This window comes from Scyliorhinus torazame, chromosome 5 (assembly GCF_047496885.1).
Source record: "Scyliorhinus torazame isolate Kashiwa2021f chromosome 5, sScyTor2.1, whole genome shotgun sequence".
Classification (NCBI taxonomy): Eukaryota; Metazoa; Chordata; class Chondrichthyes; order Carcharhiniformes; family Scyliorhinidae; genus Scyliorhinus; species Scyliorhinus torazame.
Genome location: NC_092711.1, coordinates 127,551,596 through 127,676,578, shown reverse-complemented (window position 1 = coordinate 127,676,578; position 124,983 = coordinate 127,551,596). Strand labels below are relative to the sequence as shown.

The 124,983-nt window shown below is 47.1% G+C and overlaps 2 protein-coding genes, 2 long non-coding RNA genes and 1 other non-coding gene across 26 annotated transcripts; 3 read left to right on the top strand and 2 right to left on the bottom strand.

The window, feature by feature from the left end:
- Positions 1-4,412: 4,412 nt before the first annotated feature.
- Positions 4,413-55,275, bottom strand: LOC140421794 (uncharacterized). 6 transcript variants are annotated; one of them, XR_011947094.1, is made up of 5 exons: positions 55,163-55,274; positions 23,740-23,823; positions 10,540-10,646; positions 8,505-8,625; positions 4,413-5,451 (listed from the first exon to the last, which is right to left on the bottom strand). XR_011947094.1 is itself a non-coding variant. In XM_072506685.1 (2 exons), the coding sequence occupies exon 2, from the start codon at positions 41,034-41,036 to the stop codon at positions 39,663-39,665; it is 1,374 nt and encodes a 457-aa protein (XP_072362786.1). In that variant the 5' UTR covers positions 41,037-41,145; positions 55,163-55,250; the 3' UTR covers positions 39,520-39,662. The 6 variants fall into 6 exon arrangements, 1 of the variants encoding a protein (XP_072362786.1); XR_011947093.1 differs by having other exon boundaries at positions 8,512-8,625; positions 55,163-55,273; XR_011947097.1 differs by lacking the exon at positions 10,540-10,646 and having other exon boundaries at positions 8,512-8,625; positions 55,163-55,275.
- On the top strand, positions 16,578-22,683 carry LOC140421872 (uncharacterized). Its single transcript, XR_011947146.1, has 2 exons — positions 16,578-17,994; positions 20,772-22,683. It is a non-coding gene; the product is annotated as an uncharacterized lncRNA (long non-coding RNA).
- Positions 55,276-66,810: 11,535 nt separating the features above from the next.
- On the bottom strand, positions 66,811-122,895 carry LOC140421801 (uncharacterized). 17 transcript variants are annotated; one of them, XM_072506709.1, is made up of 4 exons: positions 122,791-122,859; positions 120,171-120,274; positions 117,105-117,198; positions 111,081-115,583 (listed from the first exon to the last, which is right to left on the bottom strand). In XM_072506709.1, exon 4 carries the CDS (start codon positions 115,132-115,134, stop codon positions 114,268-114,270), a length of 867 nt encoding a protein of 288 aa, XP_072362810.1. In that variant the 5' UTR covers positions 115,135-115,583; positions 117,105-117,198; positions 120,171-120,274; positions 122,791-122,859; the 3' UTR covers positions 111,081-114,267. The 17 variants fall into 17 exon arrangements, with proteins under 17 accessions (XP_072362807.1, XP_072362802.1, XP_072362806.1 ...); XM_072506708.1 differs by lacking the exon at positions 122,791-122,859 and adding an exon at positions 122,367-122,779 and having other exon boundaries at positions 120,167-120,274; XM_072506707.1 differs by lacking the exon at positions 122,791-122,859 and adding an exon at positions 122,367-122,779.
- Positions 98,480-117,584, top strand: LOC140421863 (uncharacterized). Its single transcript, XR_011947138.1, has 3 exons — positions 98,480-99,052; positions 116,488-116,614; positions 117,360-117,584. It is a non-coding gene; the product is annotated as an uncharacterized lncRNA (long non-coding RNA).
- Positions 121,194-121,266, top strand: trnak-cuu (transfer RNA lysine (anticodon CUU)). Its single transcript has one exon. It is a non-coding gene; the product is annotated as a tRNA-Lys (tRNA).
- Positions 122,896-124,983: the final 2,088 nt, after the last annotated feature.

The window sequence follows — 124,983 nt, the reverse complement described above, 5'->3', positions numbered from 1 at the left end:
AATTAATACATTTGGGTAATGCAAGATACACTGGTTCTCTACTGAGTAGTACTACACTCTGTGTGCTTCACCCGGTGTCTGTGTCTATGTATTTACATTGTGTATTGAAGTTGAAAACTCACCACTATTCTTAGAATTCACCCTATACCAAAAAGGGTCAATAAGACATTCTAAATAGTGAACAGGGTTTCTCACTCCCTGCCTCCTATGCAGGCTTAGGTGGGTGCTATTCAGGTCAAACTATGTTTTCAAGTTATCCCCCGGTATAACCCATATCTTCATAGAAGAATTCTGCCTACTTACCACTTAGTAGCATCGATGTCCTGGGTCCTGCGTTGTTAAGTAAGTAAAGGAGGCTTGGGAATAACCACTGTTTCAGGTTGACATTTTAAAGTTATTTTATTATTTTTCTTTTTTTTGTCCTTTTAAAAGCTGCAATCACTGTCTTTACAGAAAGGTAAAAAGATCTTGCTACTGGGTCTTCCTGGTTGGTTGAAGGGGCCTTCAGACCCAACTTGACAATCAATCTTCTGTAAAATCTGGTCTTCTTAAGATGTATTAGCTTTTAGCTTGATGGTTTTGCTCTCTGATGTTCCCATGTATCGAGCTATGAGAGCTATCTGTACTGGGTCTGCCTTCTGCTGTTCTCTGCTAGTCTCTCTCTGCTTCCTCTGAGTTCTCTCTGGGCTTCCTCTGAGTTCTCTCTGGACTTCCTCTGAGTTCTCTGCCTACTGTCCCCTTTCTCGGGGTTTATATATATTTCTAACAGTTATTAAGTTTTTATGACTTTATCGTAAAGTAACTTTTAATTCACTTGGATTATAAAAGGTACCTTTAATCTAAATTTTTCTAACACGACTGAGTATTCATTTTGGGCATGACCTCAGCCCATATCTGATTATTGTATCCTTTGTGATGTTCAAAATGCTTTGATTTCAATAAGATGTGATTTTTGATTTCTGTCATTTTATTATTTGTGTCTCCAGCTCATACTTTTGACTTTGATTTGGGTCTAATTTGTGTTCTTGTAGAGAGGTTGTCTCCAGTTTTCTTTAATTTACTTGATGTCAGCAGAACTTCACACCTATACATTTGTCACCTCATTCATTCTTTTCCATCTGCTTATTTAACTTCAATGAAGGTGCAAAATATTGCTTTTAACTTTATACTAAAAATTCAATTGGTTGTGAGTTAAAAGACTTACTTGCCTCACATGTAAACATTTGTCATCTAATTCAACTGAAAACCTTTATCCATTCTTTTCCATCTGCTTACTTTCAATTTCAATGAAGGTGTGAAACATTGCTTTTAGCTGCATACTAAAATCCTGTTTTGTTTTGTTTGCAAAGCCTGCTTGACTAAGGCTATCTGAATTTTACAATCCTTCTCTGCAGCTGCTGTCAACCCTTCGTGGGATTTTTCCCTACATTCTTTCATGCACTCTTAAATCAGGTATTGCCAAACTTCCATGTTTCAAATGACACATCTTTCCATATTTTCAATTACACAGTCTAAAACCTTTTGCTGCTGTTAACCCTTTATCATTTTTATGCATTGCATTTTCTCATATTCCTTCGAGTTGATCATCAGAACTTTATGTTTCAAATGACATTCTCCCCATTGTATTTTACAGGTGTTAGTGTGGCTCAGTGGTTACATTCTTATCTCTGAGTCAGGAGGTTGTGGGTTCAAATCCACCTCCAGAAACATGAGCATCAAATCCAAGTTGATATTCTGATGCAGTCCTGAGGGAGCACTGCACTGGCAGAGGTCCCGTCTTCCAGATCAGACCTTCAACTCTGGGCCCATCTGCCCTCAGTTGCGTGTATAAGTTCCCATGATGTTATTCCAAAGAGCAGGGGAGTTCTCCCTGGTTTACTGCTTAATATTTGTCCCTGAACAAACATCACTGAACAGATTCTCTGGGCACAATCTCATTTCTGATTGAGGGATCTTGGTGGATTGGCTGTGCTAAATTGTCCCTCAGTGTCCAAAGGTGAAGTGGGGTTGCAGGGAGAGGGCGGGGGAAGTGCATCTTTGGGGGGGGGTGCTCTTTTGTAGGGTTGGTGCAAACTCGATGGCCGAATATCCTCCTTTTGCAATGTAGGGATTCTTCGATGCTGCCAGACCTGTTGAGTTAATCTGTCATTTTCTGCTTTTATTCTATATTACATACCTTTTTAATCCACTGATTATATTTATTGAACCACGGTACCATCAACTCCCAGGAGCAGTGTGTTGATGTTTTGGTTTTCTCTCCTTGGGTGACTGTGCGGAGTCTGCACGTTCTCCCAGTGTCTGTGTTGGTTCCCTCCGGGCGCTCCAGTTTTCTCCCACCGTCCAAAGATGTGCAGGTTAGGTGGATTGGCCATGCTAAATTGCCCCTTAGCGTCCAAACAAAAGTTAGGTGGAGTTACTGGGTTACGGGGATAGGGTGGAGGCATGGGCTTAAGTAGGGTGCTTTTTCCAAGGGCCAGTGCAGGCTTGATGGGCCTAATGGCATTCTGCACTGTAAACTCTATACTTCTGTATGATTTTCTCTCTTACAGTCTGATCCAATGGGTCTGTCTGGTAGTATTCCCCTGATGCTAGCACAGTGGTTAGCACTATTGCTTCACAGCGCCAGAGTCCCGAGTTCAAATCCCGCTTGGGTCACTGTCTGTACGGATTCTGCGCGCTCTCCCCATATCTGCGTGGGTTTCCTCTGGCTTCCTCCCACAAGTTCCGAAAGATGTACTTGTTAGGTGAATTGGACTGTCTGAATTCTCCCTCTGTACCCAAACAGGCGCCGGAGAGTGGCGACTAGGGGCTTTTCACAGTAACTTCATTGCAGTGTTATCCCCTATTTGTTACAATAATAATAATCTTTGTGTGTTTGGGTGTTAAGTGTATTTTTGGGAGCAGGTAGAACTTCCTTGGTTCGGCCTGTTGTCCCCTCAGATATTCCATCTGTTTTTGGTTCATGCATCTGGAGTCTTTGAGTTCTTCCAGTCCATCTCCAATTCTCCTTCCTGTCTCGGGTATATGGGTCTAGGTAGCTTGGTGTTGTGATTTGTGTTGTCCTATTGTCTGCCTGTCACCAGCAGGTATTGTTGTCTCTCGATAATGACTGTGCTGCTACCCTTGTCTTCTGGTCTTATGAACATATCCGTGTTGGATCCAAGCTCCCGGATTGTCGGTCTTTCTCTCTGGGTAAGATTCTGTTTGTCTCTTGTATTTCACTGCGACAGGGCAGAGACCTGATTGAAGGATTCAAACATGGGAGTTCTGGGAATGATGGGCAAGGATTTGGGAGGTGGCAACATGTTCAAAGAGTTTGGAGAGGAGAGGGAGGTTGAAGATGGGGCAGTAATTTGTAAGGATGGCAGGGTCAAGGGTTTGTTTTATTGAGGGGGTGATGATGGTAGATTTGAAGGACAGAGGGACAGTTGTCATGTGAGTGTCCCTTTAAGAAATGTTTGTGTCTTATCACATGGCTTCATTGATGTCATTGTGTGGGTGGAGCTGGTCTGTGGCTCTGTGTTTTACTTTCACTTTGGGCTTTGGAGTTGGTTTGTGGCTCTGTGAGTTTTTACTTTCGTTTTCACATTTGGCTGCTGTAGACTCAGACAGAGAAGTATTTTGGCCTGTCTTTCTATTTTCAATTTTAAAGAATGATTCCAAGGAAGAAACCCAATGATTATACTTACCGGCTGATTTTGTAAAAAGGGGTTTTGGTTTATGGGATCTTGTTATTGAATTGGAACAGTTAAGGGGTGATTCATTAAGAGTTTCCATAGATTACTGTAGCTGTGTGGGGTCTTTATTGATAATAATTCTTACTGTGTGTGTTTATACAAATGTTAACTAAATTCTTAGAATGAAGCTTGTTTTTTTTATTAAAAGCGCCTAAGGACAGTTGAATAACACCTGAAAGGCAGGTTCTTGTGCTCATCGTAACCAAAACCAATAAACAGTTAGAGGTCAGGTGATCTCCATCATATACTTTGGAGTTTTCTAAACTCTGGCCCATAACACAGAACCTGAAGAGAGAGAAATGTTGACAATATCCGTGGACACGGGGTAGTTGGCTGATCAGTAGCTCAGTGGGAATAGGGTCGATGGAGCAGGAGCTGGGAATCATGGACAAGATGAGGAGCATGAGGGGAGATGGGAGAGAAACTAGAGAAAGATGTGGGTTCAGGGCTCGGGCAAGGATGAAATTTGGAGACAGTTTGGTCCGGTGGGCTTGTGGGAGGGAGGGAAGCAGCAGAGGCAGCTGATCGGATTTACTCAATCTCAGTCACAAAGATGCTCCACAAGCTCCTCACACGTCTTGTTGGAGGTGAGGATGGAAGAGACAGGGGAGAGCGAGAGTATTTCAAAAGAAACTAACTTGTGTCAGAGATATTAAAAAGTTTCAACACACTGCGTATTTCACACAAATCTAATTTATTTGACTTTTAGCCAGAATATTAGCCCTTGTAAGTGGGCTGGAGTTTGTTATCAGCAGAAAGAGACCCAAATGAACATGGTTCACTCCTGAATTTGAGTAACAGCAAAACCCAATCATTGTCATTACTTGTGGCCTCGTTGGTGTCTCAGCAGTGAGGATGAAATGGTGAATCCCTTCCCACACTGGGAGCAGGTGAATGGTCTCTCCCCAGTGTGAACTCGCTGGTGGATGGACAGAGTAGATGACTGAGTGAATCCCTTCCCACACTTGGAGCAGGTGAATGGTCTCTCCCCAGTGTGAACTCGCTGGTGGGTCTGCAGGTGGGATGATCGAGTGAATCCCTTCCCACAATTGGCACAGATGAACGGTCTCTCTCCAGTGTGAACTCGCTGGTGTTGCTGCAGAGCGGATGACTGAGTGAATCCCTTCCCACACTTGGTGCAGGCAAATGGCCTCTCCCCAGTGTGAACTCGCTGATGTTCAGTGAGGTTAGATGATTTTCTGAACCCAGTCCCACAGTGAGAACACCTGAATGGTCTCTCCTCAGTGTGAACACGTTGATGGTGCATCAGATTCCCAGAACTTTTATAGCACTTCCCGCATTCTGGACATTGGAACGGTCTCTCATCAGTGTGAACCCACTGGTGTGTCTGCAGGTGGGATGACCGAGTGAATCCCCTCCCACACTTGGAGCAGGTGAATGGTCTCTCCCCAGTGTGACTGCGTCGATGAGTTTCCAGCTTGGATGGTGAAGTGAATCCTTTCCCACAGTCCGCACATTTCCACGGTTTCTCCTCAGTGTGACTGCATTTGTGGCTTGTGAGGCCTGATGATCGAGCGAATCCTCGTAGACACACACAACATGTGTACGGTTTCTCCCCACTGTGAACGATGCTTTTTCCTTCCATGTTCAAAGTATGATGATATTTAGGATATGATAAATTGAGGACTCTGTCAGACCCTGATGTGATGCTTGGTTTGAGTTTCCGGACTTTGAAGCCTCCCCTTCGAACACCCTGAGAAACGGATTGAAAACAGAAAATAGGGAGTGAGAGAAAACACACAAAAACAGGTTGTGAAATTGAGCTGAATGAATCTGGTAATTTTGGGGCCGACACTGGGAAAAAGTGACCATGAAAACTGCTGGATTGTTGTAAAAACCCAACTGGCCTCTTTGGGAGGAGAGAGAAAGAGGTGAAGAGGGATTTTGTATATCTACAAGATATATTAAAGAGAATAGATGGCAAAGCAAACTCGATCTTGAGCTTCATAAACAGTAATATTGATACCAAAATAATGCTTCTGGTGGCACAGTGATTAGCACTGCTGCCTCACAGCGCCAGGGACCCGGATTCAATTCCGGCCTTGGTGACTGTCTGTGTGGAGTTTGCACTTTCTCTTCGTGTCTGCGTGGGTTTCCACCCGGTGCTCAGGTTTCCTCCAACAGTCTAAAGAAGTGAAAGTTAGGGCAGCATGGTGGCACAGTGGTTAGCATTGCTGCCTAAGACGCTGAGGACCCGGGTTCGAATCCCGGCCCTGGGTCACTGACCGTGTGGAGTTTGCACATTCTCCAAGTGTTTGCATGGGTTTCACCCCCACAACCCAAAGATGTACAGGTTAGGTGGATTGGCAACGCTAAATTGCCCCTTAATTGGAAAAAATAATTGGGTACTCTGAATTTATTTTTTTTTAAAGAAAAAAAAAGTGAAAGTTAGGTGGATTGGCCTTGATAAATTGCCCGTTAATGACCAGGGATGTGCAGGTTAGGTGGAGCTATGGGGTTACAGGGACAGGATGTGGCCTTTCAGAGAATGACTTCAGACTTGATGGGCTGAATGGCCTCCTTCTGCACTGTAGGAATTCTATGGTTCTAATTCTATTCTCAGAATCTTTATAAAGCTCTGGTCACCACTCTTCAGGAAGAATGTGAAGGTTCTTGGAGAAGGTGCAGAGGAGATTTACCAGAATGGTTCCAGCAAAGGAGGTTGAGGGGAGATTTGATTCAGGTGCACAAGATTATGCCAGGTTTCCATCAGGTGGACAAAGAATCTCTGTTTCCATTCACTGATCGTACAAGCAGTCGGGACACAGATTTAAAGTTTTGGGTAAAACCTGGATTGAACTATATAAGATCCTGAGGGGTCTTGACAGGGTGGATGTGGAGAGGATGTTTCCTCGTGTGAGAGAATCTGGAACAAGGGGGTCACTGTTGCAAAGTGAGGGGTCAACCATTTCAGATAGGGATAAGCATTTTTTTTTCTCTTGAGGGTTGCAAGACAGGGGGTGGCATAGTGCTTAGCACTGCTGCCTCAAAGCACCCGAGTTCAATTCCCACCCTGACTGTGTGGAGTTTGCACTTTCTCCCCGTGTCTGTGTGGGTTTGCTCCGGGTGCCCCGGTTTCCCCCCACAGTTCAAAGATGTGCAGGTTAGGTTGAATCGGTTAGGATTGTAATCGCTGGAGTTCAGAAGAATGAGTGGGATCTCACAGAAACGTATAAAAAGTGGGCGGTGCAGTGGTTAGCACTGCTGCCTCATGTCGCCAAGGACCCGAGTTCAATCCCAGCCCCGGGTCACTGTCTGTGTGGAGTTTGCACATTCTCCATGTGTTTGCGTGGGTCTCATCCCCACAAATCCAAAGATGTGCAGGGTAGGTAGATTGGCCACGCTAAAATTGCCCCTCAATTGCAAAAAAAGAATTGGGCACTCTAAATTTATGTTAAAAAAAACAAGGCGAGACAGAGTAGATTCAGGAAGGATGTTCCCAATAGTGCGTGTGTCCAGAAATAGGGGTCACAGTCTGAGGATACGGGGTAGACCATTTCAGACAGAGATGAGGAGAAATTTCTTCACCCAGCGAGTGGTGAGCCTGTGGAATTCGTCGCCACAGGAACTAATGAAGGCCAAAACATTGCATGTTTTCAAGAAGCAGTTAGATACAGCACTTAGGGTGAAGGGGATCAAAGGATATGGGGGAAAGCGGGATTAGGCTATTGAGCCTAATCAGCTCTGATCGTAATGAATGGTGGAGCAGGCTCGAAGGGCCAAATGGTCTCCTCCTGCTTCTATTTTCTACGTTGCTCCGTATCTATGCATGTAAATGGTCCAGGAGGTATGAGGAGGAATGTTTTTACACAGCCAGTGGCAATGACCTTAAACTTGCTGCCTATGACGGAATTTGGAAATAGACACAATAAATTTTTTTTTATTTTTAAATTGGATAAAAACCTGAGAGAAATGAAGCTGTGAGGATACAGAGACAGAGCAGGAGAATGACTCTGACTGGATTGCTCCAGATAATAATAATATTTAATAGTGTCACAAGTCAGCTTACATTAACACTGCACTGCAATTACTGTGAAAATCCCCAAGTCGCCACACTCCGGCACCTATTCGGATACACTGAGCGAGAATTCAAAATGTCCAATTCACCTAACAAGCACATCTTTCGGGACTTGTGGGAGGAAATCACAGCACCCGGAGGAAACCCACAACAGACACAGGGAGAACGTGCAGACTCCGCATAGACAGTGACCCAAGCCGGGAATCAAACCCGGGTCCCTGGCGCTGTGAAGCAACAGTGCTAACCACCGTGCCGATTAGAGAGCTGGCATGGACTCAATGGACCGAATGCCCTTCTCTGCCCATAATTTTTTATTTTTTTATTTAAAATAAATTTAGAGTACCCAATTCATTTTTTCCAATTAAGGGGCAATTTAGCGTGGTTAATCCGCCTACCCTGCACATCTTTGGGTTTTGGGAGCGAAACCCACGCAAACACGGGGAGAATGTGCAAACTCCACATGGACAGTGATCCAGAGCCGGGATCAAATCTGGGACCTCGGCGCTGTGAGGCAGCAGTGCGACTCCCTGCACCACCGTGCTGCCAGCTGACTCATCTCGCCATGTAATTTAACCCCCGGGGGTTCAGATATCACTCAGGTTAATCTGTGCTACACTCCCTCCTAGGCCATTCTATCCTTCCTCAGGCCTAACCAGGGTTTGTGAATCTCGGAGCTTTTCCAGTCACACTGAGACCTGAAATCTTGCCTCTTGACAGAACAGTCGAACCTTTTACCTTCTACACCCAGATGTTGCTGAAATTCAGTTTCTAATGAATCGAGTGACTGTCAGATCTCGATGTGACGTTTGGTTTGCGTTTCCCGTCTGTTAAACCTCCACTTCCAGTATCCTGTAAATTTACAGAAACCTCACTGTCAGTTTAGGATAGAAATTCACAACATTCTCTCCTCGCCAACTTTGATTCAATGTATTCCTGGAGGTTTGATCACATGACCTGTCCCCATCCTCCAGCCATTAATCGGTCAACACATCCATCCTTGTGACACACTGCCTTCCTCGGCCAATTGGGAAGCAAAAGGACTCATTACCTTACAGGACAGTGATTGACTGTCAGCCAAACAACCTTTATCCATTTTCAATATTTTTATATCCGCTGAAGAGAAATGTTCAAAAATCTCCTTTACTGTCCTAATGATTTTCCAGCCACCCAGACATGAATCTCACCAAGGCAGAAGGTAAAATTTGAATTCATTGAAGGTTTACTGATGACCATGAAACCATTGCTGATTGTTGCAAAGACCCATCTGGTTCACTGATGTCCTTCAGTGAAGGAAATCTTCTATCCTTACCTGGTCTGGCCTACATGTGATTCCAGATCCACAGTCAGCTGGTTGACCCTTAAAATGCTCTCTGAGATGCTCTCAGTTCAAGGGCAATTATTGATGGGCAGTGAATGCTGGCCCAGCCAGCGACACCCACATCCCGTGAATGAACAGAAAAGGAAATCTGCCATCCTTACCTGGTCTGGCCGACACGATTCCAAACCACAGCAATGTGGTTGACTCTTTAAATGCCCTCCGAGATGGCCGAGCAAGCCACTCGGTTTAAGGGAAATTAGGGATGGGCAATAAATGTTGGCCCAGCCAGTGACTCCCACAAATGATTAACATAAAATCCTGGAGACTCCAGTCAGTCAATCCGGGAGAGTTGACATCCGGTCCAGATTCACAGCGCATAATAATAATAATCACTTATTGTCACAAGGAGGCTTCAATGAAGTTACTGTGAAAAGCCCCTAGTCGCCACATTCCGGCGCCTGTTCGGGAGGCTGTTACGGGAATTGAACCCGCGCTGCTGGTCTTGTTCTGCATTACAAGCCAGCTGTCTTAGCCCACTGTGCTAAACCAGCCCCTTCCCTGCGGCACCATGTCCTCTGTAAAGATGGCGGCCGGTAACCCGGGCCTGTCACCGCTCAGCTCTCACTCTGTTTGGTGCTGTTTAAGACGGGACCGTTAACATTTTGTTCGGGAGTTGAAGCCTCCACGGGGTATTTATGAAGCCTCCCGGCTCACTCCGCAGCTTCTATCCCTCCCCAGCCACCCACCGGCTCCAATCCTGAAAGATTGAGCACATTCTCAGCTGCTAGGCATGTTGGGTAACAAACCCGCCATTGAAATGGATATTTTTGATACAAATTATGCTTTGCGAACTGATTACGATTAGTAACATTGAGCCAAGGCAACACCCACATCCCAAGAACAAATAAAGGAAAGTTGGCAGTTAGAAAGGCAAATGCAATGTTCGCATTCATTTCAAGAGAGCTCAATACAAGATGAATGGGGATGAGAAACATATCAGCCAGGATCGAATGGCAGAGCAAACTCGAAAACTCAGTGGGCTGAATGGCCTAATTCTGCTTCTCTATCTTTTTTTTAATGAGGGGATCTCATAGAAACATTTGCAAAAAGATTGTTGGAATCCATTCCAGACCTGGATACAGATCAATTGATTCTTGGAGGAGACTTCAATTGTGTTCTGGATCCTAAATGGACTGGTCCAGGCTGATTCCACCACAACAAAAACATGAAAAAGGAATGAAACCAGACGGACCACCCGGCATCGACCCAGGCACCAGAAACGACAACGGCAAACCCAGCAAATGATTTTTTTAAAACTATTCCCATCAGTAGATTGTAAAAGGATTATGGGACACAGATTTAAGATTGTGAACAAGATCTACAGGGGAGATAGGAGGTAGTCATTTTACACAGTGAGTGATAATGACATGGAATTCAATGCTTACACACAAAGGTCGATAATCTCCAGATCCTGATAACCCGAATGGTGCTGTCAGAATTCAATGTGAGGATTGGTTGTGAGTTTCTTGTCTGCGAATCCCTGTCCAAGCCCCTGTGAAAGAAGTTTACAAAGGCATCACTGTCAGTGCAGAATGAAATTCAGGAAAGATAAACATTTCTCGTGGTTTGAGTTTGCGGTGTGTAAATCCTCCCCTACTAATCCCCTGTAAAAGGAGTTTCCAAAATTAATCATGGTCAGTCCAGGATAGAAATTCACAACATTCTCCCCTCCTGCTCCCGGGTCCAGGATGACCGCTCATGCCCCCCGCTGCACAGTGACCCTCTTGTCATCAGCAGTCCCCTGATTTGAGGGTGATGTTGACTCAGGATTGCGAGTTTCTGCCCTGGGTCTTCATGTGGCTGAACAGAGCCGCAGAGCTTTGGACACATGGGACAGGATGTCTAATAAGACAGTGAAATCCGGAGAGCAGGATTGGCTTCCTTTTCTTTCCTACTCTGCCATTGACAGGGATACCATATCCCATCTCTTGAAATCCTCCTCCATCTGTTCCACCAACCGCGTTAAATTTAACCAATGCAATGTGCCCCAATTCTTAGCTATCTGGATCCCCAGGTAACAAAAGTCCCTTGTTACCTTCCTCAACGGTAGGTCCTCTATTTCTCTACTCTGCTCCCCTGGATGCACCACAAACAACTCACTTTTCCCCATGTTCAATTTATACCCTGAAAAATCCCCAAACTCCCCAAGTATCCGCATTATTTCTGGCATCCCCTCCGCCGGGTCTGCCACGTATAGTAGCAAATCGTCCGCATACAAAGATATCCGGTGTTCTTCTCCTCCTCTAAGTACTCCCCTCCACTTCTTGGAACCCCTCAACGCTATCGCCAGGGGCTCAATCGCCAGTGCAAACAATAATGGGGACAGAGGGCATCCCTGCCTTGTCCCTCTATGGAGCCGAAAATATGCAGATCCCCGTCCATTCGTGACCACGCTCGCCATCGGGGCCCTATACAACCGCTGCACCCATCTAACATACCCCTCTCCAAAACCAAATCTCCTCAACACCTCCCACAAATAATCCCACTCCACTCTATCAAATGCTTTCTCGGCATCCATCGCCACTACTATCTCCGTTTCCCCCTCTGGTGGGGCCATCATCATTACCCCTAACAGCCTCCGTATATTCGTGTTCAGCTGTCTCCCCTTCACAAACCCAGTTTGGTCCTCGTGGACCACCCCCGGGACACATTCCTCTATTCTCATTGCCATTACCTTGGCCAGGATCTTGGCATCTACATTTAGGAGGGAAATAGGGCTATAGGACCCGCATTGTAGCGGGTCCTTTTCCTTCTTTAAGAGAATCGATATCGTTGCTTCAGACATAGTCGGGGGCAGTTGTCCCCTTTCCTTTGCCTCATTAAAGGTCCTCGTCAATACCGGGGCGAGCAAGTCCACATATTTTCTATGGAATTCGACTGAGAATCCATCCGGTCCCGGGGCCTTTCCCGCCTGCATGCTCCTAATTCCTTTCACCACTTCGTCTACCTCGATCTGTGCTCCCAGTCCCACCCTTTCCTGCTCTTCCACCTTGGGAAATTCCAGCCGATCCAAAAAGCCCATCATTCTCTCCCTCCCATCCGGGGGTTGCGCTTCATATAATTTTTTATAAAATGTCTTGAACACTCCATTCACTCTCTCCGCTCCCCGCTCCATCTCTCCTTCCTCATCCCTCATTCCCCCTATTTCCCTCGCTGCTCCCCTTTTCCTCAATTGGTGTGCCAGCAACCTGCTCGCCTTCTCCCCATATTCGTACTGTACACCCTGTGCCTTCCTCCATTGTGCCTCTGCAGTGCCCGTAGTCAGCAAGTCAAATTCTACATGTAGCCTTTGCCTTTGCCTTTCCCTGTACAGTCCCTCCTCCGGTGCTTCCGCATATTGTCTGTCTCCCCTCAAAAGTTCTTGCAGCAACCGCTCCCGTTCCTTACTCTCCTGCTTCCCTTTATGTGCCCTTATTGATATCAGCTCCCCTCTAACCACCGCCTTCAACGCCTCCCAGACCACACCCACCTGGACGTCCCCATTATTATTGAGTTCCAAGTACTTTTCAATGCACCTCCTCACCCTTAGACACACACCCTCATCTGCCATTAGTCCCATGTCCATTCTCCAGGGTGGGCGCCCTCCTGTTTCCTCCCCTATCTCCAAGTCTACCCAGTGTGGAGCGTGATCCGAAATGGCTATAGCTGTATACTCCGTTCCCCTCACCTTCGGGATCAACGCACTTCCCAGCACAAAAAAGTCTATTCGCGAGTAGACTTTATGGACATAGGAGAAAAACGAGAACTCCTTACTCCTAGGTCTGCTAAATCTCCACGGGTCTACACCTCCCATCTGCTCCATAAAATCTTTAAGTACCTTGGCTGCTGCCGGCCTCCTTCCAGTCCTGGACTTCGACCTATCCAGCCCTGGTTCCAACACCGTATTAAAATCTCCCCCCATTATCAGCTTTCCCATCTCTAGGTCCGGAATGCGTCCTAGCATCCGCCTCATAAAATTGGCATCATCCCAGTTCGGGGCATATACGTTTACCAAAACCACCGTCTCCCCCTGTAGTTTGCCACTCACCATCACGTATCTGCCCCCGTTATCCGCCACTATAGTCCTTGCCTCGAACATTACCCGCTTCCCCACTAATATAGCCACCCCCCTGTTTTTCGCATCTTGCCCCGAATGGAACACCTGCCCCACCCATCCTTTGCGTAGCCTAACCTGGTCTATCAGTTTCAGGTGCGTTTCCTGTAACATAACCACATCTGCCTTAAGTTTCTTAAGGTGTGCGAGTACCCGTGCCCTCTTTATCGGCCCGTTCAGCCCTCTCACGTTCCACGTGATCAGCCGGGTTGGGGGGCTTCCTACCCCCCCCTTGTCGATTAGCCATCCCCTTTTTCCAGCTCCTCACCCGGTTCCCACGCAGCTGTATCTCCCCCAGGCGGTGCCCCCCCAGCCCAGCCCCTCCCATACCAGCTCCCCCCTCTCCCCAGCAGCAGCAACCCAGTAATTCCCCCCTCCCACCCCCCCCCGCTAGATCCCCCGCTAGCGTAATTACTCCCCTCATGTTGCTCCCAGAAGTCAGCAAACTCTGGCCGACCTCGGCTTCCCCCCGTGACCTCGGCTCGCACCGTGCGACGCCCCCTCCTTCCTGCTTCTCTATTCCCGCCATGATTATCATAGCGCGGGAACCAAGCCCGCGCTTCTCCCTTGGCCCCGCCCCCAATGGCCAACGCCCCATCTCCTCCACCTCCCCTCCTCCCCCCATCACCACCTGTGGAAGAGAGAAAAGTTACCACATCGCAGGATTAGTACATAAAACTCCTCTTTCCCCCCTTTTTAACCCCCCTCTTCGCCCCACCACTTTGTTCAAACGTTCTTTTTAATAACCCGCTCATTCCAGTTTTTCTTCCACAATATAAGTCCACGCTTCATCCGCCGTCTCAAAGTAGTGGTGCCTCCCTCGATATGTGACCCACAGTCTTGCCGGTTGCAGCATTCCGAATTTTATCTTCTTTTTATGAAGCACCGCCTTGGCCCGATTAAAGCTCGCCCTCCTTCTCGCCACCTCCGCACTCCAGTCTTGATAAACGCGGATCACCGCGTTCTCCCATTTACTGCTCCGGGTTTTCTTCTCGGTCCTCGCGCCATCACTCGGTATGCTCCCTCCACCTCCAACGGACCCGCCGGGGCCTCCGCTCCCATTAACGAATGCAACATCGTGCTCACATATGCCCCGACGTCCGCTCCCTCCGCACCTTCAGGAAGACCAAGAATCCTCAGGTTGTTCCTCCTTGCGTTGTTCTCCAGTGCCTCCAACCTTTCCACACATCGTTTCTGATGTGCCTCATGCGTCTCCGTCTTCACCACCAGGCCCTGTATGTCATCCTCATTCTCGGCTGCCTTTGCCTTCACGACCCGAAGCTCCCACTCCTGGGTCTTTTGTTCCTCCTTTAGCCCTTCGATCGCCTGTAGTATCGGGGCCAACAGCTCTTTCTTCATTTCCTTTTTGAGCTCTTCCACACAGCATTTCAAGAACTCTTGTTGTTCAAGGCCCCATGTTAAACTGCAACCTTCCGACGCCATCTTGGTTTTTGCTTGCCTTTCTTGCCGCTGTTCTAAAGGATCCACTGCAATCCGGCCACTTTCTCCTCCTTTTTTCATCCGTATCCAGGGGGGGATTCCCTTCTGGTTTACCGCACAGTGTTTTTAGCCGTCAAAATTGCCGTTGGGGCTCCTATCAAGAGCCCAAAAGTCCGTTTCACCGGGAGCTGCCGAAACGTGCGACTCAGCTGGTCATCGCCGCACCCGGAAGTCACCGCTTTGCATCATCAATAAGACATTGGGACTCAAAGACTAATCCAGTTTGATGGACAAGTTGTCTCCATTCTGAACAATGGGGAACAAGCTCCTCCCACTCATTGAAACATCGCCCTGACAAAGATTACAACCGCGCATGCGCCCTGATGCACATCCAATAAAGATGGCGGCCGGTGACCCGAGCCGAATATGAGGAGCTGCAGCTCCGCTCGATACAAACTGTGTCCCGGAAACTCTTTTCCGAGGATTGCAGCTTACAACAGCTTTACACAACGTTTCCGCCCACTCCCGCGGTCTCTCGCTTCCTCCATATTGTTAAACGTTTCTTACCAATTTCGGGTCTGAAGAAGATGCTCTTCTCCTTCGCCATTACCCACACTGCGCATGCTTCAATCACCGCGGCCCCGCCCCTCATTCACTCCGATTGCTTGGAGGACCAGCCACTCTCAGTCGGTCCTCCACTCCCGCCCCTCCTCTTCCTATTGGTCCGGAGCTGCCGTCAATCACCCGGTCATTGTGACGGTTCCAGATGGTGAGAGTGGCCACAGGCTCAGGCTGACTCGCTGATTATCCAATAATAACAGTGAGAGTCTCAGTGGGACAGTCAGACAATAATAGTGGAGATGGGGCCCAGAGGAGAAACAGTAAAGGATTCACTCACTTTGAGAGTAAAACACGGTGTCTGTTCCAATAAGTCAGGCTGCTGTGTGTGAGTGAACACATCTTTGGATCCAGTGTAGAATCATAGAATCCCTACAGTGCTGAAGGAGGCCATTCGGCCCAGTGAGTCTACAGCGGCCCTCTGAAAGATCATCCTACCTTCGCCAATCCCCCATAATATCCCCGTAACCCCATCCAGGGACAATTTAGCACAGCCAATCCACCTAACCTGCACATAATTGGACTGTGGGAGGAAACCTTCGCAGCCACGGGAAGAATGTGCAAACTCCACACAGACAGTGACCCAAGGTCGGAATCGAACCCAGGTACTTGATGCTTGAGGCAACAGTGCTGACTACCGAGTCACCCCTGTAACTCTGACATGATTAGACAATAACCTGCCTATTATTCCAATTCTGGTGTACGTTACTCTGTCACTATTATTATTAGACAACAGCCTATCTGATATTCCAATTCTGGTGTGTGTTACTCTGTTACTGTTATCATTAGACAATAATAGGAGGGCAAGATGCAAGGTAGCAATGATATTTTGAAGTTTCTGTGTTGCAATGAGTGTCACTGGGTGGTGTGTGATAAAATAGGAATGGAAACATCATGACAAAGGATGGCACGGTGGCAGTGGTTAGCACTGCTGCCTCACGGTGCTGAGGACCAAGGTTCGATCCCGGCCCCGGGCCACTGCCGTGTGGAGTTTGCACATTCTCCCGTGTCTCCGTGGATCTCACCTCCACAACCCAAAGATGCGCAGGCTAGGCGGATTGGCCACTCTTTTGAGGCCCACCAACAAATTAGAACAAGGAAACAAACTTAGGACAAAGTATAAAGGGCCGCTCCAGTTAGGGGCACTGCCCGAACATAACAAAGATCAGCAGAAACTTAAAAACATCTAATGATACTGAAATTAAAGGGGTCAATAAAGCACCCCAACCCCTGCGGTGCCCACCGGGCATGGAAGGCTTTGATGGTGCCCCTGGACACCGCATGCCCCCTTTCTAGGGACACACAGCTGCGAATGTAGCCCAGAAAAGGGGGAAACAGTCTGGTCAGATGACCTGTAGAAGCCAGGTATTTCGTATACAACTCGTATAGGTAAAAGATAGCTGTTTAAGCATAAATATTAAGCCCGAGTTTTAAATACTCATTTAAAAATGAGAATTTTAGCACACATAAATTCAGGTCTTCAATAGATACATGACACAGCATAAAATTCCATCATAGATTATAACAGCACAGTTGCAAGACAATTTGACACTGCTTGTGCTAATTGTCAAGGACAAGGACTGAGTTCCATGGCAACGAGGTGGCAGGAGTCCAATGCAGTTTGTAAGAGCATTGAATCATATATATATTTCACTTAATCTTTCTCGATATGAGGTCTCCATTGTTACATTAGCCAAGCCAGCTTAAAACCAGTCTAATGCTGGTAAAGATGAGCAGAATATCACATTCCATAACATGTAGACATGAAACAATTAAAAGCTGCTGTTGCACATTGAAGATGGATGGCTTGCCATCAAATCAAATGTATTTGAGTCTAACCCAAACCAATTAGGATTATATTGGGGTGTGATTAGATGACTTAAGACAGATGTGAAAGTGTATAACTGAAAAGTTTCCGCCCGCCGTTTTAGTTTTTTTTCTTTTGGGGGTTCTGTCTTTGATTCTGTCAGTCTGTTAGTCTGTGTCAGTGATGTAGTGTACTTTTGACTTTGAGTTTGAGTTTAGCTGAAGATTAGCTCTCTCTCTCTCTTCATGTTTCATTGCCAGACTTTGACCTTTTATAAGTTACTTTCGAGCTGTCTGCCTAAGCAAAAACGATAATGTCTGTAATTCTCTGAAAGCTTCGAATTGCCTTTTAAATTACTTTCAAATTGTAATCAAGCAACTACAAATAAAACAATTCTTTTTGGCACCTGAGAAGTTTTAATTGAAGTTTCTGCTGAGTCCCAGTATTCGCAAAGTGCTACTGGTAACCGAATAGCAGAAATAATATAAATTCCTTCAACTTTACACAGCCGAATAATACTAGGAATCCAACAACTTGGCATAGTCCAGAAATATTACAAATCTTACAACTTGTCGTATTGCGCCAGGACTTTGATTCATCAACTAAGCTTCCCCCAACTTGGCGTAGTTCGGCAAGTTAAGATTCCTTCAAATACAAGATTCCTACAATTGGCGAGCCAGCCAGGAGTTGACATTCTTTCAAATACAAGATTCCAACATTGGCGTAGTCGGCAGCTGGGGGGAGTACTGAGGACGACCTTCGGAGGCCCAGGTGACGACGGAAAGCTTCAAAGATAATCGGAGGAGGTCCGGAACCTTCGGGAAGCTTCGGAGATAGTCGGAGGAGGCCCAGAAGACAGCCGGAACCCACTGCTAGACTAGGGTAAGAAATATCTTTTTCACCCATTAAAAGTCTTAAAGCCGCATCAATCAGTACTTCGACCCTTGAAAAGAACATTTTTTATAGACTGTGTTAAATAAATCAAGTGCCAGTCGTTGAGACTAACGTAGACGTGGCTGGAAGATTAGTCACTGCAGTAACTAAAATAAAACGGGACTAAAAAAAAAAAATTGTCACGGCAGTCAGCGATCAAGAAAATTTATGGCTGATCCAAATCAAAGTGTAGATTCAGAGCCTTTAGCAGGCAGAAAATTACTCCCCACTACATCCAAGGGGGGTGCTGGAATACCAGATGTTTCTGTTGAAGATATGTTGAGGGATTGTAGATCATTGACTCGTAGACAATTTAACCTATGTGAAACCTCAAAAAAAATTGAATCAAAGTATGATATCCCCAGAGGACAGTGGTCCTTCAATAATATCAAGAGAGCATGGGGAAAATGCACACAATTACACGGTGCAGAACGTGTAAAATGGTCCCTGGTAATTACGGGACAGATACACAGTCAGCAAGAGATCATTATTAAAAATAAAAGTGATCATCAGCTTCAGTCCACTAAAGACCAACTAATTGCAGTTGTTAAAGAATTGCAAGATGCAAAATCCAAACTTGAGCATTATGATGAAATTAAAACAGAATTGCAAGTTGCAAAATCCAAACTTGAGCATTATGATGAAATTAAAACAGATTTGCAAAACAAAACCTCTGAACTCCAGCAGTTATCTGTTCAAATCGCAGAATTCCAATTTCAAGTTTTTAAAGTGGAGTCAAAATACCAACAGTTGCAATTAACTACTGAGCGAAGTGATGGTGAGTATAGGTCCACTAAAAACCAACTAATTGCAGTTGTTGAAGAATTGCCAGATGCAAAATCCAAACTTGAGCATTATGATGAAATTAAAACAGATTTGCAAAACAAAACCTCTGAACTCCAGCAGTTATCTTTTCAAATAACAGAATTCCAAAATCAAGTTTTTGAAGTGGAGCCAAAATACCGACAATTGCAATTAAAAACTGAGCGAAGTGAACTTGAAAATTGCAAGTTAATGAAAGAAAGATGTGTTTTAGAAAGAGATGTAAACAACGTAACTGAACACTGCAATTCTTTGACAAACAGGCTTTCTGTGCAGAAAATTGAACAAACACAGAAAGCAGCCCAAGCACCCCACCTAGTGGCACAATCGGCAATTGCACAGCCGAGATCAATTGTCTAGAATAAATTATTTCCTCTGTCAGATGAATCAGATGAAGATAGTGTTCCTACAATACAAAATACTAAAGTAATTCGACTAGCCCCTTTAAAACGCAAATTGGTTAGAGTTGGAAGCAAAAAAATAGAAGAAGATGGTGAAACTATTACTCGAAACATATGTGACCACCAATGGGTCCATGAACAGATTGATCCTTCAAAAATTGACAAATGGTCCAAAGATCTTCCACACCCTAAAAAGGGTGGGATGACCACATGGGATGGAATTCACAGATTACAAGCCATTTACAGTCTCCACCCATTTGATGGAGTACAAATTCTGATTATCATGCTAGGTACTCGTGTAATTTCAACCCTTAGAAATGAAGTAGAAGTTGCCCTTGGAGACGATTTGCAAAATTTAGAAGCTGGTTGGCTAGCAGTCAAGAATTGGCTATTAAAATTTCGCCCCCCCGAGGACCAATTGGTCTAAGATCACATCTTGCATTCAAAAAAATAATGAAGATATTCAGGATTTTGAGGAAAGATTTTTACATATTTGGATGGAATATTCAGGGATGTCATTCGACCAGGAAAATTACACATGGGATGCAAGCACTTTAAGTCCATTAAAAACGGCTTTTATAGCCGGTGTTAAACCTGAAGTTTCTGCTGTCTTGAATTTGGTTTTACCAGCTTGGGCCACAGCTGGCACATACCGAGACATAGTTGACCGATGCATTCAGATAGATCGTGGTTTGCACAATCATGCAACTTTTAACACTGCAGCTGCACAAATGCAGTCTATGGCTCAAATCCAGCCCATGTTACCTGCTGCTCCAGCGGCGGCTGTTGCAGCACCTGCAGCAATTTCACCACCAGCGCCAGAGCAAACATGTACCCTTGCTCCATTAAAATCATGTAAGAAAATACCACAATGTCTTTTCTGTGGTAGAGTAGGACACTGGATGGCAAAATGCTATCATAAACAACGGATGGATTCGAGAGATGATAATGAAGTAGACAATGTTCACTACAATACATCTCCACCTCGTGGACAACCATGTAACAAGTACCAACAAGACACACCCAGTATGGCTTCTGGTCCGCACCACTGGCTAAGCAACTACAACCATGGTTTGCTTTTACAGTTAATCAACAACAGTATCATAATAGCCCAACTGTTTACCACATGGCTTTACAGAATCATCTCAGGCAACTGCCTGTTCGGCCTTCCACCATTATCCAATATGAAGATGATGTTCTGATAACCTCTATCAATAAAGATGATCATGACAAAGATTTACGGATGGTCTTGAACCACCTCAGTGCTAATAGTCACAAAGCTAGCTTTGCCAAAACACAAATTGCCCAGAAAGAAGATGTTTACTTGGGACAGGAAATTTCCAAAGGAAAAAGGGAACTTACTCAGAACAGAACGGCTGCCATCAAAGCAGCTAAAGAACCCTCAATGTATCGCTAAAAAGTCGTAGAACTGTCAACTTAAGAAAACTGTCATTATTCTGAACGTTGCTTTATTAATTTAAAGAAATTAACATATCTTGTTAGCTGTGTTTCCTTTAACAGAACCGACAAATTCATCTACAGAAAATCAAGATACAGCACAAGATTGGTTCAGTTATATATTTAATAAGTTATTGTATTTGATATTTTAAAATAAATGTTTAAAATTAGTCTGGAAATTAAAACTTCAAACAATGTGGAAGCTGGTTTTTAAAAAAAACTCAAATCTATATTCCAAAAGAACAGATTGTTCAAAAACATTTGATAACGGGAATTTGGCAGCAATCCAACTTTTACTCACAGTCCATTTGAGTGATCAAAAAAAAGTTTAGAGATGCGAATGGCATCATTCCAAGCTATACGCCTCTTTTTGTCTCTGTAAGAAAATGAACCCTTTCAACAAGCTTTTGTGTATAATCCAGAGGATGTCAATTTTGATCATCATTTTACCATTTATTACTAGATCATATGTTCAACTTTTATTGTATAATCATTTTATTTGTATGCATGAAGTTATTATTAATTGTTTATTGCTGAATTATGTAATCATGATATCAATTTTCAATCAGTATATCAATGTTAAGATCTGTAAAATGTTAACCGTAGTATTACAAAATCGAATGGCACCTGACTATGTGCTAGCTGAAAAAGGTGGCACCTGCGCCCTGATTGGTGCAGAGTGTTGAACTTTCATTCCCGATAACTCTAAAGAAGTTAAAGATTTGGCATTACATATCCAAAAAGAAATCAAAAAACTTGATCCACCCCAATTTATCTCTCTCTGGGATAAAATTTGTGGGTGGTTTTGACACACTGGATGGAATGTCCAGAATAAGAATAATCCTATTCTCCTGTGTAGCTGTATTCATCATTTACATAACATACCAATGTGATCAAATTTGATTAATTTATTAATTATAATAATTATTTTGAAATGCCTGTTGCAATGTTAAGTGTCCATTCTATTGTTTAAAACTGTAATGACAATATGAATGAGTTATTCTTTGCGCTTTTACCTATCCTATTGCATTAATGATGTATTTTATCTTATGGTGATATATCTCACTTAATTTTTCGATTCATCAAAGGGCCGACTGTAGAAGCCAGGTATTTTGAATACAACTAGTATAGGTAAAAGATAGCTGTTTAAGCATAAATATTAAGCCCTAGTTTTAAATACTCATTTAAAAATGAGAATTTTAGCACACATAAATTCAGGTCTTCAATAGATACATGAAACAGCATAAAATTCCATCATAGATTATAACAGCACAGTTGCAAGACAATTTGAGACTGCTTGTGCTAATTGTCAAGGACAAGGACTGAGTTCCATGGCAACGAGGTGGCAGGAGTCCAATGCAGTTTGTAAAGCATTGAATCATATATATATTTCACTCAATCTTTCTCGATATGAAGTCTCCATTGTTACATTAGCCAAGCCATCTTAAAACCAGTCTATTGCTGGTAAAGATTAGCAGAATATCACATTCCATAACATGTAGACATGAAACAATTAAAAGCTGATGTTGCACATTGAAGATGGATGGCTTGCCATCAAATCAAATGTGTTTGAGTCTAACCCAAACCAATTAGGATTATATTGGGGTGTGATTAGATGACTTAAGACAGATATGAAAGTGTATAACTGAAAAGTTTCCGCCCGCCATTTTAGTTTTTTTTCTTTTGGGGGTTCTGTCTTTGATTCTGTCAGTCTGTTTCAGTGATGTTAGTCCACTTTTGACTTTGAGTTTGAATTTAGCTGAAGATTAGCTCTCTCTCTCTCTTCATGTTTCATTGCCAGACTTTGACCTTTTAAAAGTTACTTTCGAGCTGTCTGCCTAAGCAAAAAAGATAATGTCTGTAATTCTCTGAAAGCTTCGAATTGTCTACGAATTGCCTTTTAAATGACTTTCAAATTGTAATCAAGCAACGACAAATAAAACAATTCTTTTTGGCACCTGAGAAGTTTTAACTGAAGTTTCTGCTGAGTTCCAGTATTCGCAAAGTGCTACTGATAACCGAATAGCAGAAATAATATAAATTCCTTCGACTTTACACAGTCGAATAATACTAGGAATCCAACAACTTGGCATAGTACAGAAATATTACAAATCTTACAACTTGTCGTATTGCGCCAGGACTTTGATTCATCAACTAAGCTTCCCCCAACTTGGCGTAGTTCGGCAAGTTAAGATTCCTCCAAATACAAGATTCCTACAATTGGCGAGCCAGCCAGGAGTTAACATTCTTTCAAATACAAGATTCCAACATTGACCCCCTCGATCGCCCGCCGCCTGGACCTATAAATGACGCGCTTCGCGAAGCCCAGAAGCAGGTTCACAAGGAGGTAAGTGGCGCTGGTTCGCGAGGTCTTCGGCCCAAGTAGGACTCAGCAAAAACACAGTCCGTGCTCCCACCTTGGAATGACCACCCAATGGAATCCACCTCCTCCCTGCTGGTGTGTGGGCTCTTCAGTCCGGGAGGGGGCTCAGCAAACACACTGCCCACTCGATCCCTCTGCCCTGGAACAAGCACACCGGATAGAATAAGGAGGGTTTTGTCCTTGCTGAAGGTAGATGTTATCAGTTGGGAAGACTGGGTCGGCCCCTCAACCCGGGAGGGGCCCAGCAAACAAGCAGTCCAAAGGGTTTTACTCCCATCTTGTTTTTGAAGTTACATCCTTGTTGTTGACCATCTCTCCTCTCTCCATCCTTCTCTCCCCTCTCCTTCCTTCTCCCCCCTCTCCTTCCTTCTCTCCCCTCTCCTTCCTTCTCTCCCCTCACCTTCCTCCAGGCAGCTCAGCAGCAACCAGCACTGGACTCAGGCAACAAACTGAGCAACAGCAATAGAGAGAAAGAGAGAGAGCAGCAACCACTCTTCACCACAGCAACAACCTCACAACAGCAAAGTCTGTACTGGGAGCCAGCTTCGGATTGGCTATGCTAAATTGCCACTTAATTAGAAACAAATAATTGGGTACTCTAAATTTATAATTAATAATAATAACACTCACCTCTGTCACAATTTTGGTGTTTTCAAGTTTACAATCTCCTGCTGCAACCTTCGGCTGGAAAGATATCTGAAACTTTGGAAGCAGCTGTAAAAGGAAATTACAATGGTCAGAAATGTTTTCGAGGTTAGAAATTAAGATCAAACATTTATGTTGGTTTGAGTTTGCTGGGTGTAAATCCTCCCCTAACCCCCGGTAAAAGGAGTTTCCAAAATCCATCACTCTTTGAGTCCAGGATAGAAGTTCCAAACATTCTCTTCCCTTGTTGCCAGTCCCAGGATTATTTAATGCAGGTTATACTTGCTTTGGAGGCAGTTCAGTGAAGTTTCACTAGTCTGATTCCTGGGATGGGAGAGTTTGTTTTATGGAGCAAGATTGAGCCTGATTGGTCTGTACCCGATGGAGTTTAGAAGAATGAGAGATGATCTTATTGAAACATCCTGAGGGGTTTTGATGAAAGAATATTTTCCCACGTGGGGATTCAAGAACTGAGGGGGACAGTTTAAAGATAAGAGTTCTCCAATTTGACACTGAGATAAGGAGAAATGTCTTCCCTCAGAGGGTCATCAGTCTGGATAAAAGCAAATTACTGCGGATGCTGGAATCTGAAACAAAACAGTAAATACTGGACAATCTCAGCAGGTCTGACAGTATCTGTGGAGAGAAAAGGGAGCTAACGTTTTGAGCCTGGATGACTCTTTATCAAAGCTGAGTTTGTGGAATTCTCTTTCCCAGAGAGCAGTGGCGCTGGGTCACTGAATATACTCAAAGCTGAGTTTGTCTTTCTGTATCTACTGGGGAGTCAAAGACGTGCTTGTTAGGAGAATTGAACATTCACCTGAACAGGCGCCGGAGTGTGGCGACTTGGAGATTTCACAATAACTTCATTGCAATGTTAATGTAAGCCTAATTATGACAATAAAGATTATTATTATTTTTTATTGATGTTCTTGGAAAATATTGACCTTTATATTTTAATTGATAATTTACTTTTGTAATGGAGGTGTCACTGTGAAGAATGTGTCAGTCAGTAAGGATTGTCAGTGAGGATTGATCAGCATTTTCTAATTGGAGATGTTAATCAGAGGAAGCGTTCAGACACTGAATTGTAGAGTGTTTTTACAAAAACAACTGAGAACTGAAGTAAAAATTCATAATTTTATTGTTCACCGGTTTCTTTGGGAGTTCTTAAATCGAAGGATAAGATCACAGATGATGATTTAAAAAGGGACCCTGCCATCACAAAAACCAACATATATCTGGAAGATTAAACTCCAGCCAGTTAACGTTAGGATGAAAGTAAATAATAATAATCTTTATTGTCACATAGAGGCTTACATTAACACTGCAATGAAGTTACTGTGAAATGCCCGTCGCCACATTTTGGCGCCTGTTCAGGGACAAGGAGGGAGAATTCAGAATGTCCAAATTGCCTTACACTACATCTTTCGGGATTTGTGGGAGGAAACCGGAGCACCCGGAGGAAACCTGCGCAGACACAGGGAGAACATGCAGACTCCGCACAGTGACCCAAGTCGGGAATCGATCCTGGGACCCTGGCGCTGTGAAGCATTAAGGAGCACTCAGGGAGCATTAAGGTTCAGACAGGATAATACCATGGAACAATATCGAAATAACAGAAATATTAAATAATTACTTTGCATCATTGTTTCCCAGGGGATAGAACAGAACATTGAATGATGAGGTGATTATTGATTACACTAATCAAACTCAAAAGGGAAAAAGCCCCTGATCTGAATGGATTACATCCACGTATTTTAAAAGATTTGCAGGGAGAGACATTACTGCTCATATCTAATAATTCATTAAAAAGGTTCAGTTCTAAAAGATTGGCAGCTCAGTAATGTAATTCCTATAATTAAAATGGTGGACAGAACATGCCCAGGAAATTATGAAACAATTAGCTTCAAATTGGTAAATAATCGAATCCTGAGTAAAGGAGGGAATTTTTAAAATCTGGAAAAGATAAACATAACAATGAATAATCAATATGGATTTCAAATGGGAAAATCTTGTCTGACCAAAGCTATGTGTTTTGCTGCTTGTGCGTGTGCTGCTTATCATTAGGTGTAAGAAACCTTCCTCCCCAATGTGGTTGCTGACAATTCCATTGATTTGAATGGTACGATTAGAGTCAGAGAGTTTTTCCAGGAGTGAAAGAGGCGCTTTAACCCATCGGGTCTCCACCAGCCATCAAGCACCTATTTACTCAAATCCCATTTTCTAGCACTTAGTCCGTAGCCTGTTCAGAATTTCTATCCTGGACTGACAGTGATGGCTGTTGTAAACTCCTTTTACAGGGGGTTAGAATTGGAGAATTTACACACAACAAACTGAACCCAACAGAAAGATTTGTCTTTTTGTGATTTCTATCCTGCATTGCCAGTGATGACTTTTGTAACATGAGAGATTACAGCTCTCAGGAAAGATTAAATGGAGAGGGGCCTTTTTTCTATCGAAAACAACAAATTAAGCAGTGGCCTGATAAAACTCTTTAAAATTATCAGTAGTTTCAAGCGGAGCGATGTGAGAGAGTCCAAAATCAGTGACCATCTATAAACAACAAGTCATAAACACAAGATAGTTACGAATAAATCCAAGGGGGCAATTTGGACAAATTTATTTACTCACAGGTTTAGAATGTGCAACTCATTACCATGGAAAGGAGTTGAGGAAAGTGCTGAGATGTTTTCAAAAGGAAACGGGACAAGCACATGAGAAAATGGAATCAAAAATCAGCTGAAAGGCTGAGATTTGATCGGTGTGACAGTCGGAGATGTGTGCCGAGTACTGACAGCAGCAGAATCTGTGACTGAATGGACTGTTTGTGTCTTATATATTCACAGTATTTCAATGTAATCTCCTTTTACAGAATATTTGCAGATGCAAACATCATGCAAACATTCCACTAACAGCCTCCCCGAACAGGCGCCGGAATGTGGCGACTAGGGGCTTTTCACAGTAACTTCATTTGAAGCCTACTTGTGACAATAAGCGATTTTCATTTTTCATTTCATTTCATGTCGAGATCTGACAGTCACTTGATTCATCAGGACCGGCCTTTCAACGTCGAAGGAAAAATGTTTGTCTGTTTTGTCTTTCGGAAAAATATTCAAAAATCATTGTTATTGGAAAAGCACCGAGACACAGACATCTAAGTAATTTTCCACAGTTAGCTGGAACTGAGCTTTAACCAATCACACAGCATGAAATTAAATTGCAGCATTTACGTCAGGGAGACACCGTACTCAGGCTTCAACTGATGATCCAAGTTGGAGAGACATAAGGACATTCGCACCGAAGGAATCAAGAAGCAGCAATAGGACATTCAGCCCTGTGAGCCTGTTCCACCATTTAATAACATCACGGCTGATCTGATAGTGACTCAAATCTGCATCCCACCTACACCTGATAACCTGTCAATAACCATGGAGAAACCGTGGAAATGTGGGGACTGTGGGATGGGATTCAATTACCCGTCTGAATTGGAAACTCATCAACGTATTCACACTGGGGAGAGGCCATTTACCTGCTCCGCGTGTGGGAAGGGATTCACTCGGTCATCATACCTCCTGACACACCAACTTGTTCATACTGATCAGAGACCGTTTAAATGTGCTGACTGTGAGAAGAGCATAAAAGCAGAAAAGATTTACTGTTACATCAACGCACTCACACTGGGGAGAGGCCGTTCGCCTGTTTGGAATGTGGGAAGGGATTTAATGATTTGTCAAACCTCCGGTCTCACCATCAGGTTTACTCTGACCAGAGACCATATAAATGTGCTGACTGTGAGAAGAGCTTTAAAAGCAGAAAGTATTTACTGACACATCAATGCACTCACACTGGGGAGAGGCCATTCACCTGCTCCGTGTGTGGGAAGGGATTCATGTGTTCATCCCAGCTTCTGCAACACCAGCGAGTTCACACTGGACAGAGACCGTACACGACCCCTTTTGGAGTATTATGAGCCATTTTGGGCCCCGTATCTAAGGAAGGATGTGTTGGCCTTGGAAAAGGTCCAGAGGAGGTTTACAAGAATGATCCCTGGAGTGAAGAGCTTGTCGTATGAGGAACGGTTGAGGACTCTGGGTCTGTACTCATTGGAGTTTAGAAGGATATGGGGATATCTTATTGAAACTTACGGGATACTGCGAGGCCTGGGTAGAGTGGACATGGAGAAGATGTTTCCACTTGTGGGAAAAACTAGAAGCAGAGGACACAATCTCAGACTAAAGGCAATCCTTTAAAACAGAGTAAGAAGTCTTACAACACCAAGTTAAAGTCCAGCAGGCTTGTTTAGACTCACTAGCTTTAGGGGCACAGTTCCTTCCTCAGATGATGAGGAGGAATTAAAACAGATGAGGAGGAATTTCTTCAGCCAGAGGGTGATGAATCTGTGGAACTCTTTGCCCAGAAGGCCATGGAGGCCAAATCACTGAGTGTCTTTAAGATATAGATAGGTTCTTGATTAATAAGGGGATCAGGGGTTATGGGGAGAATGGAGATGAGAGAAATATCAGCCATGATGGAATGGCGGAGCAGATTTGATGGACTGAGTGGCCTAATTCTGCTCCTATGTCTTATGATGTGAAGAAAAACATTCTGTGCTGCATGTGGGATCACGAATGCACTGCTCGAAAATGTGGTGGAGGCAGATTCAATTGATGCCTTGAAAAGAAAATTGGACAACTATCTGTTACTGTCAAATCAGCCATGACCTTATTAAATGGTGGAGCAGACTGGGCTGAATAACCAACTCCAGCTCCTTGCTCATCTGTTCGTATCTTTTGAGGAGAAAAATATCTGCAGAGTTCAGGGCCAATGACAGCGGATTATGTCTGATGCAGAAAGTTCGCACAGAGACAAGTTGTTGAGTGCCTTTGTTTTGTGCTGTCACCTTTCTATGCCACTGTGTTATGAGGGAAATGCAGTACACCAATGCAAGAGAGGCAGATTGCTCCCTCGATATGGATTGGATTGGTTTATTGTCACGTGCACCGAGGTACAGTGAAAAGTATTATTCTGCGAGCAGTTCAAACAGATCATTTTGTACATGAAAAGAAAGTAAACTAAAAGAAAATACATAATAGGGCAACATAAGGTACACAATGTAAATATATGGACAAAGGCATTGAGTGAAGCATACAGGAGTGTAGTATTAATCAGGTCAGTCCATAATAGGGTCGTTTAGGGGTCTGGTAATAGCAGGGACGAAGCTGTTTTCAATCTGTTCGTGCGTGTTCTCAGACTTTTGTATCTCCTGCCCGATGGAAGAAGTTGGAAGAGTGAGTAAGCTTGGTGGGAGGGGTCTTTAATTATGCTACCCGCTTTCCCCTGGCAGCGGGAGATGTGGATAGAGCCAGTGGATGGGAGGCAGGTTTGTGTGATGGACTGGGCTGTATTCACTACTCTCTGAGGTTTCTTGCGGTCTTGGGCCGAGCAGTTGCCATACCAGGCTGTGATGCAGCCCGATAGGATGCTTTCTATGGTGCATCTGTAAACGTTGGTAAGAGTCAGTGTGGACATGCCAAATTTCTTTAGTTTCCTGAAGACGTATAGGCGCTGTTGTGCTTTCTTGGTGGTAGCGTCGATGTGGGTGGATCAGGACAGATTTTTGGTGATGGAAACCCTGTGCCCCAGTGCCGGAGAGGCTGGTTGTTGGGCAGTGTGAGCTGATCATGGCTGGATAAAGACTAAGGCAGATGTCAAGACCCTTGGAGTGAAAACAGGTCTGGAGGAAATGGGTCAAAAAACCTGGGGAGTTGCATCTTGCATGAATCGGGAGTGTGATCCAGTCACAATTATGAACAGTAAACTAAACCTATCACTGGTTTGGTGAGATGATTTACCGTGTCCCAGGTGTTGTAAATACTGTACATAATGTAGATCAGCCTGCTTGCTGCCCATGTCTAAGTGATATCAGAATAATGTGCTTCTGTATTAAATAAAGTATCCAAACCTCTCATTGTGCTTCATGCCCAGCATCTTGCCTAACTGTGGATCTTCTGTTTTGCGGACTGGGAAAAGAATCTTCTTGTTTACTAATTGCTCTATGGCGGCTGTGTTACCCAGAATCCCCCACGCTGCAGAAAGTTCCCGATCAGTGAGTGTACGAGGCCAGTGCGCAGGTGCAGTGTGAGTGTGTGCTCTGAGCATGCTCAGTGTCAGTCATGGTGAGAGAGTGAGGAGGAGCTGGGTTGAACACAACAGTGAGCTGTACCCCTGTGAGAAGGGCATCTCCCAGTCTCTGTTTGACTCTCCTGCAGCTTCCTGTCATGGTTGAGTTGGACAAGGAACTCTCATCATTTGAGCTGGAAAAGTCCATTGATTGCTGAGCAAGCAGAAAGGTGCCGGGCAAGGATGGAATTCCAGCTGAACTGCTCACACACAGAAAGTCCCATCAACTGTCCCACCTTCCTGCCCTCCCCTTTTGGGCTGTGAGACTGGTCCACAGACCACGTGTGATGCAATAAAAACAGCAGTGACAGAGGAGACAGCATCACCTACAGGGACATCTCACTCCTTAGAGTCAGGGGAAGACCTTCACTTGGGTGATGTTTAAAAGATTCATCTACTTGCCGACTGAGTTTATCCAGAAGCACAGTGCGGTTTCTGTGCTGACAGATCTACAGTGAACATGATCATCTCCACACACCAGCTACTAGAGAAGTGAACAATTGGGATTTGATCTAAAGTATGAGTGCTGAGAAAGTGAAATGTTCTGATTACTGAGTGAAAGTAAACCTTTCAGTGCGTATCACAATTTACTGGTACAATTGGAAAAGGCACCAAAACGTTTCAATCTCTGAAGATAAACTTCAGCCTTGAAGTTATGTTTCGGAGCTCACAAGCTGTGGGAAGCTTTGCGAATGTTTCCTCTTCCCTTTTGTAAACAAGCGGAGAAGTTAACCCTTTCCCCTGACAGCACGACAATGATTTGAAATGAAGACTTTGACTTTTAAAGATTTGGCTTCATCCCATTTGTTGGGGTCATATTCCCGTGCAAATCATCAGGGGCGGGTTGGAAATTTGCCGGAACATTTTTCTTTATAATCCTAATCTTTATTGTCACAAGTAGTCTTTCATTAACACTGCAATGAAGTTACCGTGAAAAGCCCCTAGTCAGCACATTCCAGAGCCTGTTCAGGTACACAGAGGGAGAATTCAGAATTGTCATGTGAGAGTACCTTTAAGGACTTCCGGTTGCGGTGATGACCAGCTAAGCCGCACGTTTCGGCGGCTCCAGCTTAAACGGACCTTCGGGCTCTTTTAAGAGCCCCAACGGGAAATTATTTTTCGACGAAACCCGGTGTGGGGTGAGGCAACAGGGAGTCCCCCCCAGTGGGAAAGAAAAATATCGGCGGCGGCGGCCAGATCTCGGAGAATCCTCGAGGGCAGCGGCAGAAGAAAGAAAGGAGAAAGGTGGCATCGGAGGGAGCCCAGGCGACATGGGGACCGGACCAGAACGAATTTTTAAGACTGTGTGTGGAGCTGCTAAAAAAGGAGGTGCTGGCCCCGATGCTACAGGCAATCGAGGGGCTTAAAGAGACACAAAAGGCCCAGGAGATAGAGCTCCATGTGGTGGAGCAGAAGGTAACGGACAACGAGGACGAGATCCTGGGCCTAGCGGTCAAAATGCAGACGCACGAGGCACTCCATAAGAAGTGCATCGAAAGGATTGAAGTCCTGGAAAATAGATCAAGGAGAAAGAACCTCCGGATCCTGGGTCTCCCCGAGAGAGTGGAAGGAGCTGGCGGCGGGGCTTACGCGAGCACGATGCTACGCTCGCTAATGGGAGCTGAGGCCCCCTCGGGCCCCTTGGAAGTGGAAGGGGCTCATCGGGTCCCTGCGAGGAGACCAAAGGCGGGAGAACCACCTAGGGCGACGATCGTGCGATTTCATCGCTTCAATGACAGAGAGGCGGTTCTGAGATGGGCCAAGAAGGTACGAAGTAGCAGATGGGAGAATGCGGTGATACGAGTGTATCAGGATTGGAGTGCGGAGGTGGCGAGAAGGAGGGCGAGTTTCAATCGAGCCAAGGAGGTGCTGCATAAGAAGAAAGTGAAGTTCGGGATGTTGCAGCCGGCGCGATTGTGGGTCATGCACCAGGATAGACATTACTATTTTGAAACGTCAGAAGAAGCATGGACCTTCATTCTAAAAGAGAAACTGGACCAGAACTGAGGGACTGATGTTGGAGGGGAAACGACAATGCTGATGTATAGAGGTGTAAATTGGGGAGGTGGGGGGGACACTGAGAAATGTGGGCGCCGGTGGGGGGGGGGGGAAGAAGAGACACAGGCGGGGGATGGGGAATGGGAACGGGGTGGTAGGGGAGCTGCGCCATGGGGGACGGGATGGTTCTAGAAAGCGCGGGGTTTCTTTTTCTTTTCCCGTGCCAGAGAGATGATGGCGGGAAGATAGGCGCAAGGAGGATGGGAGTTCCTCACACGGGGGGGGGGGGGTGTCAAGGAGAGAGCGGGAGAAGCCGGGGTCAGTTGAAGTCAGCTGACTTTCGGAAGCAATATGGGGGGGGGGGGGGGGGAGTAACCATGCTAGATGGGGATCTAGCGGGGGGGTGGGGGAACAGGGGGGACACGGACGGGACAGGGAGGGGGGGGGAACAACTGGGTTGCTGCTGCGGAGATCGAAAGGGAGCTGGTAAGAGAAAAGGTGGTCGGGGCGGGAATGCGCCGCCTGGGGGACGGGTGGGTGCGCGGGACCGGGACGTGGTACTGGCCCAGAGAGGGTGATGGCTAGTCGACAGGGGATGGGGGCGGGCAGCCCCCCAGTCCGGCTGATCACGTGGCACGTGAGAGGCCTAAATGGGCCTATTAAGAGGGCCCGAGTGTTCGCGCACTTAAAGGGACTGAAGGCAGACGTGGCTATGCTTCAAGAGACGCATCTGAAGGTGGCGGACCAGGTTAGGTTAAGGAAAGGATGGGTGGGACAGGTGTTCCACTCAGGGCTGGACGCAAAGAATAGAGGGGTGGCCATATTGGTGGGGAAACGGGTGTCGTTCGAGGCTAGGAACATTGTAGCGGACAGCGGGGGCAGATATGTGATGGTGAGTGGCAGACTGCAGGTAATGGAGGTCGTGCTGGTCAACGTATATGCCCCGAACTGGTCTGATGCAGGATTTATGAAGCGGATGCTGGGACGTATCCCGGACCTGGAGGTAGGAAACCTGGTAATGGTGGGGGGACTTCAACACCATGCTAGACCCAGGGTTAGATAGATCTAGATCCAGGACCGGAAGAAGGCCGGCAGCAGCCAAGGTGCTTAGGGGGTTTATGGACCAAATGGGGGGAGTGGATCCGTGGAGATTTGCTAGGCCGCTGGCCAAAGAGTTCTCCTTTTTCTCCCATGTCCATAAGGTATACTCCCGGATAGATTTCTTCGTTTTGGGAAGGTCACTGATTTCGAGGGTGGAAGGAACGGAGTACTCGGCCATAGCTGTTTCAGACCATGCCCCACATTGGGTGGATCTGAAACTAGGAGAGGGAACAGCGCCCACTCTGGCGACTGGATGTGGGATTATTGGCGGATGAGGGAGTCTGCGGAAGGGTGCGGGGGTGTATCGAAAGGTACCTGGAGGTCAACGATGATGGGGAGGTCCGAGTGGGGGTAGTATGGGAAGCGCTGAAGGCGGTGGTCAGGGGAGAGTTGATCTCCATCAGGGCTCACAAGGGGAAAACAGAGGCCAAAGAGAGGGAAAGATTACTGGGGGAGATTTTGAGTGTGGATAAAAGATATGCGGAGGCCCCGGACGAAGGACTATATAGGGTGAGGCGAAGACTCCAGACGGAGTTTGACCTGCTGACCACAGGGAAGGCAGAGGCACAGTGGAGGAAGGCACAGGGGATGAGATATGAATATGGGGAAAAGGCGAGTCGCCTGTTGGCCCACCAGCTTTGAAAGAGGACAGCGGCGAGAGAAATAGGGGGAGTTAGGGATGAAACGGGAACCACGGTGCGGAGAGCAGGGAAGGTAAATGAGGTGTTCAAGACCTTTTATGAGAGGTTATATAGGTACCAACCCCCGGAGGGAAAAGAGGGGATGCAGCAGTTTCTGGACCAACTAACAATCCCAAGGGTGGAGGAGCAGGAGGTGGCAGGCCTGGGGGCGCCAATTGGGGTGGACGAGGTGACCAAAGGGCTGGGGAACATGCAGGCAGGGAAGGCCCCGGGACCGGACGGGTTCCCGGTGGAATTTTATTGGAAATATGTGGACTTGTTGGCCCCGCTGCTGGTAAGAACCTTTAACGAGGCCAGAGAAGGGGGGACGATATCACTAATCCTGAAGCGAGATAAAGACCCGCTGCAATGCGGGTCTTATAGGCCTATCTCACTCCTAAATGTGGACGCCAAGTTGCTGGCAAAAGTGCTGACAATGAGGATAGAGGATTGTGTCCCGGGGGTGGTGCACGAAGATCAGACAGGGTTCGTAAAGGGGAGACAATTGAATGTCAACGTGCGACGGCTATTGGGGGTGATAATGATGCCCCCAGCAAAGGGGGAGGCAGAGATAGTGGCGGCAATGGATTCAGAGAAGGCATTTGATAGGGTAGAGTGGGAGTATCTATGGGAGGTGCTGAGGAGGTTCGGGTTCGGGGAGGGGTTTGTCAGCTGGGTTAAACTCCTCTATGGGGCCCCAATGGCAAGTGTAGTCACAAATCGGCAAAGGTCGGAGTATTTTCGACTACATAGGGGAACAAGACAGGGATGCCCGCTGTCCCCATTACTGTTCGCACTGGCAATTGAACCACGGGCCATAGCGCTGAGAGACTCCAGGAAATGGAGGGGTGGTTAGAGGGGGAGAGGAACACTGAGTGCCACTCTACGCAGATGACCTACCGCTATATGTGGCGGATCCAGTGGGGGAATGATAGAGGTTATGCAGATATTGAGGGAGTTTGGAGATTTCTCGGGATATAGGCTTAACTTGGGGAAGAGTGAGCTTTTCGTAATACACCCTGGGGACCAGAGTAGAGGGATAGATGGCCTGCCGCTAAGGAGCGTGGAAAGAAACTTCCGATACCTGGGGATTCAGATAGCCAGGAGCTGGGAAACCTTACACAGACTCAATCTGACTCGGTTGGTGGAGCAAATGGAAGAGGATTTCAAAAGGTGGGATATGCAGCCGCTGTCACTGGCGGGTAGAGTGCAGGCGATTAAGATGATGGTCCTCCCGAGGTTCCTATTTGTGTTTCAATGTTTCCCTATATTGATCACTAAGGCCTTTTTCAAAAAGATAGGAGCATCATGAGCTTCGTGTGGGCAGGGAAGGCCCCGAGGGTAAGAAGGGGGTTCCTGCAACGTAGCAGGGACAGAGGGGGACTGGCGTTGCTGAAGTTGGGCGACTACTACTGGGCCGCCAACGTGGCGATGATCCGTAAGTGGATGATAGAGGGAGAGGGGGCGGCGTGGAAAAGGCTGGAGATGGCGTCCTGTAAAGGAACGAGCTTAAAAGCGCTGGTGACGGCCCACTACCGCTCTCCCCGAAAAGGTTTACCACAAACCCAGTGGTGGCGGCAACATTAAGTATCTGGAGGCAATGGAGGCGACAAAGGGGTGTGTTGGGAGCCTCGGTGTGGTCCACGATCAGGAACAACCATAGGTTTGCCCCAGGGAGGTTGGACGGAGGGTTCCAGAGCTGGCACCGGGCAGGAATTAGGAGAGTGGGAGACTTATTTATAGATGGGACGTTTGCGAGCTTGGGAGCGCTAGAGGAAAAGTATGAGCTGCCCCCGGGGAATATCTTTAGGTATATGCAGGTGAGGGCGTTCACGAGACAACAGGTGAGGGAATTTCCGCTGCTCCCAACACAAGGGATCCAGGATAGAGTGCTTTCGGGGGTGTGGGTCGGGGAGGGCAAAGTGTCCGAAATATACTGGGAGATGAGAGAAGAACTGAAGGGAAATTGGGAATAAGAGCTCGGGGAGGAGATTGAGGAGGGTTTGTGGTCTGATAACCTCAGTAGGGTAAATTCCTCTTCCTCGTGTGCCAGGCTTAGCGTGGTCCAATTTAAGGTGCTACATAGAGCACACATAATGGGAGCGAGGTTGAGCAGGTTCTTCGGAGTGGAGGACAAGTGCGGGAGGTGAGGGGGAAGCCCGGCGTACCACACACATATATTTTGGTTGTGTCCGGCACTGGAGGGGTATTGGAGGGGAGTGGCGGGAGTGATCTCGAAGGTGGTGAAGGTTCGGGTCAAACCAAGCTGGGGGTTAGCTATATTTGGGGTAGCAGATGAGCCGGGAGTGCAGGAGGCGAAAGAGGCCGATATTGTGGCCTTTGCGTCCCTAGTAGCCCGGAGTAGGATTTTACTCATGTGGAAGGAAGCAAAACCCCCCGGCGTGGAGGCTTGGATAAACGATATGGCAGGGTTCATAAAACTGGAGCGGATGAAGTTTGCACTGAGAGGATCGGCTCAGGGGTTCACCAGGCGGTGGCAACCGTTCAACTATCTAGCGGAACGTTAGGGGGAAAATAGATAGCCAGCAGCCCAGAGGGAAGTAAATTGTTCGTGTTCTAGATGGGGTGAGGGGGCGGGGGGGGGGGGGGAGAGCACTATTTTGTGCTATTTTGTTAGTTAAATTAGTGAACTATCAGTTATCATGTTACCGTTTTTGTTGATTTGTAAGGGGGAAAAATTGTGTTTGAAAACTTTAATAAAATATATTTTTTTAAAAAAAGAGTACCTTTAAGAACTGGGTGTTTATTAAATAGCTGTAGTGGATGTCCCTTTAAGAAATGGGTGTTTATCAAATAGCTGTAGTGAAGACAGACAGCCCAGTTCCACCCACACTCTGATATCACTGCAGCTATTTGATAAACACCCATTTCATAAAGGTACAGCTGGTCTTCCAACCAATCGGAGTGAATGAGGGGTGGGCTGATCCCGGATCTCCCTCATTGGCTGAGACTCTGTATCATTTTGAGTTCTTCCCATTGGCCACATGGCGTGGGTTCCAAAACTTCATTTCCTGCCTGAGCGATGTTGACCAATGGGAGGATTTGGAAGACCGGATGGACTCTGGTCCTCCAGCCAATCAGACTGCGGGCTTTGTGTAAATGAAGATTGAGCTTCACACAGACTAAAATGTTTTCCTGTGTCAAACCTCCGAGTAAAATACTTTCCACTTTTCACTTCAATGGACTTGAAATTAAGAGTCCATTAACCCTCCTACAGAACTGTTACAACGAGGAACACGGGGCAGCACGGTAGCATTGTGGATAGCACAACTGCTTCACAGCTCCAGTGTCCCAGGTTCGATTCCGGCTTGGGTCACTGTCTGTGTGGAGTCTGCACATCCTCCCAGTGTGTGCGTGGGTTTCCTCCGGGTGCTCCGGTTTCAAAGTTGTGCAGGTGGTGGATTGGCCATGATAAATTGCCCTTAGTGTCCAAAATTGCCCTTAGTATTGGGTGGGGTTACTGGGTTATGGGGATAGGGTGGAGGTGTTGACCTTGGATAGGGTGCTCTTTCCAAGAGCCGGTGCAGACTTGATGGGCCGAATGGCCTCCTTCTGCACTGTAAATTCTATGAACAAACGTTAACTGTGTTTCTCTCGCAACAGATGTGTCACAGTGGTTAGCACTGCTGCCTCATAGCGCCAGTGTCCTGGGTTCAATTCCGGCTTTGGGTGACTGTGTGGAGTTTGCACGTTCTCCCCGTGTCTGTGTGGGTTCCCTCCGGGTGCTCGTTTTCTCCCACTGTCCAAAAATGTGCCGGTTTGGTGGATTGGCTTTGCTAAATTGCTCCTTCGTGTCCAATGGTGTAGTGGGGTTATGGGGAGAGGTTGGGGAAAGTGCACCTGTGTGGGGAGCTCTTTTGTAGCGTTGGTGCAAACTCGATGGGCCGAATGGCCTCCTTCTGCACTGTAGGGATTCTATGATGCTGCCAGACATGCTGTGTTAATCTAGCATTTTCTGTTTTTACTCGATATTGCACACCTTTTCAATCCACTAATTATATTTATTGAACCACTGTACCATCAACTACCTGGAGCAGTGTGTTGATGTTTCAACCATTCCAGACTGTATGGAGTTTGTACATTCTCCCAGTGTCTGTGTTGGTTCCCTCCAGGTGCTGCAGTTTTCTCCCACTGTCCAAAGATGTGCAGGTTAGGTGGATTGGCCCCGCTAAATTGACCCTTAGTGTCCAAACAAAGGTTAGGTGGCATTACTGGGTTACGGGAATAAACAAAGAATAGAGAAAAGTACAGCATAGGAAAAGGCCCTTCGGCCCTCCAAGCCTGCGTCGACCATGTTGCCCATCTAAACTAAAATATTCTTTGCTTCCGGGGTCCGAATCCCTCTATTTCCATCCTATTCATGTATTTTGTCAAGATGCCCCTTAATAGGTGGAGGCATGCGCTAAGTAGGGTTATCTTTCCAAGGGCCGGTGGAGGCTGGATGGGCCGAATGGCCTCCTTCTGCACTGTAAATTGAATGATACTGCAGGATTTTCTCTCACAGTCTGATCCGATGGGTCTGTCTGGTGGTATTTCCCTGATGGTGGCACAGTGGTTAGCACTGTTGCTTCACAGCACCAGTGTTCCGAGTTCAATTCTCGCTTGGGTCACTGTCTGTGCAGAGTCTGCACTTTCTCCCAGTGTCGGTGTGGGTTTCCTCCGGGTGCTCTGGTTTCGTCCCACAAGTCCCGAAAGATGCACTTGTTAGGTGAATTGGACATTGTGAATTCTCCCTCTGTGTACCCAAACAGGCGTCAGAGTAGGTTGACTCGGGGCTTTTCACAGTAACTTCACGCAGTGTTAATGTAAGCCTACTTGTGACATTAATAAAAATTATTATTCTGTGTTTGGGTATTTTAAGGAGCAGGTAGAACCTCCTTGGTTCTACCTGTTGTCCCCTCAGATATTCCCATCTGTATTTGGTTAATGTGTCAGGAGTCTGGGTTCTTCCAGTCTGTCTCCAACTCTCCTTCCTGTCTCGGGTATATGGGTCGAGGTAGCTTGGTGTTGTGATTCGTGTTGTTTAGTTGTCTGTCTGTCTCCAGCAGGTATTGTTGTCTCTCGACAATGACTGTGCTGCTCCCCTTGTCTTCTGGTCTTATGAACATATCCGTGTTGGATCTAAGCTCCCGGATTGTCTGTCTTCCTCTCTGGGTGAGATTCTGTTTGTCTCTTGTATTTCACGACTGTGACAGGACAGAGATCTGATTGAAGGGATTCAGACTTGGGAGTTCTGGGAAAGATAGGCAAGGATTTGGGAGGTGACAACATGTACAAAGAGTTTGGAGAGAGAGGCTGAAAATGGGGCAGTAATTTGTAAGGATGGCAGGGTCAAGGGTTTGTTTTATTGAGGAGGTGGTGATGACGGCAGATTTGAAGGACAGAGGGACAGTACCTGAAGAGAGAGAAATGTTGACAATATCCATCGACACAGAGTAGTTGGTTGATCAGTAGCTGAGTGGGAATAGGGTCGATGGAGCAGGAGCTGGGTCTCATGGACAAGATAAGCTCTGAGAGGGCATGAGGGAAGATGGGAGAGAAACTAGAGAAAGATGTGGGTTCAAGGCACGGGAAAGGATGAAATTTAGAGACAATTTGGTCCGTGGGCTCGTGGAAGGGAGGGAAGCAGCAGAGGCCGCTGATCGGATTTACTCAAAGAAGCTCCACAAGCTCCTCACACTTCTTGTTGGAGGTGAGTATGGAAGAGACAGGGGAGAGCGAGAGTACTTCAAAAGGAGCTAACTTGTGACAGAGATATTAAAAAGTTTCAGCACACTGCGTATTTAACACAAGTCTAATTTATTTGACTGTTACACAGAATATTAGCCCCTGTAAATGGGCTGGAGTTTGTTATCAGCAGAAAGAGACCCAAATGAACACGGTTCAGTCCTGATTGTGAGGAACAGCAAAATCCAATCACTATGGTTACTTGTGGCCTCGTTGGTGTCTCAGCAGGTGGGATGAAGAGGTGAATCCCTTCCCACACTCGGAGCAGGTGAACGGTCTCTCCCCAGTGTGAATTCGCTGGTGCTTCTGCAGGGCGGATAGCTGAGTGAATCCTTTCCCACACCAGGAGCAGGCGAATGGTCTCTCCCCAGTGTGAATTCGCTGATGTACAGTGAGGTTAGATGATCGACTGAACCCAGTCCCACAGCGAGAGCACCTGAAGGGTCTCTCGTCAGTGTGAACACGTTGATGGCTCATCAGTTCCCCAGAGCTTTTATAGCCTTTCCCGCAGTCTGGACATTGAAACGGCCTCTCCCCAGTGTGAACTCGCTGGTGACTCAAGAGGTGGGCTGAAATAGTAAATCCCTTCCCACATTCTGAGCAGGTGAATGGCCTCTCCCCAGTGTGAATTCGCTGGTGCTTCTGCAGGGTGGATGAATCACTGAATCCCTTCCCACATTCTGAGCAGGTGAATGGCCTCTCCCCAGTGTGAATGCGCTGATGTACAGTGAGGTTAGATGATCGTCTGAACCCAGTCCCACAGCGAGAGCACCTGAAGGGTCTCTCGTCAGTGTGAACACGTTGATGGCTCATCAGTTCCCCAGAGCTTTTATAGCCTTTCCCGCAGTCTGGACATTGAAACGGCCTCTCCCCAGTGTGAACTCGCTGGTGACTCAAGAGGTGGGCTGAAATAGTAAATCCCTTCCCACATTCTGAGCAGGTGAATGGCCTCTCCCCAGTGTGAATTCGCTGGTGCTTCTGCAGGGTGGATGAATCACTGAATCCCTTCCCACATTCTGAGCAGGTGAATGGCCTCTCCCCAGTGTGAATTCGCTGATGTACAGTGAGGTTAGATGATCGTCTGAACCCAGTCCCGCAGTGAGAGCACCTGAAGGGTCTCTCGTCAGTGTGAACACGTTGATGGCTCATCAGTTCCCCAGAGCTTTTATAGCCTTTCCCGCAGTCTGGACATTGAAACGGCCTCTCCCCAGTGTGAACTCGCTGGTGACTCAAAAGGTGGGCTGAAATAGTAAATCCTTTCCCACATTCTGAGCAGGTGAATGGCCTCTCCCCAGTGTGAATTCGCTGGTGCTTCCGCAGGGTGGATGAATCACTGAATCCCTTCCCACATTCTGAGCAGGTGAATGGTCTCTCCCCAGTGTGACTGCGTCGATGAGTTTCCAGATTGGATGGGGAAGTGAATCCTTTCCCACAGTCCCCACATTTCCATGGTTTCTCCACAGAGTGACTGCATTTGTGGCTTGTGAGGCCTGATGATTGACTGAAACCTCGTCCACACACACAACACGTGTACGGTTTCTCCCCACTGTGAACGATGCTTTTTCCTTCCATGATCGATGATATTCAGGATATGATAAATTAAGGACTCTGTCAGATCCTGATGTGATGCTTGGTTTGAGTTTCCGGACTTTGAAGCCTCCTCTTCGAACACCCTGTGAAACTGATTTAAAACAGAAAATAGGGAGTGAGAGAAAACACACAAAAACAGGTTGTGAAATTGAGCTGAATGAATCTGGTCATTTGTGGGGCCGGCACTAGGAATATGTGACCATGAAAACTGCTGGATTGTCATAAAAATCCAACTGGCCTCTTTGGGAGGAAAGAGGAAGCGGTGAAGAGGGATTTTGTATATCTCCAAGACATATTTAGAGTAGTTGGTGAAGCAAATTCGATCTTGAGCTTCATAAATAGTAATATTGAGAATGAAACAATGCTTCTGGTGGCACATAGAACATACAGTGCAGAAGGAGGCCATTCGGCCCATCGAGTCTGCACTGACCCACTTAAGCCCTCACCTCCACCCACTCCCCGTAACCCAATAACCCCTCCGAACCTTATTTGGTCACTAAGGGCAATTCATCATGGTCAATCCATCTTAAAATGCTCTCTGAGATGCACTCAGTTCAAGGGCAATTCGTGCTGGGCAGTGAATGCTGGCCCAGCCAGCGACACCCACATCCCGTGAATGAATAGAAAAGAAAATCTGCCATCGTTACCTGGTCTGGTCGGCACGATTCCAAACCACAGCAATATGGTTGACTCTTTAAATGCCCTCCGAGATTGCCGAGCAAGCCACTCGGTTTGAGGGAAATTAGGGACGGGCAATAAATGTTGGCCCAGCCAGTGACTTCGAATAAAATAAAATGCTGGAGACTCCAGTCAGTGAATCCGGGAGAGTTGGCATCCGGTCCAGGCTGGCAGCGCATGCGCCCAGCGGCACCTTGTCCTCTGTAAAGGTGGCGGCCGGTAACCCGGGCCCGTCACCGCTCAGCTCTCACTCTGTTCGGTGCTGTTTAAGACGGGACCGTTAACATTTTCCTCGGGAGTTGAAGCCTCCACGGGGTATTTATGAAGCCTCCCGGCTCACTCCGCAGCTTCTATTGCTCTCCGGCCACCCACCGGCTCCAATCCTGAAAGTCGCTTGTTTGTTTCTTTCCCGCTCCTCGCACTGTCAGCAACAACCTGAACTGCGCATGCGCCAGTCACAGCCCGATTGGCGCATGCTCCAGTCATAGCTGGACTCTGCGCATGTGCGAGGAGCTTCTGTAATGTGGATAGAACACATTCCCCGCTGCAATGCATGATGGGTAATAACTCAGCCATTGAAATCGAGATTGCTGATAGAAATTATGCTTTGCGAACCGATTCTGATTGGTACCATTGTGCCAAGGTATCAAATGTATTAAATAAATTAAGAGGGCACCTACATAGACAGGCCCTCTACCACAGGTCTGTCCTGGGTGTGATTGACAACAGACCAAACACGGACAGTGAGATATTAACGTGTTGGAGTCTGAGCAGGTTCAGGTGAACAGTGATTTTTGTCCCCCTGGACCGAATAGTTAAACTGCCCCTCGCCAATAACAATGTGCTGACATTGGATCAAATGGTTTGGGGCTTTTAAAGTTGGAGTGTTAACAAGGGGGAAAACTGAGGAAATCCCTTTGCACTTGTGAAGTGTGTGAGTGATCTCCCTCTGAACTGCTCCTGAACTGCACATTAGATTAATTAATGACTAACTCATATTTATTCTCATCCAGTGGAAACATTTTCCACTTGTCTATCATATCAAACCTGTTCATAATCTTACAGGATCAGGTCATCCTTCATTCCCTTTTCCAGAGAAAAGGTTTACACCCTGTCCAATCTTTCTTGCTGGGTACAACCTGCTAGTTCTAGGTATAATTCAAATATCTTTTCCTGCATCTTCTCCAGTCCTTCGAGATCCATTTTACAATATGGAGACTTTAACTAATCTGAGCCGCAAACTCACCGTTGTCCCCAAATGCCTGTATGTTGCAGTATTTTAGTCATTTTACTGTTAGCTGAACGTAAGATGGGACAGAATAAGATCCAACGAGCCAGTCTGTAATACTGTAGAACATCTACAAACTTACCTCTTCCCTGTACTGCTAAACAGTTGACTTTTTCACTCTCCTCCACAATAGTCCTTAACACCGGCGCCCCGCAAGGCTGCGTACTTAGCCCCCTACTCTACTCCCTGTACACACACGACTGCGTGGCAAACTTGGTTCCAACTCCATCTACAAGTTTGCTGACGATACGACCATAGTGGGCCGGAACTCGAATAACGATGAGCCCGAATACAGGAGGGAGATAGAGAACCTAGTGGAGTAGCGACAACAATCTCCCTCTCAATGCCAGCAAAACTAAAGAGCTGGTAATTGACTTCAGGAAGCAAAGTACTGTACACACCCCTGTCAGCATCAACGGGGCCCAGGTGGAGATGGTTAGCAGTTTCAAATTCCTAGGGGTGCACATCTCCAAAAATCTGTCCTGGTCCACCCACGTCGATGCTACCACCAAGAAAGCACAACAGCGCCTATACTTCCTCAGGAAACTAAGGAAATTCAGCATGTCCACATTGACTCTTACCAACTTTTACAGATGCACCATAGAAAGCATCCTATTGGGCTGCATCACAGCCTGGTATGGCAACTGCTCGGCCCAGGACCGCAAGAAACTTCAGAGAGTCGTGAACACCGCCCAGTCCATCACACGAACCTGCCTCCCATCCATTGACTCCATCTACACCTCCCGCTGCCTGGGGAAAGCAGGCAGTATAATCAAAGATCCCTCCCACCCGGCTTACTCACTCTTCCAACTTCTTCCATCGGGCAGGAGATACAGAAGTCTGAGAACACACACGAACAGACTCAAAAACAGCTTCTTCCCCACTGTCACCAGACTCCTAAATGACCCTCTTATGGACTGACCTCATTAACACTACACCCTGTATGCTTCATCCGATGCCAGTGCTTATGTAGTTACATTGTATATGTTGTGCTGCCCTATTATGTATTTTCTTTTATTCCCTTTTCTTCTCATATACTTAATGATCTGTTGAGCTGCTCGCAGAAAAATACTTTTCACTGTACCTCGGTACACGTGACAATAAACAAATCCAATCCCATCCAATCCAATCTTAACCTGTCAGCTATGTCATTAAGAATAATGTGTCAGAGAAAGATTGGATTTCAGCTTGGTGACACCAGGCCAGACTATATTTTAGTTCATAGGATTGTTGAGCTAATTTCTCCACATCATAAGATGCCACTGACGATTCCTGAACTGTCAAACCAACGGAAGGAATTTATATTTACCCTCTGTTCATCTTAAAAGTGTTGATTCTGCTGTTACTGTCACTGTTAATCACACCCAGAACTGAACCATCTTCATTCTGACAATTGGGGTTTATTTCGAATCTCTGTAACTGGGCTAGCGTCTAATATCCTGTTGTTTGTGAAATAAATCAGCTTTGTCTCAAACACACTGTGTCAGGTCCTTGCTTTCTCTCGGGGGAAAGGAAATTAATTGATGGCCACATGCCACCAGGCCATGCCAGTCAGTCTTTTTTTTAATAAACATTTTATTGAGCTAGTTATGGTTTTACAACAACAACAAAATAGACAATGTGCACGAAAATGGCGAACCCTAACATTGACCCTCTCAAGGCAAACTTGATTTTCTCCAAACAGAGAAAGCTAGCCATATTAGTTAACCAGGTCTTCGTCTTCGGGGGCTTTGGGTCCCTCCAAGCTAATAGTATCCGTCTCCGCGCTACCAGGGAAGCAAAGGTGAGCATGTCTGCCTCTTTCTCCTCCTGGATTCCCGGGTCTTCCGACACTCCGGAAATCGCCACCTCTGGACTTGGTGCCACTCTTGTTTTTAAAACCGTGGACATGACATCCGCAAACCCCTGCCAGAATCCCCTGAGCTTCGGGCATGCCCAGAACATATGGACATTGGTTTGCTGGTCCTCCCATATACCTTGCACACCTGTCTTCTACCCCAAAGAACCTGCTCATCCGGGCCACTGTCATGTGGGGCGGGTGAATGACCTTAAATTGTATCAGGCTGAGCCTGGCACATGTTGTGGACGCGTTGACTCGACTCAACGCAGCCACCCAGAGGCCATCCTCTCCTCCTAACTCCTCTTCCCATTCGTGTTTCAGCTCCTCGATCTGCGTCTCCTCTGACCCCATAAGCACCCCATAAAATCCCTCCCTTCTCCCACCCAAATTCTGAAAACTACCCTGTCCTGAATCCCCCTTGGCGGCAGGAGCGGGAAAGTTGAGACCTGCCTGCGTAGGAAGTCTCGCACCGGCAGGTACCTAAACTCATTTCCCCTCGCCAATCAACATTTCACATCCAGCTCCCTCAGGCTAGAAAAGCTCCCCTCCATAAACATATCTCCCATCCTCTCAATCCCTGCTTTCAGCCATCGCCAGAACCCTCCATCCAGCCTTCCCGGGGCAAACCGGTGATTATTACAGATTAGAGGCCATACCGATGCTCCCTCCGCTCCGACATGCCTCCTCCATTGCCCCCAGACCTTCAGGGCCACCACCATCAGAGGGCTGGTGGAGTACCGTGCCGGCAGGAACGGCAGAGGCGCCGTTACCAACGCCCCCAATCTGGTGCCCTTGCATGATCCCACCTCCCACACGCTCCCATACCGACCACCCCGCCACCACCCACTTCCTGATCATGGCTATATTCGCCCAATAATAATTACTAAAGTTCGGCAGCACGAGTCCGCCCTACCCCTGGCTCCGCTCAAGCATCCCCTTTCTTACTCGCGGGGTCTTACCCGCCCATACAAAGCCAGTGATCACCTTATTGGCCCGTTTGAAGAAGGACCGTGGAATAAAGATGGGGAGTCACTGAAACACAAACAGGAATCACGGGAGGACCGTCATTTTCACTGTCTGCACCCTCCCAGCTAGTGACAGCGGAAGCGCATCCACCCTTCGAAACAATTCCTTCATTTGGTCTGCTATTCGCCAAATTTAACTTGTGTAGCCATCCCCACCTGCTTCAAGAAGACCACCATCCGGTACCAAAGAAGAACCAGGCAACATGCCTCAATGACCACTGACCAGTGGCCCTGACTTCAGTCGTAATGAAGTGCTTCGAGAGGTTGATCATGAAGCGCATCACCTCCATACTCCCAGAACGCCTTGATCCACTGCAATTCGCATACCACTGCAACCGGTCCACATCAGACACCATTTCCCTGGCCCTACACTCATCCCTAGAGCATCTCGAAAACAAGGACTCCTACATTAGACTCCTATTTATTGACTACAGCTCCGCCTTCAACACCATAATCCCAGCCAAGCTCATATCAAAGCTCCAAAACCTAGGTCTTGGCTCCCCACTCTGCAACTGGATCCTCGATTTTCTGACCAACAGACCACAATCAGTAAGAATGAAGAACAACACCTCCTCCACAATAGTCCTCAACACCGGCGCCCCGCAAGGCTGCGTACTTAGCCCCCTACTCTACTCCCTGTACACACACGACTGCGTGGCAAACTTGGTTCCAACTCCATCTACAAGTTTGCTGACGATACGACCATAGTGGGCCGGATCTCGAATAACGATGAGTCCGAATACAGGAGGGAGATAGAGAACCAAGTGGAGTGGTGTAGCGACAACAATCTCTCCCTCAATGCCAGCAAAACTAAAGAGCTGGTAATTGACTTCAGGAAGCAAAGTACTGTACACACCCCTGTCAGCATCAACGGGGCCCAGGTGGAGATGGTTAGCAGTTTCAAATTCCTAGGGGTGCACATCTCCAAAAATCTGTCCTGGTCCACCCACGTCGACGCTACCACCAAGAAAGCACAACAGCACCTATACTTCCTCAGGAAACTAAGGGAATTCGGCATGTCCACATTGACTCTTACCAACTTTTACTGATGCACCATAGAAAGCATCCTATCGGGCTGCATCACAGCCTGGTATGTCATCTGCTCGGCCCAGGACCGCAAGAAACTTCAGAGAGTCGTGAACACCACCCAGTCCATCACACGGACCTGCCTCCCATCCATTGACTCTATCTACACCTCCCGCAGCCTGGGGAAAGCGGGCAGTATAATCAAAGATCCCTCCCACCCGGCTTACTCACTCTTCCAACTTCTTCCATCGGGCAGGAGATACAGAAGTCTGAGAACACGCACGAACAGACTCAAAAACATCTTCTTCCCCACTGTTACCAGACTCCTGAATGACCCTCTTATGGACTGACTTCATTAACACTACACCCTGTATGCTTCATCCGATGCCAGTGCTTATGTAGTTACATTGTATATGTTGTGTTGCGCTATTATGTATTTTCTTTTATTCCCTTTTCTTCTCATGTACTTAATGATCTGTTGAGCTGCTCGCAGAAAAATACTTTTCACTGTACCTCGGTACACGTGACAAGAAACAAATGCAATCCAATCCCATCGATTCCCGTGCCACCTGGATGCCTAGATATTAATAAGAACATAAGAACTAGGAGCAGGAGTAGGCCATCTGGCCCCTCGAGCCTGCTCCACCATTCAATGAGATCATGGCTGATCTTTTGTGGACTCAGCTCCACTTTCCAGCCCGAACACCATAACCCTTAATCCCTCTATTCTTCAAAAAACTATCTATCTTTCTCTTAAAAACATTTAATGAAGGAGCCTCTACTGCTTCACTGGGCAAGGAATTCCATAGATTCACAACCCTTGGGGTGAAGAAGTTCCTCCTAAACTCAGTCCTAAATCTACTTCCACTTATTTTGAGGCTATGCCCCCTAGTTCTGCTTTCACCCGCCAGTGGAAACAACCTGCCCGCATCTATCCTATCTATTCCCTTCATAATATTATATGTTTCTATAAGATCCCCCCTCATCCTTCTAAATTCCAATGAGTACAGTCCCAGTCTACTCAACCTCTCCTCGTAATCCAACCCCTTCAGCTCTGGGATTAACCTAGTGAATCGCCTCTGCACACCCTCCAGTGCCAGTACGTCCTTTCTCAAGTAAGGAGACCAAAACTGAACATAATACTCCAGGTGTGGCCTCACTAACACCTTATACAATTGCAGCATAACCTCCCTAGTCTTAAACTCCAACCGTCTAGTAATGAAGGACAACATTTCATTTGCCTTCTTAATCACCTGTTGCACCTGCAAACCAACTTTTTGCAAATCATGCACTAGCACACCCAGGTCTCTCTGCACAGCAGCATGTTTTAATATTTTATCATTTAAATAATCATCCCTTTTGCTGTTATTCCTACCAAAATGGATAACCTCACATTTGCCAACATTGTATTCCATCTGCCAGACCCTAGCCCATTCACTTAGCCTATCCAAATCCCTCAGCAGACTTCCAGTATCCTCTGCACTTTTTGCTTCACCACTTATCTTAATGTCGTCTGCAAACTTGGACACATTGCCCTTGGTCCCCAACTCCAAATCATCTATGTAAATTGTGAACAGTTGTGGGCCCAACACTGATCCCTGAGGGACACCATTAGCTACTGATTGCCAACCAGAGAAACACCATTAATCCCCACTCTTTGCTTTCTATTAATTAACCAATCCTCTATCCATGCTACTACTTTCCCCTTAATGCCATGCATCTTTATCTTATGCAGCAACCTTTTGTGTGGAACCTTGTCAAAGGCTTTCTGGAAATCCAGATATACCATAACTATTGGCTCCCCGTTAACTACTGCACTGGTAATGTCCTCAAAAAATTCCACTAAATTAGTTAGGCACGACCTGCCCTTTATGAACCCATGCTGCATCTGCCCAATGGAACAATTTCCAACCAGATGCCTCGCTATTTCTTCCTTGATGATAGATTCCAGCATCTTCCCTACTACCAAAGTTAAGCTCACTGGCCTATAATTACCAGCTTTCTGCCTACCTCCTTTTTTAAACAGTGGTGTCACGTTTGCTAATTTCCAATCTGCCGGGACCATCCCAGAGTCTAGTGAATTTTGGTAAATTATCACTAGTGCATTTGCAATTTCCCTAGCCATCTCTTTTAGCACTCTGGGGTGCATTCCATCAGGGCCAGGAGACTTGTCTACCTTTAGCCCCATTAGCTTGCCCATCACTACCCCCTTGGTGATAACAATCCTCTCAAGGTCCTCACCTGTCATAGCCTCATTTCCATCAGTCACTGGCATGTTATTTGTGTCTTCCACTGTGAAGACCGACCCAAAAAACCTGTTCAGTTCCTCAGCCATTTCCTCATCTCCCATTATTAAATCTCCCTTCTCATCCTCTAAAGGACCAATATTTACCTTAGCCACTCTTTCTTGTTTTATACATTTGTAGAAACCTTTACTATCTGTTTTTATATTCTGAGCAAGTTTACTCTCATAATCTATCTTACTCTTCTTTATAGCTTTTTTTAGTAGCTTTCTGTTGCCCCCCTAAAGATTTCCCAGTCCTCTAGTCTCCCACTAATCTTTGCTACTTTGTATGCTTTTTCCTTCAATTTGATACTCTCCCTTATTTCCTTAGATATCCACGGTCGATTTTCCCTCTTTCTACCGTCCTTCCTTTTTGTTGGTATAAACCTTTGCTGAGCACTGAAAAATCGCTTGGAAGGTTCTCCACTGTTCCTCAACTGTTTCACCATAAAGTCTTTGCTCCCAGTCTACCTTAGCTAGTTCTTCTCTCATCCCATTGTAATCTCCTTTGTTTTAGCACAAAACACTAGTGTTTGATTTTACCTTCTCACCCTCCATCTGTATTTTAAATTCCACCATATTGTGTTCGCTCCTTCCGAGAGGATCCCTAACTATGAGATCCTGAATCAATCCTGTCTCATTACACAGGACCAGATCTAGGACCGCTTGTTCCCTCGCAGGTTCCATTACATACTGTTCTCGGAAACTATCGCGGATTTTTCATAGAATTGACAGCGCAGAAGGATACATTCTGTAAACTCCCCCTCGAGGCTGCCTTGACCGACCTGGTTAAATCAATCGACATGTAGATTAAAATCCCCCATGATAACTGCTGTACCATTTCTACATGCATCAGTTATTTCTTTGTTTAGTGCCTGCCCCACCATAATGTTACTATTTGGTGGCCTATAGATTACTCCTATCAGTGACTTTTTCGCCTTACTATTCCTGATTTCCACCCAAATGGATTCAACCTTATCCTCCATAGCACCAATGTCATCCCTTACTGTTGCCCGGATGTCATCCTTAAATAACAGAGCTACACCACCTCCCTTACCATCCACTCTGTCCTTCCAAATAGTTTGATACCCTTGGATATTTAACTCCCAGTCGTGACCTTCCTTTAACCATGTTTCAGTAATGGCCACTAAATCATAGTCATTCACGATGATTTGTGCCATCAACTCATTTACCTTATTCCGAAAACTACGAGCATTCAGGTAAAGTACACTTATATTGGCTTTTTTACCTCTGTTCTGAATCTTAACACCTCGATCAGTAACCTCTCCCAAGTTATATTTCCTCTTAACCTTTCTCCTAATTTTCCTTGTCGTTGAACCCATATCTTCATGCAACAACCTGCCGCGTCGCTTACCATTAATGTTTTCACTTCCCGTTTTATTCCTTTTAGTATTCCTGGTCCTATTCACTGAGCTCCCCTCAGTCACTGCACCTTGTACTGTCGCCCTTTTTCATTTTTGACTGTGGCTTCTCTGCCTTACACTTTCCCCCTAACTGCCTTTTGTTTCTGTCCTTGTTTTACTACCTTCCAACTTCCTGCATCGGTTCCCATCCCCCTGCCACATTAGTTTAAACTCTCCCCAACAGCTCGGGCAACCCCCCCCCCCCCAGGACATTGGTTCCAGTCCTACCCAGGTGCAGACCGTCCGGTTTGTACTGGTCCCACCTCCCCCAGAACCGGTTCTAATGCCCCAGGATATAGCCCTGCCATTCTTCTACCTGCCCAGCTGCGCAGCAGAGCCAGCCACGGTGCCATGAACCTGGCTGCTGCTGCCTTCCCCTGGTGAGCCATCTACCTCAACAGTATCCAAAGCGGTATATCTGTTTTGCAGGGAGATGACCGCAGAGGACACCTGCACTGCCTTACTACCCTTGCTGTCTTTTGGTCACCCATTTTCTATCTCCCTCAGTACCTTTCACCTGCGGTGTGACCAACTCGCTAAACGTGCTATCCACGACGTCCTCAGCATCGCGGATGCTCCAAAGTGAGTCCATCCGCAGCTCCAGAGCCTTCAAGCGGTCTAACAGGAGCTGCAACTGGACACACTTCTTGCACGTGAAGGAGCCAGGGACAGTGGACGTGTCCCTGAGCTCCCACATCGCACACCAGGAGCATGACACTGGGTCTGAGATCTCCTGCCATGTCTTAAACCTTCTGTTAACTTCAACAATTACAATTTCCCAAGAAAATAAAAAATAAACAACGAAGAAAAAAATAAATAAATATACCAATGAAAAGAAAAAGAAAACAGAAACACTACTTACCAGTCACTTACCAGGGATGAAAAGCACCTCCTCCCCACCCAGCTTCGAATTCCCACCGAGATTCAAATTCCCAAACTCACTCTTGGTTCTGTCTCACTCTGGCTGTGTCTTCTCTGGCTCACTGGGAGAACTCACTGGTAGTGAGTTTACAAGTTGCTCTTTTAAAATTTATATTGAAAGCATCCCCTTACCACCCTGAACGGCAGCTCCCCAATCGCCTCTCCTTCCCCTTGCCTGGACTGTAAACATCTCACTTTTCCCCATATTTAGTTTATATGCCGAAAACCGGACAAATCCCCCCGGAATCCTCAATTTCTTCCATTCCCTCTAGTGGGTCCGAAACATACAGGAGCAGGTTGTCTGCGTAAAGCGAGATTCTGTGTTCCACTCCAACCCGGGCCAGCCTCTGGAGGCTCTCAGCCCAATTGCCAACGGCTCTATGGCTAACCCGAACAGCAGTGGGGAGAGGGGGCATCCTTGTCTCGTCCCCCGATGCAGCCGGAAATAGTTTGATGTTGATCTATTCATCCGTACGCTCGCAACAGGAGCCTGATACAACAGCCTGACCCAGTCAATAAAGCCCCGCCCAAATCAAAACCGCCCCAGTACCTCCCACAGATATTCCCATTCCACCCGATCAAGAGCCTTCTCTGCGTCCATTGAGACCACTACCTCCACATCCCAACTTCTGGGGGCATCATAACCACATTTCTTTTTTTTAAATAAATTTAGAGTACCCAATTCATTTTTTCCAATAAAGGGGCAATTTAGCATGGCCAATCCACCTACCCTGCACATCTTTGGGTTGTGGGGGCGAAACCCACGCGAACACGGGCAGCACGGTAGCATTGTGGATAGCACAATTGCTTCACAGTTCCAGGGTCCCAGGTTCGATTCCGGCTTGGGTCACTATCTGTGCGGAGTCTGCACATCCTCCCGATGTGTGCATGGGTTTCCTCTGGGGTCTCCGGTTTCCTTCCACAGTCCAAAGATGTGCAGGTTAGGTGGATTGGCCATGATAAATTGCCCTTAGTGTCCAAAATTGCCCGTAGTGTTGGGTGGGGTTACTGGGTTATGGGGATAGGGTGGAGATGTTGACCTTGGGTAGGGTGCTCTTTCCAAGAGCCGGTGCAGACTCGATGGGCCGAATGGCCTACTTCTGCACTGTAAATTCTATGATCTATAATCTAATGTGCAAACTTCACACAGACAGTGACCCAGGGCTGGCATTCGAATCCGGGTCCTCAGTGACATAGTTTTGTAAACTCTTTTTCCGGGACAATAGAAGATTTGTATTCGGGAAATTCTGACTAAATGTTGCATTAAGATCAGACAGAAATCAGTTGATTCACCAGGATCTGAATATCATCCTTCGAATGTGGAAGGAGAAGTGTTTCTCTGTTCTGAGTGAGAAAAGATTTCAAACATCAGTGTGACTGGAAAAGCACCAAGACCCACACAACACACAGCCGAGTGAGAGAGTTCCAGTGAACTGACTGTGTAAACTGCGTTTGAATCCTACTACCGCAGGTGATGGAATTTAAACTCAATATAATATCTGGAATTAAAAGTCTATGAAACCAGCTGGTTCACTAATGTACTTTAGGGAGGGAAATCTGCCGTCCTTACCCAGTCTGGCCTACATGTGACTCCAGACCCATAGCAATGTGGTTGACTCTAACCAGCCCTCAAGGGCAATGAGGGATGGGCAATAAATGCTGGCACAGCCTGCGTCGCCCACGTCCATTGAAATTTAAAAAAAATTGTTTCATTAATTGGAACTCAATTAATGATCACTACTTATTTAATCATCTGGACAGACTTATAGCTAATTAATACAGTAAATTTTAATGAATACATTTGGTTAATACCAGATACACTGGTAACACTGAGTAGTACTACACTCGGTATGGTTTACCCGGTGTCTGTGTCTATGTATTTACATTGTTTATTTATCCTATGTCCTAGAATTTTTCATGTATGGAACAATCTGTCTGGACTGCTCGCAGAACAATACTTTTCAGAATGGCATGTGGCGCAGTGGTTAGCACTGAGACGACGGCGCTGAGGACCCGGGTTGGAATCCCAGGCCCTGGGTCACTGTCTCCAAACTCCATGTGGAGTTTACACATTCTCCCCGTGTCTGCGTGAGTTTCACCCCCACAACCCAAAGTTGTGCAGATTTAGCGGACTGGCCATGTTAAATTGCCCCATCATAATCGGGTACTCGAAATTTATATTAAAAATAAACAATACTTTTCACTGTACCTCACTGAGCCTTCTTAAAAATGATTCATTCATGGGAGGTGGGGGTCACTGGCTGGGCCAGCATTTACTGCTCATTCCAATTGCCCTTGAACTGTGTGTCTTGTGAGGCTATTTCAGAGGGCACTTACAAATCAATCACAACATTGCTGTGGATCTGGAGTCACATGTAGGCCAGGCCACATAAGGAGAGCAGATTCCCGAAGGACATGAGTGAACCACACGGGTTTTTACAACAATCCACAATCTCATCATTAGACTTTTAATTTGAGACTTTTATTCAATGTGAATATCTGTCATGGCCAGATTCGATCCCAGATCATTAATCTGGGTCTCTGGATTACTAGCCCAATAAATAATACCATTACACCACTGCCCATCCACAATGTCTAGTAACTTCTCAAAATTACAAAGTAATTTATTTTTTCAAACAAATTCTGAAAGCTCTGCAGTTTCTGGAAACATTTTGATTGAAAGTGTTATTTTTTAAAATAAAGATCTAGTCTTTGCAATATAATTACCTATTACACCAATTCGCTAATGATAATCAATGTTCACTACAGAATAGTCATAAATGTAATTATTGTTTTTTGCTCTGAAATCAATACATAGTTAATCTAGAAAAGGTACAGAAGGTGAAATGGCTACAGGAAGCACATGTTCAAGGTATAAAAGGGCTTCCCTGACCTTGTAACTAATGACAGTGAATACACTATGAAAATAACAATTTTAAAACTAAATGTGATTACACATGCGTTCTTACAGCTTCTTACATCACAACAGTGAAAATGTTTCCAAAGTACTCCATTGGCTTTAAAACACTTCAGAAGTTCCAGTGTTAGTGCAAGGTTTTATAGAAATGTACATTTGTTCCAATAGTCCGCAAACTAGGATATACCCCTGTCTCTGGATCTCTAGAGGCTTAATTACCTGCAAATGCTCGCACCCCTGTCTCTGGAAAGACTTAATTAGTTGCTCGCATTCAAAGCCTGGTCTTGGATCTTTGTCTACATATATATTTCTAGAACCTACGTCTTCATTCACCTGAGGAAGGAGCAGTGCTCCGAAAGCTAGTGACATCGAAACAAACCTGTTGCACTTTAACCTGGTGTTGTAAGACTTCTATCTGCAGGATGATTCTAAAGGGATTGCTCCAGTTCAGGGGGCGGGGCTGGAGGACTAACCGAGAGCGGCTGGTCCTCCAAACAATCAGGGTGAATGAGAGGCAAAGCAAAGCAGTCACTCTCGCTCACTACGCATGCGCTCCACCCGGGCCTGTCTCGGGGAAAAGCCCAAGCAGCGTTCGCGGGTTCAACTGCCGTATCCGAGCTTCGTATTCGAGGCTTGGGGCCTACACGGAGTGTTTATGAAGCCTCCCGACCCACCCGCCGGCTCCATCCCTCCCTCATCACTCACCGAGCGGGATCTGACCAGGGAACAATTTCCACCCGACCGCCTGAATCCTCAGCTATCATCGGCACTGCGCATGCTCCAATTCACGTGACGGGCTGGGGCTCAGCCCCGCCCCTCATTCACTCCGATTGGTTGAAGGACCAGCCGCTCCGCTCGGTTCCCCAGTTACGCCCCGACCTAACTTCCGCCTGAATCCTGAGCTGTGATCAGCACTACGCATGCTCCAGTTCACGTTGGCGACCGGGCTCAGCCCCGCCCCTGATTCACTCCGAATGGTTGGAGGACCAGCTGCAATCACTCGGTCCTCCAGGCCTACCCCTCTCTTCCTATTGGTCCAGAGCTGCCGTCAATCACTCCCTGGGCATTGTGAGCTGGAGCATGCGCAGTGCCCATGCTGGACTCGGCCGGGAGGTTTCACTGAAACCCGGTGGAGGCTCCAAACCCCAATAAGAAGTTTCCGGGCCCGGGTTTGCATCGAGCGGCGGGACAGCTGCGGCCTGCTCCCGGTGACAGGCCTGAGTTAACGGCCGCCGTCTTTATAGAGGCTGCAAACCCGCAGGGGGCAAAACATCAGAGATAGAGTTTGTTGTGAAACCAATGGGATTTTGTAAAACAGGAGGTCAGGGTTACAGTCAACAACAACAACAACTTCTATTTTTATAACACCTTTAACATCATAAATCATCCCAGTCAACTTCACAGCAACATTATAAAACAAAGTGAGACTCCCAGACACAAAAGGAGATATTAGGCCAGGTGACCAAAAACTTGGTCAAAGAGGTGAGTTTTAAAGAGTCTGAAAGGAGGTGAGTGAGGTGGAGACGGGGAGGTTTCGGGAGGGAATTCAGTGCTTGGGGCCGAGGGAACTTAAAACCATGGCGGAGTAATTAGAATCGGGGGTGTACAAGAGTCCAGGATCAGAGCTGTGCAGATATCTCAGGGGGTTGTGGGGCTGGAGGAGATACAGACACAGGGAGAGACGAGGCCATGGAGAGATTTGAAAACAAGGGTGAGAATTGACTGGGAACGAATGCAAGTCTCGGAGCACAGGGATCATAGGGGAAAGGAACTGGCTGTGAATTAAGACATGGGTAGCAGACTTTTGGATGGCTTTAAGTTTACAGAGGTAGAATGTGGGAGAGCAGCCAGGTGTGTAGTGGAATTGTCGAATCGGGAGGTCACGACGGTAAATTGCCTTCGTCTCTAAAAAAGGTTAGGGGAGGTTATGGGATAGGTGGTGGTGTGGGCTTAGCTAGGGAGCTCTTTCCAAGGGCCGGTGCAGACTCGATGGGCCGAATTCTGCACTGTAAATTCTATGAGGTCAGAAGCTCATATTGGATCAAGTATGAAACCAAGTTTACAAAGAGACTGGCTAAGTCTCAGACTGTTGCCAGGGAGAGGGATGGAGTCGGTATGTCAGGAATGGAGATTGGAGCAGGGACCGAACAGTGGATTCACTCTTCTCCATATTTGATTGAAGTTATTTAGTCAGCAGGAAGAGAACCAGAATGGACCCTGAGTCTGATATCTGGTACAACTTAGTTTGAGAGGGAGAGGAAGAACGAAGGAAACCCTGGAAGATTTGGAGAAACGACCGCGATTGCTCATCAAATCTCCACATGGTCAGTTCTGGACACAAGGTTCACCTCTGTTATTCTTTTTTTTTAAAATATATATTTTATTAAAGTTTTTCGATCAAACAAAAATTTCCCATTTTACAACTTTATAATAATATATACATTGATCGTTTTTTAAATAAATAATATGCTATCGGCAACTGCCAATAACAAAATAAGAAACAACACCTAAGATAGTAACTTTGTAAAATCAAATATAAATAACTAATATATAAACACACACACAAAACCCCTGAAGACCCAAGTGAGCCCCCCCCCCCCCCCCCGGGCTGCTGCTGCTGCCTTTCCTATTTTCCCTTATCGCTCTGCGAGATAGTCGAGGAACGGTTGCCACCGCCCGGTGAACCCCTGAGCCGAACCTCTTAGTGCATATTTTATCCGCTCCAGTTTTATAAACCCTGCCATGTCGTTGATCCAGGCCTCCAACCCGGGGGCTTAGCTTCTTTCCACATAAGTAGAATCCTTCGCCGGGCTACTAGGGACGCAAAGGCCAACACATCGGCCTCTCTTGCCTCCTGCACTCCCGGCTCATCTGCAACCCCAAATATAGCCAACCCCCAGCTTGGTTTGACCCGGACCCCCACCACCTTCGAGATCACTTTTGCCACACCCACCCAGAACCCATGCAATGCCGGACATGACCAAAACATGTGGGTGTGGTTCGCCGGGCTTCCCGCGCTTCTCCCGCACCTATCTTCCACTCCAAAAAACCTACTCAGCCTAGCTCCCGTCATATGCGCCCTGTGTAGAACCTTGAATTGTATCAGGCTGAGCCTGGCACACGAGGACGAAGAGTTTACCCTACTTAGGGCATCTGCCCACAGCCCCTCCTCAATCTCTTCCCCCAGCTCCTCCTCCCATTTTCCCTTCAGCTCCTCTACCATCGTCTCCCCCTCATCTCTCATTTCCCTATATATATCTGACACCCTACCATCACCCACCCATGCCCCCGATATCACTCTGTCCTGGATCTCTTGCGCCGGGAGCTGCGGAAATTCCCTCACCTGTTGCCTCACAAATGCCCTCACTTGCATATAGCGAAATGCATTCCCAGGTGGCAACCCATATTTTTCTGTCAGTGCTCCCAGACTCGCGAACGTCCCGTCTAAGAACAAGTCCTTCAATTTCGCAATTCCTGCTCGCTGCCAAGATTTAAATCCCCCATCTATCCTTCCCGGGACGAACCTATGGTTGTTCCTTATCGGGGACCACACTGAGGCACCCGTCACTCCCTTATGTCGTCTCCACTGCCCCCAAATTTTCAGAGTTGCCACCACCACTGGGTTTGTGGTGTATTTTTTCGGGGAGAACGGCAATGGCGCCGTCGCCAGTGCTTTTAAGCTAGTTCCCCTACAGGACGCCATCTCCAGTCTTTTCCACGCCGCTCCTTCCCCTTCCCTCATCCACTTACATATCATTGACACGTTGGCGGCCCAATAATAATCACTTAGACTTGGCAGTGCCAGTCCCCCTCTGTCCCTACTGCGCTGCAGGAACCCCCTCTTTACTCTTGGGGTCTTTCCAGCCCACACAAAGCTCATAATACTCTTGTCCACCTTCTTAAAAAAGGCCTTTGTAATCAGTACAGGGAGGCACTGGAACACAAAAAGAAACCTCGGAAGGACCACCATTTTAACCGCCTGCACCCTGCCCGCCAATGACAGGGGCGCCATGTCCCACCTCCTAAAGTCCTCTTCCATCTGCTCTACCAGTCGTGCCAAGTTAAGCTTATGCAAGGTTCCCCAATTCCTGGCCACCTAGATCCCTAAATACCGGAAATCTCTTCTTACCCTCCTCAACGGTAAATCGTCTATTCCCCTGCCCTGTTCCCCGGGGTGCATCACAAACAGTTCACTCTTCCCCATATTCAATTTATATCCTGAAAATTCTCCAAACTCCCTGAGTGTCTGCATTATCTCAGGCATCCCCTCCACTGGGTCCGCGACATACAACAACAAATCATCCGCGTATAATGACACCCGATGCTCTTCTCTTCCTCTAAGTAAACCCCTCCACTTCCTAGAGCCCCTCAGCGCTATGGCCAATGGCTCAATTGCCAACGCAAACAGTAACGGGGACAGGGGACATCCCTGTCTTGTACCCCTATATAGTCGGAAGTGGTCAGATCGTTGCCTATTTGTAATCACACTTGCCACCGGGGCCCTGTACAGGAGCTGAACCCATCTAATGAACCCCTCTCCAAATCCAAATCTCCTCAGTACTTCCCACAGGTAGTCCCACTCCACTCTATCAAATGCTTTCTCTGCATCCATCGCCACCACTATCTCCGCCTCCCCCTCCGGTGGGGGCATCATCATCACCCCCAACAACCTTCGTATGTTAGCATTCAATTGCCTCCCTTTAACAAACCCCGTTTGATCATCATGCACCACCCCAGGGACACAGCCCTCTATCCTCGTCGCCATCACCTTGGCCAAAAGCTTGGCATCTACGTTCAAGAGGGAAATAGGCCTATATGACCCGCACTGCAGCGGGTCTTTGTCTCTTTTCAGTATCAGCGATATCGTCGCCTCCGACATCGTCGGGGGGTAGTGTCCCCCTTTCCCTAGCCTCATTAAAGGTTCTCGTCAGAAGTGGGGCCAGCAGGTCCACGTATTTCCTATAGAACTCCACTGGGAACCCATCCGGTTCCGGGGCCTACCCTGCCTGCATGTTCCCAATTCCTTTTACCACCTCCTCCACTTCAATCTACGCTCCCAGTCCAGTCATCTCCTGTTCCTCAACCTTCGGGAACTCCAGCTGGTCTAGGAAACGCATCATTCCCTCTTTCCCTTCCGGGGGTTGAGCCTTATATAGCCTCTCGTAAAATACCTTAAACACCCCGTTCACCCTCTCCGCTCCCCGTTCCATCTTTCCCTCCTCGTCTCTAACCCCTCCGATCTCTCTCGCCGCCCCCCTCTTCCTAAGTTGTTGGGCCAGCAGCCGGCTCGCCTTCTCTCCATATTCATACTGCACTCCCTGTGCCTTCCTCCATTGTGCCTCCGCCTTACCCGTGGTCAACAAGTCAAAGTCCGTGTGCAATCTCCGTCTTTCCCTGTATAGCCCTTCATCTGGAGCCTCCGCATATTGCCGATCTATCCCCATATTCAATTTATATCCTGAAAATTCTCCAAACTCCCTGAGTGTCTGCATTATCTCAGGCATCCCCTCCACTGGGTCCGCGACATACAACAACAAATCATCCGCCAACAATCAAAATATCCCCCAACAATCTCTCCCTTTCTTTACCCTCTTGTTTCCCCTTATGGAGATCAGCTCCCCACTCACCACCGCCTTCAGCGCCTCCCAGACCACTCCCACCTGGACCTCTCCGTCATCATTGATCTCTAGGTACCTTTCAATACATCCCCTCACCCTTACACATACCCCCTTGTCCGCCAACAGTCCCATGTCTAATCTCCAGAGTGGGCGCTGCTCCTTTTCCTCTCCTACTTCCAGATCTACCCAATGTGGGGCATGATCTGAAATGGCTATAGCCGAATACTCCGTTCCTGCCACCTTCGGGATCAGCGCCCTTCCCAGGGCAAAGAAGTCTATCCGGGAGTACACTTTGTGGACATGGGAGAAGAAGGAAAACTCTTTACTCCTTGGTCTGGTAAATCTCCAGGGATCCACTCCTCCCATCTCCTCCATAAAGCCCTTAAGCACCTTGGCCGCTGCCGGCCTCCTCCCGGTCCTAGATCTGGACCGGTCCAACCCTGGGTCCAGCACCGTGTTGAAGTCCTCCCCCATTACCAACTTTCCCGTCTCCAGGTCCGGGATGCGCCCCAGCATACGCTTCATAAAGTTCGCATCATCCCAGTTCGGGGCATATACGTTCACCAGCACCACCGCCTCACCTTGCAATCTGCCACTCACCATCACGTATCTACCCCCACTGTCCACCACTGTGGTCTTCGCCTCAATACCCGTTTCCCCACCAGTATTGCCACCCCTCTATTTTTCGCATCCAAGCCCGAGTGGAATACCTGTCCCACCCATCCTTTTCTTAATCTGACCTGATCCGCCAGTTTCAGGTGCGTCTCCTGAAGCATGACCACGTCTGCCTTTAGTTTCTTTAGGTGCGCAAATACCCTTGCCCTCTTAATCGGCTCGTTCAACCCTCTCACGTTCCACGTGATCAACCGGGTTGGGGGGCTCTTTACCCCCCGCCCTCGTCGACTAGCCATCCCCTTTTTTAGACCAGCTCCTCACCCGGTTCCCACGTACCCGCTTATCCCCCGGACGGTGCCCTCCCGTCCCGACCATCCCATCCCATAACAGCTCCCCCTTCCCCTTAGCAGCAGCAACCCAGTTAACCCCCCCCCCGCTAGATCCCTCTCTAGCTTAGTTGCTCCCCCCATATTGCTTCCGGAAGTCAGCAAACTCTGGCTGACCTCAGCTTCCCCCATTTATCCTCAGCCTCCCATTATGTGAGGCCCCCTCCTTCCTGCGCCCCCTTTTCCCGCCACAATTTCCATAGCGCGGGAACAAAGCCCGCGCTTTCCTCTCGGCCCCGCCCCTGATGGCGCAGCTCCCTCTCTCCTTCCCCCTCTTCTTCCCCACCGGCGCCCACATTTCTTCGTGTCCCCCCCCCCCTTCGAGGGGAAAGAAGATTTGTCCCCATCTGATTCACGGTCCCTTGCCACCACCTCGCTACTTCATTTCAAACACTCATTCTCAAATCTAGTCCAACTTCTCCTCTTCAATAAATGTCCACGCCGCCTCTGCCGTCTCGAAGTAGTGGTGTTTACCCTGGTGTGTAACCCATAGTCTTGCCGGCTGCAACATTCCGAATTTCACTTTCCTCTTGTGGAGCACCGCCTTGGCCCGATTGAAACTCGCCCTCCTTCTCGCCACCTCCGCACTCCAATCCTGATACACGTGGATCACCGCGTTCTCCCACCTGCTGCTCCGTGTCTTTTTCGCCCATCTCAGTACCATCTCCCTGTCCTTGTAGCGGTGGAACCTCACCACTATTGCTCGAGGTGTTTCTCCTGCCTTTGGTCTTCTCACGAGGACTCGGTACGCTCCCTCCACTTCCAGGGGGCCCGTCGGGGCCTCAGCTCCCATTAAGGTATGGAGCATCGTGCTCACATATGCCCCAACGTCCGCTCCCTCTGCCCCTTCGGGAAGACCCAAGATTCTTAAGTTCTTCCTCCTCGAGCTATTTTCTAGGGCTTCCAGTCTCTCCATACACCTCTTATGCAGTGTCTCGTGCGTCTCCGTCTTCACCACCAAGCCCTGTATCTCGTCCTCGTTTTCGGCAGCTTTTGCCTTCACTCCACGGAGCTCCATCTCTTGGGTCTTCTGCGCCTCCTTTAACCCCTCAATCGCCTGCAGCATCGGCGCCAGCACCTCCTTCTTGAGCTCCTCCACACATCGCCGGAGGAACTCCTGCTGTTCCAGGCCCCATACCAACTGGCTGCCCTCCGCCGCCATCTTGCTTCTCACTTCCCTTCTTTGCCGCTGCTCCAGAGGATCCTCCACAATCTGGTCACTATTATCTCTTCTATCCATTCACATCCGGGGGGGAACTCCCTTCTATGTCGCCTCACAGTGGGTTTAGCCTTCGAAAATTGCCATTGGGGCTCCCGATAAGAGCCCAAAAGTCCGTTATAACGGGAGATGCCGAAACGTGCGACTTGGCTGGTCATCGCCGCACCCGGAAGTCCACCTCTGTTATTCTAATTGGTCAGTCAGGGTAATTCAGATTAATGTCTGTCACAAATCATGAATGAAGTGACTTATAAAGCATATTCTTCCCTCTAATTATATAACTTTGGTAAATAATGATCGAATACTTGATTTGGATTTCAGCCCAGGGAGGAGGGAGAGTGTGTGGGACGTGGATTTACAGCTTTGGGGAAAGAAGAGAGAAAAAAAATGTTTCCCAGAAACTCAAATTGTCTGTTCTGAATTTCTATCTTGTACTGATAGTGTGGCCTTTGTAAACTCCTTTTCCAGGGCATTAGGAGAGGATTTTCAGAACGGAAACACAAACCAAATATCACATTACGATCTGACAGTGTCACTCGGTTGGTGTGGACCTGAATATCCTCAGACTATAAATGTGGAATGAAAAATGTTTGTTCTGTTTGTGGGAAAATATTTCAAACATCAGTGTGACTGGAAAAGTACCGAGACACACACACACCCGAGTGAGTGTGTTCCAGTGAACTGATTGTGGAAAGAGCTTTAACCAGTTACAGCCTGAAAAAACACCACACCATTCACTAAGGGGAGAAACCATACACGTGTTCTGTGTGAGGACCAAGCTTCACTTGATTGTCTAAAGAGGAAACGGACAAAGACACTGACTCTATGGAGATACCGTCGCAACCGTGGGGTATGATTTTCGCTTAGGGGGTTTCCAAAATGTGAGAGGTCCCGGGTTCATATCCCGGACGAGCCCTGCAAAGTGCTTGACTGAGGAGGTGATGGTGCAGTGGCATTGTCACTGCATGAGTAATCCTGAGACCCAGCACAATTCTCTGAGAATGCAGGTTCAAACCCCACCACGGCAGATGCTTCATTGTGGCTTGTATTTGAACTTGAATCCAATAAATCAGGGGTAGCACAGTAGCACAGTGGTTTCACAGCTCCACTGTCCCAGGTTCGGTTCTCACTTGGGTCACTGTCTGCACGGGTTTACTCCGGGTGCTCCGGTTTTCCCCCAGTCCAAAGATGTGCAGGTTCGGTGGAGTGGCCATGCTAAATTGCTTAGTGTCCAAAAGGGTTAAGTGGGGTTACTGGGTTATGGGGATAGGGTGGAGGTGTGGGTTTGAGAAGGGTGCTCTTTCCAAGGGCCAGTGCAGACTCGATGTGCCGAATGGCCTGTTCTGCACTGTAAATTATATGATTGTGGAAGTTGGATGTTAAACAGTTTAGTGAAAATTGGGTCAAAGGAGCAAAGGGTAAGTCTCACAGACAAGATGAGCACTGAGAGAACATGATGGGAGACAGCAGGAAAAGAGGAGAAAGATGTGAATTCAGAATTTGGACAAGAAAGGTCTTCGAGGCAGTTTTACTGAGTGGGTTAGTGGAAGAGGAGCTGTAGAATCAGCTGATTGGATTGTTTCAATGGGTGAAGTTTGCCAGTCCTTCCTGTTGGCTGGATCTTCCAGTCCCACAGATCTCTCGGTCTGCTGTTCCGGTTCATTGGTTGTCTCATTGGAAGAACACCCGGAGCCTGATTCGCCTGATGAATTCCCTGGAGTGGAGAAACTACGACATCTTCTTCGCAGCCGTCAACACGTCATCGATGAAGACGAACATCTTGCCAAGGCCATCAACACTGCTTGCCTCCAAACAACCGCGCAACCTCAGACCATTGATTGCAGCTATCATGACACCACATAACCCTGCCATGGCAACCTCTGCAAGACGTGCCTGATCATCAACATGGGTACCACCATTACACGTGAGAACACGTGTAATGGTGCGACTTGGCCAACGTTATCTGCTTCATACTCTGCAGCAAAGGATGTCCCGAGGCGTGGTACATTGGCGAGGCCATGCAGATGCTGCGACAACGGACGACGCGCAACAATCACCAGGCAGGTATGTTCCCTTCCAGTCGGGGAACACTTCAGCAGTCAAGGGCATTCAGCCTCTGATCTTCAGGTAAGCGTTCAGCCTTCAGGATGCGCGACAACGCAGAATGGCCGAGCAGAAACTGATGGCCAAGTTCCGCACACGAGTACGGCCTCAACTGGGACCCTGGATTCATGTTACATTACATGTGCTTGAGAAATCCTACCAACTGTCCTGGCTTGAGACAATTCACACCTCTTTAACCTGTGATTATCCCTCTCTCCAGTCGCACCATAGGGACCTGTAAAGACTTAATTACCTGCAAAGACTCGCATTCAAAGTACCATTTTGCATCATTAAATTTTTCTACACCTGTGTTTGTGGAACCCACATCTTCATTCACCTGAGGAAGGAGCTGCACTCCGAAAGCTACTGATTCTAAACAAACCTGTTGGACTTTAACCTGGTGTTGTAAGACTTCTTACTGTGCTCACCCCAGTCCAACGCCGGCATCTCCACATCATAAATGAGAAGCATTAAATGCTTCTGCCAGTTTCGAACCAGGCACCTTTTGCGCGTTAGGTGAATGTGATAACCTCCATGCTACAGAAACAGCTGGCAGCACAGTACCAATGGACCTGTGCAACGTTCAACTGCACAGTCTTGCTGCAGCATTCAATTGTTTGGCTGGGAGGCCAGGTCACGTATTACATGAAGACAGCTGTTCCTTTAAAACATGTCTCAACTTGTAAGACCATAAGCTATAGAACTTATATTGAACTTTAGCATTTGCTCAGTAAATATCTAACGGAATAATGCTCTCTGTTCAATCAGTACTGCATCATTCTTATCTTCCGAAAGAAAATTTCCACTAATTTTACTCAATATTTGTTCCATTATTCAATGTTGAACATCAGTATATTTATTTGTTATATATGACTTCATTTTGAATTGAATATATCTCGAATCTTCACCCTGAATAACTCTGAAATACACACCATTGTATTGCAAACGTGACTGACCAAGAAAAGAAAGCATTTCACTGGGTAACAGAAATCCCATGAATCTTTGTTCAATTTGACCAGTCAGCTTTTAAACAAAGTCAAATATAGTTAAATGGAAGAGAATTGAGAATTATATGTTGCTTATATTTGGCCCCTCTGTGTTTTGGTGTGAAACATTCTGCAACCTAAATCCCGTTCATGTATAAGAAAGGAGGGCTGACAGCAAATCCACACTGAGCCTGGATTTCCTCATCTCCCTGAGTGGCTTTTCCTGTTTCTCTATCATTAAGGCCGAATCTTTCAAAAATGTGGTTCAGTTAAATCTTTAACATTTCCTCTAATTCAGTTACAGTATCGTTTCTGTCTGTCTATATGAGCTGTCTAGATATGTTTCGGAGGGTGATTAAAATCTTAATCTACGTCTACAAAGTAATTAAATTCTTTTGTGAACTGGGCAAACTGCCAAGATCCGCACTTTGTTTTTTTGTGTATGGAACGATCTGTCTGGACTGTACGCAGAACAGTACTTTTCACTGTACCTCGGTACACGTGACAAATCAAATCCAATCAAAGAGACAGTTTCTTACTCGTCTTCAAATTGAAAAGAGCCTTCTTAAAAATTATTCATTCACGGGGGGTGGGCGTCACTGGCTGGGCAGCATTTACTGCTCATTCCAATAGCCCTTGAACTGCGTGTCTTGTGAGGCTATTTCTGAGGGCACTTACAAATCAACCACAACATTGCTGTGGATCTGGAGTCACGTGTAGGGCAGGCCACATTAGGAGAGTGGATTTCTTGAAGGACATTAGTGAACCAGATGAATTTTCACAACAATCAAGAGTGTTATCATTAGACTTTTAATTCAAGACTTTTATTCAATTTCACCATCTGTCATGGGCAGATTCGATCCCAGATCCCCGGGGCATTAACCTGGATCTCTGGATTACTCACCCAGTAACAATACCATTGCTCCAATGCCTAGCCCACCAATTCTTGGCAGAATATGGTGTTTTGTGTTGTGTTCTGTGATCTTGTCTTGCAATGATTCTACAGAACTGCTGGTGAGTTAGCCAGAAAGATGATTTATTAATGTACACGTGGTAAGGTAACGATCAGAATGCTATATAGACTATGTTATCACAGAGTTACATTAGACTCTCTTGGAACTACCCTTCTGTGCGACTGGCCACGTGTACGCCTTACAACCTTCTGCTGGTAGCTGGATGTCACCTGACTGATGTCTGATGCCAACTACTGGTGGGAGGTCACACTGCTGAGTACATGTAATATATACAGGCTTATCACACATTTCGTAACTTTTCGAAATTATCGAGTAATTTATTTTTTCAAACAAATTCTGATAGCTCTGCAGTTTCTGGAAACATTTTGGTTGATCGTGTTACTTTTTAAAATAAAGATCTAGTCTTTGCAATATAATTACCTAATACACCAATTCACAAATGATGATCAATGTTCACTACTGAATAAACTTGAATTTAATTATTGTTTTTAGCGATGAAATCAATACGTAGTTAATGTAGAAACGGTGCAGAAAGGCACATGTTAGAGGTATAAAAGGGCTTCCTTGACCTTATTCCTAAGGCCAGTGAATACACTTTGAAAATAATAATTTACGGGCAACAAGGTGGCGCAATGGTTAGCACTGCTGCCTCACGGCGCCGAGGTCCTAGGTTCGATCCCCACCCTGGGTCACTGCCGTGTGGAGTTTGCACATTCTTTCCGTGGTTTTGTTGGTCTCACTCCCACAACCCAAAGATGTGCAGGGTAGGTGGATTGGCCACGCTAAATTGTTCCTTAATTGGAAAAACTGAATTGGGTACTCTAAAAATGTTTTTTTTTTTTATAATGAAAATAACAATTTAAAAACTAAATGTGATTACACATGCGTACTTACAGCTTCCTACATTACAACAGCGAATATGTTTCAAAAGTACTCCATTGGCTTTAAAACACTTTAGGAGGTCCAGTGGTAGTGAGAGGTTTTATAGAAATGTACATTTGTTCTAATTGTCCGCAAACGAGGATATATTACATTTGGTGTCCTCACCAATTTATTGATAAAGGTTAAGTCTTAATTTTGTGTAATAATCTCGTCATTCACACCATTTTGAATACTCTGTGAAATTCCAGACACACCATATGCACAATTATTTGTTGTAAAACACAGCGAGTTGTTGTGATTTGGAATGCACGGTCCATAAATGGTGCCAGAATCTCATTGGACTGTAACTTCCAAAAGGGAATTTGGTACATTCTGAAAAAGAAAACAAAATAGTCGAACTCTGGGATTAAATGGGTCGCTGTACAAAGAGCTGGCACGGGGAAAATGGGCCAAATAGACTCCTCTGTGCTCCAGGAGCCTTGTGTTCATGTAAAGGGAGTGGTAACGACCTGGAACCTACTGCCTATGAGGGTAGGAGATGCAGAGATGACGGAGAGATTTCAATAGGAAATTGGACAGGCACTGAGAGAAATAAACCCACAGGGATTCGGGGAAGGAACGGGGCAATGGACAGACTGGCTTCCTCCACAGGGAGCCGACACGGTCTCAAAGGGCTGAATGGCCTCATTCCCCACCCTCCAGATGCTGTGATCTCAGGAGAGAAATCCAGCTGCTCCAGTCACTCCAACTAACTGGAGTCCCACATCTCTGGTGCCATTCTTGTAAATGTCCTCTACACCGTCTCTAAGAACTTCACATCTTTACTAAAGTGTGGAGCCCATACATAGGGTTCCATTCCAGAGGGATAGAATTGAAAAGCATGGAGGAAATGTTCAACTTGTTTAAAACGATGGTTCGACTACACCGGGAGCTCTGTCAACATTGGTGATCTCCATTTAGAAAAAGGAAATAGAGGCACTGGATAAGGTGCAACAAAGATTCATAATATACAAAACTGAGAGCATTTAACACTCAGGAAAGGCTGGGGCTGCTTTTTTCCGGAAAAGAGAAGACTGATGGGTGACCTGATGGAAGTCTTTCAGATTATGAAGGTATTCAATAATCCAATAGGAATTTCAGTAGAAACCTCTTTACCCAGCGAGTGGTGAGAATGTCGAACTCGTTACCACAGCGAGTGGTTGAGGTGAACAGCATGAATCCATTGAACGTAAAGCTAGATACATACATGAGGGAGAAAGGAATAGAAGGAGACGCTGATGGGGAGGGGGAGATATAGACGGGAGGGGGAGATATAGAGGGGTGGGTGGAGGATCATGTGGAGCATAAATACTGACACAAACCATGGCTAACCTCAGCCGGTATGGGAATTTAACCTGTGCCGTTGGTGTCACTCAGCACAAATCAGCCATCCAGCCAACTGAGCTAACCAATCCCCGTGTAAATCTGTAATAATTCCTTAAATATTAGTGATTGCCTGTCTCCCACCATATGATTTAATGTAGTTTCCCAGTGCACCTCGGACAACCTGCCCCTCATACCCTAATAATTTTCTTCTGTGAGAAGCATCAAGATAAATTAAACAAAAGAACCATGTAACCACCACAGCCCATCTTCATGGCAATGTGGCATGATTTTGGGGGATTCCAAACAGAAATGGTAATGAAACATCTTCTAACCTCCAAACGCCTTTTCACTTTTTGATCCTTGTGAAATGTGAAACCAGATATTTGCAAGAAGGCTCAGAGAGAATCAGACCATTGGAGACGAAGCCATGAGACCGACCAGTCCAGCAGAAAGAAACCCTCTGACCATCCCCATTGACCAACAGAATGAACAAATGCAGTCCTGGATGTAATTGAGAACAGAAATAATAACAGCAGAATCCAATCCCTGTAATCAGTTGTGAACTTGTTGGTGCCTCAGGAAGTGCTATGAATTACAAAATTCCTTCCCACCTTGAGAGCAGGTGAACGGCCTCACCCCAGTATGAACTCCCTGGTGTGACTGCAGACGGCATTACCGAGTGAATCGCGCAAATAGAGGTAAACATCTTCTGAGTTATGGGCGTGACACCCACGCAGACACTTGGAGAACGTGGCTCCACACGGACAGTGACCTGGGGCCAGGATTGAATAATGGTCCTCAGCTCGGTGGGACTGCAGTGCTACCCATTGCGTCACCTAACTATTTAGATGAGGGAACAAAATGCAATATCTCCAAATTTGCAGATGACACAAGTTGTGTGGGAGGGTGAGCTGTGAGGAGGTTGCAGAGATCCTTCAGTGTGATTTGGACAAGTTGAGTGAGTGGGCAAATGAATGGCAGATACAATATAATTTGGAGAAATGCGAGGTTATCCAGTTTGGTAGCAAAACGAGAAGGCAGGCTATTATCTGAATTGTCATAAATTAGGAGAGGGAAATGTGCAACGAGACCTGGATATCCTCGTACACGTCACTGAAGGAAAGCATGCAGCTACAGCAGGCGGTAAAGAAGGCAAATGATATGCTAGCCTTCATTGCGAACGGATTTGAGTACAGGAGCAGGAATATCTTGCTGTCATTATACAGGGCCTTGGCGAGGCCATACCTGGCTGATTGTGTGCAATTTTGGTCTCCTTATCTGAGGAAGGATATTCTTGCTCTAGAGGGAGCGCAGCGAAGGTTTACCAGACTGATTCCTTGGATGGTGGGACTGACATATGAGAGATTGAATCAGTTAGGATTGTATTCGCTGGAGTTCAGAAGAATGAGGGGGGGGGGGATCTCATAGAAACCTATAATATTCCAACAGGACTTGACAGGGTAGATGCAGGAAAGGTTTTCCCAATGGTGGGAGTGTACAGAATGAGAGGTCGTAGTCTGAGGATACAGGGTAGACCATTTATTTCATAGAATTTATAGTACAGAAGGAGATCATTTGGCCCATCGAGTCTACACCAGCTCTTGGAAAGAGCACCCTACCCAATCCCACACCTCCACCCTATCCCCATAACCCAGTAACCCCACCCAACACTAAGGGCAATATTGGACACTAAGGGGCAATTTGGGATGGCCAATCCGCCTAACTTGCACATCTTTGGACAGTGGGAGGAAACCGGAGCACCCGGAGGAAACCCACGCAGACACGGGGAGAGCGTGTAGACTCCACCCAGACAGTGACCCAAGCCGGAATCGAACCTGGGACCCAGGAGCTGTGAAGCAATTGTGCTAACCACTGTGCTACCGACTGAGGACAGAGTAGAGTAATTTCTTCATCAGAGAGCGGTGAGCTTGTGGATTTTGTTACCACAGGACATAGTTGAGGCCAATACATTGTATGTTGTCAGGAAACAGTTAGATATAGCACTTAGAGCGAAGGGAATCAAAGGCAACAGAGGGGAAATCGGGATTAAGCTATTGAGTTGGATGATAAGCCATGATCATAATGAATGGCAGAGCAGGCGCGAAGGGCCAAATGGTCTCATCTTGCTCCTATTTTCTATGTAATCCCTTCCCACACTAAGAGCAGGTGAATGGCTTCTCCCCAGTGTGAACTCGCTGGTGTGTCTGCAGGATAAGCTGGCACCCCTGATTATGGAGATATTTGAGGAGGCGATAGGGAAGGGGTATTACCACAAACTTTGGGGCAGGCATCGATTTCTGTTGCTTAAAAAGATACAGGTCCGACGGAGTGTGGGTTGTATAGGCCCATATCACTTTTAAACGTGAACGCAAAGGTATTAGAGAAGGTACTGGCAGGTAGGCAGGAGGACTGCCTCCTGTAGATGATAGGTGAAGATCAGACGGGGTTTGTGTGAGGGAGGCAGCTCTTTTCAAACGTTAAGAGGGTATTGAACGTGGTTATGGCAGTGGCGGAGGGGAAGGAAACAGAGGTGGTTGTGGCACTGGATGCCGAGAAAGCGTTTGCCCGAGTAGAACTGGGACACTTGATAGCAGTTCTGCAGCGGTTTGGGATTGGTCCCCGATTTGTGGACTGGGTAAAGCTACTGTATGAGGAGCCGGGGCCAGTGTCCGCACAAAAAACATCAGCTCGAGATACTTTTCTCTCCGTGGGACTTGTCAGGGATGTCCTCTGTCCCCTCCTGTTGTTTGCACTCGCGATTGAGCCGTTGGCCATTGCAAAAGCGCCGTTGGCCATCGCGTTAAGAGGTTTGGGGGTATGGAAAGGGATAGTGCGGGGGGGGGGGGGTGAATAGAACATAGGGTGCCCTTGTATGCCGACGACTTGTTATTATATGTGTCAGAACTGAGTGTGTCAAGAGGGGGAATATTGGAGCTGCTTCAGGTGTTTGGGTCTTTCTCGGAGTACAAATTAAATCTAGACAAGAGTGAGTATTTTGTGGTGTTTCGGCCGGGGGTGTGGGCAGGGGTGGGGGGGCTGCCATTCTGTAGGACAGTGGTTCACTTTAGATATCTGGGGGTGCAGGTTGCTCGGGATTGGAGGGTGGGTGGGGGTCACTGGAGGGTCGGTTAAAATGAACACATTGCCGCAATTTCTGTTTATTTTCCAATGCCTGCCGATTTTCCTGCCAAAAGTATTTTTTTGAGAGTTTTAAGGACCAATTTCCGACAAGTGCAAACATCTTCTCCATGTCCACTCTACCCAGGCCTCACATTATCCTGTCAGTTTTAATAAGATGTCCTTCTAAAAATGTCCTTCTAAACTCCAACGAGTACAGACCCAGAGTCCTCAACCATTCCTCATAGACAAGCTCTTCATTCCAGGGATCATTCTTGTAAACCTCCTCTGGACTTTTTCCAAGGCCAACACATCCTTCCTTAGACACGGGGCCCAAAACTGCTCTCAATACTCCAAATGTGATCTTTTATCAGAGCCTTATATAGTCTCAGAAGTACATCCTTGATCTTGTATTCTAGCCCACTCGACCTGAATACATTGCATTTGCCTTCCTAACTGCCGACTGAACCTGCACGTTAACCTTTAAAAAAAATTTAGAGTACCTAATTCATTTTTTCCAATTAAGGGGAAGCTTAGCGTGGCCAATCCACCTACCCTGCACATCTTTGGGTTTTGGGGGTGAAACCCACGCAAACACAGGGAGAATGTTCAATCTCCACACGGACAGTGACCCAGAGCCGGGCTCGAACCTGGGACCTCGGCGCCGTGAGGCTACAGTGCACCTGCACGTTAACCTGAAGAGAATCTTGAACAAGGACGCCCAAGTCCCTTTGTGCTTGTGATTTCCTCAGCATTTCCCCATTTAGAAAATAGTCTATGCCTCAATTTCTCCTTCCAAAATCCATAACCTCTGACTTTTCCACATTGTATTCCATCTGCCACTTCTTTGCCCACTCTCCTAGCCTTGCTCAGCATTGTTTATTTTTCTAATCACTTTAAATGAATGCCCTCTGTTTATAACCTTGCCCTAAATATGACTTGCTAGGTCAAACATCGATTGCAGATCCTTAGTTTTAATGTGGTCAAGTATCTTTCCATTTGAGAACTGTTCAATAAAGTTATTAGAATTATTTGTAGCTAGGGCAGCACTTGGAGCAGTGGTTAGCACTGGGACTACGGCGCTGAGGACCCGGGTTTGAATCCCGGCCCTGGGTCACTGTCCGTGTGGAGTTTGCACATTCTCAACGTGTCTGCATGGGTTTCACCCCCACAACCCAAAGATGTGCAGGTTAGGTGGATTGGCCAGGCTAAATTGTCCCTGAATTTGAAAAAAATAATAATTGGGTACTCTGAATTTTTTTTTTTTAAAGGATTATTTGTAGCTTCCCCACCAATCAGTTTTTTTCCATTATCCTGAAGTGACCTTATTTTTATCGGCAGTTAACTGAAGTCTGTTCCTAACCTCTCATTATCTAAATTTCCATTTACCACTTTCCATAGAATTTCATAGAATTTACAGTGCAGAAGTAGGCCATTCGGCCCATCGGGTCTGCACCGGCTCTTGGAAAGAGCACCCAACCCAAGGTCAACACCTCCACCCTATCCCCATAACCCAGTAACCCCACCCAACAAATTTATCATGGCCAAGCCACCTAACCTGCACATCTTTGGACTGTGGGAGGAAACCGGAGGAGAATCAGACCATTGAAGACGAAGCCATGAGACCAGACAGTCCAACAGAAATAAACTCTCTGAACATCCCCATTGACCAACAGAATGAACAAATGCAGTCCTGGATGTAATTGAGAACAGAAATAATAACAGCAGAATCCAATCCCTGTAATCAGTTGTGAACTTGTTGGTGCCTCAGGAAGTGCTATGAATTACAAAATTCCTTCCCACCTTGAGAGCAGGTGAACGGCCTCTCCCCAGTATGAACTCCCTGGTGTGACTGCAGACGGCATTACCGAGTGAATCGCGCAAATAGAGGTAAACATCTTCTGAGTTATGGGCGTGACACCCACGCAGACACTTGGAGAACGTGGCTCCACACGGACAGTGACCTGGGGCCAGGATTGAATAATGGTCCTCAGCTCGGTGGGACTGCAGTGCTACCCATTGCGTCACCTAACTATTTAGATGAGGGAACAAAATGCAATATCTCCAAATTTGCAGATGACACAAGTTGTGTGGGTGGGTGAGCTGTGAGGAGGTTGCAGAGATCCTTCAGTGTGATTTGGACAAGTTGAGTGAGTGGGCAAATGAATGGCAGATAGAATATAATTTGGAGAAATGCGAGGTTATCCAGTTTGGTAGCAAAACGAGAAGGCAGGCTATTATCTGAATTGTCATAAATTAGGAGAGGGAAATGTGCAACGAGACCTGGATATCCTCGTACACGTCACTGAAGGAAAGCATGCAGCTACAGCAGGCGGTAAAGAAGGCAAATGATATGCTAGCCTTCATTGCGAGCAGATTTGAGTACAGGAGCAGGAATATCTTGCTGTCATTATACAGGGCCTTGGCGAGGCCATACCTGGCTGATTGTGTGCAATTTTGGTCTCCTTATCTGAGGAAGGATATTCTTGCTCTAGAGGGAGCGCAGCGAAGGTTTACCAGACTGATTCCTTGGATGGTGGGACTGACATATGAGAGATTGAATCAGTTAGGATTGTATTCGCTGGAGTTCAGAAGAATGAGGGGGGGGGGGATCTCATAGAAACCTATAATATTCCAACAGGACTTGACAGGGTAGATGCAGGAAAGGTTTTCCCAATGGTGGGAGTGTACAGAATGAGAGGTCGTAGTCTGAGGATACAGGGTAGACCATTTATTTCATAGAATTTATAGTACAGAAGGAGATCATTTGGCCCATCGAGTCTACACCAGCTCTTGGAAAGAGCACCCTACCCAATCCCACACCTCCACCCTATCCCCATAACCCAGTAACCCCACCCAACACTAAGGGCAATATTGGACACTAAGGGGCAATTTGGGATGGCCAATCCGCCTAACTTGCACATCTTTGGACAGTGGGAGGAAACCGGAGCACCCGGAGGAAACCCACGCAGACACGGGGAGAGCGTGTAGACTCCACCCAGACAGTGACCCAAGCCGGAATCGAACCTGGGACCCAGGAGCTGTGAAGCAATTGTGCTAACCACTGTGCTACCGACTGAGGACAGAGTAGAGTAATTTCTTCATCAGAGAGCGGTGAGCTTGTGGATTTTGTTACCACAGGACATAGTTGAGGCCAATACATTGTATGTTGTCAGGAAACAGTTAGATATAGCACTTAGAGCGAAGGGAATCAAAGGCAACAGAGGGGAAATCGGGATTAAGCTATTGAGTTGGATGATAAGCCATGATCATAATGAATGGCAGAGCAGGCGCGAAGGGCCAAATGGTCTCATCTTGCTCCTATTTTCTATGTAATCCCTTCCCACACTAAGAGCAGGTGAATGGCTTCTCCCCAGTGTGAACTCGCTGGTGTGTCTGCAGGATAAGCTGGCACCCCTGATTATGGAGATATTTGAGGAGGCGATAGGGAAGGGATATTACCACAAACTTTGGGGCAGGCATCGATTTCTGTTGCTTAAAAAGATACAGGTCCGACGGAGTGTGGGTTGTATAGGCCCATATCACTTTTAAACGTGAACGCAAAGGTATTAGAGAAGGTACTGGCAGGTAGGCAGGAGGACTGCCTCCTGAAGATGATAGGTGAAGATCAGACGGGGTTTGTGTGAGGGAGGCAGCTCTTTTCAAACGTTAAGAGGGTATTGAACGTGGTTATGGCAGTGGCGGAGGGGAAGGAAACAGAGGTGGTTGTGGCACTGGATGCCGAGAAAGCGTTTGCCCGAGTAGAACTGGGACACTTGATAGCAGTTCTGCAGCGGTTTGGGATTGGTCCCCGATTTGTGGACTGGGTAAAGCTACTGTATGAGGAGCCGGGGCCAGTGTCCGCACAAAAAACATCAGCTCGAGATACTTTTCTCTCCGTGGGACTTGTCAGGGATGTCCTCTGTCCCCTCCTGTTGTTTGCACTCGCGATTGAGCCGTTGGCCATTGCAAAAGCGCCGTTGGCCATCGCGTTAAGAGGTTTGGGGGTATGGAAAGGGATAGTGCGGGGGGGGGGGGGGGGTGAATAGAACATAGGGTGCCCTTGTATGCCGACGACTTGTTATTATATGTGTCAGAACTGAGTGTGTCAAGAGGGGGAATATTGGAGCTGCTTCAGGTGTTTGGGTCTTTCTCGGAGTACAAATTAAATCTAGACAAGAGTGAGTATTTTGTGGTGTTTCGGCCGGGGGTGTGGGCAGGGGTGGGGGGGCTGCCATTCTGTAGGACAGTGGTTCACTTTAGATATCTGGGGGTGCAGGTTGCTCGGGATTGGAGGGTGGGTGGGGGTCACTGGAGGGTCGGTTAAAATGAACACATTGCCGCAATTTCTGTTTATTTTCCAATGCCTGCCGATTTTCCTGCCAAAAGTATTTTTTTGAGAGTTTTAAGGACCAATTTCCTACAAGTGCAAACATCTTCTCCATGTCCACTCTACCCAGGCCTCACATTATCCTGTCAGTTTTAATAAGATGTCCTTCTAAAAATGTCCTTCTAAACTCCAACGAGTACAGACCCAGAGTCCTCAACCATTCCTCATAGACAAGCTCTTCATTCCAGGGATCATTCTTGTAAACCTCCTCTGGACTTTTTCCAAGGCCAACACATCCTTCCTTAGACACGGGGCCCAAAACTGCTCTCAATACTCCAAATGTGATCTTTTATCAGAGCCTTATATAGTCTCAGAAGTACATCCTTGATCTTGTATTCTAGCCCACTCGACCTGAATACATTGCATTTGCCTTCCTAACTGCCGACTGAACCTGCACGTTAACCTTTAAAAAAAATTTAGAGTACCTAATTCATTTTTTCCAATTAAGGGGAAGCTTAGCGTGGCCAATCCACCTACCCTGCACATCTTTGGGTTTTGGGGGTGAAACCCACGCAAACACAGGGAGAATGTTCAATCTCCACACGGACAGTGACCCAGAGCCGGGCTCGAACCTGGGACCTCGGCGCCGTGAGGCTACAGTGCACCTGCACGTTAACCTGAAGAGAATCTTGAACAAGGACGCCCAAGTCCCTTTGTGCTTGTGATTTCCTCAGCATTTCCCCATTTAGAAAATAGTCTATGCCTCAATTTCTCCTTCCAAAATCCATAACCTCTGACTTTTCCACATTGTATTCCATCTGCCACTTCTTTGCCCACTCTCCTAGCCTTGCTCAGCATTGTTTATTTTTCTAATCACTTTAAATGAATGCCCTCTGTTTATAACCTTGCCCTAAATATGACTTGCTAGGTCAAACATCGATTGCAGATCCTTAGTTTTAATGTGGTCAAGTATCTTTCCATTTGAGAACTGTTCAATAAAGTTATTAGAATTATTTGTAGCTAGGGCAGCACTTGGAGCAGTGGTTAGCACTGGGACTACGGCGCTGAGGACCCGGGTTTGAATCCCGGCCCTGGGTCACTGTCCGTGTGGAGTTTGCACATTCTCAACGTGTCTGCATGGGTTTCACCCCCACAACCCAAAGATGTGCAGGTTAGGTGGATTGGCCAGGCTAAATTGTCCCTGAATTTGAAAAAAATAATAATTGGGTACTCTGAATTTTTTTTTTTTAAAGGATTATTTGTAGCTTCCCCACCAATCAGTTTTTTTCCATTATCCTGAAGTGACCTTATTTTTATCGGCAGTTAACTGAAGTCTGTTCCTAACCTCTCATTATCTAAATTTCCATTTACCACTTTCCATAGAATTTCATAGAATTTACAGTGCAGAAGTAGGCCATTCGGCCCATCGGGTCTGCACCGGCTCTTGGAAAGAGCACCCAACCCAAGGTCAACACCTCCACCCTATCCCCATAACCCAGTAACCCCACCCAACAAATTTATCATGGCCAAGCCACCTAACCTGCACATCTTTGGACTGTGGGAGGAAACCGGAGCACCCGGAGGAAACCCACGCAGACACGGGGAGGATATGCAGACTCTGCACAGTGACCCAAGCCGGAATTGAACCTGGGACCCTGGAGCTGTGAAGCAATTGTGCTATCCACAATGCTACCGTGCTGCCCTTTCATGTAGCGCAAACCCTGAAGCGAGCATCCTACCCCTAGACCAACAAGCCGGCATCCTCCTGACCCAGTCCACGGCTTTCTCCCTCATTGTCTGAAACACATGAGCAACTTTTGTATAATCGTAGTGCATACATTTAAGTCTAAATCATTGATATATACCGGAAAACTGTGGAGCCCCACTGGAAACAGACGTCCAGGCATCATTCAGCCCTGGATGTGACTAACAGCAGCAACAACAGCTGAATCCAAACCCTGCTGTTCCCTGTGAACTTGCTAATGTCTGTGCAGGTTGTTTAACTGAGTGAATCTCCTCCCACACACAGAGCAGTTAAACAGCCTCTCCCCAGTACCGCTCCCACATGTGGGCCACACGATAGCACAGTGGTTAGCACGGTTGCTTCAAAGCTCCAGGGTCCCAGAATGCCCGGCTTGGCTCACTGTCTGTGCGGAGTTTGCATGTTCTCCCCATGTCTGCGTGGGTTTGCTCCGGGTGCTCCAGTTTCCTCCCACAAGTCTAAAAATGTGTAGATTAGGTGGATCGGCCATTCTAAATTGCCCTTCGTGTCCAAAAAGGTGAGGTCGGGTTATGGGTTAGGTTGGAGGTATGGGCTTAAGTAAGGTGCTCTTTGCAAGGGCCGGTGCACTCGATGGGCCAAATGCCCTCCTTCTGCACTGTAAATGCTATGATTCTGTTTCCGTGTGAACTCGCTGGTGTTTCCGCAGATTCTGTTTGCTTTTAAATCTCTTTTCAGTCAGAACATTTAAAAGGATTCTGATCAGTGTGAACAAGTTGGTGTCTCGTCAGGTAGGATGACTCAGTAAATTTCTTGTCACACACTGGGCAAGAGTACGGTTTCTGCCCAGTATGAACTCGCTGGTGTTGCAGAAGCTGGGATGAACATGTGAATCTCTTCCCACACACGGAGCAGGTGAATGGCCCCTCCCCAGTGTGAGTGCGTTGGTGTCTCAGTAAACTCATTTTCCTTTTAAAGCTCTTCTCACAGTCAGCACATTTAAAAGGTCTCTGATCAGTATGAACAAGTTGGTGTCTCAGGAGGTCTGATGACTGAGTGAATCCCATCCCACACACGGAGCAGGTGAATGGCCTCTCTCCAGTGTGAGTGCGTTGGTGTCTCAGTAAATCCTTTTTACTTTTAAAACTCTTCTCACAGTCAGCACATTTAAAAGGTTTCTGGTCAGTATGAACAAGTTGGTGCACCAGGAGGTGGGATGACCTAGTGAATCCCTTCTCACACACGGAGCAGGTGAATGGCCTCACCCCAGTGTGAGTGCGTTGATGTGTCAGTAAATTAATTTTACTTTTAAAACTCTTCTCACAGTCAGCACATTCAAAAGGTCTCTGATCAGAATGAACAAGTTGGTGTCTCCGGAAGAATGATGACTGAGTGAATCCCTTCCCACACACGGAGCAGGTGAATGGCTTCTCTCCAGTGTGATGGCGTTGATGTGACATTAAATCATTTCTGCGTTTAAAGCTCTTTTCACAGTCAGCACATTTAAAAGGTCTCTGATCAGAGTGAATCTGATGGTGAGCCCGGAGGTTTGACGAAGCCTTAAATCCCTTCCCACATTCCAAACAGGTGAATGGCCTCTCCCCAGTGTGAGTGCGTTGATGTAACAGTAAATAATTTCTGCTTTTAAAGCTCTTCTCACAGTCAGCACATTTAAAAGGTCTCTGATCAGTATGAACAAGTTGGTGGCTCAGGAGGTGGGATGACAGAGTGAATCCCTTCCCACACACGGAGCAGGTGAATGGCCTCTCCCCAGTGTGAGTGCGTTGATGTGTCAGTAAATCCTTTCTGCATTTAAAGCTCTTTCCACAGTCAGCACATTTAAACGGTCTCTGATCAGTATGAACAAGTTGGTGTGTCAGGAGGTATGATGACCGAGTGAATCCCTTCCCACACACGGAGCAGGTAAATGGCCTTTCCCCAGTGTGAATACGTTGATGAGTTTCCAATTCAGATGGGTAATTGAATCCCAACCCACAGTCCCCACATTTCCACGGTTTCTCCATGGCTATCGACAAGTTATCAGGTGGAGGTGGGATGCAGATTTGAGGTCACTATCAGATCAGCCGTGATGTTATTAAATGGTGGAACAGGCTCACGGGGCTGAATGTCCAATTGCTGCTTCTTGATTCCTTCGGTGCGATTGTCCTTATGTCTCTCCAACTTGGATCATCAGTTGAAGCCTGAGTACGGTGTCTCCCTGTTGTAAATGCTGCAATTTAATTTCATGCTGTGTGATTGGTTAAAACTCAGTTCCAGCTAACTGTGGAAAATTACTTGGATGTCTGTGTCTTGGTGCTTTTCCAATCACAGTGATTTTTAAATTTTTTTCCAAAAGACAAAACAGACAAACATTTCTCCTTCCACGTTGAAAGGCCGATCCTGATGAATCAATGAATCAGATCTCGACATGATGTTTGCATCTGCAAATATTCTGTAAAAGAAGATTACATTGAAATACTGTGAATATATAAGACACAAGTAGGCCATTTTGTCACAGATTCTGCTGCTGTCCATACTCGGCACACATCTCCGACTGTCACACCTATCAAATCTCAGCCTTTCAGCTGATTTTCGATTCCATTTTCTCTCATGTGCTTGTCCCGTTTCCTTTTGAAAACATCTCAGCACATTCCTCAACTCCTTTGCATGGTAATGAGTTGCACATTCTGAACCTGTAATAAAAAATTTTGCCTGTATTGTCCCCTTGGATTTATTCATAACTATCTTGTATTTATGACTTGTTGTTTATTGATGATCACTATTTCACATCGCCCCTCTCCATTTAATCTTTCCTGAGAGCTGTAATCTCTCATGTTACAAAAGTCATCACTGTCAATGCAGTATAGAATTTGCAAAGAGACAAACCTTTCTGTTGGGTTCAGTTTGTTATGTGCAAATTCTCCAATTCTAACTCCCTGTAAAAGGAGTTTACAAAAGCCATCACTATCAGTCCAGGACAGAAATTCTGAACATGCAATTCTAGGTTCTCTGGAACATTTTTTTCTCTCTTGTGTCCCCAAAGCTGGAAATCCCAGTCCCACACACTCTCCCTCCTGCCTTGGCTGAAATCCAAACCCATTTCACCATCTGCACTCCCATTTATTTCCTCCACTCCCAGTTTTCTCCCTCCCTTTCCTCTGCCTGGGTGCAGTTCTCCAGCTCCTGCCTGCCGACTGACAAAATCAATGGGTCTTATTGAGGATTTGGGGCCTCCAGCGGGTGTTTGTGAATCTTCCCCGCCCACCTGCCAGGGTTTCCTTCCTTGCCAGAGATCAGAGTCCTCATTGATTTGAGTGCAAAGTGTAAGCTCTTATTTATTTTCCCCCCTCCCCCATCCTCTGATGTGAACCATCCTCCAGTGTCTGAAGCAGGATGGTGCCCGTTAACCTGGGCCGGTTCCCGGGAGGGAGAAGCCCCGCAGCTGCAAACCAGGGAGCTGACAATGATTGTGAACACAGCAAGAAGTCTTACAATACCAGGTTAAAGTCCAACAGGTTTGTTTCAAACACTAGCTTTCGGAGCACTGGTTCTTCCTCAGGTGAATGAAGAGGTATGTTCCAGAACAGAACCTTCTGCACTGTAAATTCTATGTTAAATAAATATAGACAAACTCTGTATCTGCATCTTTGAATTTGTCCATATATATGTTTCTGGAACATACCTCTTCATTCACCTGAGGAAGGAGCAGTGCTTCTAGTATTTGAAACAAACCTGTTGGAGTTTACCCTGGTGTTGTCAGACTCTGTGCTCACCCCAGTCCAGCGCCGGCATCTCCACATAATGATTGTGAAGGGTTTGCTCCAGGTCACAATGCCCGGGAACTGGTTAACGGCGGGTTCGGACCAATAGGAAGAGGACGCGGGTCTGGGTGACCGAACAAGAGCTTCTGGTCCTCCAGCCAATCAGAGTGAATGGGAGGCGGAGCAAAGCCGGGGCTCTCTTCGCCCATCCAGGCCTGTCTCGGGGAAAAGCCCGAGCAGCTTTCACCGGTTGAACTGCCGTATCCGAGCTTCGTGTTTGGACTGTGGGGCCTACACGGAGTGTTTATGAGGTCTCCCGAGTCACCCGCCGGCCCCATTCCTCCCGCAGGACTCACCGCCCGGAATTTGACCAGCTGCAGAATTGCACCCAACCGCCTGAATCCTGAGCTGTGATCAGCACTACGCATGCTCCAGTCCACGTGTGCGACCGGGCCTAGCCCCGCCCCTGATTCACTCCGATTGATTGGAGGATCCGCTGCAATCACTCGGTCCTCCAGACCTACCCCTCTCTTCCTATTGGCCCAAAGCTGCCGTCAATCACTCCCTGGGCATTGTGAGCTGGAGCATGCGCAGTGCCGATGCTGGTCTCGGCCGGGAGGTTTCACTGAAACCCGGTGGAGGCTCCAAACCCCAATAAGAAGTTTCCGGGCCCGGGTTTGCATCGAGCGGGGGGACAGCTGCGGCCTGCTCCCGGTGACAGGCCTGAGTTAACGGCCGCCGTCTTTATAGAGGCTGCAAACCCGCAGGGGGCAAAACATCAGAGAGAGAGTTTGTTGTGAAACCAATGGGATTTTGTAAAACAGGAGGTCAGGGTTACAGTCAACAACAACAACTTCTATTTATATAACACCTTTAACATCATAAATCATCCCAGTCAACTTCACAGCAACATTATAAAACAAAGTGAGACACCCAGACACAAAAGGAGATATTAGGGCAGGTGACCAAAAACTTGGTCAAAGAGGTGAGTTTTAAAGAGTCTGAAAGGAGGTGAGTGAGGTGGAGACGGGGAGGTTTCGGGAGGGAATTCAGTGCTTGGGGCCGAGGGAACTTAAAACCATGGCGGAGTAATTAGAATCGGGGGTGTACAAGAGTCCAGGATCAGAGCTGTGCAGATATCTCAGGGGGCTGTGGGGCTGGAGGAGATGACAGACACAGGGAGAGACGAGGCCATGGAGGGATTTGAAAACAAGGGTGAGAATTGACTGGAGGTGAATACAAGTCTCGGAGCACAGGGTTCATAGGGGAAAGGAACTTGCTGTGAATTAAGACATGGGAAGCAGACTTTTGGATGGCTTTATGTTTACAGAGGGAAAATGTGGGAGAGCAGCCAGGTGTGTAATGGAATTGTCGAATTGGGAGGTGACAATGGTAAATTGCCATAGTATCTAAAAAGGTTAGGGGGGTTACAGGGTTAGGTGGAGGTGTGGGCTTAGCTAGGGAGCTCTTTCCAAGGGCCGGTGCAGACTAGATGGGCCGAATGGCCTCCTGCACTGTAAATTCTATGAGGTCAGAAGCTCATATTGGATCAAGTATGAAACCAAATTTACAAAGAGACTGGTTAAGTCTCAGACTGTTGCCAGGGAGAGGGGTAGAGTTGGTATGTCAGGAATGGAGGTTGGAGCCGGGACCGAACAGTGGATTCAGTCTTCTCCATATTTGATTGAAGTTATTTCCTAAGCAGGAAGAGAACCAGAATGGACCCTGAGTCTGATATCCGATATAACTTAGTTCGAGAGGGAGAGGAAGAACGAAGGAAACCCTGGAAGATTTGGTGAAACAACCTTTGTGATTGTTCATCAAATCTCCACACAGTCAATTCTGGACACAAGGTTAACATCTGTTATTCTGTCTGCTCAGTCAGGGTGATTCAGATTAAAGTCTGTCACAATGGATGAAGTGACTTATAAAGCATATTCTTACCTCAAATTACATAACTTTGGTAAAAGGATACAGAAATAATGATCGAATACTTTATTTGGATTTCAGCCCCAGGGATGAGGGAGAGTGTGTGGGACGGGGATTTACAGCTTTGGGGACAGAAGAGAGACAAAAATGTTCAGCAGAAATTGGAATTAACTGTTCTGAATTTCTATCCTGTACTGATAGTGTGGCCTTTGTAAACTCCTTTTCCAGGGCATTAGGAGAGGATTTTCAGACAGGAAACACAAACCAAATATCACATTAAGATCTGACAGTGTCACTCAATTGATCAGGACCTGAATATCCTCAGACTATAAATGTGGAAAGAAAAATGTTTGTTCTGTTTGTGGGAAAATATTTCAAACATCAGTGTGACAGGAAAAGCACCGAGACACACACACACCCGAGTGAGTGTGTTCCAGTGAACTGACTGTGGAAAGAGCTTTAACCAGTTACAGCCTGAAAAAAAACACCATTCACGAAGTGGGGGGAAACCATACACGTGTTCTGTGTGAGGACCAAGCTTCACTTGATTGTCTAAAGAGGAAACGGACAAAGACACTGACTCCATGGAGATACCGTCAAAACCGTGGGGTATGATTTTCGCTTAGGGGGTTTCCAAAATGCGAGAGGTCCCGGGTTCATATCCCGGACGAGCCCTGCAAAGTGATTGACTGAGGAGGTGATGGTGCAGTGGCATTGTCACTGCATGAGTAATCCCGAGACCCAGCACAATTCTCTGAGAATGCAGGTTCAAACCCCACCACGGCAGATGCTTCATTGTGGCTTGTATTTGAACTTGAATCCAATAAATCAAGGGTAGCAGTGGTTAGCTCCACTGTCCCAGGTTCGATTCCTGCTTGGGTCACTGACTGTGCGGAGTCTGCCTGGGTTTACTCCGGGTGCTCCGGTTTTCCCCTAGTCCAAAGATGTGCAGGTTTGGTGGAGTGGCTATGCTCAATTGCTCTTAGTGTCGAAAAGGGTTAGATGGGGTTACTGGGTTCTGGGGATAGGGTGGAGGTGTGGGCTTGAGAAGGGTGCTCTTTCCAAGGGCCAGTGCAGACTCGATGTGCCGAATGGCCTGTTCTGCACTGTAAATTATATGATTGTGGAAGTTGGGTGTGAAATAGTTTTAGTGAGAATTGGGTCAAAGGAGCACAGGGTAAGTCTCACAGACAAGATGAGCGCTGAGAGAACATGATGGGAGACAGCAGGAAAAGAAGAGAAAGATCTGAGTTCAGAATTTGGACAAGAACGGTCTTCGAGGCAGTTTTACTGAGTGGTTTAGTGGAAGAGGAGCTGTAGAATCAGCTGATTGGATTGTTTCAATGGGTGGGGTTTTCCAGTCCTTCCTGTTGGCTGGATTTTCCAGTCCCACAGATCTCTCGGTCTGCTGTTCCGGTTCATTGGTTGTCTCATTGGGTTCGCGTAGGCCTCTTGGGGTCTGTGGAAAAACTCCCGGTGCGTCATTCGCCTGATGAATTCCCTGGAGCGGAGAAACTACGACATCTTCTTCACAGCCTTCAACACGTCATCGATGAAGACGAACATCTTGCCAAGGTCAACACTGCTTGCCTCCAAACAACCGCGCATTTCATTTCATTTTTCAACCTCAAACAGACTATTGATTGCAGCAAACTACCTAGCATTCAGAACGATCATGACACCACACAACCCTGCCATGGCAACCTCTGCAAGATGTGCCAGATCATCAACATGGGTACCACCATTACACGTGAGAACACGTGTAATGGTGCGCCTCGTCCAACATTATCTACTTCGTACGCTGCAGCAAAGGATGTCCCGAGGCGTGGTACGTTGGTGAGGCCAATGCAGACGCTGCGACAACGAATGAACGGACATCGCGCAACAATCGCCAGACAGGAATGTTCCCTTGCAGTCGGGGAACACTTCAGCAGTCAAGGGCATTCAGCCTCTGATCTTCGGATAAGCGTTCGGCGTTCAGGACGCGCGACAACGCAGAATGGCAGAGCAGAAACTGATAGCCAAGTTCGCACACATGATTACGGCCTCAACTGGGACCCTGGATTCATGGTACATTACATGTGCTTGCAAAATCCTACCAACTGTTCTGGCTTGAGACAATTCACACCTCTTTAACCTGTGATTATCCCTCTCTCCAGTCGCACAGTATGGACCTGCAAAGACTTAATTACCTGCAAAGACTCGCATTCAAAGTACCATTTTGCGTCAATGGATTTTTCTACATATGTTTGTGGAACCGACATCTTCATTCACCTGAGGAAGAAGCTGCAATCCGAAAGCTAGTGATTCTAAACAAACCTGTTGGACTTTAACCTGGTGTTGTAAGACTTCTTACTGTGCTCATCCCAGTCCAACGCAGGCATCTCCACATCATAAATGAGAAGCATTAAATGCTTCTGCCAGTTTCGAACCATGCACCTTTTGCTCGTTAGGTGAATGTGATAACCTCCATGCTACAGAAACAGCTGGCAGCACAGTACCAATGGATCTGTGCAACGTTCAACTGCACAGTCTTGCTGCAGCTTTCAATGGTTTGGCTGGGAGGCCAGGTCACTTATTACATTAAAACAGATGTCTCAACTTGTAAGACCATAAGATATAGAACTTATATTGAAGTTTAGCATTTGTTCAGTAAATACCTAACCGAACAATGCTCTCTGTTCAATCATTAATGCATCAATCTTGTCTTCCTGCAGAAAGTTTCCACCAATTTTACTCAATATTTGTTTCATTATTCAATGTTGAACATCAGTATATTTATTTGTTATATATGACTTCATTTTGAATTGAATAGATCTCGAGTCTTCACTCTGAATAACTCTGAAATACACACCATTGAATTGCAAACATGACTGATCAAGAAAAGAAAACGTTTCACTGGGTAACAGAAATTCCATGAATCTTTGTTCAATTTGACCTCAGACAGCTTTTAAACAAAGTCAAATATAGTTAAATGGAAGAGAATTGAGAATTATATGTTGCTTATATTTGACCCCTCTGTGTTTTGGTGTGAAACATTCTGCAGCCTAAATACCGTTCATGTATAAGAAAGGAGGGCTGACAGGAAATCCGCACTGAGCCTGGATTTCCTCATCTCCCCGAGTGGCTTTTCCTGTTTCTCCATCATTAAGGCTGAATCTTTCAATAACGTGGTTCAGTTAAATCTCTAACATTTCCTCTAATTCAGTTACAGTATCGTTTGTGTCTGTCTGTATGAGCTGTCTAGATATGTTTCGGAGGGTGATTAAAATCTTAATCTACGTCTACAAAGCCATTCAATTCTTTTGTGAACTGAGCAAACTGCCAAGATCCGCACTTTGTTTTTTCATGTATGGAACAATCGGTCTGGACTGTACGCAGAACAATACTTTTCACTGTACCTCGGGACACGTGACAATAAATCAAATCCAATCAGAGACAGTTTCTTACTCGTCTTCAAATTGAAAAGAATCTTCTTAAAAATTATTCATTCATGGGAGGTGGGGGTCACTGGCTGGGCAGCATTTACTGCTCATTCCAATTGCCCTTGAACTGTGTGTCTTGTGAGGCTATTTCAGAGGGCACTTACAAATGAACTACAACATTGCTGTGGATCTGGAGTCACATGTAGGCCAGGCCACCTAAGGAGAGCAGATTTCTTGAAGGACATTAGTGAACCAGATGAGTTTTCACAACAATCAAGAGTGTTATCATTAGACTTCTAATTCAAGACTTTTATTCAATTTCAGCATCTGTCATAGGCAGATTCGATCCCAGATCCCCAGAGCATTAACCTGGGTGTCTGAATTACCATTACTCCAATGTCCAGCCCGCATATTCTTGGCAGAATATGGTGTCTCATGTTGTGTTCTGTGATCTTGTCTTGCAATGATTCTACAGAACTGCTGGTGAATTAGTCAGAACGATGATTTATTAATGTACACGTAACGATCAGAATGCTATACAGACTTAAGTTATCACAGAATTACATTAGAACTCTTGGAACTACCCTTATGTGCGACTGGTCTCGTGTATGCATGACAACCTTCTGCTGGTAGCCGGAACCTGACTGCTGCCTGACGCCAACGACTGGTGGGAGGTCACACTGCTGAGTACATGTAATATTATATACAGGCTTCTCACCACATCTCGTAACTTCTCAAAATTATCAAGTAATTTATTTCTTCAAACAAATTCTGATAGCTCTGCAGTTTCTGGAAAAATGTTGGTTGATCGTGTTATTTTTTAAATTAAAGATCTAGTTTTTGCAATATAATTACCTAATACACTAATTCACTAATCATAATCAATGTTCACTACTGAATAAACTTCAATTTTATTATTTTTTTTTGCGATGAAATCAAGACATAGTTAATATAGAAAAGGTACAGGTGACATTGCTGCAGATAGGCACATGTTAGAGGTATAAAAGGGCTTCCTTGACCTTATTACTAAGGCCAGTGAATACAATATGAAAATAACAATTTACGGGCAGCAAAGCTGCGCAGTGGTTAGCACTGCTGCCTCATGGCGCAGATGTTCTAGGTTCGATCCCGACCCTGGGTCACTGCCGTGTGGAGTTTGCACATTCTTCTCGTGGTTTTGTTGGTTTCACCCCCACAACCCAAAAATGTGCAGGGTAGGTGGATTGGCCACGCTAAATTGTTCCTTAATGCGAAAAAATGAATTGGGTACTCTAAAAAAAATTTTAATAATGAAAATAACAATTTAAAAACTAAATGTGATTACACATGCGTACTTAGTTTCCTACATTACAACAGTGAATATGTTTCAAAAGTACTCCATTGGCTTTAAAACACTGTAGGAGGTCCAGTGGTAGTGAGAGGTTTTATAGAAATGTATATTTGTTCTAATTGTCTGCAAACGAGGATATATTACACTTGGTGTCCTCACCAATTTATTGATAAAGTTTGAGTCTTAATTTTGTGCAATAACCACGTCAATGACACCATTTTGAATACTCTGTGAAATTCCAGACACACCATATGCACAATTATTTGTTGTAAAACACAGCGAGTTGCAGTCATTTGGAATGCACTGTCTATAAATGTTGCTGGAATCTCTTTGGACTGTAACTTCCAAAAGGGAATTTGACACATTCTGAAAAAGAAAACAAAATAGTCGAACTCTGGGATTAAATGGGTCGCTGTACAAAGAGCTGGCATGGGAAAAATGGGCCAAATAGACTCCTCCGTGCTCCAGCAGCCTTGTGTGCATGTAAAGGGAGTGGTGACAACCTGGAACCTACAGCCTATGAGGGAGGAGATGCAGAGATGACGGAAGGATTTCAATAGGAAATTGGACAAGCACTGAGAGAAATAAACCCACAGGGATTTGGGGATAGAACGGGGCAATGGACAGACTGGCTTCCTCCACAGGGAGACGACACGGTCTCAAAGGGCTGAATGGCCTCATTCCCCACCCTCCAGATGCTGTGATCTCAGGAGAGAAATTCAGCTGCTCCAGTCACTCTAACTAACTGGAGTCCCTTATCTCTGGTGCCATTCTTGTAAATGTCCTCTACACCGTCTCTAAGAACTTCACATCCTTCCTAAAGGGCAGCACGGTAGCATTGTGGATAGCACAATTGCTTCACAGCTCCAGGGTCCCAGGTTCGATTCCGGCTTTGGTCACTGTCTGTGCGGAGTCTGCACATCCTCCCCATGTGTGCGTGGGTTTCCTCCGGGTGCTCCGGTTTCCTCCCAGTCCAAAGATGTGCAGGTTAGGTGGATTGGCCATGATAAATTGCCCTTAGTGTCCAAAATTGCCCTTAGTGTTGGGTGGGGTTACTGGGTTATGGGGATAGGGTGGAGGTGTTGACCTTGGGTAGGGTGCTCTTTCCAAGAGCCGGTGCAGACTCGATGGGCCGAATGGCCTCCTTCTACACTGTACATTCTATGATAATCTATGATAAAGTGTGGAGCCCATATATAGGCTTCCATTCCAGAGGGATAAAATTGAAAAGTACGGAGGAAATGTTCAACTTGTTTAAAACGATGGTTCGACTACACTGGGAGCTCTGTCAGCATTGATGATCTCCATTTAGAACAAAGGAAATAGAGACACTGGATAAGGTGCAACAAAGATTCATAATATACAGAACTGAGAGCATTGAACACTCAGGAAAGTCTGGGGCTGCTTTTTTCTGGAAAAGAGAAGACTGATGGAAGTCTTTCAGATTATGAAGGGATTCAATTATCCAATAGGAATTTCAATCGACACCTCTTTATCCAGCGAGTGGTGGGAATCGGGAACTCACGACCACAGCGAGTGGTTGAGATGAACAGCATGAATCCATTGAATGTGAAACTAGATACATACATGAGGGAGAAAGGAATAGAAGGAGATGTTGGTGGGGGGACACATATAGAGGGGTGGGTGGAGGATCATGTGGAGCACAAATACTGACACAGACCATGGCTAACCTCAGCCGGTATGGGAATTTAACCTGTGCCGTTGGTGTGGCTCAGCACGAACCAGCCATCCAGCCAACTGAGCTAACCGATCCCCGTATAAATCTGAAATAATTCCATAAATATTAGTGATTGCCTGTCTCCCACCATACTATTAAATGTAGTTTCCCAGTGCCTCAGATAACTTGCCCCTCATACCCTAATAATTTTCTTCTGTGAGAAGCACCAAGATAAATTAAACAAAAGAACCATGTAACCACCACAGCCCATCTTCATGGCAATGTGGCATGATTTTGGGGGTTTCCAAACAGAAATGGTAATGAAACATCTTCTAACCTCCAAACACCTTTTCACTCTTTGGTCCTTGTGAAATGTGAAACCAGATATTCGCAAGAAGGGTCAGAGAGAATCAGACCATTGAAGACGAAGCCATGAGACCAGACAGTCCAACAGAAATAAACTCTCTGAACATCCCCATTGACCAACAGAATGAAGAAATGCAGTCCTGGATGTAATTGAGAACAGAATCAATAACAGCAGAATCCAATCCCTGTAATCAGTCGTGAACTTGTTGGTGCCTCAGGAAGTGTGATGAATTACAAAATCCCTTCTCACATTGAGAGCAGGTGAACGGCCTCACCCCAGTATGAACTCCCTTGTGTGACTGCAGACGGCATTACCGAGTGAATCGCGCAAATAGAGGTAAACATCTTCTGAGTTATGGGCGTGACACCCACACAGACACTTGGAGAACGTGGCTCCACACGGACAGTGACCTGGGGCCAGGATTGAATAATGGTCCTCAGCTCGGTGAGACTGCAGTGCTACCCATTGCGTCACCTAACTATTTAGATGAGGGAACAAAATGCAATATCTCCAAATTTGCAGATGACACAAGTTGTGTGGGAGGGTGAGCTGTGAGGAGGCTGCAGAGATCCTTCAGTGTGATTTGGACAAGTTGAGTGAGTGGGCAAATGAATGGCAGATACAATATAATTTGGAGAAATGCGAGGTTATCCAGTTTGGTAGCAAAACGAGAAGGCAGGCTATTATCTGAATTGTCATAAATTAGGAGAGAGAAATGTGCAACGAGACCTGGATATCCTCGTACATATCACTGAAGGAAAGTATGCAGCGACAGCAAGCGGTAAAGGCAAATGATATGCTAGCCTTCATTGCGAGCGGCTTCGAGTACAGGAGCAGGAATATCTTGCTGTCATTATACAGGGCCTTGGCGAGGCCATACCTGGATGATTGTGTGCAATTTTGGTCTCCTTATCTGAGGAAGAATATTCTTGCTCTAGAGGGATTGCAGCGAAGGTTTACCAGACTGATTCCTTGGATGGTGGGACTGACGTATGAGAGATTGAATCAGTTAGGATTGTATTCGCTGGAGTTCAGAAGAATGGGGGGGGGGGGGGGGGGGGGATCTCATAGAAACCTATAATATTCCAACAGGACTTGACAGGGTAGATGCAGGAAAGATTTTCCCAATGGTGGGAGTGTACAGAATGAGAGGTCGCAGTCTGAGGATACAGGGTAGACCATTTATTTCATAGATTTCATAGAATTTATAGTACAGAAGGAGGCCATTTGGCCCATCGAGTCTACACCAGCTCTTGGAAAGAGCACCCTACCCAACCCCACACTTCCACCCTATCCCCATTACCCCCACCCAACACTAAGGGCAATATTGGACACCAAGGGCCAATTTGGGATGGCCAATCCACCTAACCTGCACATCTTTGGACTGTGGGATAAAACGGGAGCACCCAGAGGAAACCCACGCAGACACGGGGAGGATATGCAGACTGCACAGTGACCCAAGCCGGAATCGAACCTGGGACCCTGGAGCTGTGAAGCAATTGTGCTATCCACAATGCTACCGTGCTGCCCTTTCATGTAGCGCAAACCCTGAAGCGAGCATCTTTCCCCTAGACCAACGAGCCGGCATCCTCCTGACCCAGTCCATGGCTTTCTCCCTCATTGTCTGAAACACATGAGCAACTTTTGTATAATCGCGGTGCATATATTTAAGTCTAAATCATTGATATATACCGGAAAACTGTGGAGCCCCACTGGAAACAGACGGCCAGGCATCATTCAGTCCTGGCTTTCATTGCACTCATTGCCCTTAGTGTCCAAAAAGGTGAGGTGGGGTTATGGGTTAGGTTAGAGGTATGGGCTTAAGTAAGGTGCTCTTTGCAAGGGCCGGTGCACTCGATGGGCCGAATGCCCTCCTTCTGCACTGTAAATGCTATGATTCTGTTTCCGTGTGAACTCGCTGGTGTTTCCGCAGATTCGGTTTACTTTTAAATCTCTTTTCAGTCAGAACATTTAAAAGGTTTCTGATCAGTGTGAACAAGTTGGTGGCTGGTCAGGTGGGATGACTCAGTAAATTTCTTGTCACACACGGAGCAAGAGTACGGTCTCTGTCCAGTGTGAACTCGCTGGTGTTGCAGAAGCTGGGATGAGCATGTGAATCTCTTCCCACACACGGAGCAGGTGAATGACCTCTCCCCAGTGTGAGTGCGTTGGTGTCTCAGTAAATCCTTTTTACTTTTAAAACTCTTCTCACAGTCAGCACATTTAAAAGGTCTCTGATCAGAATGAACAAGTTGGTGTCTCAGGAGGTCTGATGACTGAGTGAATCCCATCCCACAGACGGAGCAGGTGAATGGCCTCTCTCCAGTATGAGTGCGTTGGTGTCTCAGTAAATCCTTTTTACTTTTAAAACTCTTCTCACAGTCAGCACATTTAAAAGGTTTCTGGTCACTATGAACAAGTTGGTGTGTCAGGAGGTGGGATGACCTAGTGAATCCCTTCCCACACACGGAGCAGGTGAATGGCCTCTCCCCAGTGTGAGTACTTTGGTGTCTCAGTAAAGTCATTTTCCTTTTGAAGCTCTTCTCACAGTTAGCACATTCAAAAGGTCTCTGATCAGAATGAACAAGTTGGTGTCTCAGGAGGTATGATGACTGAGTAAATCCCTTCCCACACACGGAGCAGGTGAATGGCTTCTCTCCAGTGTGATGGCGTTGATGTGACAGTAAATCATTTCTGCGTTTAAAGCTCTTTTCACGGTCAGCACGTTTAAACGGTCTCTGGTCAGAGTGGACCTGACGGTGAGCCCGGAGGTTTGACGAAGCCTTAAATCGCTTCCCACATTCCAAACAGGTGAATGGCCTCTCCCCAGTGTGAGTGCGTTGATGTAACAGTAAATAATTTCTGCTTTTAAAGCTCTTCTCACAGTCAGCACATTTAAAAGGTCTCTGATCAGTATGAACAAGTTGGTGGCTCAGGAGGTGGGATGACAGAGTGAATCCCTTCCCACACACGGAGCAGGTGAATGGCCTCTCCCCAGTGTGAGTGCGTTGATGTGTCAGTAAATCCTTTCTGCATTTAAAGCTCTTTCCACAGTCAGCACATTTAAACGGTCTCTGATCAGTATGAACAAGTTGGTGTGTCAGGAGGTATGATGACCGAGTGAATCCCTTCCCACACATGGAGCAGGTAAATGGCCTTTCCCCAGTGTGAATACGTTGATGAGTTTCCAATTCAGATGGGTAATTGAATCCCAACCCACAGTCCCCACATTTCCACGGTTTCTCCATGGTTATCGACAAGTTATCAGGTGTAGGTGGGATGCAGATTTGACGTCACTATCAGATCAGCCGTGATGTTATTAAATGGTGGAACAGGCTCACGGGGCTGAACGTCCTGTTGCTGCTTCTTGATTCCTATCGTGCGAATGTCCTTATGTCTCTCCAACTTGGATCATCAGTTGAAGCCTGAGTACAGTGTCTCCCTGTTATAAATGCTGCAATTTAATTTCATGCTGTGTGATTGGTTAAAACTCAGTTCCAGCTAACTGTGGAAAATTACTTAGATGTCTGTGTCTTGGTGCTTTTCCAATCACAGTGATTTAAAAATTTTTTTCCAAAAGACAAAACAGACAAACATTTCTCCTTCCACGTTGAAAGGCCGATCCTGATGAATCAAGTGACTGTCAGATCTCGACATGATGTTTGCATCTGCAAATATTCTGTAAAAGAAGATTACATTGAAATACTGTGAATATATAAGACACAAGCAGGCCTTTTTGTCACAGATTCTGCTGCTGTCCATACTCGGCACACATCTCCGACTATCCCACCTATCAAATCTCAGCCTTTCAGCTGATTTTCGATTCCATTTTCTCTCATGTGCTTGTCCCGTTTCCTTTTGAAAACATCTCAGCACTTTCCTCAACTCCTTTGCATGGTAATGAGTTGCACATTCTGAACCCGTAATAAATAATTTTGTCTGTATTGTCCCCTTGGATTTATTCATAACTATCTTGTATTTATGACTTGTGGTTCATTGATGGTCACTCTCTCACATCACCCCTCTCCATTTAATCTTTCCTGAGAGCTGTAATCTCTCATGTTACAAAAGTCATCACTGTCAATGCAGTATAGAATTTGCAAAGAGACAAACCTTTCTGTTGGGTTCAGTTTGTTATGTGCAAATTCTCCAATTCTAACCCCCTGTAAAAGGAGTTTACAAAAGCCATCACTGTCAGTCCAGGATAGAAATTTTGAACAGGCAATTCTAGTTTCTCTGGAACATTTCTTTCTCTCTTGTTCCCCCAAAGCTGGAAATCCCAGACCCACACACTCTCCCTCCTCCCTTGGCTGAAATCCAAACCCATCTCACCATCTGTACTCCCATTTATTTCCACCACTCCCAGTTTTCTCCCTCCCTCGCCTCTGCCTGGGTGCAGTTTTCCAGCTCCTGCCTGACGACTGACAAAACCAATGGGTCTTATTGGGGGTTTGGGGCCTCCAGCGGATGTTTGTGAATCCTCCCCGCCCACCTGCCAGGGTTTCCTTCCTTGCCAGAGATCAGGGTCCTCATTGATTTGAGTGCAAAGTGTGAGCTCTTATTTCTTGTCCTCCTCCCCCATCCTCTGAACCATCCTCCAGTGTCTGAAGCAGGATGGTGCCCGTCAACCTGGGCCTGTTCCCAGGAGGGAGAAGCCCCGCAGCTGCAAACCAGGGAGCTGACAATGATTGTGAACATAAGACCATAAGAACTAGGAACAGGAGTAGGCCATCTGGCCCCTCAAGCCTGCTCCGCCATTTAATGAGATCATGGCTGATCTTTGTGGACTCAGCTCCACTCTCTGGCCCGTACACCATATCCCCGAATCCCTTTATTCTTTAGAAAGGTATCTATCTTTTTCTTTAAAACATTTAAAGAAGGAGCCTCAACTGCTTCACTGGGCAAGGAATTCCAGAGATTCACAACCCTTTGGGTGAAGATGTTCCTCCTACACTCCGTCCTAAATCTACTTCCCCTTATTTTGAGGCTATGCCCCCTAGTTCTGCTTTCCCCGACCAGTGGAAACAACCTGCCCGCATCTATCCTATCTATTCCCTTCATAATTTTATATGTTTCAATAAGATCCCCCCCGCATCCTTCTAAACTCCAATGAGTACAGTCCCAGTCTACTCAACCTCTCGTCATAATGTAATCCCCTCAACTCTGGGATCAACCTAGTGAATCTCCTCTGCACTCCCTCCAGTGCCAATATGTCCTTTCTCAGGTAAGGAGACCAAATATGAACACAATACTCCAGATGCGGCCTCACCAACGCCCTATACAATTGCAGCATAACCTCACTAGTCTTGAACTCCATCCCTCTAACAACGAAAGACAAAACTCGATTAGCCTTCTTAATCACCTGTTGCACCTGCACACCAACTTTTTGCGACTCGTGCACCAGCACACCCAGGTCCCTCTGCACAGCAGCATGTTTTAACATCTTACCGTTTAAATAATAATCCATTCTGCTGTTATTCCTCCCAAAATGGATAGCCTCACACTTGGCAACATTGAATTCCATCTGCCAGACCCTAGCCCATTCACCTAACCTATCCAAATCCTTCTGCAGACTTCCAGTATCCTCTGCACTTTTTGCTTTACCACTCATCTTAGTGTCGTCTGCAAACTTTGACACATTGCACTTACTCCCCAAATCCAAATCGTCTATGTAAATTGTGAACAACTGCAGGCCCAACACTGATCCTTGAGGGACCCCACTAGTTACAGGTTGCCAACCAGAGAAACACCCATTTATCCCCACTCTCTGCTTTCTGTTAGTTAACCAATCCTCTACCCATGCTACCACTTTACCCTCAATGCCATGCATCTTTAGTTTATGCAGCAACCTTTTGTGTGGCACCTTGTCAAAAGCTTTCTGGAAATCCAGATATACCACATCCATTGGCTACCCGTTATCTACTGCACTGGTAACGGCCTCAAAAAATTCTACCAAATTAGTCAGACACGACCTACCCTTTGTGAACCAATGCTGCGTCTGCACAGCACAGGAAGAAGTCTTACAATATGAAAAAAAAATGAAAATACCAGGTTAAAGTCCAACAGGTTTGTTTCAAACACTAGCTTTCGGAGCACTGCTTCTTCCTCAGGTGTGGAGATGCCGGCGTTGGACTGGGGTGAGCACAGTACGAAGTCTTACAACACCAGGTTAAAGTCCAACAGGTTTGTTTCGATGTCACTAGCTTTCGGAGCGCTGCTCCTTCCTCAGGTGAATGAAGAGGTATGTTCCAGAAACACATATATAGCCAGATTCAAAGATGCCAAACAATGCTTGGAATGCGACCATTAGCAGGTGATTAAATCTTTACAGATCCAGAGATGGGGTAACCCCAGGTTAAAGAGGTGTGAATTGTGTCAAGCCAGGACAGTTGGTAGGATTTTGCAGGCCAGATGGTGGGGGATGAATGTAATGCGACATGAATCCCAGGTCCCGGTTGAGGCCGCACTCATGTGTGCGGAACTTGGCTATAAGTTTCTGCTCGGCGATTCTGCGTTGTCGCGCGTCCTGAAGGCCGCCTTGGAGAACGCTGACCCGGAGATCAGAGGCTGAATGCCCTTGACTGCTGAAGTGTTCCCCGACTGGAAGGGAACATTCCTGCCTGGTGATTGTTGCGCGATGTCCGTTCATTCGTTGTCGCAGCGTCTGCATGGTCTCGCCAATGTACCACGCTTCGGGACATCCTTTCCTGCAGCGTATGAGGTAGACAACGTTGGCCGAGTCGCACGAGTATGTACCGCGTACCTGGTGGGTGGTGTTCTCACGTGTAATAGTGGTATCCATGTCGATCATCTGGCACGTCTTGCAGAGATTGCCATGGCAGGGTTGTGTGGTGTCGTGGTCACTGTTCTGAAGACTGGGTAGTTTGCTGCAAACAATGGTTTGTTTGAGGTTGCGCGGTTGTTTGAAGGCAAGTAGTGGGGGTGTGGGGATGACCTTGGCAAGATGTTCATCGTCATCAATGACGTGTTGAAGGCTGTGAAGATGACGTAGTTTCTCCACTCCGGGGAAGTACTGGACGACGAAGGGTATTCTGTCGGTTGTGTCCCATGTTTGTCTTCTGAGGAGGTCGGTGCGGTTTTTCGCTGTGGCGCATTGGAACTGTCGATCGATGAGTCGAGTGCCATATCCCGTTCGTACGAGGGCCATATCCCGTTCGTACGAGGGCATCTTTCAACGTCTGTAGATGTCTGTTACGCTCCTCCTCGTCTGAGCAGATCCTGTGTATACGGAGAGCTTGTCCATAGGTGATGGCTTCTTTAATGTGTTTAGGGTGGAAGCTGGAGAAGTGGAGCATCGTGAGGTTATCCGTGGGTTTGCGGTAAAGCGAAGTGCTGAGGTGACCGTCCTTGATGGAGACGAGTGTGTCCAAGAATGCAACTGATTTTGGAGAGTAGTCCATGGTGAGTCTGATGGTTGGATGGAACTTATTAATGTCATCGTGTAGTCGTTTCAGTGATTCTTCGCCGTGGGTCCAAAGGAAAAAAATGTCATCGATGTATCTGGTGTATAACGTCAGTTGAAGGTCCTGTGCGGTGAGTAGGTCCTGTTCAAACTTGTGCATGAAGATGTTGGCATATTGGGGTGCGAATTTCTTACAGGTGAATTTCTTCCTCGGGTGAACAGGTTAACCTGGTGTTAAGACTTCTTACTGTGCTTCATATATATGGACAAATTCTGTATCTGCATCTTTGAAGTTGTCCATATATATGTTTCTGGAACATACCTCTTCATTCATCTGAGGAAGGAGCAGTGCTCCTAGTATTTGAAACAAACCTGTTGGACTTTAACCTGGTGTTGTAAGACTCTGTGCTCACCCCAGTCCAGCGCCGGCATCTCCACATAATGATTGTGAAGGGTTTGCTCCAGGTCACAATGCCCGGGAACTGGTTAACGGCGGGTTCGGACCAATAGGAAGAGGACGCGGGTCTGTGTGACCGAACAAGAGCTTCTGATCCTCCAGCCAATCAGAGTGAATGGGAGGCGGAGCAAAGCCGGGGCTCTCTTCGCCCATCCGGGCCTGTCTCGGGGAAAAGCCCGAGCAGCTGTCACCGGTTGAACTGCCGTATCCGAGTTTCGTGTGGACTGTGGGGCCTACACGGAGTGTTTATGAGGTCTCCCGACCCACCCGCCGGCCCCATTCCTCCCGCAGGACTCACCACCCGGGATTTGACCGGCTGAAGAATTCCACCCAACCGCCTGAATCCTGAGCTGTGATCAGCACTACGCATGCTCCTCAGTCCACGTGAGCGACCGGGCTCAGCCCCGCCCCTCATTCACTCCGAATGGTTGGAGGACCAGCTGCAACCACTCGGTCCTCCAGGCCTACCCCTCTCTTCCTATTGGTCCAGAGCTGCCGTCAATCACTCCCTGGGCATTGTGAGCTGGAGCATGCGCAGTGCCGATGCTGCACTCGGCCGGGAGGTTTCACTGAAACCCGGTGGAGGCTCCAAACCCCAATAAGAAGTTTCCGGGCCCGGGTTTGCATCGAGCGGGGGGACAGCTGCGGCCTGCTCCCGGTGACAGGCCTGAGTTAACGGCCGCTGTCTTTATAGAGGCTGCAAACCCGCAGGGGGCAAAACATCAGAGAGTTTGTTGTGAAACCAATGGGATTTTGTAAAACAGGAGGTCAGGGTTACAGTCAACAACAACAACTTCTATTTATATAACACCTTTAACATCATAAATCATCCCAGTCAACTTCACAGCAACATTATAAAACAAAGTGAGACACCCAGACACAAAAGGAGATCAAAAACTTGGTCAAAGAGGTGAGTTTGAAAGAGTCTGAAAGGAGGTGAGTGAGGTGGAGACGGGGAGGTTTCGGGAGGGAATTCAGTGCTTGGGGCCGAGGGAACTGAAAACCATGGCGGAGTAATTAGAATCGGGAGTGTACAAGAGTCCAGGATCAGAGCTGTGCAGATATCTCAGGGGGTTGTGGGGCTGGAGGAGATACAGACACAGGGAGAGACGAGGCCATGGAGGGATTTGAAAACAAGGGTGAGAATTGACTGGGAGCGAATGCAAGTCTCGGAGCACCGGGATCATAGGGGAAAGGAACTGGCTGTGAATTAAGACATGGGTAGCAGACTTTTGGATGGCTTTAAGTTTACAGAGGCACAATGTGGGAGAGCAGCCAGGTGTGTAATGGAATTGTCGAATCGGGAGGTGACGATAATAAATTGCCTTCGTATCTAAAAAGGTTAGGGGGGTTACAGGGATAGGTGGAGGTGTGGGCTTAGCCAGTGTGCTCTTTCCAAGGGCCGGTGCAGACTAGATGGGCCGAATGGCCTCCTGCACTGTAAATTCTATGATGTCAGAAGCTCATATTGGATCGTATGAAACAAAGTTTCCAAAGAGACTGGCTAAGTCTCAGACTGTTGCCAGGGAGAGGGATAGAGTCGGTATGTCAGGAATGGAGATTGGAGCAGGGACCGAACAGTGGATTCAGTCTTCTCCATATTTGATTGAAGTTATTTAGTCAGCAGGAAGTGAACCAGAATGGACCCTGAGTCTGATATCTGGTACAACTTAGTTTGAGAGGAAGAATGAAGGAAACCCTGGAAGATTTGGAGAAACGAGCTTCACGATTGCTCATCAAATCTCCACACAGTCAGTTCTGGACACAAGGTTCACCTCTGTTATTCCAATTGGTCAGTCAGGGTCATTCAGATTAATGTCTCACAAGTCATGAATGAAGTGACTTATAAAGCATATTCTTCCCTCTAATTATATAACTGGTAAAAGGATACAGAAATAATGATCGAATACTTTATTTGGATTTCAGCCCCAGGGAGGAGGGAGAGTGTGTGGGACGGGGATTTACAGCTTTGGGGAAAGAAGAGAGAGAAAAATGTTCCCCAGAAACTGGAATTGTCTGTTCTGAATTTCTATCCTGTACTGATAGTGTGGCCTTTGTAAGCTCCTTTTCCAGGGCATTAGGAGAGGATTTTCAGACAGGAAACACAAACCAAATATCACATTACGATCTGACAGTGTCACTCAATTGATCAGGACCTGAATATCCTCAGACGATAAATGTGGAATGAAAAATGTTTCTTCTGTTTGTGGGAAAATATATCAAACATCAGTGTGACTGGAAAAGCACCAAGACACACACGCACCCGAGTGAGAGTGTTCCAGTGAACTGACTGTGGAAAGAGCTTTAACCTGTTACAGCCTGAAAAAATGCACCATTCACTAAGGGGAGAAACCATACACGTGTTCTGTGTGAGGACCAAGCTTCACTTGATTGTCGAAAGAGGAAACGGACAAAGACACTGACTCCATGGCGATACTTTCGAAACCGTGGGGTATGATATTCGCTTAGGGGGTTTCCAAAATGCGAGAGGTCTCGGGTTCATATGCCGGACGAGCTCTGCAAAGTGCTTGCCTGGGGAGATGATGGTGTAGTGGCATTGTCACTGGATGAGTAATCCTGAGACCCAGCACAATTCTCTGAGAATGCAGGTTCAACCCCACCATGGCAGATGCTTCGTTGTGGCTTGGATTTGAACTTGAATCCAATAAATCAGGGGCAGTACAGTGGTTAGCACAATTGCTTCACAGCCCCACTGTCCCAGGTTCGTTTCCCGGCTTGGGTCACTGTCCGTGCGGAGTCTGCACGTTCTCCTCGTGTCTGCATGGGCTTAGTCCGGGTGCTCCGGTTTTCTCCCACAGTCCAAAGATGTGCAGGTTTGGTGGAGTGGCCATGCTGAATTGCTCTTAGTGTCCAAAAGGGTTAAGTGGGGTAACTAGGTTATGGGGATAGGGTGGAGCTGTGGGCTTGAGAAGGGTGCTCTTTCCCAGGGCCAGTGCAGACGCGATGTGCCGAATGGCCTGTTCTGTGTTGTAAATTCTATGATTGTGGAAGTTGGATGGTGAACAGTTCAGTGAGAATCGGGTCAAAGGAGCGAAGGGTAAGTCTCACAGACAAGTTGAGCGCTGAGAGAACATGATGGGAAACAACAGGAAAAGAGGAGAAAGATGTGAGTTCAGAATTTGGACGAGAAATGTCTTTGAGGCAGTGGGAAGAGGAGCTGTAGAATCAACTGATTAGATTGTTTCAATGGGTGGGATTTTCCAGTCCTTTCTGCTGGCTGGATCTTCCAGTCCCACAGATCTCTCGGTCTGCTGTTCCGGTTCATTGGCTGTCTCATTGGGTTCGCTGTATGCTCCTGGTGTCTGTGGAAGAACACCCGGAGCCTCATTCGGCTGATGAATTCCCTGGAGAGGAGAAACTACGACATCTTCGCAGCCTTCAACAAGTCATCGATGAAGACGAACATCTTGCCAAGGCCATCCCCACTACTTTCCTTCAAACAACCGCGCAACCTCAGACCATTGATTGCAGCAAACTGCCCAGCGTTCAGAACAGCGACCATAATACCAAACAACCCTGCCATGGCAACGTCTGCAAGATGTGGCAGATCATCAACATGGCTACCACCATTACACGTGAGAACACCATCCAACCAAGTATGCGGGATATTCTTGTGCGACTCGGCCAACGTTATCTACCTCATATGCTGCAGCAAAGGATGTTCCAAGGCGTGGTACATTGGCGAGGCCTTGCAAACGCTGTGACAACGGACGAACGGACATCGTGCAATAATCGCCAGGCAGGAATGTTCCCTTCCAGTCGGGGAACACTTCAGCAGTCCAGGGCATTGAGCCTCTGCTCTTCGGGTAAGCGTTCTCCAAGGCGGCCTTCAGGACTCGCGACAACGCAGAATCGCCGAGCAGAAACCGATAGCCAAGTTCCGCACACAGGAGTGTCTCAACCGGGACCCTGAATTCATGTCACATTACATGCGCTTGCAAAATCCTACCAACTGTCCTGGCTTGAGACAATTCACACCTCTTTAACCTGTGATTATCCCTCTCTCAAGTCGCACCGTATTGACCTGTGAAGACTTTATTACCTATAAAGACTCATATTCAAAGTACGATTTTGCATCATTGAATTTTTCTACATATAGAACATGAAAATGAAATGAAAATCGCTTATTGTTACAAGTAGGCTTCAAATGAAGTTACTGTGAAAAGCCCCTAGTCGCCACATTCCAGCGCCTGTTCGGGGAGGCTGGTACGGGAATTGAACCGTGCTGGTGGCCGACTTGGTCTGCTTTCAAAGCCAGCGATTTAGCCCTGTGCTAAACAGACAGTGCAGAAAGAGGCCATTCGGTCCAACGAGTCTGATTCAAAATTGGCAGAAGCATTAAATGCTTCTAATTTATGATGCGGAGATGCCGGTGTTGGACTGGGGTGGGCACAGTAAGAAGTCTTACAACAGGTTAAAGTCCAACAGGTTTGTTTAGAATCACTGGCTTTCGGAACACCTTTTGCGTGTTAGCTGACTGTGATAACCTCTACGCTACAGAAACAGCTGGAAGCACAGTACCAATGGACCTGTGCAACATTTAACTACACAGTCTTGCTGCAGCTTTCAATGGTTCAGCTGGGAGGCCAGGTCACTTATTCCATGAAGACAGCTGTTCCTTTAAAACAGATTTCTCAACTCATAAGGCCAGAAGATATAGAACTTATATTGAACTTTAGCATTTGTTCAGTAAATATCGAATGGAATAATGCTCTCTGTTCAATCATTAATGCATCATTCTTAACTTCCTACAGAAAATTCCACCAATTTTACTCAATATTTGTTTCATTATTCAATGTTGAACATCAGTATATTTATTTGTTATATATGACTTCATTTTGAATTGAATAGATCTCGAGTCTTCACTCTGAATAACTTGAAATATACACCATTGAATTGCAAACATGACTGACCAAAAAAAGAAAACGTTTCACTGGGTAACAGAAATCCCATGAATCTTTGACCGCAGTCAGTTTTTGAATAAAGTCAAATATCGTTAAATGGAAGAGAATTGAGAATTATGTGTTGCTTATATTTGACCCCTCTGTGTTTTGCTGTGAAACATTCTGCAGCCTAAATACCGTTCATGTATAAGAAAGGAGGGGTGACAGCAAATCCACACTGAGCCTGGATTTCCTCATCTCCCCGAGTGGCTTTTCCTGTTTCTCCATCATTAAGGCCGAATTGTTCAAAAAGGTGGTTCAGTTAAATCTCTGCTATTTCCTTGAATTCAGTTACAGTATCATTTGTGTCTGTCTATATGAGCACACATTACCATTAGGTGTGTTTTGGATGGTGATTAAAACATTTTTTAAAATAATTTTTATTAAGGTTTTCATAAAACATCAATAACAAAATGAAAAAGGAACCCAACAGGGTTAAGTACAAAACACAGTCTAGAAAAGCAACCCTCCATACCCCCCTCCCCCCTGTACCTAAATAATAAATTAACATTAACACCTCGACTTAACACAACAGGTGTATACACCCCCCTGAACCCTCCAGTGTAAATAACAAAAACAGAAAATAATAAAGTGCCCCCCCGGCCCAAGTTGCTGCTGCCATTGACCAATGTCTACCGTTCTCTCAGGAAGTCTAAGAACGGTTGCCACCGCCTAAAGAACCCTTGTACCGACCCTCTCAAGGCGAATTTCACCCTCTCCAACTTAATAAACCCCGCCATATCGTTGATCCAGGATTCCACTCTTGGGGGCCTCGCATCCTTCCACTGAAGAAGAATCCTTCGCCGGGCTACCAGGGACGCAAAGGCCAGAATACCGGCCTCTTTCGCCTCCTGCACTCCCGGCTCCTCTGCGACCCCAGGGGCTGGTTTAGCACACTGGGCTAAATCGCTGGCTTTTAAAGCAGGCCAGCAGCATGGTTCAATTCCCGTACCAGCCTCCCCGAACAGGCGCCGGAATGTGGCGACGAGGGGCTTTTCACAGTAACTTCATTGAAGCCTACTTGTGACAATAAGCGATTTTCATTTCATTTTAATTTCAAATATTGCGAGCCCCCAGCCCGTTTTGACCCTGGATCCTACCACCCTCGACACCGTCCTCGCTACGCCCTTCCAAAATTCCTCCAGCGCCGGGCACGCCCAGAACATTATGGCTGTGATTTGCTGGGCTCCCTGAGCACCAACACACCTGTCCTCACCCCCAAAAAAACGGCTCATCCTTGTCCCGGTCATGTGTGCCCTGTGCAGCACCTTAAACTGTATGGGGCTGAGCCTCGCGCACGATGAGGATGCCCTCCCTAGGGCATCTGCCCACGTCCCTTCCTCAATCTCCTCTCCCAACTCCTCCTCCCACTTACCTTTCACCTCCACCACCGAGGCCACCTCCTCCTCCTGCATTACCTGGTAAGTTTCCGAGATCTTCCCCACTCCCACCCACCCCCCCCTAGAGCACCCTGTCCTGTACTGTGTGTGGCAGCAGCCATGGGAATTCCACCACCTGGCAAACGCCCTTACCTGTAAGTACCTGAAGGTGTTCGCCGGGGGGAGCCCATACTTCTCCTCCAGCTCACCCAGGCTCGCGAACTTCCCGTCCACAAACAGGTCCCCCAACCTTCGTATCCCTGCCCTGTGCCACCCCGAAAACCCTCCATCTGTTCTCCTGGGACGAACCGGTGGTTCCCCCGTATTGGGGTACACACCGAGGCCCCAACTTCCCCCCTGTGCCGCCTCCACTGCCCCCAGATTTTGAGGGCAGCCGCCACCACCGGGCTCGTGGTATACCTCCTTGGAGGGAACGGCAGCGGCGCCGTTGCCAGCGCCCCCTGACTCGTACCCACACAAGACGCCATCTCCAGCCTCTTCCATGCAGCCCCCTCCCCCTCCATCACCCACTTGCGCACCATTGTCGCATTGGCGGCCCAGTAGTACCCACCGAGGTTGGGCAGCGCCAGCCCCCCCCCTATCTCTACTCCGCTCCAGGAACACCCTTCTCGCCCTCGGAGTCCCTCGCGCCCACACAAACCACATTATACTCCTGTTGACCCGCCTAAAGAAGGTCTTTGGGATAAACACGGGGAGGCACTGGAACAGGAGCAAAAACCTTGGGAGCACCGTCATTTGGACTGACTGCACCCTACCCGCCAAGGACAGCGGCAACGCGTCCCCCCTCTTGAACTCCTCCTCCATTTGCTCCACCAGCCTTGTGAAATTAAGCCTATGCAGGGCCTCCCAGCTCCTGGCCACCTGGACCCCCAAATACCTGAAGCTCCTCTCCGCCCTTTTTAGTGGGAGCTCATCAATCCCCCTCTCCTGGTCCCCTGAGTGAACCACGAACAGCTCGCTCTTCCCCATGTTGAGCTTGTACCCTGAAAAATCCCAGAATTCCCTGAGGATCCTCATTACCTCCGGCATTCCCCCCACCGGGTCCGCCACATATAGAGCAAGTTGTCCGCATAGAGCGACACTCTATGCTCCTCCCCACCCCGCACCAACCCCCTCCAGTTCCTCGACTCCCTCAGTGCCATAGCCAGGGGTTCAATCGCCAGTGCGAAGAGCAGGGGGTACAGGGGACACCCCTGCCTCGTCCCTTGGTGCAACCAAAAGTACTCGGACCTCCTCCTGTTTGTGGCCACACTTGCCATCGGGACCTCATACAACAGCCTAACCCACCTGACAAACCCCTCCCCAAACCCAAACCTCTTCAGCACCTCCCACAGGTACCCCCACTCTACCCTATCAAAGGCTTTCTCAGCGTCCATCGCCACCACCATCTCCGCCTCCCCCTCCCTCGCCGGCATCATGATAACGTACAAAAACCTCTGCACATTCGCGTTCAACTGCCTCCCCTTCACGAACCCCATCTGGTCTTCGTGGATGATCTGGGGCACTCAATCCTCACGGCTAAGACCTTCGCCAGCACCTTGGCATCTACATTTAGCAACAAAATCGGTCTGTAAGACCCACACTGCAGGGGATCCTTGTCCCGCTTCAGGATCAAGGAGATCAGTGCCCAGGACATCGTCGGGGGCAAAGCCCCTCCCCCCCCTTGCCTCATTGAAGGTCCTAACTAGCAATGGGCCCAACAGGTCCATATATTTTTGATAAGAATTCAACCAGGAAACCTTCCGGCCCTGGTGCCTTCCCCACCTGCATGCTTCCTATCCCTTTGGTCATCTCCTCCAGCCCAATCGGGGCCCCCAATCCCGCCACCAGTCCCTTCTCCACCTTCGGAAACCTCAATTGGTCCAGGAAGCGGCCCATCCCTCCCTCCTCCCGTGGGGGCTCGGACCGGTACAATTCCTCATAAAAGTCCCTGAAGACACCATTGATGCCAATCCCACTCCGCACCACACTCCCTCCCCTGTCCTTAACTCCCCCGATCTCCACCCCCGGGAAATGCCTTTAGATATATGCAGGTGAGGGCTTTTGTGAGGCGACAGGTGAGGGAATTCCCGTTGCTCCCGGCACAAGAAGTTCAAGATAGGGTGATCTCGGGTGTGTGGGTCGGGGAGGGCAAGGTGTCGGAAATACACCAGGAGTTGAAAGAAGAGGGGGAAGCGCTGGTAGAAGAGTTGAAGGGTAAATGGGAGGATGTGCTGGGGGTGGAGATCAAGGAAGGTCTGTGGGCTGATGCCCTAGGTAGGGTTAATTCCTCCTCCTCGTGTGCCAGGCTCAGCCTGATACAATTTAAGGTGGTCGACAGAGCGCACCTGACGGGGGCAAGGTTGAGTAGGTTCTTTGGGATGGAGGACAGATGTGGAAGGTGCTCAGGGAGCCCGGCGAACCATGTCCATATGTTTTGGTCATGCCCGGCACTGGAGGGGTTCTGGAGAGGAGTGGCGGGAGCAATATCTCAGGTGGTGAAAGTCCGGGTCAAGCCAAGCTGGGGGCTAGCAATATTTGGAGTAGTGGACGAACCGGGAGTGCAGGAGGCGAAAGAGGCTGGCATTCTGGCCTTTGCGTCCCTAGTAGCCCGGCGAAGGATCTTGCTAATGTGGAAGGAGGCGAAGCCCCCCAGCCTGGAGGCCTGGATAAATGATATGGCTGGGTTCATAAAGTTGGAGAGGATTAAGTTCGTCTTGAGAGGGTCTGCGCAGGGGTTCTACAGGTGGTGGCAACCGTTCCTAGACTATCTCGCGGAGCGTTAGAGGAAGGTCGGTCAGCAGCAGCAGCAACCTGTGGGGGGGGAGGAACGTCCTGGGGAGGGGGGGGGAAAGGGGGGGACTGCCTGGGAGGGTGCATGAGCAAGAGATAACATGAAGGGTGGGGGAAACTGGCACGTACGGGAGAGGGCCAGTGTACAAAGCTGTGTAAATATATCATTTTGCCATGTATATATCTTGCTCTGCGCAATTTCTCGGGTTTTTTTGTTACGGGGGGGGGGTTATTGTTTGTAAGGGAGAAAAATTGTGTTAAAAAACTTTAATAAATATATATATTTCTTTTTTTAAACTCCCCCGATCTCCCTAGCTGCGTCCCCCTTCCGAAGTTGATGCGCCAGCATCCGGCTTGCCTTTTCCCCATACTCGTAAATCACCCTCTGGGCCTTCCTCCACTGCACCTCCGCCTTCTTGGTGGTCACCAGGCCGAATTCGGCCTGGAGGCTGCGCCTCTTCCTCAACAATCCTTCCTCGGGCACCTCCGTATACCTCCTGTCTACCCTCACCATCTCCCCCACCAGCCTCTCCCTCTCCCCCCGCTCCCTCCTCTCCTTGTGGGCCCTAATGGAGATCAGCTCTCCCCGAACCACCGCCTTCAGCATCTCCCATACCATCCCCAGTCGGACCTCCCCGTTATCGTTGGCCTCCAGGTACCTCTCTATACTTCCTTGGACCCGCTCGCTCACCTCCTCGTCCGCCAACAGCCCCACCTCCAAGCGCCACAGCGGGCGCTGGTCCCTCTCCTCCCCCAGCTCTAAGTCCACCCAATGTGGGGCGTGGTCCAAAATGGCTATCGCCGAATACTCGGTATCCTCTACTCTCGCTATCTGCACCCTGCTCAAAATTAAAAAGTCGATTCAGGAATAAGCCTTATGAACATGTGAGAAGAATGAAAATTCCCTAGCCCCCGGCCTGCAAATCTCCAAGGGTCCACCCCTCCCATCTGGTCCATAAACCCCCTCAGCACTCTAGCCGCCGCTGGCTTCCTACCCGTCCTAGACCTGGAGCGATCCAGTGCCGGATCCAGCACCGTGTTAAAGTCTCCCCCATTATCAGGCCCCCCCACTTCCAAGTCTGGGATCCAAACCAACATGGCCGCATCGTACCATTTTGGGGCATACACATTGACCAGTACCACCCTCTCTCCCTGCAGCTTACCACTTACCATTATGTACCTACCGCCATTCTCTGCCACAATGCTCGATGCCTCGAATAACACCTTCTTTCCCACCAAGATCGCCACCCCTCGATTTTTGGCAACCAGCTCCGAATGAAACACCTGACCTACCCACCCTTTCCTCAATCTTACCTGGTCTGCCACCTTCAGGTGTGTCTCCTGTAGCATAACCCCATCCGCCTTCAGCCCCTTCAGGTCCGCGAACACACAGGCCCGCTTGACTGGCCCATTCAGTCCCCTTACATTCCAGGTTATCAGCCGGATCAGGGGGCTACCCGCCCTCCTCCCCCCACCGACTAGCCATAACCCCTCCTCGGCCAGCCACATGCCCGCACCCCACGGCGGCAGACCCCCGTCTCAAACCCCCCCCCACTCGCTCCAGCTCCCCCTTGACCATAGCAGCAGCAACTCGATTCCCCCCCCCCCCCCCGGGCTAGGACCCATCCTAGCTGTTTTACGCTCCCCATTGCACTTCCGCAAGTCAGCTGACTCCTGCTGACCCCGGCCACTCCCGCCTCTCCTTCGACTCCTCCCATTGTGTGACACACCCTCCTCTTCCGTTCCTCATCCACAGGCTTTCCCCCTCCCCTTCCATCCTAAGCGCAGGAAACAACCCTCGCTTCCCCGCCCCGGCCAGTCTTCAGCGCGGGAAAAAACCCGCGCTTTCCACCTACCCGGCCCCGCCACCTCAGACGCAGCTCCTTTTACAGGCCCAGTCCCCTCACCCCCGACTCGGGCCTCCCCCGCGGGGCCCCATCTCACCGCCGGCCATCCATACCTGTTCCATTTGCTTACCCCCCCTCCAAGAGCCCCCCCCCGACCAACCCAACCAAAACAGTGCCCAACCCACCCAAACCCTAACCGACCAGAAAGAGAAAAACACAAAGAAAAAGAAACCAAGAGCAAAGGACCCCACCTCAAAAAGTAACATATCAACCGCCCCAAACGCCCATCCAAACCCTCAATCTGTGTCCAACTTCTCGGCCTGAACAAAGGCCCACGCCTCCTCCAGAGACTCAAAATAATGGTGCCGGTCCTTGTAGGTGCCCCACAGTCGCACCGGCTGCAACATGCCAAACTTCACCCCCTTCCTGTGCAGCACCGCCTTCGCTCGATTGTACCCGACGCTCCTCTTCACCACCTCCGCACTCCAGTCCTGGTATATTCGAACCTCTGCGCTCTCCCACCTGCTGCTCCTCTCCTTCTTGGCCCATCTGAGCACACACTGCCGATCGACGAACCGATGGAACCGCACCAGCACCGCCCGCGGAGGCTCGTTAGCCTTGGGCCTCCTCGCCAGCACTCTATGGGGCCCTTCCAGCTCCAGGGGCCCCTGGAAGGACCCCGCTCCCATCAGCGAGTTTAACATGGTGACCACATAGGCCCCCACGACCGGCCCCTCCGGGAGGCCCAGAATACGCAGATTCTTCCGCCTCGACCGATTCTCCATCTCCTCGAACCGCTCCTGCCATTTCTTGTGGAGCGCCTCGTGCGCCTTCACCTTTACCGCCAGGCCTAAGATCTCGTCCTCGTTGTCGGAGATCTTTTGTCGGGCCTCTCGGATCGCCACCCCCTGGGCCGTCTGTGTCTCCAGCAGCTTATCAATAGAAGCCTTCACTGGCTCAAGCAGGTCCACTTTAATCTCTCTGAAGCAGCGCTGGAGACCCTCCTGTTGCTCCTCCGCCCACTGCATCCACCCTGCCTGGTCTCCGTCCGCCGCCATTTTGTTCTTCTTCCCTCACACCTTCTTCGGGTCCACCACCACCTTTTTAGTCGCCCCGCTCCTGGTAAAAGCCATATACTATCAGGGAATTGTTGTAATCTCCTTCCCACACCGGGAAACGTCGAAAAAGTGCCGTTGGGGGCCCTGAAAAGAGCCCAAAAGTCAGTTTTTGCGGGAGCCGCCGAATGTGCGACTTAGCTCCACATAGCCACAACCAGAAGTCCGTGATTAAAATATTAATCTGCGACTACAAAGCCATTAAATTCTTTTGTGAACTGAGCGAACTACCAAGATCCGCACTTTGTGTTTTCATGTATGGAACGATCTGTCTGGACTGTACACAGAACAATACTTTTCACTGTACCCTCGGTACACGTGACAATAAATCAAATCCAATCAAAGAGACAGTTTCTTACTCGTCTTCAGATTGAACAATGAGCAGCCTTAAAAATTATTCATTCATGGGAGTTGGGCGTCACTGGCTGGGCCAGCATTTACTGCTCTTCCAATTGCCCTTGAACTGCGTGTCTTGTGAGATATTTCAGAGGGCACTTACAAATCAACCACAACATTGCTGTGGATCTGCAGTCACGTGTAGGCCAGGCCACATAAGGAGAGCAGATTTCATGAAGGACATCAGTGAACCAGATGAGTTTTTACAACAATCAAGAATGTTATCATCAGACTTTTAATTCGATACTGTTACTCAATTTCAGCATCTGTCATAGGCAGATTCGATCCCAGATCCCCAGAGCATTAACCTGGGTCTCTGGATTACACGCACAGTAACAATACCATTCCTCCAATGCCTAGCCCACATAGTCTTGGCAGAATATGATGTTAAGTGTTGTGTTCTATGATCTATTCTTGCAATGACTCTACAGAACTGCTGGTGACTTAGACAGAATGATGATTTATTAATGTACACGTGGTAAGGTAATGATCAGAATGCTATACAGACCAAGTTATCACAGAGTTAGATTCGACACTCTTGGAACTACCCTTATGTGCAACTGGCCTCGTGCACGCTTTACAACCTTCTGCTGGTAGCTGGATGTCACCTGGCTGATGCCTGACGCCACCTACTGGTGGGAGGTCACACTGCTGAGTACATGTAATATTATATACAGGCTTCTCACCACATCTCGTAACTTCTCAAAATTATTGAGTCATTTATTTTTTCAAACAAATTCTGATAGCTCTGCAGTTTCTGGAAACATTTTGGTTGATCGTGTTATTTTTTAAAATGAAGATCTAGTCTTTGCAATATAATTACCTAATACACTAATTCACTAATGATAATCAATGTTCACTACTGAATAATCATAAATTTAATTATTGTTTTTTTGCTATGAAATCAATACATAGTTAATATAGAAAAGGTACAGAAGGTGAAATGGCTGCAGGAAGCCACATGCTAGAGGTATAAAGGGGCTTGCTTGACCTTGTGAATACACTGTGAAAATTACAATGTTATAACTAAATGTGATTACACATGCTTCCTACAGTTTCCTACATTACAACAGTGAATATGATTCAAAAGTACTCCATTGGCTTTAAAACACTTTCGGAGGTCCAGTGGTAGTGAGAGGTTTTATAGAAATGTACATTTATTTTAATTGTCTGCAAACTAAGATATATTACACTCGGTGTCCTCACCAGACTGAGTCTTAATTTTGTGTAATAACCATGGCGTTGACACAGTTTGAATACTCTGTGAACCTCCAGACACACCATAAGCACAATTATTTGTTGTAAAACACAGCGAGTTGTTGTGATTTGGAACACAGTCTGTAAATGGTGGTCGAGCCTCATTGGACTGTCATTTGATATATTCCAAAAAAGAAAACAAAATAGTCGAACTCTGGGATTAAATGGTTCGCTGTACAAAGAGCTGGCACGGGGAAAATGGGCCAAATAGACTCCTCTGTGTTCTAGGAGCCTTATGTCCATGTAAAACGGGCGGTAACAACCTCAAACCTACTGCCTATGAGGGTAGGAGATGCAGAGACGACGGAAGAATTATCGGAAATTGGACAGACACTCAGAGAAATAAACCTGCACAGATTTGGGGAACGAACGGGGCAATGGACAGACTGGCTTCCTCCACAGGGAGCCGACATGGTCACAAAGGGCTGAATGGCCCCATTCCCCACCCTCCAGATGCTGTGATCTCAGGAGAGAAGTTAAACTGCTCCAGTCTCTCAAACTGACTGGAGTCCCTTATCCCTGGTGCCATTCTAGCATAATGGTTAGCACTGTTGCTTCACAGCACCAGAGTCGCAGATTCGATTCCCGGTCTGGGTCACTGTCTGTGCGGAGACTGCACATTTTCCCTGTGTCTGCGTGGGTTTCCTCTGGGTGCTCCAGTTTCCGACTACAAGTCCCTAAGATGTGCTTGTTAGGTGAATTGGAGATTCTGAATTCTCCCTCGGTGTAACCAAACAGGCACGGAGTGCGGCGACTAGGGGATTTTCACAGTAACTTCATTTCAGTGTTAATGTAAGCCCACTTGTGACAATAATAAAGATTGTTATTATTGTAAATGTCCCCTCTCTAAGAACTTCACATGTTAAAGTGTGGGGCCCTATCTAGGGTTCCATTCCAGAGGGATAGAATTGAAAAGCACGGAGGAAATGTTCAACTTGTTTAGAACCAGGGTTAGACTACACTGGGAGCACGGACAACATTGGTGATCTCCATTTAGAAAAAGGAAATAGAGGCACTGGATAAGGTGCAACAAAGATTCATAATAGACAGAACTGAGAGCATTTAACACTCGATGTGGAGATGCCGACCATCAGGAGCATAGAGACACAGAGAGATCTGGGCGTGCAGGTCCACAGATACTTAAAAGTGGCAGCACATGTGGAAATGGTGAAGAAAGCACATGGCATGCTTGCCTTCATAGGACGGGGTATCAAGCATAAAAGCTCAAAAATTATGTTACAATTACATAGAATGTTGGTTAGGCCACATTTGGAATACTGTGTCCCAATTCTGGTCACTGCACTACCAGAAGGATGTGGAGGCTTTGGAGAGAGTACAGAAAAGGTTTACCAGGATGTTGCCTGGTATGGAGGGTATTAGCTATGAGGAGAGATTGAATAAACGGGATTGTTCTCCCGAGAGAGACGGAGGCTGAGGGATGACCTGATAGAAGTTTATAAAATTATTAAGGGGTACAGATAGGGTGAACAGTTGGAGGCTTTTTCCCAGGGCGAAAATGACAATTACAAGGGGGCACAAGTTCAAGGTGAGGGTGGAAAGGTTCAGTGGAGATGTGCGGGGGAAGTTCTTTTACACGGTGAGTGGTGGTGGAGTGGAATGCACTGCCAAGAGAGGTGGTTGAGGCAGATACGTTAGCGACCTTTAAGACTTATCAGGATAGGCACATGGACAGACAGGGTATAGAAGGATACAGGCGGTTGGTCTAGATAGGACACGTGACTGGTACAGGCTTGGAGGGCCTGTAGGGCCTGTTCCTGTGCTGTATTGTTCTTTGTTCTATACAGGGCCTTGGCAAGGCCGTACCTGGAATATTGTGTGCAGTTTTGGTCTCCTTATCTGAGGAAGGATGTTCGTGCTCCAGAGGAAGTGCAGAGCACGTTTACCAGACTGATTCCTGGGATGGTGGGACTGACGTATGAGAGATTGAATCAGTTAGGATTGTATTCGCTGGAGTTCAGAAGAATGGGGGATCTCATAGAAACCGATAATATTGTAACAAGACTTGACAGGGTAGATGCAGGAAAGATGGTGGGAGTGTACAGAACCAGAGGTCGCAGTCTGAGGATACGGGCTAGACCATTTAGGACAGAGATTTCTTCAACCGCAGAGTGGTGAGTCAGTGGAATTTGTTACCACAGGAAATAGTTGAGGCCAATACATTGCATGTTTTTAAGAAGCAGTTAGATATAGCACTGAGGGCGAAGGGAATCAAAGGATATGGAGGGAAAAACGGGATTAAGCTATTGAGTTGGATGACAAGCCATGATCATAATGAATGGCAGAGCAGGCGCAAAGGGCCAAATGGTCTCATCCTGCTCTTATGTTCTATGCTTTTTTGTAATCCCTTCCCACACTAAGAGCAGGTGAATGGCTTCTCCCTAGTGTGAACTCGCTGATGTTTCCGCAGGGCGGATGAATCACTGAATGCCTTCTCACACTGAGAGCAGATGAATGGCCTCTCCCCAGTGTGAATTCGCTGATGTTTCTGCAGGGTGGATGAATCAATGAATCCCTTCCCACATTGAGAGCAGGTGAATGGCCTCTCCCCAGTGTGAATTCGCTGATGTTTCTGCAGGGTGGATGAATCAATGAATCCCTTTCCGCACTGAGAGCAGGTGAACGGCCTCTCCCCAGTGTGAATTCGCTGATGTCTCAGCAGGGTGGATGAATCACTGAATCCCTTTCCGCACTGAGAGCAGATGAATGGCCTCTCCCCAGTGTGAATTCGCTGATGTTTCAGCAGAGCGGATGAAGCTCTGAATCTGTGCCCACACTGAGGGCAGGTGAATGGCTTCTCCCCAGTGTGAACTCGCTGGTGTGTCTGCAGACTGGATGACTGAGTGAATCCCTGCCCACAGTGAGAGCAGGTGAAAGGGCGCTCACCAGTGTGAACTCGCTGATGCTTCCGCAGGTTGGATAAATCATGGAATCCCTTCCCACACTGAGAACAGGTGAACGGCCTCTCCCCAGTATGAATTCGCTGGTGTTTCCGCAGGGCGGATGAAGAAATGAATCCCTTCCCACACTGAGAGCAGGTGAACGGCCTCTCCCCAGTGTGAATTCGCTGATGTTTCTGCAGGGCAGATGAATCAATGAATCCTTTCCCACACTGAGGGCAGGTGAATGGCCTCTCCCCAGTGTGACTGCGTTGATGAATATTCAGCTCATATGGGAATCTGTATCCCTTCCCACAGTCCCCACATTTCCACGGTTTCTCCATGTTTTGGGTCTCCTCGTGTCTATCCAGATTGGACAGTCACTGGAAGCCTTGTCTATACACAGAACACGTGCACTGTCTCTCCTCACTGAATGGTGTGATGTTTTTTCAGGCTGTGTAATAGTTGATGCTCTTTTCAGTCATTTCACTGGAAATCTCTCACTCGGGTGTGTTTTGTGTGGGTCTCGGTGCTTTTCCAATCACACTGATGTTTCCTCAGTTAGTTCACTGGAACACTCTCACTCGGGTGTGTGTTATGTGGGTCTTGGTGCTTTTCCAATCATATGCACGTTTAAAATCTTTTGAAGCCGACAGATCGGACAAACATTTCTCCTTCTCGCCGATGATATCCAGAGCCCGATGATATTCAAATCAGAAGGAATCGAGTGAGTTTGTCACATCGATACGTGATGTTTGAGATTTCTGTCTATAATTCCTCCTCTTCCAATATCCTTTAAAAACAATTTACAAAAGTCATCAGTTAGAAATTCAGAACAGACAATTCTATTTCAATGGGACATTATTTATTGTTCTCGAAAAGCTGTGAATCTCCATCCCACACAATCTCCCTCCATTCTCAATCTGCTGTATCGAATATTTAGCCTCCCAATTCTCCTGAAGGTGCTGATTCATGTTGATTGACAGATCCGAGCTCAGCTCACTGCTTCCTGACCAGGACACAGAGATTATAATAGGAGCAAGAGTAGACCATTCGGCCCACTGAGTCTGCTCAACCATTCAATGAGATCCTTGACCGATCGACCTCAGCACCATTTTCCCCACACGGTCCCCATATCCCTCGATATCTTCAATATCTAGAAACCTGTCAATATTTATCTTGAACATACCTGATGACTGAGGCTCCACATTCCTCTGGGGTAGAGAATTCCAAAGCTTCACCACATCCTCGAGTGAAGAAATCCCCTCTCATCTCAGCTTTCTCTCTATTTTCGCCTGTTCCCCATAACCCTTAACTCCATTGTCAATAAAATATGTCAAACTTGTGCTTCAATATATTCAATGACCCCCAGATACAACTGGTCCCTGTGGATGAGAAATCCAAAGACTAACAACCCTCTGAGGGAAGAGATGACTGGAAATCTATAACATAGCTGCAGTCTTATATTACAAGACAAGAAATAATAATACATTTACTTTATTACAAATTAAAGAATATATCTAATCTGGACCATGCAACATCACTCACGATATCTCTGTCCATTATTAATTTAATTGCCCTGAAAAGTCAGCCATCTCCTGGGGAACCTACCCCTTTAATTGTGAACATTAGGAAAGAGACAATCTTTTTTGAAATAGATTTAGAGTAACCAATTATTAATTTTTTTTGCAAATAAGGTGCAATTTAGCGAGGCCAATCCACCTACCCTGCACATCTTTGGGGTGTGGAGCTGAGACCCATGCAGACACAGGGAGAATGTGCAAACTCCACACGGACAGTGACCCAGGGCCAGGATCGAACCCGGTAAGGCGCTGTGAAGCAGCAGTGCTATGCTTTTAGTCAGTCAAATAAATGCGTCAACCGGTTAAGGCAATGTTTTTCAATTTTTTTTTCCGGGGACCCATTTTTGTCAACCGGCCAATCTTCGGGACCCAACCCGGCCGACCATCGCGACCCACGTTGGCCGGCCTTCGTGACCCACACCGACCGACCTTCGTGACCCACACCGGCCGACCTTAGTGACCCACGCCGGCCGACCTTCGCGACTCACGTTGGCCGGCCTTCGTGACCCACACCGGCCGACCTTCGTAACCCACACCGGCCGACCTTTGTGACCCACGCCGGCCGACCTTCGTGACCCACGCCGGCCGACCTTCGCGACCCACACCGGCCGACCTTCGTGACCCATGCCGGCCGACCTTCGTGACCCACGCCGGCCGACCTTCGTGACCCACGCCGGCCGACCTTCGTGACCCACACCGGGCGACCTTCGCGACCCACCATTTTCTCTTACCTTGTTTGCTGCTGACAAAATGAAGGATTCGCAATCGTGTCCAAAGCCCGTGATGTCAATGTTCAGGGGGCGTGACCTGCTCTCTGCCTCCCTTCTACAATACATCAAATTTTTTTTTAAATCTTCTGCGTCTCTGATTATGCAAATTCGCTGGCAACAGCTGGCTTTTTTTTTGGGGGGGGGGGGGGGGGGCTTTATTTGATAAAGTTTAACAGGAAAAAAAATGCAGAAACTGAAAATGTTTTCATCCTCTAGAAATTGGAGTTTCACCACATTGTTTTTTGAAGAATAAAGGGATTAAGGGTTATGGTGTTCGGGCCGGAAAGTGGAGCCGAGTCCACAAAAGATCAGCCATGATCTCATTGAATTGTGCAGCAGGCTTGAGGGGCCAGATGGCCTACTCCTGCTCCTAGTTCTTATGTTCTTATTTCACCTAAACATTACAATTAAAAATGTTAAAAAATAAAAGATACTTAAAAATCAATTAATTAATTGATAAAGCTTCCAAATACGACCTGCAGGCACTTTGTTTTGGAATGTTTAAAAATCAAGATTAAAAACGCTGACATTCTTGGTTGAAGTTACAGCTGCGGTGAAACCATCGTTGGATCACTCGCCATTCTTGAGTAAGAGACTTCCACTTCATCAGCATCAAAGTTCAGAAAGCAACCAATCACATCATTCTCCCCAAACTTTTTGCAGCTGGCTTTTAACAATGCCGGCTGCGAACGGCCTTCAAAAAGGCTGCGACTAGACTTTAAAAAATGCGGCCGCACTGCGCCTGCGTGCCCCGCTCATTGGTGCGCATGCGCAAAACTCATGCGCAAGACGCTGAGCATGCGCACCGGTGAGCGAGCACGCATGCGCAGTGCGGCCACATGGTTTTTATATGTTTGTGGCCATTTTGAAGGCCGCTTGCAGCCGACATTATTAAAAGTCAGCTGCTGCGGCTGTTGCACACGGATTTGCGCGTTCGGGAGTGCCGCGATGGACGGCTCCGTGACCTTCCCGATACCTGCCCACAACCCACCCGCGGGTCGCGCCCCCGACTTTGACAATGCCTGTGTTAAGGAGATGGGTGGGAGGAGTTGGAAACACTTTGTGGAGCTGTGAACCTTCACGTAAATATTTTTTCTCCCAATTAAGGGGCAATTTAGCGTGGTTCCAGTTTGGGCTCAAATCATCAATGAGGACTCTGATCTCTGGGAAGGAAGGAAACCCTGGCAGGTGGGCGGGGAGGATTCACAAACACCCACTGGAGACCCCAAACTCCCAATAAGACCCACTGATTTTATTGTCAGTCTGCAGACAGGAGCTGGAGAACTGAACCCAGGCAGAGGAGAGGGAGGGAGAAAACTGGGAGTGGAGGAAAGAAATGGTGCAGATGGTGAGATGGGTTTGGATTTCAGCCCAGGGAGGAGGGAGTGTGTGTGGGACGGGGATTTACAGCTTTGGGGGAACAAGAGAGGAAAAAATGGTACATTGAAACTAGAATTGTCTGTTCAGAATTTCTATCTGGACTGACAGTGATGACTTTATTTTTCTTTAAATTTGAAAAAAATTACATTTAGAGGACCCAATTATTTTTTTTCCCCAATTTATGACAGACCATTCAGCTCTTCTGAGTGTGGGAAGGGAGTCCCTCAGTGAGGATTTACCAGGATGTGGGAGCCGAGCTCGTGAGGAAGCGAGTGGCTTTTAATAAGGTTCAGGCTGCTCTATGTAAGAAAGGAGTTTGATTCGGGGTGGTATACCCGGCATAGCTGCAGCTACATAGGAGTCTAAAGACTTCCATTTTGAGACACTGGAGGAGGTGAATGCCTTCATTGTAAAGCATGGACTGGGGTCCAGTTATCTGTATTGGACAAGATCTACGTTTCCTGTGGGGTGGGATGGGTGTTGTGATATCCTCTATATAGTTTTTGGTATTTTCTGATAAAATCTGTTTAAGGATGAAGTGAGATTTTCTTTATGAAGCACAATGCAGATATATAGGGGGTGAGGAGGGAGACGGGTGAGCTGACAGATGACTAAAGAACTGTTTTTGTTTTACTCAGTGTATGAGTACGTGTGTGTTGGTCACCTTGGATGGACTCTTGGCCTGTACATTTTTGAAGATTTACTGGATAGTCCCTCATGGCGGATTCCGTGATGGGGGGATGGGGAGAACCCAGATTCAGCTGGCCACCTGGAACGTAAGGGGATTGGGTGGACCTGTGAAGAGGTGGAGGGTTTTCGCTCACCGAAATAATCAAAGAATCTAAATGCTGCTGTGGTGTTCTTGCAGGAGACTAACTTGCGGGTTGGAGATCAGACCAGACTATGGAGGGCTAAGCCAAGTGTTTCACTCGGGCTTTGACGAAGGGCTCAAGGTGCTGCAATTATTTTGTTTCATAAATTTAGAGTACCCAATTCATTTTTTCAAATTAAGGGGCAATTTAGCGTGGCCAATTCACCTACCCTGCACATCTTTGGGTTGTGGGGGTGAAACCCACACAAACACGGGGAGAATGTGCAAACTCCACAGGCAGTGACCCAGGGCCAGGATCGAACCTGGGACCTCGGCTCCGTGATGCAGCAGTGCTAACCACTGCACCACCGTGCTGCCCGTGAGGTGCTGCAATTCTAATCGATAAACAGGTCCCGCTTTCGGTCGCTAAGATCATTGCGGACAGTAATGGGAGATACGTGGTGGTCAGTGGGTCATTGCCCCTAACTGGGACAATGTGTCATTTGCAAAATAATTGTTGGGACCCATCCCAGACCTGGATACACATCAATTGATTCTTGGAGCAAATCTCAATTGCGTACTGGATCCTAAAATGGACTGGTCCCAGCCCATTCAACCGCTACAAAAACAGGAAAAGGGAATGAAACCGGACGGATCACCCGGCAGTGACCCAGGCACCGGAAATGACAACGGCAAACCCAGCAAAAGATAAAGAAAAGCTGTTCATTAGCAGATTGTAAAAGGATTATGGGACACAGATTTATGATTGTGAGCAAGTTCTAAAGGGAAGATTTTACGCAGTGACTGGTAATGACCTGAACTCAATGCTTACACACCAAAGGTCGATAATCTCCAGGTCCTGGCAACTCGAACAGTGGTGTTAGAATTTGATGTGAGGATTGGTTGTGAGTTTTCTGTCTGCGAATCCCTTTCTAATCCCCTGTGAAAGAAGTTTGCAAAGGCATCACTGTCAGTCCAGAAATGAACTTCAGGAAAGATAAACATTTCTCCTGGTTTGAGTTTGCTGTGTGTAGATCTTCCCCAACTAATCCCCTGTAAAAGGAGTTTCCAAAATTAATCACCATCAGTCCAGGATAGAAACTCACAACATTCTCCCCTCCTGGTCCCTGGTCCAGGATGACCGCTCATGCCTCGCTGCACACTGTCCCTCTTGTCATCAGCAGTCCCTCGATTTGAGGTTGTGGTCTACTCAGGGTTGGAAGTTTCTGCCCTGGGTCATCATGTGACTGAACAGAGCCGCAGAGCTTTGGGCACATGGGGCAGGATGTCCAATGAATCATAGAATCTACAGTGCAGAAGGAAACCATTCGGCCCATCGAGTCTGCACCGGCATTACCTGATCTGGCCAACTCACTGAAATGTGGTTCATTCTGAATTGCCCAGCAAGCCACTCAGTTTAAAGACAATTAGGAATGGGCAACCAAGCTGGTTTGCCCGTGACACTCACATCCCATAAAGAATAGAGAAAATCAAAGGGCTGTTTCCAGTGCCGGTTTCCAAGGAATCAGTACTGGGCCCTTCACTCCTGGTGACATCATTGGTTTGAAAGTAAATGTAGGAACATGAACAAGTTTACCTGTGACACAAAAATGATTAAACACTTGATAGTGAGGAAGAAAGCTGGAGGGATTACATGATAAATGGCAGGACAGGACTAGACAGGCCAGAGCTAGATTCCTGTGGCGAGGAAGATTGCACCAGAGAGAGTCCAGAGGGGATTTAAGAACATCAGCCAGAAATTGACAATGTTTGCTCTGAGGAAAGTTTGGACAAACTGGGGCTGTTTTCTTTGGAACAGAAAAGACTCAAGGGAAACCAAAATGAAATTTTGAAAAGCAGCCTGGCTAGCTCAGTCGGTAGGTCATGGGAGTCTTAATCCCAGGGCCGTGGGTTCAAGACCCATGTTGGGCGCTTCAGCTTCTTTAATCTGAGAACATTGAGCTGAACTGTTTTATGGGCAGCACGGTAGTGCAGTGGTTAGCACTGTTGCTTCACAGCACCAAGGTCCCGGGGTTCAATTCCCACTTGGGACACTGTCTGTGCGGAGTGTGCACGTTCTCCAGTGTCTATATGGGTTTCCTCCCACAAGTCCCGAAAGACGTGCTTGTTCGGTGAATTGGACATTCTGAATACTCTCTCTGTGCCCAAATAGGTGCCAGAGTGTTACTACTGGGGGATTTTCACAGTAACTTCATTGCAGTGTTAATGTAAGCCGACTTGTGACAACAATAAAGATTATTCTAAATGTATAAAATTCTGGAGTTTCATGGTGGCACAGTGGTTGTGTGCCTGCGTGCTGGGGACCCGGGTTCGATCCTGGCCCCGGGTCAGTCTGTAAGGAGTTTGCACATTCTCCCATTGTGTGGGTTACAACCCCACAACCCAAATATGTGCAGGGTAGGTGGCTTGGCCAAATTAAATTGCCCCTTGATTGGAAAAAAATATAAATTTATATATTTTTTAATTTCTGAGGGATCTAAATAGATTGGATAGGAAGGTCCTATTCCCTTTGGTTGAGGGATACTTATAAAAGGAGGCAGAGAGGGAAGGACGAGGAGGTTTAGAGGGTGGTGAGGATCTGTGACACGCTATCTGAAATGATGGCACAAACCCTGATCACATTTAAAAAGTATTCAGATAGACATCTGAATTGATGTAACTTAAAAAGCTACAGACCACAACCTGGAAATTGAGTTTAGACTGAATACCTACTTTGTAGCCACGATGAGCTGAATGAAATGCAACAGGAACAACAAACTTTAATAAAATCCGGGATAGTAACTCTCACTACGAACAAGGTCAGCAGTTTGCCCAGTTTAGCTGCCAAGTATGCTAATGCGGTAATTTTAACATTTACCTGCACACATAAGAGTACAACAGCAAATTATTTAACTTCCCCAATGTGATCTGTGTAATTAGTCTCAAATTTAACCTGGAATGGTCATTTAAATTTTCCCAGTCACTCTGATATCTGAAATCTTTATCCATGGACAGAAGACAAATAATGTTACCTCCCAATGATATTCAGATCCTGATGAATTGAGTGATGATGATGTGATGTTTGGTTTGAAGTACCCGTCAGTAAATCCTCCTCTTTCTAAAGGAGTTTCCAAAGAAACTTCACTTTCAGTCCAGGAAAGAAATTCACAAGAGTCTCTTCGGACTTCCGGGTCGAGAACGGCCGCGCATGCGCCCTGCTGCACCTAAGATGGCGGCCGCGCATGCGCCCTGCTGCACCTGAGAAAGATGGCGGCCGCGCAGGCGCCCTGCAGCATATCAACACCAAAACAGATGACAGCCGTTTACAGGGGCCGATCAGACAGAAAAACACCGATGCGGCCGCCCCATTCGGTACAAACACCGAACTGTATCAAAAGTGCCGGAACCAATTTATCACTCTCAGGAACGTAGCGGAACATTGGCGGATAAGTTTACCTGGAATGCCGGGCGCGGATGAATACGCCCTACCTCCATCACAGGAGCCAGAACGAGTCGGCATCAGAATGTCCCGCCCCCGGAAGTCGCCTCTCTGTGCGGAGCATGCGCGGTGCTGCTCCGGGCTGAGCGCAGCCGCAGTGAGAGTGAGTCCAGCTCCCAGACGCTGAATGAGATCCGCCGCCAGCCCATGATGTGGAGATGCCGGCGTTGGACTGGGGTGAGCACAGTAAGAAGTCTGACAACACCAGGTTAAAGTCCAACAGGTTTGTTTCGATATCATTCCTTGGAAGGAGCAGCGCTCCGAAAGCTAGTGATATCGAAAAAACCTGTTGGACTTTAACCTGGTGTTGTAAGACTTCTTACCAAACCCCCCCCCCCAATAAGACCCATTGGTTTTATTGTCAGTCTGCAAACAGGAGCTGGAGAACTGAACCCAGGCAGAGGAGAGGGAGGGAGAAAACTGGGAGTGGAGGAAAGAGATGGGTTTGGATTGCAGCCCAGGGAGGAGGGAGAGTGTGTTGGACGGGGATTTACAGCTTTGGGGGAACAAGAGCGGGAAAAACGTTCCAGCGAAACTAGAATTGCCTGTTCAGAATTTCTACCCTGGATTGACAGTGATGACTTTTGTAAACTCCTTTTACAGGATATTGGAAGTGGAGGATTAGATGACAGAAAACTCAAACCAAACATCACATCGAAATTTGACAGTCACTCAATTCATTAAGAACTCAATATCTTCATTCTTTGAATTTGGAAGGAGACGTGTTTGTTCTGTTTCAGCAGTGTGACTGCAAAAGCACCGAGACCCACCCCCAATGAGAGTTTTCCAGTCCATTGACTGTGGAGAGATTTAACCAGTTACACAGCCTCAAAAAAATATCACATCATTCACTGCAGGGAGAAATTAAATGCTTGTTTGTGAAAAAATGAAATGAAAGTGAAAATCACTTATTGTCACAAGTAGGCTTCAAATGAAGTTACTGTGAAAAGCCCCTAGTCGGCACATTCTGGTGCCTGTTCGGGGAGGCTGGTACGGGAATTGAATGTGCTCTGAATGTGGGAACGGATTCACACGTTCATACAACCTTCTGACACATCAGCAGGTTCACAGTGAGGAGAAGCCGCTCACTTGCTCAGTATGTGGGAAAGGATTCACTTGTTCATCCAACCTATTGAATCACCAGCGAGTTCACACTGGGGAGAGGCCATTCACCTGCTCTGTGTGTGGGAAGGGATTCAGTCAGTCATCCAACCTGCTAACACACCAGAGAGTTCACAGTGGGGCGAGGCCGTTCACTTGCTCCATATGTGGGAAGGAATTTTCTCATTTATCTTATCTTCTGGAACATCATCGAGTTCACACTGGGAGCGGCCATTCAACTGCAATGTCTGAGGAAAGGGGTTTACTCACTCATCCCACCTGCTAACACACCAGCGAGTTCACAAGCGACTACAAGGTTTAGACTATACCCTCATTGATGCTGTTAATCATGTCCAGGACTGAATAATGTTCACTCTGACTGCCTTAATCTACTGATGAGGTTTATTATTCTGAATAAATGTGAAATAATTCAGCTTTGTTTGAAACGTTGTTGCAGATTTTTGTCTTTCCCACCTGAGTGTTGAACATCACCTGTCTGGAGCTGAGAAATGACAATCTGGGGGAGGATCATATAGCAGGAACAGAACTTCAGCCTGGACACAGTCCTTCAGGGTCACACAGAGAGAGACAAATGACACTTTGGTCTTTCTCATCACTCTTCACTGTCAGCAAAGTCCCCGTGTGGGTTAATCCTGACATGTGTAAGAAAAATGTTCCATCCGCTCTCCTCCAAATCTCAGAACCCCTAGACATGGAACAGAAGTCTTCTTTACAACTGTGTTCAGAGTCGGGAAGAACAATGGTGAATGCTGGAAATGTAATAATAATAATTGCTTATACATGTAGGCTTCAATGAAGTTCCTGTGAAAAGCACCTCGTCGCTGCATTCCAGCGCCTATTCGGGGAGGCCGGTACGGGAATTAAACCCGCGCTGCTAACCTTGATCTGCATTACAAGCTTGCTGTTTAGCCCACTGTGCTGTCAAATCAGCAATTGGTGTAAAACTGTGATGTTCCTGATTGAATGTAAAGCAGCTGGTTTCAGTTTCCAGGCTGAAAATGCATCGGAATCGTCTAAAACATTTAAAT

What these genes read in the sequence shown, in the direction of transcription:
- LOC140421794 (XM_072506685.1), bottom strand. Translation starts at nt 41,036, where the DNA reads ATGGAAGGAAAAAGCATCGTTCACAGTGGGGAGAAACCGTACACGTGT.
- LOC140421801 (XM_072506703.1), bottom strand. Translation starts at nt 93,510, where the DNA reads ATGGAGAAACCGTGGAAATGTGGGGACTGTGGGTTGGGATTCAATTAC.